Raw genomic sequence first — 144,179 nt, forward strand, 5'->3', positions numbered from 1 at the left:
TCATTCGATTACTGATTATCTCATAGACAACTTCCTCATTGTGGGATTGGGCTGCTAGCTCGTAATCAGAGTCATTTTCTTGCACTGAAAGCAAATTTTTCTCATACAGCTCGCTGCTTATTTTATATTAATACTGCTCACTTATGGGAACATGTATGAGAACACAATTTACCACTGCATTAGCTGAAGTAATAAAGAAGGAATCAGCATGAGCCCACAATTGTGAAACAATAATGGAATGGTGCAAAACAATTTTATTTGTGGTTGGTGCGCTTTATACATAGGTGTGGCTGCTCCAGGGTTAATGACCAGTGCAAAAAATTGATAACTTTTTTGCTGTGTGGGAAGTGAATAGCTATCATGACAACAAAATTATGTGAAGTATGATTTCATTCTGTGTGGTAACGAGCAACTCTGACAGTGTGATGTGTGTTTTTATTCTAAACGGTATGTGCTCAGAACCCTGACAGTGTTGTGTGTATTTCTACATTAATATTCCTAATATTAACATTCTACATTAGAAGTTGCTGGTAATTAAAAGTTATGACATTGCAGTTATCAAAGTAATAAATATCTTTACTATTTTGTGGTTCGATAAGATTTGTGTTTGAGTAGACACAACTGAGTTAATAGAGAAAGGTGATTTGTAGTTTCCAAGCAGATTACTCCATTTTACAAATGGCGAAGATTAATGCAGTTATGATAGTACTTTCACTACAGCACTTGTCAACAGTCATGTATGTGCTGAAAGCAGTGAATCCACAAAATTTCTTGATTTAATTCAGAAATAGGATTTCATGTTAAACAGTAGATCACTGACTTGCACAGTTAACAGTATTACAAAAATATGTCCGGAAATGCACATAAATACTGCAGACAGCTAAGTATTTACTATTACTCATTTGCATTTATTGATATCCTGAAATCAACAGCCTTGATAAAACGAGTAAAACGAAATTTCACCAAAAGTAATATGTTGTTTTTTCTAGAATAAACCATGCTGCAAGTTTGCATGTAGACAACTACAGTTCAAGCACTAAAAATTATCACAGTTTCTTAAATTGTTTCTTTAATGTATCTGCTGAAATTTCCCCTCAGAAACTTCGCAAAAAAGTAGACTTGGGTGGATTAAACCTAGAATTAAAATCTCTTGAACTTGGAAGAAGCAGTTCCACCATCAGTTAAATTCTAACAGAAATCCTGAAAATGTATATGTGTTAAACACTAGAAAACTTTGTGATCTATTGTGAAACTGGAATTACGCGTCAAAATTGAAATTGAAGAGATCTTGAAAATTCTGTTTGACAATGGTGCAGTAAACACTGTTCAGATGTCAAATTATTTCAATTAATTCATCTTATTATGTAATAAGGCGATAAGTGAATGTCACAGCTTATCAGGACAAGGCAAATTTCGTAAGCTTGGAATACAAATAGGACATATCTTTTGAACAATTTGAAATAGTAACCCTTTGAGATGTAGAAAATGCAATAGTGGTTTTAAAAAACAGAACCTAGGTGGGATGGAATAATCACCTCTGTAATCAAAGGTGTGTTATTACACAATATTATAAACGAATATTATAAACAAATCCTTTGAGCAGGGATGTTTCCCAAATGTACTGAAATACACTGAGATAAAAATGTTGTTGAAACAGGTGTTAGGTAATATGAGGAATTACCAACTTACCTGCATAGCAGAACGCTTGCACAATGAGGCAACGTGTGGACATGGGAACGCGCATGCTTTTGTATGTTCTTTCCACTGATTTTTATGCCTGCGCTTTTATTCCCGTGCATCTGCGATTTCGTACGAAGAAAGAGGCATCCTGTGGGTATACCGGTAAGATATGTCTACATGATGCCTCTTTCCACGTGCTCGATGGCAGAAGCAAGGCAATAAAACTCCATGCACAAGAGGAAAGAACGCATGTACGCATGGGTGTTCTTGTGCCCACATGTTGCTTCATTGCACAAGCAGTGTGCTATGGATCCCCTTTTTTTTGCTTGGGAGCTTATGATGGGTTTATTGTGATGAAAAGGCAACAGAAAAAGAAACGCAAAAGCGACTCTAAGTAAAGAATTATCTAAATAACAGATGTATGAGAAATACAACGTGACGACAAAGTGTTTTCTTTTTTTCTTTCTTTTTTTCCTTGAGAAACTTCAGTGATAAGGATGGCAATAACATTTCGTTGACTAGTAACCAGGGGTATATATACCAGCTCAAAAGATGTATTTCTAATCTTAAAATAAAGCATTTCAGTGATTTTCGTTAAGGTGAGAAATACTTAAGAGAGCTCGTGAGTCCTTATGTGAAGGTCAAATAACTTTCAATTTGTCATTTGTATTTTATTTTACAAAACAAATTTTACAAAACAAATTTGTGAATTTCATAGGTGCCAGAATCCACTAGAACGTAGGTTGCGTTTTCCAGCCATGTATTTTTTGCACCACACTGCTCTTCATTTCTATTTAGAGGAGCTACACATATTCCATCATTTCTTTTCTTCATATGTCAGGTTCGTCAGTTGCTGTGCTACGTCTCCATAGGATGAATATTCGCCTTCATTTTTCATATACACTATTCATAAATTTGTGCCTTATTTTTCTCTATTTCCTACTTCGAAACTTGAGGTATCCTACGCTTTACAGTTCACTGCATAAACTTGTTGGTGGTGTCTAACACAGGTAAACACACACACAAATAAGAATTTAAAACTTCTTTATTATAACATTTTATACGACGTGAATCGGCGTATTGCTTAGAGAATGATACATTTTACAACTCTCAAAAATAATACAATCTGTCTCTTGTGATATCACAGAACATATAGCTCTGAAGCCAACATTATTGATGTCAAAACGCTCACTAACCCACCAAAACACTATATGGAAGAGCAACCTGCTCCCACAAGCTCAACACGCTACACAATCAAACCCAAACATGTCTCAGCTACCTGTCGTCTGCCCAATGATTGCGCATTATGCACGGACTCCGTTTCCAGGAAATTAAACATGCACAAATTCGTACGCATCGTTCCGCTGTTGAAAATCTATGCGCATGTGCAAAGTTAACACAAAAAAGGCATCTTGTGGACCATCCTTTACAATAATTCTAAGACGAACGTACGATCGGCTGACTTCGAAGCCATTTCCACACTTCGGTTTACACAACACGATAAATCGCGCAAAATGAACAGTTTGGAATTGGCCAATACAATGAGCTCACAAAGATTTTTTAGCCTGACTATACAGTCCAGTCAGATTTGCACAATAAAAAATCTAATTTTATAAGACAGGTAAACATTTTGTGCAACCTTGAATCGTATCCATCGACGGCCAGTAATATTACTGATAGTCTAGGAGCCGATAATTAGCAGCACATGAAAGGCCAATGTGTTGCGCAGTATTACCAGGTGTGGAGTAATACTGAACGTGAGGGTGTTAAATGCCAGGTTGCACAATAATATTGCACAATAATATTGAGCACATCAAAAAGATTTGAAATACTTGTATATTGCGCTTCCTGGTTATATTGTGACGTCAATGGGCAGTATTGATTATTGACAATGTGCTTGCCAGGCATTCGCGTGCTTTTGTCTCTGGGAATTTTTACTTATATTTATGATCGCTGTTGTTGGCGTTGTTTGTTATTATTATGAATGAGTTAAAGAGTTAGTTGTGAGAGTACATCGAAACGCATACACCATTACCAGCATTTGGGATGTTAGAGCAGATGAGTACGAAAACGTGTAAGTTGATGCTCACAAAATATAGGGAACGATATTCTATAGCCACGATGGAAGATATTCATATTAACCAAATATAACCCTTTAGAACAAGTGTAATTGAATGACACATTTCAGTAACTATGTCTCACATAGGCCTAATTTGAAGTGCAACTGCACTAGTAAATTTCAACTTTTCGAAACAAATGCCAATAGCAAGGAGTCGTAGCGCAATAGTTAAGCACTGACTTGGTGAAAATGCGTCTCTCATTGTCGATTTTTGTTTTGTGATCATGGGGACAAGCATTTTCAGTAATGTAGTAGGTGTTGGACCTTCAACGCGAAGAAAGAGATGATGATCTTTTTTTCTGGGCAATGTCAATTCACTTGAGAAACTTTCGTGAGTAAGTCATTGACGCTTGTTCCAAGTTTTCATTCACATTCCTTTCTTTTCTGCTAGCGGCAAAGTAGAACAAATGTCACAGCAGCGGCGTCTTGACCTCCCAACATTACGAACCAGAGGCAATGTTGCACCATATTATCGCATCTTTTGATTGAGTGGGCTAGGGAGTACGTAAATAGTATTGCAGGATATTACTGAAGTGGTGTGTAAGATAAGTGGTAGTTACTGTTAGCATTGGCGTGGCGTTTCTGTTAATTGGTACGTCCGGTGCCCTCTTACATCATTCTTCACAGATAACGCTCAGTATGAACTGCTATCTGCAGTTTGACTGTCCAGGCACTGGATTTAAGAGCTGTGGTACCGAACCGCACAGTTCAGTAGCTAACGCAGTTCAGTCGCAGAGAGTGGCCCGAATATTGAATGAAAATTCTAAGGTGAGTTTTTATTATCCATTCATTCGTGATGTACACAGATCCCATCAAGGAAAAAATGAGTCAAGGTTTACATTAGCGTGCGACTATCTTATTGTAGAGCTTGTTCTATATATTAGTTTATTGTTAATACATCATTGTATTGCTCAATGCTGTTCACAACTTTGCATGTAAATTTAATTGAGTAAATTAGTAAAGAAGCTGTCTTCTCAGTTTTACTGTTCATATAGTATTAGTTGCTCAATATTTTCTTGATTACAATGGTATTTCTCAAGGAAAATAGTTTATGTCTATAAATACTATTTGTGGTACACTATTGCTGGTCAGACAGGTTTATACAGTAATAAACATTACTACCTGCCATGTAGCTAACAGGACTTTTCAGTCCCTGATTCTGTATATCCAGACACTTTGTCAAAAGTATGGCTATTGACTTAAGTGTTTAAATTTTCTTTTGGCTTGGTAGGGATTCCCAAGTTCTTGCTGTATGTTAGAAAGGAGCTTGTTGAAGCATTCTGATCAGAGTACACAACTCTGTTCCGAACCCTGGATAAGGAGACAAAGTCCACATTAAAATTATTTTGTCCATCTACATTGACATTATCACGTCACATAATGATGTGAATGTTGTCAAACAAATGAACAAATCCATGATGGAAAAAGCAGCTAACTGGTTCCATGAAAATAGGTTGTCATTAAATAAAACTGAACACATCCTCTTTTCCCTTAGAGATATTAGTGATGGACTTAATGAACTCAGACATTCAGTAAAATTGCTAGGCATTTATCTTGATACCAAATTGAGCTGGAATACCCACACGGAAAATCTGTGCAGTAAGTTGGCAAGAGTTCTATATCTCCTTAGGAAACTGAAGGATTGTGTCAGTAAGGAGTGCATACTTATGGCATACCATGCCTTTTTTCATACTCATCTGCATTATGGAATACTTCTTTGGGGAACTCTGCTGGGGCAAAAGATGTTTTTCTCTGGCAGAAGAAAGCCATTAGATGTACTTTTGGTGTGAGCAATTTAACTTCTTGCAGACAGTACTTCATTGAGCACAAAATTCTTACAGTTCTCAGACTATACTTAAAGCACTTATGCATGTCAAAGAGAATGCCCACATGTATGAAAGCAGGTCAGATGTGCACTTATATGAAACCTAAAATAGGAACTTATTAGACATTCCTTGGACACATTTGGATAAAATCCAAAATAATTTTTTACATGCTGGCAAAACATTTTACAACAATACATCACATGGAACGAGGGAGTTGCATGAGAATAGATTTAAAATGGTGGTATAGACATGGTTGAAAGAGAGAGCATTCTATAGCATAAGTGAATTCGTACATAATGAAAAAGTATGATTCTCTATTATTATAAATGTGATTGTGATCAAAGAAACTGTAATTTATGTCATACAACCATACTGACCTTTTTTATAATCATACAACATATGTTAACTTTTGTGTAATCATTTGTACCACAATCTGTATAACTATGTAACACTGACCTTATGTATAATCATTTGTATAACCATCTGACAATGCATATACAACACAACAGTTGTCTACAGGCAAATAAATAAATAAATATGAAATATGAAAAATAGAATATGACATCTATATCTGTACTCGACAAACCAACCTGAAGTGCATGGCAGAGGGTACATTTTGTTGTACCAGAACTTTATTAGGTTTTCTTCCCATAACGGTCAGGGTGTGAAAATACACAAAATAAGTGAACACTCTTGCCTTTAGCTCAACACAGGTCAAATGAAGGGCCCGATTTTACCCATCTGTTTTCATCCATGATGTAACTGTGTTGTGTGGCGTTATTGAGGTGCGCCATGTGAGACTGAAGCACCTTTTTGTCACAGAGCCAGCACCCAGCATCACACTGTGAAATAGCTATCTAACTCCTTGTACACCATCTGAAGATGAACCTGAAAAGGTTCGAAAACTATTTAAAAAAAGTGACTGGTTGCACTTTTATGTATTTACATTGAACTGGATTGTGCTTGCAAAGTTGTGCACCTCGAAGCATGTTAAGGAAAACACTTTTCAGTACTCTTTGAGGAATGTTCTAAATTTCTTCACATATGTTGTTTTTTAATGTGTCAAGTGTTCTGGGATTGTTGCGATAGACTCTAGCCTTTGTAAATCCCCAGAGGTAAAAGTCACATGGTGACAAGTCGGGAGGGCGGGGTGGCCGCAAGCCATTATTAATGGTCCTCTCTTCTGTAAAATCAGTATGTATATGAGCTAAGGACGAATCCGACATATGAGAAGTTGCCACATCTTGCTGGAAATATGCACGACATTTTTCGTTTGGAGTTAACACAGCTGAAAATTCATTGTAGAGTTGCAAGTAAACGTGTGTTGGCAGTTTCATTGAAGAACAATGGCCTGATAATTCTGTTACCAGATACAGTTTTATATATGGATCATGCCAATTCAGCTCGGAAGTTTTAATTAATGAGAATTACAATATCATTGACAAACCTCAATGTTTTTAATTATTCTCCTTGAACTTTAATTCCCTTTCCAAAATTGTCCTTGTTTTCCTTTGCCCCTTCCATGCCCTTCGACTCTTATAACTGCAGTCTGGTTTCTGTACAACTTGGATATAACCTTTTGCTCCATGTATTTTGTCCCTACCACTTTCAGTATTTCAAAGGCTGCTGTCAATATTGTCAAAAGCTTTCTGTAAATCTCCAAATACTATAAACATGACTTTTCTTTTCTGTTACATTATTTTAAGGTAAGTTGTGGTTCAATATTAAGTTAACTAAAGCAAAAATTATAATGTTCATTATTTGCATGTTACGTTTGTTTGTAAAACGATATGAGCCGCATGGCAGCTGACATCTAGGTGGTGTTGCATTTGGAATAAGACATAGCTGTTATGGCGGCATTTCCGTGTAGCATGTTGGTCTACAAGCGTGTGGTTCCTGAAGAGGGGCAGCAGCCTTTTCAGTAGTTGCAGGGGCAACAGTCTGGATGAATGACTGATCTGGCCTTGTAACACTAACCAAAACAGCCTTGCTGTGGTGGTACTGCGAACGGTTGAAAGCAAGGGGAAACTACAGCCGTAATTTTTTGTAACATTTTGCATAATGTAATATCTTGTATAGACACCTTTTATTAACCTGACATGTTCCACATCCTTACGAAGTGTCGTATTCATGATCTATGGAACAAGTACTAATCTAATCTAATCGAAATCTAGAAGAATTTCAATTGGATCACATAAAAAACACTCAAAAGGAACATCAAGGAAATTATGAATGCTAAAGTGATAAAAAAACTGAGGAATGTGATCCAGTTCATTGTCTCTCTAATGTTAAAAGAAGATTTATCCTATATAAAACATAAAAGAAAACCCAAAAAGTGATCAGATACAACTCCAGTAGAGCCAATAGGGTCTTTCCCCAGAGGTGACTGATCACCGTAAATGTAACAAACTGAATTGAAATATTGTCAAGTTAGGTCTTTAAGAAAATCATAAAAAGGAAAGTGCACAATGAAAAGCTTCAGGTGACACTGTTTCTTCACAATGTGGCTGTAAACAAATTACTCTGTTGCTTTCTGACCAACCATATGTTTTACAGTGACAAATCACAATTTTACAACAGTAATGTCACATCTCAAATCTGAAATCTTTTGGTGGTTTGTAAAAAGTACAAAGCAATGGTTGTAATGTTATTAATATACAATTTTTTATCAAAATAAACTAGCACAATGTCTGTATGATTAAAAATTCACTCATTTCCTGATATTTTTGTTTTGTCACATTTGTTCACGATTTATTAGTGCAACATACTGAATACATGCCCGAAGTTGCTTAAAATTAATATGGGGAAACTAGCTGAGTCATTAGTGTAGTTAACTTTCCAGAGTCTTCAGATTTGTCAGAGTAAAGTTCTTTGAATAATCTTAACTTTTCTTTTCTGATGGACATTACTTCACGTTAATCATTAAGGCAAAAAGGAATACAAACGTCTCAAAAATGATATCGACAGGAAGAGAAAAATGGCTAAGCAGGGATGGCTAGAGGACAAATGTAAGGATGTAGAGGCTTATCTCACTAGGGGTAAGATAGATACTACCTACAGGAATATTAAAGAGACTTTTGGAGAAAAGAGAACCACTTGTATGAATATCAAGAGCTCAGACGGAAACCCAGTTCTAAGCAAAGAAGGGAAAGCAGAAAGGTGGAAGGAGTATATAGAGGGTCTATACAAGGGCGATGTCTTGAGGACAATACTATGGAAATGGAAGAGGATGTAGATGAAGATGAAATGGGAGATATGATACTGCGTGAAGAGTTTGCCAGAGCACTGAAAGACCGGAGTCGAAACAAGGCCCCGGGAGTAGACAACATTCCGTCAGAACTACTGACAGCCTTGGGAGAGCCAGTCCTGACAAAACTCTACCATCTGGTGAGCAAGATGTATGAGACAGGTGAAATACCCTCAGACCTCAAGAAGAATATAATAATTCCAATCCCAAAGAAGGTTGTTGACAGATGTGAAAATTACCGAACTATCAGTTAAATAAGTCACAGCTGCAAAATACTAACGTGAATTCTTTACAGACGAATGGAAAAACTAGTAGAAGCCGACCTCGGGGAAGATCAGTTTGGATTCCGTAGAAATATTGGAACACGTGAGGCCATACTGACCCTACGGCTTATCTTAGAAGAAAGATTAAGGAAAGGCAAACCTACATTTCTAGCATTTGTAGACTTAGAGATGTTTCTAGCATTTGTAGACTTAGAGAAAGCTTTTGACAATGTTGACTGGAATACTCTCTTTAAAATTCTGAAGGTGGTAGGGGTAAAATACAGGGAGCGAAAGGCTATTTACAATTTGTACAGAAACCAGATGGCAGTTATAAGAGTCGAGGGGCATGAAAGGGAAGCAGTGGTTGGGAAGGGAGTGAGACAGGGTTGTAGCCTCTCCCCGATGCTATTCAATCTGTATATTGAGCATGCAGTGAAGGGAACAAAAGAAAAATTCGAAGTAGGTATTAAAATCCATGGAGAAGAAATAAAAACTTTGAGGTTCGCCGATGACATTGTAATTCTGTCAGAGCAGCAAAGGACTTGGAAGAGCAGTTGAACGGAATGGACAGTGTCATGAAGGAGGGTATAAGATGAACAGCAACAAAAGCGAAACAAGGATAATGGAATGTAGTCGAATTAAGTCGGGTGATGCTGAGGGAATTAGATTAGGAAATGACACACTTAAAGTAGTAAAGGAGTTTTGCTATTTGGGGAGCAAAATAACTGATGATGGTCGAAGTAGAGAGGATATAAAATGTAGACTGGCAATGGCAAGGAAAGCGTTTCTGAAGAAGAGAAATTTGTTAACATTGAGTATAGATTTAAGTGTCAGGAAGTTGTTTCTGAAAGTATTTGTATGGAGTGAAGCCTTGTATGGAAGTGAAACATGTACGATAAATAGTTTAGATAAGAAGAGAATAGAAGCTTTCGAAATGTGGTGCTACAGAAGAATGCTGAAGATTAGATGGGTAGATCACATAACTAATGAGGAGGTGCTGAACAGGATTGGGGAGAAGAGAAGTTTGTGGCCCAACTTGACTAGAAGAAGGGATCAGTTGGTAGGACACGTTCTGAGACATCGAGGGATCACCAATTTAGTATTGGAGGGCAGCGTGGAGGGTAAAAATCGTAGAGGGAGACCAAGAGATGAATACACTAAGCAGATTCAGAAGGATGTAGGTTGCAGTAGGTACTGGGAGATGAAGAAGCTTGCACAGGATAGAGTAGCATGGAGAGCTGCATCAAACCAGTCTCAGGACTGAAGACCACAACAACAACAACATGCTGGTCTAGAGAGAACACCACTCAGGCATCAGGCACTGTATATATTGGGGTAGCAGGAAGACACGTGGTGCTGTCTACAGTGAACATCAGATGAGTAGTTCTTAATGTGCAGATGTTGAAATACTAGGCATTGGTGCAGAACTTATTCTGTTTGTTCAGCTGTACTTGTGTTGGGTTCTGCTTGACCATTGCGCCAAAGTTACTTGGTCATTGAACAATTCAGTTCATAGTTTTATGTAATGCTGGAAAGAACATGTATAAACAAATGAATTGAAGAATTAATAAAACACAAAGAAACAGAGTATACAAATACATAACATGTTGAGGAGAAGAGTTCTCAGGTACTGTAGGGAAGACACCGCATATTATCTCGGATTCAGAGTCATCATCAGATGTACAAGTAACTTGGAGTGCGACCCAGGGAATACAAGTAAATTGGAGTGCGCCCCAGGGACGTGTATTGGGGCTATTGTTGTTCATGTTGTATATTACTGACCTTGCAGACAATATTAATAGTAACCATAGACTTTCTGCAGATAATGCGAATAATAATAATAATGTTCATGTTGTATACTAATGACCTTGCAGACGATATTAATAGTAACCATAGACTTTCTGCAGATAATGCGAATAATAATTGTTGTTGTTGTTGTGGTCTTCAGTCCTGAGACTGGTTTGATGCAGCTCTCCATGCTACTCTATCCTGTGCAAGCTTTTTCATCTCCCAGTACCTACTGCAACCTACATCCTTCTGAATCTGCTTAGTGTATTCATCTCTTGGTCTCCCTCTACGATTTTTACCCTCCACACTGCCCTCCAATACTAAATTGGTGATCCCTTGATGCCTCAGAACATGTCCTACCAACCGATCCCTTCTTCTGGTCAAGTTGTGCCACAAACTTCTCTTCTCCCCAATCCTATTCAATTCTTCCTCATTAGTTATGTGATCTACCCATCTAATCTTCAGCATAATAATAATAATCTGTAATGAAGCACTGCCTGAAAGAAGCTGCATAAATATTCAGTCAGATCTTGATAAGATTTCAACGTGGTGCAGAGACTGGCAACTTTCTTTAAGTGTTCAGAAATGTAAAATTTTGCACTTTACAAAACAAAAAAAATTAGTATCCTACAACTATAATATCAGTGAGTCACTGCTGGAATTGGCCAACTCATACAAATTCCTGGTTGTAACAGTTGCAGGGATGTGAGACGGAATGATCACATAGGCTCAGTTATGAGTAAGACAGGTGATAGACTTCGGTTTATTGGTAGAGTACTGGGAAAATGTTCAGTATACAAAGGAGATTGCTTAGAAATCACTTGTGTGACTGGTTCTAGAACATGACTCAACTGTGTGAGACCCATACCAAATAGGACTGACAGGGGATATTGAACATATACAAAGAAGGGCAGCACAAATAGTCACAGGTTTGTTTGATTCGTGGGAGAGTGTCAGAGATACAGAAGCAATTGAACTGGAAGACTTTTTAAAATTGATGTAAACTTATTCTAGAAAGTCTACTAACAAGGTTTCAAGAACCAGATTTAAATGATGACTCTGAATGTATTAAAACTACATATCACTCCCATAGGGATGGTGTCCGCTCCTGGTAGCTGAGTGGTCAGCGCGAAAGAATGTCATACCTAACAGCCCGGGTTTGATTCCCCCCATGGGTCGGAGATTTCTCCGCTTAGGGACTGGGTGTTGTGTTGTCTTTATCATCATCATTTCATCCCCATTGACCAGCAAGTCACCACAGTGGCGTCAACTCTCTACATAAAGACTTGAACCAGGCGAACTGTCTACCCGACGGGGGGCCCTAGCCACACGGCATTTCCATAGGGGTAGTGGGGATGAGATTAATAATTACTGTACCCACAGAGGCATTTAAATAATAATTGTTCTGGCACCACATACTTGAATAGAATGGGGGAAAAAAACTAAGAACTGGTACAGTGGGACTACCATCTGCCATACACTTTATGGTGATTTGCAGAGTAAAGATGTAGATGTAGTTAATCATAATTTTGTTAATAAACTTAAGGAGTGGTACTGACATAGTTGCTCTTTGGAAGTCAGGAAATATTGCATCCACCTGATTGCCATGATGATGCATGGCTTGTGCAAGATGGCTTGTGAGAAAAGACGTTGCGGTGACCGGCCCTGAAAAAACTCTTGTCGATTGAGAAAGATTATACCGCGTTGCCGGTCTCCCATTAACCCATTTCTTCCCAGTGTTTCATACACACATTACAAAGTTCAACTTCATAAAATGCAGTTAAAATGAACTTACACAATGCTCATCATGCATGTGTTAAAAGGAATTTAAGAGTTTTCTGTCTGTGTTTTTTATATTTCACACATAGTCTAACACTTTCTGAAAAAAATTACTGAAAACTTCATTTTGCATGAATGCAATACTGGAGAGAGATGGATTAATTTCACACAAAACAGAAGGAAACACATTTATGCAAATGTATTGAAATATTGCTGAAGCAAATAAATTAAAATATAAATTGTTGATGTTTATCTTATGCTATCGAGCATATAAGGGAGCAGTGCTACCACCGATACTTTGTAACCACAGGCTGGATACACCAACAAGTCTCTCCTGTCTTTTGCAGAGAAACAGGAATACGAGACACCGCGAAAAATGCTGCCGCCGACGTACGTTCCTGGTTTCCACGACGAGGCCGCCGTGAAGGCGATGCGCTATAATGACCTCGGCACGACGGGTCTCAAAGTGTCCCACCTGGGTCTGGGTGCTGGCCCGCTTGGTTGTTATGGGTGAGGAGTGCTTGTGAAATGTGATTTGTTGTATAGGAAATGTGGCATAATTTAGTATGAAACCTTTTTGTGTTTCTAATGCAAAAGTTTTACATTATTTTACATATATTACCTTGATACAATAACGCTTTAGTTTGTAGTCTATAAAAATTATACAATTCTGTTCTTCAGGTAGCGAAATTGTCGTTCAGTCATTCAAATTTTGTATTCTATAAGTGCCATCATAAAGCCTAACCTTCAGTGATGTGGAATGAGTCAAGATATACATTGACAGGGGGAAGCAGCTACTGCTGGCTACTTTCATCAAGTAAACTAACAACAACATATGGCTAGTAGTTATCTTCTCAAACTGATAACTACGGTAATTGCTTCTGCATGACTGTACACATGTATGTTATGAGAAATACAGCAGCTTTTAAGTCTATACAGGATGTATAGACTTGAAGTCAATGTTACAGAAATGGAAGTGGATGTAGATGAAGATGAGATGGATTATATGATACTGTGAGAAGAATTTGACAGATCTCTGAAAGATCTTAAGTCGAAACAAGGCCCTGGGGGTAGACAATATTCCATCAGAACTACCAACAGTCTTGAGAGAGCCAGTCGTGGCAAAAATTTTCAGTCTGGTGTGCATAATGTACAAGACAAGCAAAATACCCTTAGACTTACAGAAAAATGTAATAATTCCAATTCCAAGTAATGCAGTTGCCAACAACTGGGAAAATTACTGAACTATCAGTTTAATAAGTCATGGTTGCAAAATACTAATACAAATTCTTTACAGAAGAACTGAAAAGCTGGATGTCAACCTTCAGGAAGATCAGTTTGGATAACAGAGAAATGTAGGAATATGCAAGGCAATACTGACCCTACGACTTATCTTAGAACATTTCTTAAGGAAAGACAAACCTACATTTTTAGCATTTGTAGACCTGAAGAAAGCTTTTGACAATGTTGACTGGAATATTCTCTTTGAAATTCTGAAGGTAGCAGGGATAAAATACAGAGAGCAAAAGGCTATGTACAAATTGTACAGAAAACAGTTGGCAGTTATGAGTCAAGGGGCATGAAAGAGAGGTATTCTATATGTACATTGAACAACCAGTAAAGGAAACAAAAGAAAAATTTGAAGTAGAAATTAAAATCCATGGAGAAGAAATACAACTTTTGAGGTTTGCCGATGACATTGCAATTCTGTCAGAGACAGCAAAGGACCTGGAAGGGCAGTTGAACAGAATGGACAGTGTCTTGAAAGGAGGATATAAAATGAACATCAACAAAATCAAAATGAGGATAATGGAATGTAGTCGAATTCAATCAAGTGATGCTGAGGGTATTAGATTAGGAAATGAGACACTTAAAGTAGTAAAGGAGTTTTGATATTTGATGAGCAATACAACTGATGATGACCGAAGTAGAGAGGATGTAAAATGTAGACTGGCTATGGCAAGGAAAACATTTCTAAAGAAGAGAAATTTGTTAACATGTAGTATAGATTTAAGTGTCAGTAAGCGGTTTCTGAAAGTATTTGTATGGAGTGTAGCCATGTATGGAAGTGAAACATGGACAATAAATAGTTTGGACAAGAGAATAGAAGCTTTTGAAATGTGGTGCTACAGAAGAATTCTGAAGATTAGATGGGTAGATCACGTAACTAATGGGGAGGTACTGAATAGAATTGGAGAGAAGAGGAGTTTGTAGCACAATTTGACTAGAAGATGAGATCGGTTAGTAGGGCACATTCTGAAATGTCAAGGGATCACCAGTTTAGTATTGGACAGAAGCGTGGAGGGTAAATATTGTGGAGGGAGACCAAGAGATGAATACGCTAAGCAGATTCAGAAGGATGTAAGTTGCAGTAGTCATTCGGAGATGAAGGGGCTTGCGCAGGATAGAGTAGCATGGAGAGCTGCATCAAACCAGTCTCTGGACTGAAGACGACCATGACCACTACCACCACGACAACAGGATGTAACTAAATTCCCTAGCAGACGTTCAGAATTTGTACTAGGGACCAGGGAGAATGAGTTTCGCATAGGATCTCACATGTGGAAACATACTGTTTTCTTGCTACATGCAAAATACTGTAATACAAGTTCAAATCTGCTGCATTTGCAGCACCCTAATCTTGGTGTTGTGTACATCATTCATCAGTTACTTGATGTTTTGTGTCCACTACAGGTTTGTTTACGTGCCTCTCAGTTGAGTTTGTGATCTGCCTCGAGAAGTTTGTACCTGCTTTTGTGCTTGTGGTCTTTGTTCGTGCTGGTAGTAGTCATTTACTACAGCACAGAATGCGATCTGTAGGCACGATTCGTTTTTAGTGTGTTGCTGTCAACCATATTGAACTACAGGTTAGTGGAATATGCCGACACGGTGTTCCCGTATGGCGAAGCTCACTGCAATCGGAAGACTGCTCGTTAGTTGTATGCACAATGTTTTCCTCACCACCAGACACCTTCACACTCCCTCTTTGCCACGGAGAACCAGCGGACCTCAGAGACGTACATTCACCAGAAGCAGGGTCAACACTGGTACTGCATGGTGGCACCACACACCCAAGTTGGGAGAGGCTGTCCTACATGCAGTAGAAGAGGATGCAATTACGAGTACCAGAAACGAAGCAAGTAGACTGAATGTGGGTCACCAAACATCAAACCACTAGAGTTTTATTTGTGGGTCATTTGAAAGCTCTTGTAAACAAAATCCCAATACAAGATTCACAGTATTCATGCCTGTATTGTAGAAAGGTGTGAAACACTTCCCAATTCTCCTCAGATACAGCATCAGTTGAATGTGATGGCAGGTGATGCGTGCATCATTGCTGACGGTGGGAATTTTGAACATTTCGTTTAAGAAAGTGTTACGTACTGTACCGATAATTCTTTTCCTGCCAGTTTCCCGTGATTAATCTGGTTGTGAAGAGAAGTAGAAAATGAGATCTTACAAGGGAGTAAAGCATTTCCCGACCCATGTCCATGTAATGAATTCTCTTCCTTTACACGAGACAAATGTTTCCTGGAAGCTTGACCATACCTTTTAGTTACGCCCTGTATAGGGCAACACTCCTAAAATAAGATTTTATGTACTGATTGCTGGAGTTTAAACTAATATTTTTGATGTTAGTAGCTTCTTGCCGTTGAATGCTGTTTTGTGATGTGAATTTCTGCACTGTTGCTCTCCATCCAGTTGTAGGTTTGCTGCTATTGCAACTTTGCTAAATACAGAAATTTAAGTTTTCTTTGTATTTATTTTCATATTATATCTTTCGGAAAATACCTTGTCCACTTCTTCTATGGCACTTTGGAGACTGTCACAGCTACATCATCTACAGATCTATGGATTTTTGTATTTTCTCAACATATAGTTATTCTTTCGAGACATATATCTGTACACCCATTTATTGGATCTTCAATATGCAGGGCATTTCAAGAGGAATTGTCAATATTCAAGTACATGACAGGAATGATAATTCGATACAAAAAAGTCAAGTAAACTTGATCTCTCAAACGTATACCTTAAGAGCTATGAGCAATTCTTGACCTTTGATACTGTGAAACAAATCTCTTCTACTGCAAACTCTTTGCTTTCCATATTTTGAGAAGTGGTAGTGTGGACTAAAGTAACAAAAAAAGTCCATTAAACATGTACTCTAAAATGCATGCCTTAAAAGTTATGAGAACTTGTTCATTAGAATAGTTGTGTTTCAAAGTAGTGAAGATTACAAAGTTTTCATAGCTCTTAAGAGCCCTTTTCTACTAGATAATTTTCTCTTGTTTTGGTCCTTACTACCACTTCTCAAAATATGGAAAGCAAAGAGCTTGCCACAGAAGAGATTTGTTTCACAGAATCGAAGTTCAAGAATTAGTCATAGTTCTTAAGGTATGCATTTTAGAGCCTATGTTTGACTTTTTTGTTTTGAATGATCATTCCTGTCATGTCCCTGAATATTAACTATTCCTCTTTGAACACCCTGTATATGTTGAATATTTACGGTGAGAGGCTGCATCGCTGCCAAACAACCTTATGTACTTTTGCAACTTTCCCCTCACTGTCTTTCATTTTGACACTCTGGTTCCTGCATAGCTGCCAGACTAGTTTCTCGCCTTTGTGATCCAACTTAATTCACATTAAAATTTGCATCATTTAGACCAGTTTTATATTATAAATGACTTCATTTCATTTGTGCTTTAGAAATCTTGTTAATAATGTTTTAAGACCTGTATTTGTAACTTACTTCCATTCGTTATGAAATACACTGGAGGAAAGGGGAAAAAATTAAGTTGCGTCTACTTATGAAATTTGTTAGGCTGTATCAGGAGAAAGTATGTCCTGCCACTGGGAACATTATGTCCTCCAAATCATAAAAAAGTTGCCCTCAGCTGCTTTATCATTAGAACAATCTTGCTTGTTGGATACATCAGTATCACAGAGTCCACTTGCTTTGGGTACTTCCACAAAGAAGCAATGGAGTTGACATTCAGGGAAAAGAGAAACAACAATTGACTAATGGAAGTAGAGGCAGCAGACAGTAAAGTGGTGAATGAATCCCAAGAAATAATGAGAAGATGGGAAGAATAAATAGAATGGCTATATGCTGCAGACAGCCAGCCGGCCAAGCGAAGAAGACCTTGGGATAGAAGAAGAAGATAAAGTTGCAGATGATGACAAAGCAAAATGCAATCCTAACTAGTGAGATTGAAGAATCTATGAAGGAGATGAAAAATGGAAAGGCAGTGGGAATTGATGAGATTCCTGTGGAACTGTTAAAGTCATTGGAGAAAGGAGGGAAAAGCAAGTTTATTGAATTGTGTAATGAAGTATACATGACAGGAAAATGGCCAAAGGACTTTGCAGAAAGTATCTTAATACCTGTAGAAAAGAAGAAGAACAGCAAAAAGTGTGAGGAACGTAGAATTTTTTTTTTTTTTTTTTCGTTAACATTAATACTGTATAACATGTTATATGTCCTTAATGTTCTGTAGAAACTGAAATTTGTTGAATCTGAGTATGTCTGGTTAGGTGTAAGAGAGGGCCTGAAGGCCCTAATCTTGCCAGGTAAAATAAATGCATAAATAAATAAAATAAATAAATAAACAGTGAGCCTGGTATCGCTTGCAGCCAAAGTCTTGCTGAGGACGCTCAACAGAAGCCTATACGGAAAGTTGAATTGCGTAATAGGAGATGAACAATTTGGTTTCAGGAGAGGAGTGGGAACTAGAGATACCATTGGGCTACTGAGAGTGATAGGGGAGAGGTACATAGAGAAGAAAAGGAAGGTGTATGTTGTGTTCATTGATCTTGAGAAAGCTTTTGACTGTGTCAGATGGAACAAACTGATGGAAATCCCAAGGAAACATGGAGTTGACTGGGGGGTTAGAAGGCTAATTAGAAATTTATATATGAACCAAAGAGCAAGAGTAAGAAATAGGAGGTGCGATGAGTGAAGAAATTGAACTGGCAAGAGATGTAAGACAAGGTTGTTGTTTATCACCAACACTGCTGAGGAAATTATTAGTGAAAGTTTTGATGGAAGGAGAGGAGTCTGTATAGGGGGTCGGAGAGTGGAGTGTATAAGATTTGCAGACGACATGGTTGTGATGGCAGAGAGTGCAACAGACATGGAACAAATGTTAGATGATCTAAACACAAAATTAGAAGGCTATGGAATGAAGATTAACAAGAAGAAAATGAAAAGCATGGTAATTGGAGGAAAGGGGAGAAAATTCCGTATGAAAATAGGTGGAGAGGAAATAGAGCAAGTGAATAAATTCAATTACTTGGGAAGTCTAATAATGGATGAAATGTATTGCTCAAGAGGAATTAGGAAAAGAATTGCAATGGCAAAAGAAGGATTCAAGAGGATACAGAAATTACTTAGCAGACCACTAAACAAAGATCTGAGGAAAAAACTGGCCAAATGTTACATCTGGAGTGTTGCACTGTATGGTGCAAAGACCTGGACATTGAGGAAGGAAGATGAAAGAAGATTGGAGGCACTAGAGATGTGGATATGGAAAAAGTGGAATGGGAAGACCGAGTAAGGAATGAAGAAGTATTAAGAAGAGTTGGAGAAGAAAGAAACGTGCTGAAAGTCATCAGAAAGAGAAAACAGAACTGGATTGGACATTGTTTGAGGAGGGCTGTTTATTGCAGGAAGGAGTAGAAGGAATGGTGGAGGGGGAAAAGGGGAAGAGGAAAAAGAAGATAACAAATGCTGGACAATATCAATGGAGGCAAATATTCAGAAATGAAAAGACTGGCTATGGACAGACAAAAGTGGAAGAGGCTTAACCCATGACAAGACCTGCCGTAAAGCAGAATACCACACTACTGCTACTCTGTTATGTGTTGAATCTGTTTGGTGTGATCCATAGGTATCATAGAATGTTTACTTTTCCCAGAAAAAAATTGTCCAAAGTACAGATAGACTTTTGCTGGGAACCTCCTGTCATAAGCATTTTGAGAAACTAGACTTACCCATTGCACTTACCAATGTATTGATTCCATTGTGAGCTTTGTGGTTCCAATCCTGTGCATCATAAAAGCAATGGTGAGAACCACTATCACGGTACAAGAGGGAAGACTGACTTTGATAGCAATTTCAAAAATCAGACTTTGGCACAGAAGCGTGTTTAGTGTCTAGCATTAAAATTTTTTAATTCACTGCCAAACAACATCAGAGGATTGCATGGTAGCAGTGCATTATTGATATGTATGTAATTTAAAATCTACATGTGAATCTTAATCTCGGGAACTACTATAGGGATTTTGACAAGGTTTTCACTAATAGACAGGCTGATTCTCAAGGACGGTTTGTGTATATAATGTATTACCGATAAATAATGTCGGGTGTGTAATACTCCCTTTGTCAGAAAAGTTCCAGGATAGGTCCTTTTGTAAAAAATGGAAAATCATCCTTACCAAGTAATGATCCTAGCACCTATCAAAGTAGTCCCCTTGGCTATATGTAAAAAGTTGTCAATGTTTCTGGAAGTTTTGGAGGGTAGCAGGGCAATTTTCAACTGTGATGCTTGTAAGCTCATTTGCACAGTCCGATGTCTGTGAAGTCTTGATGGAGCTTTTCTTTCAGTTGCCTTTTCACTCATGGCAATGAGAAAAAATTGCAAGGGGAGAGTTAACTTCACTTTTTGATGTGGAGGAACAGTCTCATGGTGAATTAATCCTTTACTATCAAAAAATGCGATCAACATTGTCTTTGTTCTCGAAGGTTGTGGTTTGACTTTTTTTGACGGTGGTGATCTGGGACGCTGCCATTCAGCGCTTTGACGCTTTGTACGAGGGTCATATTGGTAGCACCAACTTTGATTCCCAGCAATGATGCTTGACAGAAACGTTGGATCACATCTGGTTCTATACAGTAGTTCAGTGGAAATTATTTCCTCCTTCCTCTTTCCTCCTTCTGTCCATCTGTTAGTGTGTGAGAGATGAGTTTTGCATTAAGTTTCCATTACCCTAAATCTTTGTGTAAAATATTGTGAAACACATCACGATTCAAATTAAGTTCTTTTGATATTGTACGCACAGTTACGTAACAGTCTTCTTGCAATAACTGCCTTATACACTCCACATTTACATTGGTATCTGCCATAGATGGACAACCAGCTCTGGGATCGTCTTGCGCTGTATCTCTACCTTCACAAAGCCTTTTGTGTCACTTGAAAACATGACTTTTTTAAGTGCATTGCCTGCATATGCTTGCTAATCTTTGTCCACGTTTTACTAGGGGTTTTCCCGAGCTTAACACAGAAGTTAATGTTCATTCTTTGCTCACAGTCAGCATCCATCCTGACACCATAACTAATATGCCAAGAACCCAAACAGTGTGTTGCTTAGCACAGCCCTGCCATCTAGTGAGTTTGTGCAGAAACTTGACAGAGATCATAGATAATGACCCAATTAGATAATTTTGTCAATAATTGATTGTTTTCATTGTTACATATCTATATATAGGTATTCAAAAGGCTAATTCCTCATAAGTGCAACAACTCTTCTGTCATTTGCTGTTTGTTTCAGTTCCAAGTAGTTATCGCATCCTGTCCCCCCACCTCTTGATGTATTCCAAATACTTCATCCTTCCTTCTCTTAATTCCCTGCTCATTCCATTCAAGAATATCAGTGACAAAGGTGGCCTGTCTGATAAGATGGCCAATAAATGTTATTTCCCGCTTTTTCCATTTTCTTTAAAAATCTCTTCAATTCGTTTACTTCTTTTAGATTTCCAACTTGGTTTTTCTTTCTGTCCAGCTTATCATTGTCATTTTAGCAGCTTCAAGTTGATTACTTTCCAACTTATCCAGAGTCCAACTATAACATCCATAAAGAAATACACCCAATAAAAGTGAACTACCTAAATGTACATAATTGAAAGTCCCCTACTTTATTTTTCTGTTTGTATATGAAGGTTAATCTCAGGAACTGCCATAAATAAGGCAGTTGTGTCAGATCCCCGCCAACTGCGTATTTGATCGCAAATTAGCTTGTAGACACTGGCCTCATTGTGAGATTTTGCTGCTATCTTGGAATTGGGGTTATTTTATTGTATGGGTCATGAATTTTTTCTCACATTGCTTGATGTTTACCTTTATATTACTGTTGCTTACCTGGACGTATGACACCAGAACTTATCACTGTGTTAGGTGAAGCAGTAATTAAGGAGTAGGAGCAGGTGTGCAAACATAAAACAACAATGGAATGGTGCAAGACAATGTTATTTGTGGCTGGTGCACTTTATATATAGGTGCGCCCACTTGAGGGTCAAGAGAGAGACATATAGGCTGTTTTTGTACTTGTATTTTGATTGAGTGTTGTTTATTGTCGTACCATATGCACTGATTCTTTTGCTATGCTTCTGCAGTTTGCTTTTGTTTTTGTTACAGTTCCATGTTTTTATTTTATTTGCGATGGTTTATGGAGATTCAGTTTATTTTCCCATCGTACAGCCATTGTTAATATTCTATGCAATTTATGTTTGTATACATTTTTGACCCATTTCACATCTGAACAACAGATGCACATAAAAGGATTGTCCGAATATGTGTATAAAATAAATTGAATAAGTGTGAGGCATATTAAGCTCTAGCCAAACAGTGTTTTTCTGGAGGAATAGTAGATACTTCAGGAGGTGATAGTATAGACTAATTAGAATAAATATTTCGTGTAACATTGACATTTCGTGAGAAGATCCTGTCGCAACGAGAAATGCCTATGTTTTAATGATGTCCACATTAAATCCTGAATCACGTCCGTGTCGCTCTCCCCCCTCCCCCATTTCTCTATAATACAAAATGTGCCTCCTTTAATCCTATCTGGTAAGGGTCCCACACCGTGTGATATACTCCAAAAAGAGGACAGGCAAGTGTAGTGTAGGCAGCCTCTTTAGTAGCTCTTTTGCATCTTCTAAATGTTCTGCCAGTAAAACACAGTCTTCCATTTTGCTTTCCCCACAACAGTATCTGTGTCTTCTTCCCACTTTAAGTTGTTTGTAAGTGTAATTCCTATGTATTTAGTTGAATTTACGGTCTTTAGATTTGATTAATTTATCATTTAACCAAAGTGTAACCGATTCCTTTTAGCACTTGTGGATGACCTCACACTATTCATTATTTACAGCCAATTGCCGATTTTTACACCATACAGATATCTCCTCTAAATCATTTTGTAGTTGGTTTTGATCTTCTGATGACTTTAATTAGGCAATAAACGACAGCATCATCTGCAAACAAACTAAGGCAGCTGCTCAGATTGTCTCCTAAATCGTTTATATAGATACGAAACACTAGAGAGCCTATAACAATTGCCTCGTGTAGAGAATATGGTACATAATTTCCTAAACACAGAACAGCAGATTCAACAGTGCTAACTTGTGTTTTCAATAAACTTGGTGAGGTTGTTGCCATGCCTAGCAGTCATACCTCATATAAATGTACAAATGAACACAATGTGAATGAAGTACAAGGCATTATTCAGTTGGCAAAACATAAACCTTTAACAAGCACATGCAAAATTTCTATGGATACTAGTGTTCAACATATATGTATATGACAGGTATAAGGTATGCATGGCCTCTTTTTATTTACAATGAATTCTTTTTTTTAAGAGTTGAAAGTATATGATTGAATTTTCATCGCTAACTGACTGCAAAGTACCATGTAATACTGTCCAGCGATGAAGCCGCTTTCGCGGTATCAGTAACGCTCTTAACTCACATCAGTGGTCTGACGAAACCCACCTGCCTTTATGGAGACACATTGTCAATCGAATTTCTCTGTAAATGCATTGTGTTTTGTGTTGGACAGTCAGTTGATTGGGCCCGTTATATTACCACATCATCTTATAAGGTCACATTATCTAGACTTTCTTGAAAATTAGCTTCCAGCTTTATTGGAAGAGGGTACTTCGGCTACAAGGATGGTTATGTTCTGCCAGCGTGACAGGGCCCCTGCACATCCTAGTTGCCAGGTGACACTTCATCTAAACTTAACATTCTGCAGAAGCACTTCACAAAATGAAAAAAAAAAACACTGTATCCTATGACTATAATATCAATGAGTCATTGCTGGAATTGGCCAACTCGTGCTAATACATAGGTGTAACGCTACGTAGGGATATGAAATGGAATTACCACGTAAGCTCAGTCGTGGGTAAAGCAGGTGGAGAATTTGGATTATTGGTAGAATACTGGGGAAGAGGAATCAGAGCAAAAAGGAGATTGCTTACAAATCACCTGCGCAACTGATTCTAGAACAGCACTCAAGTGTGTAGGACTAACAAGGGATATTGAACATATACAGAGAATGGTAGCACAAATGATCACAGGTACTGAAGATACTGGACTGGCAGACCCTTGAAGATAGACAAACTATCCTGAGAAATTCTACTGACGAAGTTTCAAGAAATATTTTTAAATAATGACTCCAGAAATATACTAAAAACCCCTTCATATTACTCACTTGGGATCATAAGGATAAGATTACAATCATTACAGCACACAAAGAGTCATTCAAACAATCATTCTTCTCACACTCCATATGTGAATGGAATGGGAAGAAACCCTCATAAACTGGTATGATGGGACGTACCCTCTGCTGTGCACTTGACAGTGATTTGCAGTTTAGATGCATATATAGATGTAGAAGACGAATCAGCAGATAGGGTCAAGTTTCTTGGCCTTCAAGGTTTCAGGACCTTTATCCCTTTATATTTTTGCCTGTGGGGACTGCTGATGAAGTAACACAAAAACTAACTGGCCATTCAGATGATAGTGTTCATAAAAGAACTTCAAGACAATCTCAGAAGAGCTGCAGGTTGCCTTCGCAAGAGAATTCAAAAGTGTGCGTAAGTTGGACGTGGAATTTATGCAAATAAACTGTGCTCTTAATTAGCCTTTACTTAAAGCTTTCTGTGAGTATCTGTTTAGGTTACACTCTAACAGCTGTACTTCTGTAACCAATATCAACTGGTGTAACCAATATCAACTGGACATTCGGTATGGCATTTAGGAATTACACGAGATAAAATTGTCATAACTTCTGAATAGTTTGCGTTAGGAAGTTCAAACTGCATAGTTGGCCGCAGGGCATGATGGGAATTAGTATGCGCAAGCATGGTTTGGTTTAGTGACGAAGCTCACTTTCATTTTGATGGGATTGTCACTAAACAAAATTGGTGCATTTGAGGGACTGAAAATACTCATTGCATGATCGAGATGTTTCTGCACCCTCAATGGGTGACTGTGTGGTGTGCAATGTCCAGTCACAGAATAATCAGTGCGATATTCTTTGACAGCATGATGGCTATCGAATGCTACGTGAAGTTTTTGGAGGATAATTTCATCCCCATTATGCAAAGTGACCCAGATTTCGACAAGATGTCATTCGTGCAAGTGGGAGCTCGACCCCATCAAAGCAGGAGAGTGTCTGACGTCCTGGTGGAGCACTTTGGGGACCACATTCTGGCTCTGGGGTACACAGAGGCCACTGGCATGGGCCTCAATTGGCTGCCATATTCACCGGATCTGAAAACATGGGGCTCCTTTTTGTGGGGGTATATAGCAATAACCCCAAAACCATTGCTGTGCTGAAAGCAGCCATTCAGAAGATCATTGACAGAATCAATGTTTCTACACTTAAGCAGCTCATGCAGAATTTTGTAACTCATCTGCATCAGTCACATCACTGCCAGTGATGGCAGGCATATCGAACATGTTGTAACCTAAATCCGAGTATCTGTAGTGACATTTACATGTTGAATAGGTGTGTGCTTGCTGTAGTTTGTACCTAATTTGCGTGTTTTTTCCCCTCCTATAGTTCAATAAATGTCAACTGAAGCACAATTTCATAGCTTCGAATTTCAAACAAAAATGAAAGTAAATAAATGAAACCATAGCAACTGGATTACCAACACGTAAAATGACACAGTTTTTCTGTATATGGGAACATGGCACCCCATCTACAGCTAAATGAACTGCTGCAACAGTACTATTAAGTAAATGTGAATTTAGTGGTGCATAATGTGATGACTGGAGGAATATACAGAAACTTCATAAATACTTAGCTGGTCAAGTTGACACACTGCCTAACTATCAATTACCCCATGAAAGTTCCACAAAAACAAACTGGTTGAAAAGTAGTACACATACCTTCAAAATCTGGCGCATAAACTGACTTTCTGACAAGCAAATCTACAGCTGAATGATCTAGGATTGCACTGGTGCTAATATAAACAAGTAACAATTACAAATAAAAGTTTTCATCATTATAATTTTAAATTGTCTTGACTTATTAATTCATAAAGCCTTGCATATGACACTATTTTCTGCTGGGGGGGGGGGGGGGGGAAAAAAAAAAAAAAAAAAAAAAAAAAAAAAAAAAAAAAAAAACAACAACAACAACATTTGAAATGATTACTTTTTGATAAGCAAAAATAAATAAATAAAAAATTTAAAATAAATTCAATACAGAGTTTTGTAAAATTTTTGGTTTCAGTAATCGTCATTGAAATATATAAGTTTCAGCTCTAGCATTTAACTATATTGGTTGCCTACATGTACTGATGTTTCAATGCTAAAGTTTTATCAAGTCATTCCAAGAAATATCTTTGAAACCGTGATACAGATGGTTAATGCTCGAAATGTTTACGTTTTTAATGATTGACTATGACATTTTACACTATCATTTCGAGGCTTGTGCTCGAAAACTGTGCATATTTTCTACAGAAGCTGCATTACATAAATGAATCGCTGTCTTCCTGGATTTGAAAATGTCGAATTGATTGATCAGATATATGGGTACACAAAGTTTGTTTGCACAGAATTGTAGGTCTGCATAAGAAATGAGATGATGAACTTTATTTTCAGCAGTTCATTAAATTATTTCAAGTGATGTTACATAATTATTAGTGTGTGTAACACAAAGAAATGAAGCACTGACTGTATATCAGCATGATAAAAATTAGTATATAGTGTACTTAACTAGATGTGTGTTTTGTCTACTCTTATATGAATCTGTGTTGTGTGTTTCAATAAGCAGTTGTCCCAATAAACCAGTTACATCTGAAGCAGCTGTATCTCTGCAACTACAGAAAACTGACAATATAAGGAAAGATAGATTGCTACTCACCATTAATATGACACATTGAGTTGCAGACAGCACAATGAAGAGAGAGTTACACATCATTAGCTTTTGGACAAAGCCTTCTGTAGAAAAGGAAAAACACACACACACACACACACTCACCCATTTGACGTTCTGGTGTGAGCTCCTGGAGATCGTGGTAGTGTGTGCGAGATGTGCTTGCTTGTGTGAGGGAATGTGTGTGTTTCCTTTTCTAAAGAAGGCAGTGTCCAAAATCTAATGTGTAATTGTCTTTTCATTGTGCCTGTCTGCAGCTCAAAATGCAATCTTTACCATGAGTAGCAATCTATCTTTCCTTATATTGTTGATATTCCAACCTGGAGTTTTCATTGTTTGATTTTACCAATGAAAATGAGACGTACATTATGGGGAATGTTCTACTGGAATTAGTCCATACTGCCATCTAGTAAAATATTTACTATCATTTCTAAAACACCCTGTGTAATATCAGAATATGTCACAATATATTAATGAACTGAGACAAAACAACTACCCTGTAATGACAACACGCATGCTGTTGCAGAGACTACCCCGAAGAAGAGGGAATCGCAGCAGTGCGGGAGGCGGTCCGGCAGGGCATCAACTACATTGACACGGCACCCCTGTACGGCAAGTCCGAAGAGGTTCTCGGCAAGGTGAGATTGAGTTTCAGTAGTCGTAAACCACTGTTTTCACTTTTACATGTTTGTGAATTGTGTTTACTGTTTGGAAATGGTACCTTCTGGAAAACATGTTTAATCTTCTTTTCTTATTCTTTACCTAAACTTGTCATCAGTAGTGCCACCACTACGAGTTGCTTAAGCATCGTTCATGCCAAAGCAAATGGAAGTGTATGAACAATTGAAGAGTATTTATTAGTGTTCACTATCATATGTTTGTATGTCTGAACAAGCATTTATCCCAGAGAGAAGATGACAGAATGAGCTTAGCATTATTCCAAAACCTTGCACATATGTCAGTTGGTGTCTTTCGCTGGCGTCTCATTACAGTTAAAGGAAATTTATACCGAGAACCCTAACTACCACTGATTGACATAACCTGAAAGGAGGTTATCATTTCCTCCTTGGTTATTAGCAACTGGAGATGTCCATGTTAGTAATTGTTACAAATTTAAGTATCTGTCTCTTCGCAGATAGTTGTGAAGTTTGCAGTGATACACCCAAAGCACTTCATGCATTTTACTAAAGTGCGTATATAAGGAAGATAATGTCAATCAGAAATGATTGAAATGTGAAATTTATGTACTGTCTGTTGCATAGACTGTGAAATATACGTACTTTGTTGCATAGACTACCTGTAAAATCTGCCGTGTACTTTGTTATAGGGCAAATATCCTGATTGCTGGAAAAGATATATATTCAATGGTTAATGCATCAAAAACACCAGAAGTAACACGAGACATGTAATTACATCTATTATCAATGTAAACAAAGAAAATGATCAGGTCCTCTGCATATATTTGGGGTTTCGTACCTCAGTTGGTAACAACAGAACCCATATAGGATCACTTTATTGTTAGTCTGTGTGTCTGTCTGTCCAACTGTTTGAAACACTTTTTCTCAGAAGCAGGTAGATGTATCAAGCTGAAATTTGTCACATATTAAGGTCTACAGTCCCTTTGGGCTGTAAAAAAGTGAAGCTTAAGTCAATGCAGTCAAAAGACTAGGCCATTTTGTAACATATTTTGATACTCACAAACTCACTTTTCAAATTCTATAGGGTACTTTGCATTGTTCTAGACTCATCAAATTTGGCAAGAAGAAAGGTTTCACAGTACAAGTAAAGGATAAACACCAGGAAATTGTTAATTTGTAATTATATCATACAAGAAATACATTTCTTTTGTCATTTGTACCTGACTTCAGACATTAAATTAAAACATTCTCAAAAGTCTTGGAATCACTGGGATTGATATGTTGCCAGTATCAATGTTGATCTCCCCAGGGGGCTTGCCACTCTTTGGTGGGTTCTTAAGTAATAGAACCCAGTACGTTGTCTTCGATGGTGAGTGTTCATCAGAGGCGAGGGTATCATCTGGAGTGCCCCAGGGAAGTGTGGTAGGTCCGCAGTTGTTTTCTATCTGCATAAATGATCTTTGGATAGGGTGGATAGCAATGTGCGGCTGTTTGCTGACGATGCTGTGGTGTACGGGAAGGTGTCGTCATTGAGTGACTGTAGGAGGACACAAGATGACTAGGACAGGATTTGTGATTGGTGTAAAGAATGGCAGCTAACTCTAAATATAGATAAATGTAAATTAATTCAGATGAATAGGAAAAAGAATCCCGTAATGTTTGAATACTCCATTAGTAGTGTAGCGCTTGACACAGTCACATCGATTAAATATTTGGGCGTAACATTACAGAACGATATGAAGTGGGACAAGCACGTAATGGCAGTTGTGGGCAAGGTGGATAGTCATCTTCGGTTCATTGGTAGAATTTTGGGAAGATGTGGTTCATCTGTAAAGGAGACCACTTATAAAATACTAATACGACCTATTCTTGAGTACTCATCGAGTGTTTGGGATCCCTATCAGGTCGGATTGAGGGAGGACATAGAAGCAAATCATAGGTGGGCTGCTAGATTTGTTACTGGTTGGATTGATCATCATGCAAGTGTTACGGAAATGCTTCAGGAACTTGGGTGGGAGTCTCTGGAGGAAAGGAGGCGTTTTTTTTTTTTTTTTTTTTTTTTTTGTGAATCGCTACTGAGGAAATTTGGAGAATCAGCATTTGAGGCTGACTGCAGTACAATTTTATTGTCGCCAACTTATATTTCGCAGAAAGACCACAAAGATAAGATAAGAGAGATTAATGCAGAGGCATATAGACAGTCATTTTTCCCTCGTTCTGTTTGGGAGTGGAACAGGGAGAGAAGATGCTAGTTGTGGTACGAGGTACCCTCAGTCATGCACCGTATGGTGGATTGCGGAGTATGTATGTAGATGTAGATGTAGATGTAGATGTAGATTGGCTAACATGGGGCCCCAGCCTTTGCAGCATTTTTTCCCTTCCGTGCTGCATGTCTATCCTCTTACTGTTCTTTTTCCCCTCCCTTGGGGAACACGTCTGGGATGTTATTGGGAATGTTCTGCATTGTCTGTTGCTGACATAAGAACAGTCTCACCTTTGTTTTTCCCTCCCGTTCCTTTCTTTGTTTCCCTTCTCCCCTTGTTCCTCCACTTTGGTGTTTGAGGTTCTTCTTTTTGTTCTTCGTCCTTGTGCACTCCTGAAGGCTGGCCCAAGTGTCTGATGCGTAAAAGGTGACTGGGTAATGTGTAATTCCCAGCCCCGGGTCAACAGGTAGTGTTCGCACGTACCCCCTGGTACAGGCCAGGCCCAGGGAGGGGTGATTGCCTGAGCTGCAACCTGCCCAAATTGCTGATTGGTCCCTCTGTCAGGTGTTTGGGAGGTGTGACCTATCACCTAAGGTGGATGCGCCCCCTTGTGAAGGTCCCCACATTTGGAAGGAGTGCGCCATCGGAGATGCTGGCAATCGTGGCGGATTTTCTCGCAATGAGTCAATTGTCTTCCCAATCAGTCTACGAAACATAGATGTAACGATGCTAATGATTTGGAGACCTTTCATGCTGCACCACAGTTCCTCGTGGTCTCACGTACTGAAGACAGTCAGTCCTTTGCCACAGTAAATCCATTTATTATTCAGAAACATGTTGATGCAATTGCTGGCCCTGTGAAATCCTTCTTTCGTTTACGGAATGGCACTTTGCTTTTGGAGACTACTTCTGCTTCTCAAGCACAACTGCTTGCTGCCTAATTTTTCCACGGCTACCCTTTTCGTATTGAGGCCCATAGAACTTTGAATTCGTCCTGTGGTGTAATTTACACCAGCCGCTCGATGGCCTAACCGAGGCCAAAATCCAATCTTACCTCTTTGGTCAGTGTGTCATTGCCATCCATCGTGTAATGAAAAAGGTAGATTCCTCCTTAGTACCCACCCGCGCTATTTTTCTCACCTTTGATAGAGTGGTGCTTCCATCCAAGATCAAAGCAGGCTATGAAATTATCACAGTCTGGTCATACAGTACAAACTCAATGCACTGCTACCATGTCACCGTTTCAACCACACTAGAATGGCTTGTCGACACCCAGCGAAAATGTGTAACCTGTGGTAGGGGTGCACACGAGGGCGATTGTGCGCACCTACTCTCTGCTGTATCAACTGCAATGGTGGCCCTGCCACCTGCTCTCGGGGTTGTCCAGTGTATCTTGATGAGCAAGCTGTTCAAGAGATCTGGGTAAAGCAAAGTGTGCCTCCCCCAATTGTTCGCAAAGTTGCTTGCTAGTCTCAAACCCTGTGTTCTCCTACCTGGCACCTATAGTTCTGCTCTTGTCACCCCTTGCTTCACGAAGGACATGGCCACACAGACATGTGACCTCCAATTCAGCTCTGATGTCGTGAAATCGCCCAGTGTCGAGGTAGCATCACCATCCCCCCATCCATCTGTGCAACAAGCCGTCAAACTCTCACCTCGAGGGGCGAAGCTACCAGCTACACAACTGGTAGGCGAGAAAGGACAGAAGGAGTACTCCCGTGAAGATTTCCTCCGTCCCTTCAACCAAACAACACCCGAGTATTCCTCAAACTGGAAAGACTCGAAGAAGTCCACCAAAGGCAAACAGTTTTCTCCTTTGCCAACTCAAAGATCCTCTTTGACGGTGTCGCCCGGCCGGCCTTCCTGTCCCCGGTGCGCACCGCCAACAGTTTTTCAGCATTGGACTCCACAGAACGAGTGTACAAGCAAGCCTATGTTTCTGTGCACCCATGACTCAGGATCCTCCTGCTTCTGTGCCCTGTAGTAGCAACGCTTTACTGGCTGTCACTCGGCAGTTGCCCTACATCTCTTCCTCATCATGACTCTCCACCAATGGAACATTCGTGGCTTTTGGTCCCACAAAGAGGATTTACGGCTGCTTTTAGTATCGTACCATCTCCCTCATACACTGCCTTCAGGAAATGATTGCTTTGAGCTTTCACATTTCGTACTTATTCATTTTGACCTTCCCCCTGAGTCGGCATTTCATCTCGTGGGGGCGTCAAGCTGCTCATACATGATGACATTCATAATCGACCTATCTTCTGTCAACCCATCTCCTGACTACTCATCTTCAAGCTGTTGCAGTACGTCTCTTCCTTCCCCACCTGACTTTTTCTCTCTGTGCCATTTATGTCCCTCCGTCATTTGATGTCACCATGGTGGACTTCCTTCAGGTTATGAGGCAGCTACCTCCCCCATTTTTGCTACTCGGTGACTTTAATGCACATCATCCTCTTTGGGGTTCTCCCAGGACCTGTCAGAGAGGTGTCCTCTTGGCTGCCTTCTTAACCAAGTTAACCTCTTCTGCCTTAACAATGGAGTACACACTTTCCTTTCCAACTCCTCGCACACCTATTCCCATTTGGACCTATCCTTCTGCACTATCCAGCTTGCCCATCATCTTGAGTGGTCCTTTCTTTCTGACACTTACTCGAGCGACCATTTCTCATGTGCTATCCATTTTCCAACTCCTACCCCATCCGTGTGCACGCCCAAATGGCAGCTTACTAAGGCTGACAGGTAGCTTTACTCCTCTCTGGCGACCTTTGAAGAAAAATATTTCCCCCTTTATGATGACCAGGTGGAATATCTCACAAACGTTATCCTTACTGCTGCAGAATGTTCCATTCCTCACATTTCCTCTTTATCGTGTCCTGTCCCAGCCCTTTGGTGGGCTGATGCATGTCTCGATGCTATTCACGCGTGGAGACATGCTCTCCACATTTTTAACCACCCATCCTATGATGGCAAACTGCATTCATTATATACAGATGCGTGCAAAGTGTTGTCGTGTTCTTCGGGATAGCAAAAGAATTAGCTGGCTTTCATTCACTATTTCTTTTAACAGTTCCATCCCTTCCTCTGTCATATGGGCCAACCTCCGACAGCTCTCTGGGACCAAGATCCATTCCCCAATTTCTGGCGTGACAGTAACAGACAATGCCATTGTGGACCCGATTGCTACCTCCTACACCTTGGGCCACTATTTTACAAAAGTTTCGAGCTCTTCCCACTATCACCCTGCCTTCCTCCATTGGAAACAAGTGGAGGAGGCTCGGGCAATACCCTTCTTTTTTCTGAAGCGTGAGTGCTACAATGTCGCCTTTACCATGAAGTATGCTCTCAGTTCATCTGCATCCTCTGTCCCAGGGCCAGATGCCATCCACATTCAGATGTTGCAGCACCTCTCTCTTCCGGGCAAGCACTTTCTGCTTAACACATACAACGGCATCTGGGCAAAGGGCACATTTCCCGGCCACTGGCGTGAAGCCACCGTCGTCCCTGTACCTAAGCCCTGTAAACTTCCTTCTTGCTACTGCCCCATCTCTCTTACCAACTGCATTTGCAAGGTGATGGAACATGTGATTCATGCCCAGCTGGTATGGTGACTAGAGTCTCGCAATTTACTGACGAATGCACCGTGTGGATTTCAAGTGTGGTGTTTTGCAGTTGGCCATCTTGTTACGTTGTCCACCCATGCCATGAATGGTGTTTTTCAATTTGGAGAAGGCCTAAGACACCTGCTGGTGCCATGGCTGTCTGCTCTGTTTCCTTCATGCATTTTTAAAAGACCGAGTTTTCAAGGTGCGTGTGGGTTCTGCCTTGTCGGACACCTTTATCCAGGAAAACAGTGTGCCTCAGGGTTCTGTCCTGAGCATCGTCGACCTCTTTGCTATCGCCACTAACCCTATAACAATCTGTCTCCCACCGGGCATCTCCAGCTCCTTTTTGTTGAATATTTTGCCATCTATTGCTGTCCTCCACAGACCTGTCTAAGCGGTGTATTCAGCAATGTCGTGATCATCTTTACTCCTGGAGCATCGACAATGGCTTTCGCTTTTCCAATGACAAAACCAACTGTATGAATTTCTGGCAGCGCAGATGGTTTCTCCCACCATCTCTACATTTTGGGCCTTCATTGAAACTGTGAAATTCCTGGGGCTTGTGCTTGATAGGAAGCTCTCTTGGTCCTCCCACGTGTCTTACTTGGCAACCCGTGTACTCTATTCCTCAATGTCCTACACCTTGGGTGTACACCAACGGTACACCAGGGTGCCCTCCTCCGTTTGTACCAGTCCCTCGTCCGTTCGAAACTCGACTGTGGTTGCTTTGTCTAAGAGTCTGCACGTCCATCCTTCTTACACCATCTCAACACTATCCACCATCTTGTCATCTGTTTGGCCACGGGCGCCTTTTACACTAGCCTGGTTGCGAGTCTGTATGCTGAAGCTGCTGAACTACCACTGTCCTACCAGCGTGACTTCCTCCTCAGCAGGTATGCGTGCCGTTTCTCTGCCATACAGGGCGACCCATCCTATGCCTCCTTCCTTGATGATCCCTTCGATCACCAGTATGGGGTGTGTCCCTCTTCTCTGTTACTTCCTACAGTCCGCAGTCCGCTTTTGGCACTTGCTACGGCGGCTTAACTTCGCACTACCCGGGGTGTGAACCCTTCACCACCTTGGCTTCCTGAAGCGGCCCGTGTTAACCTTGGCCTTCATTCACGTCCACTACTCCAGCCTCGCTCTATTGCCTTCAGTTTCACGACCTTCACATGGAACTTCACGATAGTACCTTTGTATACACTGAAGGCTCTGACTGACTGTGGGGTCAGGTGTGCCTTCCTCATTGGCACCCGTATCTTTAGATATTGTCTTCCAGCACGCTGCTACAGCATTTACACCTGAGCTCTTTGCCGTGTATCAGGTTTCGAGGTACATCTGGCAACACAGCCTTTTCAGTTGTGTTCTCTGCTCAGACTCACTCAGCTGCCTTCAAAGTCTATGTGCACTGCCCATCCCTTAGTGCAGCTGGTCTAGGAAAACTGTCACTTGCTCACTCTTGGTGAAGCCAAATTACTCGTCATGTCGGTTTGCTAGGAAATGAGGCCGCCGACACTGCTGCCGAGGCTGCAGTCCTCGTACCTTAGCCTGCGAGTACCTGTATTCCCTCCAATGATCTCTGTGTTGACGTTTGTCAGGAGGGGGTGTCCCTTTGGCATCGCCAATGGTCCTCCCTTCACAGGAATAAGGTCTGGCTTATTAAGCCTCTCCCAGTGGCTCGGACAACCTCCTCTCAGCCCTGCCGCTGGGAGGAGGTAATTTCAGCTAGGCTGCATATTGGGCACTGCCTTGTTAGCCATAGTCATTTCTTAAGTGGCGCTGCCCCACCACTTTGCACACATTGTGCCCAAGTTTTAACTGTCCGCCACTTCCTGATGGAATGCCCATTTTTTTAACTGTTTACGTTCCCGCTTGGGTTTGCCGTCTGAGTTATCGGCCGTTTTAGCAAATGACGCACAGGCTGTCGACCGCATTTTACTTTTTATCCGCCAAAGCAATATGGCGAAGGCCATTTAATTTTTAGTTTTGGACCTCTGTTTCTGTATGGTGTCTTTTTTTAGCCCTTTTTCCACATGCCTGTTTTTAGCTGTCTTCTGTTATGTCAAATGGGACTGACATATGGTCGTTTTTTAACTCCTCTCTGTCTTTGTGTTCTATAGTTTTGAATTGGATGTTGTTTTTTGCACCCCAAAACAAAACAAAACAAAACAAACAAACAAAATCAATGTTGATAACAGGCAAAAATAGTTAAGATTATTGATTCCTGGAATGGGTGAAGTGTCTGTCTGTGTATGTAATTAATTAAGTTTGAACAAAACCCTCAGTACACGATTTCTATTCGCAACTGGCCAATTTTTAATTTTCGTTAGTGTAGTAGGTACATATTCATACTCGTTTGAGTTCAGGGAAATTTTTTGTGCTTTTCCTTCTTAATAAAATGAAATACAAAGTGCTTACACACTCTGTTTCCACTTGGTGGTAGCATCTAATGATCTTATCGTCTCTCTCACGTCCCCAGTAAGACTTTTGAGTGCTTCGGCAATTTTCTACCAATCATATTTTTGCACCGATCTTTGTGCAGTGGAGCTCTTGCACCCCACGTCCTGCAAGCATATTCTTCTCTCACTAGCATTACATTCTTCTCAGACCACTCCATCGTTTCAACAACAAAAGCATTTCACACACAAAACAGCAGACAAACGATTCCTCTGCTGCTTGGCCAATATGGAGTCGATGTTTCGCTAAAAGACTGACAACCAGCAGGATATCGATGAGCCCCAGTGAAACTAAACTGAATGTGACCTGTTTTGGTTACCTTTATAAGTCTCATAGATTTTCTTCTGTCACTAATCTCATTAATCATATTAAATAATTGTACACCATGCTGTAAAGTTTACATTTAATTTTCTTCACATTTATTGATATTAAACATGTCACAGTGATCAGCTTTCAAGAAGTAGCTTTGCCAGTACGGATCAGCAGCTCATATAGTATGTGGTGATCTAACAAAAATTTACAAGTAGTAACACTGATAACATAGTAACCCAATTCTTTCAGTGCTAAATGATGGCTGAATAATACATAGGTGGAACTGACATTGGAGTTCACATACAAATTACCAAGTGCAGTCTGATACGTAGTAACTATACGTGTTAACTGCTCAACCAACACTGACTATGCATGTATGACGATGAGCATCATACAGGAATTACAAAATCGTAAAATGCCCAGTAACTACACTTTCAGTAATGATATAGGGTGTCTAAAACCTTTTGAGTCAAATTGAAACGGGTGATAGTGGGTCCTCACACGATTGTATTGAGATAAGGAACCAGTGGCCAGAAATGCATATTTATTGTCTTATGCACATACACAGTGTACACCACACAAGAACAATATAACTCATAGTAACTGTGCAAAGAAATGACTGCCTGCCTCAATGCATGCATGGTAATGACACACGAAGTTCTGCCGCACTCTCTCAAGGATACCTGGTGTCTGTTGTACCAAGAGACTGGCAGCGTGGATCCTAGCAAGTAGGTCTTCATCTCTTTTTATTCAGTTTCCTATAAAAACATCCAGAGGTGCAAGATCCGGAAATTGCACTGGCCGTGGGACAAGATCTTCCCTTCGAAACTAATGATGAGGCTCGCTGACATCAACTTCGAAGTCAGATGGTACACTGTTGTGTTTGAAATCGTGTCCTTCCGTGGACAACAAGGGATACAGTTTCCGAGAATGGTGGCAGCACATATCGCGAGAACACCAGGTTATGTGAACCAGTCAAACAGGGAGGCAGCAAATAAGGTCCTGTTAGGTGACCTTTGACAATCCCTGCTCATATATTGACAGAGAATCCTTGCTGATGGCCACTGATGGGGGTGGTGTGGTCATTGTCCTCACTCCAGACATGTCATTGCAATATTTGCCGTGAGACTGGCAGTCTTCACTTTGAACAATTACTATGAGCTATGTTGTTATGTGGTGTACGCTGTGTATGTCCCTAACATAATAAATATACATTTCCAATTATTGGTTCGCTAGCTGAATATAATCGGTTGTGGACCTGCTAGCAGCTGTTTCAATTTGGCCCAAGAGGTTTAATAGATTAAATTTTCTAATCAAAATATTTTGTTAACACTTACTGCCCATGGAATTTATGGGCACATTGTGACTTCCCTAACAGTCAGTGCTCAAAGAATTATTGAAATAACAACACATTCTCTCTTACACATCAAATTTAATTTCATTTTCTCCTCTCCTTTTCATTGCTTCACTTTTTTTGTTAGACAGAGTATCTTTGGAAGTATGTAATGTGGGGCTACACCTCTGGAATTTTGAAAGGATTAAGTTTCAGTATTTGAACATTCTGCAATACAGTAATAATACTAACCTTTTTTGCAATTTTGGCAAATAAAGATATTTTTTGGAGACTGTGACTGTTTTTTTCTGAAGAAATAAAATGTTTGTTTGAAAGAGGATAATGGGAGCTGTCAAAGAAGGTATGTCCAATTAAAAAAAAAATTATATTTAGGGGGAGGGACAAATTTTGAAGAGCATATGGTTTTAGGGATTTGTAAATTTCCAATATTTTATCAAAGAAAATATCTTCTCAAAATCTAGTTATACTGTTATTACCAATAGCCTGAAAAATATACATCGTATAGCAAAGTTGAGCAAAATTCAGCATTGATAAGAAGTTACAGGATGGTCATTCTTTTGGAAAACCTGGAATTCTCAAGGAACTTCATAAAAATTCAGGAACTTCTGTGCTTTTAACCTAGCGTTGAAACTGAATTTTATTGAGTTTAATAAGTCACAAATTTTAAAGTACTTAATTATGTGAATATAAATTATTAGTGTTTAAAAACTGTGGTTAAACTGCTGATTGTGGCTGAAAAAAGAGAAAGTTATTTGGTTCAATAACTTGAGATGTGAAGCCCTGGGTGCGAAGTATGGGCTAGACTTCGTGGAAACTAAGATAAGATAAAAAGCCTCCACTCGTATCCCCTAAGGAATAAAATTAGTCTCAAAGTAGGACAAAGAGAAGCAGCAGCCTAAAAATTAATGGAAAGTGCTTGTTAAAACCACAGATGAATTTCCATGCTTTTGGTAAACTAATAGCACAAAATTCTAGGGGGCATGACATCTGAACAACCGAAAAAGCTGGCACAGGTGTGGCTCCACAATAAACTATCAGAAATTAAAATAAAGGGCATTGGGAAAAAAAAACCTCGAAAAAACACGAACTTTGACGTTGTGGATCCTGGAGGCTGGCAGTACTGGCATTGCCGAATGTGAGAGTGGTACCGTAATCTTTTATGAGTGATGTGTAAACAGATTCTTTTATAAAACAACATACAAATGACATAATTAATAGCAGCTAACTTTCACGTAACTGCTAAGGATATGCCGCAAGTATTTCCCAGTGGGTCGTAGTCATCGTAATGCTCTGTTTCGACATGTCGAACTAGTATATGAGTCGCCTGTTGCCAGGTAATGAAATGTTATTGCCAGCCCTGTTGCTGCAGAAATTGGAGAGATACAAGTTCTCAGTTTCCCACACAGAAAATCAAAATCCTGCAATGACATTCTTGTGAAATTATCCAGTGGATTATGTTGGTATTGGTGTACACTTCTTTGCTTCCTATCTTTCCCTTTTGTATCCTTCTGAGTCTTCTTCTTCTTCCAGGTTTGCTGATATTGACATATTTTAACGATCCTGGTGTGTATGACGAAGTTTTCACCGATGATGAAGGACTTGCACACGTATGGTTAAAGTCGTACCTCTGAAATGCACACCAGTTTGCCAACCATGCGATGTTTATTTCTATATGCGCGTTAAAAATTTGATTAAGAGAACAAGAAATTGCTTCTCATGAAAACGCCATTAAAATACACTTGATACTGCATGACCAATTATCATTGCCGATATTTAAGGAAATGCTGCATTACGCATGGTTTGCTTCAAAATTATTGGCTGAAAGAGAGGTTTGTTTTTCCATGGAAAACCTCAAAAGACCTTGCATATGCAGAAACATAGCGTTTATTCAATGCAGCTGGTGCCGTTTAACTTTGTTTTCCATGTTTTTATGAAAAATACCATCCTGCAACTTGTACTCATAATGTTGAAAGTGACAATTAATTGTACATCTTTTGAAAGCAGTCTGTGCCAGTCAAAACTTGCAGGTAACAAGTAGTTTTGAGTTCCTTCCAGGTATAAGGGATTTCTTAAATCACAGACAAGCATACATATTCACTATCACTTCATGTGTGGTCATTTACTAGTCGATAGTTATGAATATTATATTATTTGTGATAATAAAAATTTTTAGACTGCCAAATAACATTGTAAATTTAATAAAAGTTCTTCTGATTACATGCATTTTTCCCATTATATCAATTGTAATGTAAATAGTAAAGAATATGACTGTGTTGGGGGGCGGGGGGGGGGGGGGGGGGGGGGACTAATGAATGGGACTTGATCCAGCGATCCAATGATTGCGGGGCTTGAACACTAACCACTCGGCTGCTGCTGCTTCATGGTAAAAATGGCCATGCATATATTTGACGACCGAAATTATCTAGCAATTTTCTCGATAACGCTTGGGAAGTACGCGCTACTGCTTACACATTTTGTTGTCCTCATGGAATACCACAAGTGTACGAAGTTTGCAGTAAATCCACATTCCAAATGTCCTGGCCTCCCCTTGTGAGTGTTGAGTATTTGTCGTCTGTGTGGGAGCTGTAAGAAATAGGATTGACAATAGAGGTAGAGAAGATCCAGTGAAGAAGCATAGTTCTCTCCACTGGGTGTTTAGTCAGCAAGAGAGCATTACAGAGATACTCATTGAACTCCAGTTGCAAGACAGGCACTGTGCATTGCAGACAAATTTACTGTTAATATTTTGAGAGTATATGTTCGAAGAAGAGTCGGGTGACATATTACTTCCTACCACATTGGTCTCATAAAGTGAACACCATGAGCAAATGTGAGCTCATACGGAGGTTTACTAAAAGTCATTCCTCCAGGTATCTTTCACAAATGGATGTGGAAATTCAGGGAGAAGATAATGGAACTGGAACTACCCTCCACTACCACACCATGTGGTGGGTTGTGAAGTATAGATACTGATGTAGGCGTAGAAACATTTCATTCTTTTGGAAAGAAGTCTTTATTAGCTCCTCATGAGTGCACATTGCATGTTGTTTTTACTACAAGCTTTTACACAATAGTAACTTTATCTGTAAAGCATAACTGGTAACACAGTATTATACAAAGTAATGTCGGTAAATAATATGTGTGACTTGCGCCTTGGTGAAGTTTGGAATTACTGTTAGTGGCGGTGTATGTGAGAAGGAAAGACTGTGTGCTGGACTGGGATTTGGATACAGCCACAATGTGTAGCAAAAAGATGTGAGCAAACTGTCAGGGACATTTCTCAAACATAGAGGAACATGGCTTTGGGAGAACTTTATTTTCATGTTAGAGTTCAGTTTTCACAACTCTTCAACTCATTAATTTTGGCAAACACCCATGAAAAGAGTGTATTGTCACAGTCCAAAATACTTTCCCAAATGTTCAAATTTCCCTGTTACCAAGGATACGTGCAACAACCTGCTGTCACATTGATTCTTTGATGCATTAAGTGGTTCTAGTCCAGAGAGTGTGGAGGGCGACGAATTGGCCCACTTCTGCCTATCGATCTGTCACAAAATATGTTACTTACAAGCCTACGAACGTTAACACTGAAATGAGGAAGAGCACCATTGTGCATGAAGTACATGTTTTGTTGTACTTGTAAAGGCACATCTTCTAGCAGGACAGGTATCCTCTACATTTACATGTAGAATCTGCAAACCACTATGAAGGGCCTACCAGAGGGTATACATCCCATTATACCAGTTGCTGGGGTGTCTTCCCATTCCATTCACATATGGAGTTCTAAATAATCTAATCTTTTCTTCATGATCCGTAAGTGAGCAGTATGTAGCAGTATGTAGGAGGCTGTAGTATGTCCCTACAATCATCATTTAAAGCCGGTTCTTGAAACTTTGTAATTAGACTTTCCTGGGATAGTTTATGTTTATAATAAAGAGTCCACCAGTTCAGTTTCTTCAGCATCTCTATGACACTCTCCCATGGATCAGACAAACCTGTGACCATTCATGCTACCCTTCTCTGTATGTTTTGAATATCCCCCGTTAGTCCTATTTTGTATGGGTCCCACACACATGAGCAGTATTCTAGAATGGCTCGCATGTGTGTGTGCGCCATTTCCTTTGTAGACATACTGAATTTACCCAGTATTCTACAAATAAACTGAAGTCTGCCATCTGCTTTACCCATGGCTGAACATACGAGGTGCATTCAAGTTCTAAGGCCTCCGATTTTTTTTCTCCGGACTGGAAAGAGATAGAAACATACGCATTGTTTTAAAATGAGGCCGCGTTCATAGTTAATACGTCCCAGAGGTGGCAGCACCTTACGGCAGATGGAATTTTACCGCCAGCGGCGAGAATGAGAACTGTTTTAAATACTTAAAATGGCGACGTTTTCCTTACTCGAACAGCGTGCAATCATTCGTTTTCTGAATTTGCGTGGTGTGAAACCAATTGAAATTCATCGACAGTTGAAGGAGACGTGTGGTGATGGAGTTATGGATGTGTCGTAGGTGCGACAGTTTAATGAAGGCAGAACATCGTGTGACAACAAACCGAAACAACCTCGGGCTCACACAAGCCGGTCTGACGACACCATTGAGAAAGTGGAGAGAATTGTTTTGGAGGATCGCTGAATGACTGTTGAACAGATCGCCTCCAGAGTTGGCATTTCTGTGGGTTCTGTGCACACAATCCGGCATGACGACCTGAAAATGCAAAAAGAGTCATCCAGGTGGGTGCCACGAATGCTGACGGATGACCACATGGCTGCCCGTGTGGCATGTTGCTGAGCAATGTTGACGCGCAACGACAACACGAATGGGACTTTCTTTTCGTCGGTTGTGACAATGGATGAGACGTGGATGCCATTTTTCAATTCAAAAACAAAGCGCCAGTCAGCTCAATGGAAGCACACAGATTCAACGCCACCAAAAAAATTTCGGGTAACCACCAGTGCTGAAAAAATTATGGTGTCCATGTTCTGGGACAGCGAGGGCGTAATCCTTACCCATTGCGTTCCAAAGGGCACTACGGTAACAGGTGCATCCTACGAAAGTGTTTTGAAGAACAAATTCCTTCCTGCACTGCAACAAAAACGTCCGGGATGGGCTGCGCGTTTGCTGTTTCACCGAGACAACGCACCCGCACATCAAGATAAAGTTACGCAACAGTTTCTTCGTGATAACAACTTTGAAGTGATTCCTCATGCTCCCTACTCACCTGACCTGGCTCCTAGTGACTTTTGGCTTTTTCCAACAATGAAAGACACTCTCCGTGGCCGCACATTCACCAGCCGTGCTGCTATTGCCTCAGCGATTTTCCAGTGGTCAAAACAGACTCCTAAAGAAGCCTTCGCCGCTGCCATGGAATCATGGCGTCAGCGTTGTGAAAAATGTGTACGTCTGCAGGGCGATTACATCGAGAAGTAACGCCAGTTTCATCGATTTCGGGGGAGTAGTTAATTAGAAAAAAAATCGGAGGCCTTAGAACTGGAATGCACCTCGTATGTGATCATTCAATTTGATATCTGTACAAAGTGTTACACCCAGGTATTTGCTTAAGTTGGCCAATTCTGACCATGACTCACTGATAATATATAGTCCTGGGAGTATTTATGCAGCTTCTTTCAGACAGGATTTCATTATAGATAACTCTAAGAAAGTTTCTTTGGAGCAGAACAACATGAGGCCCTAACAAACTGTCATAAACAGTGCCAGCCGAAACATTGACAGAAAATCTTTGTCAATGACACAATTGCACAATTTCATGATGATTCTCGACAGCCCATACGTGCTGATTGTGAAAATTTGCAATCTGATCATGTCGAAACAAAGCCTCATCCGTGAACAGCATATTTGTACTGAAGTGAGGGTTGACACATTGTCAAATGAACAACTCATGGAAGTGTACTCGTGCACGAAAATTGGCTATTGATAGTACCTGCCATCAGTGTACATGACACAGATATAGCAAGTTCTCATGTAGCACTCGTGTGGTTAACATTACTTGTTGCAACTAATTGTCTTATGCTTGCAATAGGATTGTCGTCAAAAGAGTAATGTCCTCCTGCAGTTGAAGTGTTGTCGTCCTTCTGTACCTTCCCCAGTCGTGAGTAGTAGACTTAAGTGTCCCGTACTCCCTAAGACAGTATTTCAAACATCTCGTGTAAGAAAATGTTCATTGAATGCCGGTACATTTTGTTTCTTTGTGTTTCCCATGTTGAAGGTGATTATAAAGATAAATAGAAAATGAGTTTTAACATGGAGATAAAGCATTTCCCCGACCCATGTCAACATCACATATTTTATTCTTCCATGTGTGAGGAATATTTCATACAAGTTTAGCGCTACCTTTTTTGTTGTACTCTATATTTCTGGACAGAGCATTTTCCGATCCATGTCAACATAACACATTTCATTCTTCTACGCGTGGGGATGTTTCCTACAAGTTTAGCCATACCTTCTTCTTTGTTACGCTCTATATTTCTGGACCATTAATCTGTGTCATGTGCACCATCTCAATTCGTCATGTACAATCATCACAGAAAATGTGAAACTCTGGATTCTCCTGGCATAAACAATGTTCAAACTACTTAGGGGAATGCAGACGGCAGATGTCTTCGACAACCGCTACGCTTTGAAAGTTGAAATGAGAATGCTGTGACAGGAAATTTGACAACAAAGGAAGTGCATATTGCAGTCTCACTTGTCTACTGCAAAGTTTAACCAGCTTCACCAAGCAACTCAAGTTTAACATTGTTTACCTCTACAGGCAGGAAACGTGTTTTTCCTTGTGGAAGTTATATAAACTCTGTAGTGGAAGAGTGAGAGTGCAATGTGGAAATTAGTTTTTGTTCAATTTCCTCAAACAGCAGTCTTGAAGGATTTGTACCTAGAAAATGACTAGTTCACATGCCAAACATGTCATCCTGCCACATTCCCTTCAGTTATTTGAACATTGCAACAAATATCCAGCTTTGGGTAAAAGTATTGTCGGCCAGTGTTTACAGTAATCCTGACATTTTTCCACCGTTACCTGTTCTGCAGGCCCTGAAGGGCATCCCGCGGCAGGCGTACTATGTCGCCACCAAGGTCTCGCGCTATGCGCAGTGGGAACCGCGCACTATGTTCGACTTCTCTGCAAAGAGGACAAGGGAGAGCTTTGCGAAGAGCCTCGAGCTACTGCAGCTGGACTACGTGGACATCATACAGGTGACGTGTGACTGGTTTCCTCCAATATTACTGCTAGAAATAGTGATGAAGTGTCTTTTTTAAGTGCTACCGTGTGTTCTTTTTGTCACTGATTTTCAGTGGTATGCCAAAACTGCACCATGCGTCAATTCACGGCGGATTCTCCTGCATTTCAGTACAATTTTCCATTGTTACAACCTCTCGATATACCACAGCATCATCTGCAAAAAGCCTCAGTGAACTTCCGATGTCATCCACAAGGTCATTTATGTACGAGGGTTATTCCAAAAGTAAGGTCCGATTCGCCGTAACTATTGAAATTTGGCGCCAATGACAAAACACGCATGCGCGCCGACTCCCGGCAAGCCTTGCGCGTCAAACGCCGCCATTCGCTTTGTTACTGTTGCTGAGTGTAGTTCACAGCGTCACTTTACAATGTTTAAGACAATTGATCAGCCCGCCGATTGTGAAGTAAGGGCAGTGATACGGTTTTTGTCTGCAAGAAACAATTCAGCGGCGGAAGTCCATCGGCAGATTACTGAAGTGTACGGTCCTAACATAATGAGCGACAGTAAAGTGCGCAAGTGGGTGCGAGCTTTTAATGAAGGACGGGATAATGTGCACGATGAACCACGGTGTGGCCGACCATCAGTGATTTCAGACGATTTGGCCAATGCGGTTGACAAAAAAATTCGTGAAGATCGCCGATTCACTATTACAGACGTAGACATGCATTTTCCGAATGTGAGTAGAACAACTTTGTACAGAATTGTGTCTGAACATTTGAAGTTTCACAAATTGTGTGCCCATTGGGTTCCCAGGCTGCTTACTGAGCCCCAACGAATGAAAAGAATGGCTTCTGCTCTTGATTTTTTGGAGCGATATCATAAGGAAGGTGACAGTCTTTTAGACAATGTTGTCACAGGGGATGAGACATGGGTTTCTCACATCACTCCAGAGTCTAAACGTCAGTCAATGCAATGGCGTCACACGTCATCGCCAGTCAAGGTCAAGGCAAAGCAGACGATCTCAACACGTAAGGTTATGGCGACTGTGTTCTGGGATAGACGTGGAGTATTGTTAGTCGACTTTATGGAGAGAGGAACAACGATTAATAAAGCCGCCTACTGCGCTACCCTGACTAAACTTCGACGTGCAATCCAGAATAAGCGACGTGGTCTTTTGTCGTCTGGAATCTTGTTGTTGCATGACAATGCCAGACCCCACACTGCAAATGAAACGCAAGCTCTGATCAAGAAATTTGGATGGGAACAGATGGACCATCCTCCTTACAGTCCGGACCTGGCGCCAAGTGATTTCCACCTGTTCCGTTACTTAAAGGAGTTTCTCGGCGGCAAGCGCTTCGACACAGATGATGAAGTGAAAGAAGCAGTTAAGGACTGGTTATCGTCACAGGCGGCCGATTTCTATAACATGGGCATTCAAAAGCTTGTTGAACGATGTGACAAATGTTTAAATAAGTATGGAAGTTATGTAGAAAAATAGATAAAGATGTAAGGAATGTAAATAAAACAATTGTTTTGAAAAAACATTTTAGTTTTGATTTTTTTTTTTTTATAACCGGACCTTACTTTTGGAATAACCCTCGTATATTGTGAATAGCAACAGTCCTATGACACTCCCCTGCGGCACACCTGAAATCACTCTTACCTCGGAAGACTTCTCTCCATTGAGGATGACATGCTGTGTTCTGTTATCTAGGAACTCTACAATCCAATCACACAATTGGTCTGATAGTCCATATGCTCTTACTTTGTTCATTAAACGTCTGTGGGGAACTGTGTCAAATGCCTTGCGGAAGTCAAGAAACACGGCATATACCTGGGAACCCGTATCTATGGCCCTCTGAGTCTCGTGGTCGAATAGCGCGAGCTGGGTTTCACACGATCGTCTTTTTCGAAACCCATGCTGATTGCTACAGAGTAGATTTCTAGTTTCCAGAAAAGTCATTATACTCGAACGTAATACGTGTTCCAGAATTCTACAAATGATCGACGTTAGAGATATAGGTATATAGTTCTGCACATCTGTTCAATGTCCCTTCTTGAAAACGGGGATGACCTGTGCCCTTTTCCAATCCTTTGGAATGCTACGCTCTTCTAGAGACCCACAGAACACCGATGCAAGAAGTTGGACAAGTTCCTTCGCATACTCTGTGTAAAATCGAACTGGTATCCCATCAAGTCCAGCAGCCCTTCCTCTTTTGAGCAATTTTAATTGTTTCTCTTGCCCTCTGTCGTCTATTTCGATATCTATCATTTTGTCATCTTTGCGACAATCTAGAGAAGGAACTACAGTGAAGTCTTCCTCTGTGAAACAGCTTTGGAAAAAGACATTTAGTATTTCGGCCTTTAGTCTATCATCCTCTGTTTCAGCACCATTTTGGTCACAGAGTGTCTGGACATTTTGTTTTGATCCACGTACCGCTTTGACATAAGGCCAAAATTTCTTAGGATTTTCCGCCAAGTCAGTACATAGAACTTTACTTTCGAATTCATTGAATGCCTCTCGCATGGCCCTCCTCACATTACATTTCACTTCGCGTAATTTTTGTTTGCCTGCAAGGCGTTGGCTGTGTTTATGTTTGCTGTGAAGTTCCCTTTGCTTCCGCAGCAGTTTTCTAACTCGGTTGTTGTACCACGGTGGCTCTTTTCCATCTCTTACGATCTTGCTTGGCACATACTCATCTAACGCATATTGTACGATGGTTTTGAACTTTGTCCTCTGATCCTCAACACTATCTGTACTTAAAACAAAACTTTTGTGTTGAGCCGTCAGGTACTCTGAAATCTGCTTTTTCACTTTTGCTAAACAGAAAAATCTTCCTACCTTTTTTTAATATTTCTATTTACGGTTGAAATCATCGATGCAGTAACCGCTTTATGATCGCTGATTCCCTGTTCTGCATTAACTGTTTCAAATAGTTCGGGTCTGTTTGTCACCAGAAGGTCTAATATGTTATCGCCACGAGTCGGTTCTCTGTTTAACTGCTCAAGGTAGTTTTCAGATAAAGCACTTAAAAACAATTCAGTCTCTCACTACAACTTACTTTCCAAGAAATAATATAAAGGCAAAAAATTGTCTTATTACTGTAAGAAATACAGCAACCAGCCACTTCTTGTATATTTTTATTTAATCCTACTATGCATTTTGGGCTTCTGCCAATCTCAGTTGGCATAATACATATTTAAGTCTTCATTCGTGTGTTGTTAACACATAAACTGCATTTTGGATGCCTCAACTCCCTATGTAAAATAACACGTTTGTGTAGTACACTTCGTGAGTTGTATATTTACAACTTATTACTTGGTACATGAAGTTGCTTTCTGTTCTGTTTGTAGTTGCTACTATCTTGTGCATTTCTAAGTGTGGCAGAAAGTGTTTTTCTTTATACAATGCACAGAAGCAGCATAGCATTCACCATATTGCTGACTGACATGTTTATTTACATCATAAATTATCTCTAAAGCCAAAGGTGCACTTTGCTAACAGGTTTGAAAAGTACTCCTGAAATTAGTTGAGTGTGTGCATTGGACATTGCTGCCTTAAAAATTTAATTTAAAGTAATATAATCCAAAGCCACAGAACTCAACAACCAGTAAAATGGATAAATTAAATAAATATTATCAGTGTTCAGTTCTCTTCGTCTCTGATCATTTATTACGGCAAATGCCACAAATCTTTACAACCGAGGACAAAGCCGATATTCGGTGGGAGTAATGAAGGACACATTATATACACAATCAGCCGCTCTGAATACTTCATTGGACTATGTTGTTGTTAAGCTGACAGTGGTTACTGAGCTCACTGTCAATGGAGTTGCGCAATTTGCACAATAAATCTGCAACTTAGTAGCCTACACGCAAGTGGAATTTGTTTTTTGCCAAAACAGTTCCAAAATTTTCACAACAGTTGTGATGTGCACGTAATAAGAGTGACTTGGACAGGACTTGTAGGAAGTGTATTGCCACCTTTTCAGTGATAGTCCATGTGTGGTCCAGTTATCAAAAGTGTGTTAGTGTTTTATGATACAAATAGATATGTTTTCCTATTTAAGAAAATATTATTACCTCAGAATGTAAGATGTTCAAACAACTTTTTGTCCAGTGCCAGAAGTGTCCACACATATCAGAGCTTATGACACATTCCAACAAAATGTATGCTACAGCTGGTGGTGTGTATAAACAATTCCTTCACTAAATATATAACAGATGCAAAAATATGTCATAAAGCTTCAAGGGTGGGACATGACTCACACTCATTCAACTGTCAGTCAGTAGAGCACTTGCCTGTGAAAGGCAAAGGTGCCAGGTTCGAGTCCCGGTCTGGTGCGCACAGTTTTAGTCTACCAGGACGTTTCAGTATTGACGTTGTTGCGTTTCTCTATGGGTGTCAAAATGCTACATTACCATTGACCCCAGTGAGCAACTGAATAATTTTTCCCCTCTGATATTTCCAGGTGCACGATGTGGATTTCGCTATAAACCCAGACATACTTATCCAGGAGACACTTCCGGCACTGCAGGAGATTGTGGCAGCGGGCAAGGCGAGGTTCATCGGTATCACGGGGTACCATCTGGAGCCACTCCGCGAGATCATCGAGAAGAGCACAAGTGTGAAAGTGCACACGATACTGTCGTTCACGAGAGACACGCTCATAGACGACACGCTGCAGCGGCATCTTCCATTCTTCAAGGTGTGTATGTCTGTCAGTTTTGGTTTAGTGTGCTTAACTGTACCTTTTAAGACTGCTGCTGCTGAGTTAACTTGTCGCACTCCACTGATCCCCACAAGCTGTGTACAAGTTCAAGTGCAGCCTCACGATTTTCCCTTTAGCGCTGTTGACAAGTTAACTCGGGCCTCCGTGCCGGCCTCTGAGCTCTAGTGACATGTCACCACTCAGGTATCTGAATACTTAGACAAGTTATAGCCTGCAGTGAACCCCCCCCCCCCCTCCCTTTCCCCCCCCCCCCTTCCCCCGGTAACTCAGTAGCTTTTCACATCCTTGACCGTTAAATTGTGTTGGGATACTTTGTCTACAGTGATCTCATTTTGCTGCATTCAGCTTCACTTTAGCTCTTACTGTTGACGAGGACTGGCATCACAGGTGTGGTGTGACTGTTCTGATTTGGCCTCAGTGATTTTTCTGCTGCTTTCCAGTATCTGGCATCTTACTGTTGTTTGGGTAATGAAAAGTTTGAAATGATGGATGCAGCACTGCAGTATTTAGCTTGACACCTTTCCACATTTATTGACATATATGATGATATGATAATAAGCTGGTATATGATAATTTATATAGTATAATTATTCACCACAGTTCAGCACACACATTACACTGCAAAAGATTTGACACTGGCAACATATTTTTAGTACCACTTTTCTATCCCAATTCTGATGGAAATAGAACAAGAAGTGAGGTTTGTTTACGTAGTCACTGACAAAAATGTTGTTCAGTTTACAGTACCAATGGGCTGAAATTTAGCAATATAAAGTATGGACAGACAGTACATGATGTTCACAGAAAAATAACTGCCCTCCAACTGACTGTTAGCGACACAAGTGGTGATGTAATGTTACCAGAATGAATGATATCCACAGTTTGATGGGATCACTGTCCATCACACTTGCTTACAGTAGAGCATATAAATAAAATTTGAAATCTGTTATTGTTTTTTGGCCATGCCAGAAAAAGAGGAAAATTAGTGGTTACGAAATCATATTGAGCAAAGTAGCAATTTTGTTTAACTGTAGGTTGGATATCGAGAAAATTAATAAAAGTATAGGCACTGTGTTGTGAAACCAGGTTCTACTTTAATGAGCATTCACAAATCCCATAAACATTGGCTAAAATATGGAATTTTTTATAGTAGCCAAACTAACAAGTTTCCTGAGTTGAAGTGGGCATTTTTTGATTCAGAAAAATAAGGACTTTGAAATAACCAGCAGTTAAGACTCAAACATTTAAGATGATGAAATTTTAGTTCAGAATAATTTTTCAAATATGATGTTTATGAAAAAAGTAAAACGTTTACTGAGAAGGGAGCATGAGGTCTTTCACATGAAGCGTAACATTTTGAAAGCTATCTATTTGCTCATTGAAAATATGAACTCCACATGTTGTGTAGGGATCAAAAAATCTGAATAATCTTTTAAGTAAATTGTTTTTGGACAAAGTAAATGTTTCTTTGATGTTAGTAGCCATGAAATTACTGATAGAACAGTAAAGTTTTATGAACATCACCTTTAATAAGAAATTAGTCATGTACATAATTTATGTAGCAAGTGGAGCCACTCGTGCCTCGCTATGCTTAAAGAGTTTTTCTCATAATATATCCTACAAACGAAATACCAAGATGTAATGGTTGCACTAAGCTTAGATAGTGGAGATATCTGTGAGGATGAATTATTATGTGCCAAAGTAAGTAGTAATAACTTCAAAGATTCTGAAAGCAATAATCTGAAGCCATCTACAGTTTCATGTTTCAACAATAGGTTTGTCTGATAGTTCCTCCTTAGCCAAAGAATCTGAAAATGATAGTAACTTTTGAAATGTGTAATTAAGACCAGATTGTAAACTACTGAAGGAAAAGCCACCTATACTTCTCTACAGATTTCTAACCATAAATTTGCGAATGAGCCGAAAAATCGGAAAGCTATTTTTGTGTCTTGATGGTGTTAAATCTTTGAGTAACAGGAGAAGAAATTGCAGAGGCAAGATGCTTGCGTAGCCCCAAACCAGGTAGAAACGCATAGGTAGACATGTTGGAATAATTGTGCAGTGCTCAACTCGGCATATAATAAGTACATCTGCAGCAGCTAACAGATTAATGATTAATGTGAAGTAATGTCCATCAGAAAAGAAAAGTTAAGATTATTCAAAGAACTTTACTCTGACGAATGTGAAGACTCTGGAAAGTTAACTACACTAATGACTCAGCTAGTTTCCCCATATTAATTTTATGCAACCTCGGGCATGTATTCAGAATGTTGCACTAATAAATCGTCAACAAATATGACAAAACAAAAATATCAGGAAATGAGTGGATTTTTAATCATACAGACATTCTGCTGGTTTATTTTGATAAAAAATTGTATGTTAACAACGTTACAACCATTGCTTTGTACTTTTTACAAACCACCACAAGATTTCAGGTTTGAGATGTGACATTACTGTTGTAAAATTGTGATTTGTCACTGTAAGACATATGGTTGGTCAGAAACCACAAGAGTAATTTGTTTACAGCCACATTGTGAAGAAACAGTGTCACCTGAAGCTTTTCATTGCACACTTTCCTTTTTATGATTTCCTTAAAGACCTAACTTAACAATATTTCAAATCAGTTTGTTAAACTTATGGTGATCAGTCACCTCTGGGAAAGACCCTATTGGCTCTACTGGATTTGTATCTGATCACTTTCTGGGGCTTGTTTTATGTTTTATATGGGAGAAATCTTCTTTTAACATTAGAGGGACAACGGGCTGGACCACATGTTTCATTTTTTTAATAACTTTAGCATTCATAATTTCCTTGATGTTCCTTTTGAGTGTTTTTTATGTGATCCAATTGAAATTCTTCTAGATTTCGATTAGAGATTAGTACTTGTTCCATAGATCATGAATACGACACTTTGTAATGATGTGCAACATGTCAGGTTCATAAAAGGTGTCTATACAAGATATTACATTATGCAAAATATTACATGACACTTACTTTTTTTTGTGGAGTTTGGAGAAATTGCCCACTTAATATATTCATCTAATGAGCAGGAGGAGTTGCCATTATGAAATTCTTTTAGTTTCCTTTTAAATGCTATATGGCTATCTGTCAGACTTTTGATGCTATTAGGCAAGTGACCAAAGACTTTTGTGGCAGCATAATTTACCCCCTTCTGAGCCAAAGTTACATTTAATCTTGAGTAGTGAAGGTCATCCTTTCTCCTAGTGTTGTAGCCATGAACACTGCTGTTACTTTTGAATTCGTTCTGATTGTTAATAACAAATTTCATAAGTGAATATATATAGTGAGGCTACAGTGAAGATCTCTAGCTCTTTAAATAAGTGTCTGCAGGATGACCTTGGATGACCTCCAGCAATTATTCTGATTACACGCTTTTGTGCAATGAACACTCTTTTACTCAATGATGATGAGTTACCTCAGAATATGATGCCATACGAAAGCAGAGAATGAAAATAGGCGTGGTAAGCTAATTTACTGAGATGTATATCGCCAAAATTTGCAATGACCCTAATAGCATAAGTAGCTGAACTCAAACATTTCAGCAGATCTTCAGTGAGTTTTTTACAGTTCAACCCCTCATCAATGCATACACCTAGAAATTTTGAATATTCTACCTTAGCTACCGATTTCTGATCGAAGTCTATATTTATTAATGGTGTCATTCCTTTTACTGTGTGGAACTGTGTGTACTGTGTTTTGTCAAAGTTTAATGAGAGCCCATTTGCAGAGAACCACTCAATGATTTTCTGAAAAACATCGTTTACAATTTCGCCAGTTAATTCGTGTCTGTTGGGTGTGATAGCTATTCTTGTATCATCAGCAAAAAGTACCAGCTTTGCATCTTCATGAGTATAGAATAGCAAGTCATTAATATATATTAAGAACAGAAGAGGCCCCAAGATCGACCCTTGCGGCACCCCATTCTTGATTGTTCCCCAGTTTGAGAAATCACCAGTTTTTTTGCATATTATGTGAACTGCTTATTTCAACTTTCTGCACTCCTCCAGTTAGTTATGTCCAAGATTTAGCTTTCCCTGTAAATTTGGGAAATTGTGTGGACATTAGTTTTTTCTTAGACATTTTACAAATATTGATCAGTTTCTTGCCATTTCTTTTGTTCTCAAGTGTACTGGATATTCACCTTCAATATTGTTAAAATATTTTTACATCTCAACTTGCATATTGAAGTCACTGAGAAGAATTTGTAACATTGCTTTTAGGTATGTTGGAGATGTCAGTTTCTACAAAATCCAAAATTAGTTTACTTTGTTTAGAGCCATTCTGTTGTCTCGATTTATAGGTGCATGGCAGTTTGTAAGGGTATAGCTTTTAATCTTGCACTGTATTGTTAACATTGACATTTTTTCTGCTTGTGACTTAAATCTGTTATACTATCTACAGTTTTTTTGTGTACATAAAATGCTGTTACAAACATTTGCAGGTCCTTATTACTAGTTTTCCATTATAAATTTTATAATGTTGTGTATCAACTTCATTCTCAACCAAGAATCTTATTTTTCTGGACTGCTAGAATTTGTATATTGGTTTTCTGAAAAGATAATGTCAGTTCTTTCTGTTTACCAATTTCCAGAAGTGCATTTACATGTAATGTTCCTTTGTGGTAATTGGTCATGAACTTAAACTTAGAAGGTATCAGTGATCTGTACTGAGACGTCTTTCTGATTCAGTCCCAGTACTGTCGAGATCCTTCCATACGTATTCAAACCATTCATCAGAGACTTAAGGTCTGTTTGTCAGTCATGTTGCATCCATTCTGAACAGATGTCCATAGAGCTTTAATCACAATTTCCTTATTGATTCAATCAGTCGGCTGCTATCTCTGTCCCCTCTCCTTTTCCTTGCAAATTATTCTGCCTGTCTGTTATCTTACGCTCAAACTCCTTGCCTTCTCTCATTACAGTCTGTCCTACCATTCTGAGGCATTTGCTTGTGTATAGACATTCAATTTTGATCACTTTGTCGTAGTGCCCGAGTTTAGCATTGAGATTGTCTTTGTCCTTTTATAGAACATGTGGCAGCCTTCACTCTCCTGCTTCATTGGCTTCTGATGTAGTAGTATTTGTCTGTATTACTCCACCAACATATCTGAAACCATCCACTTTTTCTGTGTTAAGTGATTAAGCACTGTTCCGACGTCAGTTATGTACTTCGTTTTGAAATAAATTTGGAGGGCAGCTGTGATGTGCCTCCTTTTTTGTTCCCCCCCAGCATGTCGATCTGTTCCACAGCTGTGCATGTGTTTCTTGATGGGATCACGAAGTCATTGGCAAATTCGAGGTAGTTGACACTTAACTGTTTTTTTGAACCTCCAATGTGAACTTGATGCAGAACGCCGGACCAGGCTAATTCCTTTTCCCATTTCCAGCAATCTTCCCATGACACACATTTGATGAGACTTTAGCAACAGACAGCAAAAGGTCGTTATTTACAGTGTTGAGAATGGCTATGATGTTGGGGTGAGTGTGGGGCACAGTCAAATGGGGCTGCCCTGGAGATCAGTGCTGGGGCCACTCCTGTTCCTTATTTATATGAATGATGTGTCATTTACATGAACGATGTGTCCTCTAGTATTACAGATAATTCTAAAATATTTCTGTGTGCTGATGACACTAGCTTGGTAGTAAAGGATGTTGTGTACAACAGTGGCTCGGTTTCAAATAGTGCAGTTCATGACAAAGTTCATGGCTTGTAGAAAATAAACTAACGCTAAATCACAGTAAGACTCAGTTTTTACAGTTTCTAACACACAATTCAACAAAACCCGACTTTTTAATTTCACAGAATGGGCATACGGTTATTGAAACTGAACAATTCAGATTTATGGGTGTTCAGATTGATGGTAAACTGTTGTGGAAAGTCCAAGTTCAGCATCGTGTTCAAAGAATGAGATTTTCACTCTGCAGCGGAGTGTGTGCTGATATGAAACTTCCTGGCAGATTAAAACTGTGGGCCGGAACCCGAGTTTGAGTCTCAGTCCGGCACACAGTTTTAATTTGCCAGGAAGTATCATATCGTGTCGAAAGACTTAATGCTGCCATTTTTACTATTCGTACGGTATCTAAAGTAAGTGATAGTTCAACACGAAGAGTAGTCTACTTTGCTTATGTTCATTCGCTTATCTTGTATGGTATTATATTTTGGGGTAACTCTTCCCATTCTCAAAGGATATTTTTGGCTCAGAAATAGGCAGTTCGGGCAGTAAGTGGTGTAAGTTCATGAACCTCTTGTCAACCCTGTTCACTAGTCCAGTTATTCTGACTTTGGCCTATCAATATATATATTCTTTAGTGTTGGTTCATGTTAACAATATCAGCTTATTCCCAAAAATTAGCACCTTTCACTCAGTTAATACGAGGCGGAAATCCAATCTTTATTTGGATCACACTTCCTTGACTCTTGTGCAGAAAGGTGTGCAGTATACTGCTGCATCCATTTTCAGTAAGAAATACAAATACGAGAATACAAAGATCTTAGCAGCAATCCATGTGCTTTCAAATTGAAACTGAAGGGTTTCCTCATGGGTCACTCCTTCTATTTTGTCGAGGAATTCCTTGAAAAATTAAGCTGATTCCGATATTAAGTTGTTGATTGCGTTTACTTAAACTTGTGGCTTGTTTTTTTTTCCATAAATATTTTATTTTATCAGTTATTACTTTTATGTTGTAATTTCATGTACTGACACATTCCATGACCTTGGAGATTTGCTCCTCAGTTTTGTCCTATGGAACTACACGTGTAAAACAAAATAAAATAAAATAAGTAAAAGAACTGGGGATAGCCCTTTGCCTGTCAGACTCCAGTTTTATTAAAAACACTTTGGAGTTCTCTCCAATGAATTTTGATTGTTTATTTTAAGTTTTTTCCCCTTGTTGTACGCTCTAAATTAGTGAGAACATTGTTCTTTTGTTAGTTATCTCATGGTCATTGATCGCATTTTGCTTTTTCTTTGTGGTCCTCTGTATGATCAGATTAGCAGTAGTCATAATACTTTATTGTTAGTATGTTTAGAGAAGTAGCCAGCAGCGGTTGCTTCTGCCTATTAATGTCTACCTCAACGCGTTCCACACGCCTGAGGGCTTTCCGTCGTGACAGGATTTACAGAATGCTGTGTGTGTGAGTGACGGATTGAACAGTCCTCGTGCTTGTCCCTTCCACAGGAGAAGGGCGTGGGCGTGATCTGCGCTGCAGGTGTGGCAATGGGTCTCCTGAGCAGTTCGGGGCCGCAGCCGTGGCACCCGGCGCCCCAGGAGCTGAAGGACGTGTGCCGAGCAGCGGCCGACTACTGCAAGGTGAGTGTGAAGAAACTGGCATGGCAGAGTAGAGAAATGTGTAGAATAAAAGGTGCAGCTTAAAAGATGCAGGGTAAGATCTGTAGGATGCAGAGTAAAAGGTGCAGGGGAAGAGGAGCAAGGTCAGAGTGAAGGATGCAGGGAGAGGAGTGAAGGCAAACGGAAAAGTTGCAGGGAAAGGGTACACATAAGAGGTGCAGAGTAAAGGGTTCATTGTGTGTGCACTCTGGGATTTGAAAGCAGTGCCTGTCTGTATTAAATAGATTTGTAATATATAATGTGACAGAGACATCTTCCAATGAGATCTTAAGAGTTTTTGATTCCAGGGTCAGCACCCTTACATCAGTTTCCTAAGGCAGTACAACACACTTCTCAGACTGGAGAAAGAAAAAAATTTAAAAATTTATGAGTGCTGTAACACATCTAATATAAAACATTTCAAGCTCTTTGTTCACAGAATCACTCATGGCTGAATGAGGAGTATTCTAGTGTTCAAATGGCAATGTAGAATGTTTGATTCATCTTGGAAGCAATTTTCTTTTTATTATTATTATTATTATTATTATTGAGTTTAAACAATAATAATTGTATATTGAATCATAATTTTCAAGAAAAAAAATCATCTTTTATTTTTAATTACTAATTTGATAAAAATGTGAGTAGGCTATCAGTAATAAGTTTAAGTTTGGTCCAAAAATGCTAAACATCAAATAGAAAACATTTTTAACTGATTTTGGTAAAAACAGACATCATATTATTAAAGTGTTATTGACACACACAATTTTTTTATTTAAAAATACTGAACTTCCCAAAGGTGTACAAATTTACAAGGTAATTTGAGAAATTCTCAGCGTGTAGTAGAAAGAAACAACTTACCTCAGTGAACCTCTCCTGCAGCTCCCCCCCCCCCCCCCACCCTCCCCCCCCCCCCCCCCACATTGTAATCTCTGTGTACTTTAATGGCCTTGTTCCAGTGTCTTGATCCCATCTTGAAAATTAAATCCCTCCAGGCCTGCAAAATACCCACCAACTTTGGCTGTCAGTTCTTCGTTTGAAGAGAATTTCCATTCACCGAGGAAAATTTTGATCTTGGGGAAGAGATGGAAGTCTGATAGAGTGAAATCAGGTGAATAAGGTGGATGTGATACACTTCGTGCCATAGTTAACATATTTTTGCTGTGGCAATGACATTAGTGTGTGGGCAGTCATTGCCTTGATGAAAATGATTTTCTTCATTGCGAAATTGACCTTTCTTCATGTGTTTTTTGCTGTAATTGATCCAGGAGGTTAGCACAGTATTGTCCCATACTTGTTTGACCAGTGGAAAGGTAATCTTTTGAGAGAATCCCTTGAGAGAGATATCTGATATCATGACCTTTCCACCTGACCGTATTGCCTTTGCTTCCTTTGGGTGTTGGAAGGCAGTGGCAAACCACCTCCATTAGGACCTTGCCTAGTCGTCGGTGCGCGTCTTTTGCATCGTCCCCTATGCTCCTCGGAGTACGGGACTTCATGATCATCATCATCATAATCATAGTAGTGATTCATCTGTGGTCACAAACCAGCATGAAAAATCTTGTTGGTTGCCCTTAAGATGGGTCAAACATTGTTCAGACATTTCCATTCTGGTGGGTTTCTGATCATGGATTAAGAGTCGCGGCATCCACCTAGCAGATAATTTTCTCATATCCAGTCCCACTGTAAAAATGTGATCCGTCTGTTCAGATAACATCCCTACAACTTCAACAATTTGCTGGAAGCTCATTGCGCTAGGCCTGACATCTAGTGGTGATTCTTCAAGCTTTGAATTTTCCTCTTATTATGAATACCTGCATTTCCATGTTCTTAGTAATTAAAAATGAAGCACAATATTTTTATTAAAAATTTGTGCTTCAATATTTGTTTTTAACTTTGCAACTTGATAATAAATATAAAATAAAATTAAAAAGTTTTGCTTGTGACAATAATCGGCCATGTGAACTTGCAGTTTCAAGACATTCAGCATTACGGAGGACCACAAAGTATTCTATATGTGGCATTCTTCAAAACACCTCAAAATCCTTTTTCCTCAGTGTTATGTACTGCTTTAGGAAATTGGTGTCTGGGCACTGAACTTCACATCCAATAAGTGTGAAGAAAATCGAAATGGGTCAATCCAAAAGGCCCCATCACTATTAGATACAGTGTGATTGTAAAGTTGTTGTGCACTGGACTGTGACCAACAGATGTGGATTGTCGGATGTTCAAAACAAGTTAGCAGAACTGTTCGTTCGTAGATATGTGATTATTTTTTAATTTGTTCTACTGTTGTGTAACATTCAACTGTTTGGTTCAGTTGATGAATGGTACTGGATGTGATGTGTAGTGTTTGGGAGTTCAGTCTGTTTTTAAATTATGATGCTTTCAACTGAGGTATATATTTTTCTTGTCAAACATGTGTTTCAACTGGGTGATGAATACACAGATTCAGAGCAGGGAACATTTGCTGAAAAATTTCTGGGAACAGCTGTATCTCATCATAATGTGGTTCGTTGACTTACTGAGAAATTTTGGGAGATGAACTCGTTGTTGGATGCCAAATGAACTGGAAGACCATCTAAACTAATGAATAGACATTGTTGGATATTTTTGACTGTGGGCACCAGAGCCCAATAAACTGTGCAAGTTGGCACGAGAAAAAGATATTGGTCTTGCGACTATTCAACAAGTGGTTAGCCAAATATTGAATGTGTTCCCCTATAAAGTGAGAGCATTGCACAAATTGATCGATGCAGTTTGTGAAAAGTGAATCCATTTCTGCAATTGGTTTACATCTTTTATTGAGAGGAAAACCATTGATATTCTTGACATAAGCTTCTTTACAGACGACACCTAGTTCCACCTGATTGCTCGTATTAACACATGAGACACACGATCATAGTCAATGGAGGTGCCTCATACTGTGCTTAAAATGCCTTTGCGTGACCAGAAAATTGGAGTGAGGGTAGCAGTATCCGGATGAAAAATTAGTGGGCCTTTAGTTTTGAAGAAACTGTGAACAGTGAACATTATCGTTAAATGAGCCATGATTTCATTGGGCAGCTAAAGGCAGACAATAGACTGCAAGATGGCACTACTGCCTGCAAGCTAACAACACTGTATGTCTTCTAGGAAAATTGTTTGAGGAACATGTCATCTCAAAAAACATATGGCTCCTCGCTGACCCGACCTTACTCCACCAGACTTTTTTCTTTGGGGAGCTGCAAAGTTTGTAGAGGATCAAAATCGCCAATGCACACTTTGTCTCTTAAAAACTGACATGACGGCATATGAGAGAAGCACATCACAATGAAATCTGCAGAATGTGTTTGCCAGTAAAGTGAAGCAGGTTAAGACTTGTATAGCCTCTTGTGGAAGTTATTTCCTACAAATGTAACTGCATAGCAGCTTTCCAAACTCCCTGTGTTACAACCTGAGTGAAAAAATTCACCTTTATACCAATATGACTTCATGCATAAATTAGTTACAGCTTTACTGTTCTCATGATGAATAAAAGGTTAACACAATAATTGCAACTGAGATGGTTATTACGTCATTCATAAATTTATGACTTTGGGAGTAATTAATGCCACTAGGTAATTTTTATTGCACTGAAATACTTAGCATAGGCAACGAAATCTGATGACCTATTTTCTAATGTGTAAAAAATGACACTAAATAATTTTGATTTCCCGTTTTAACGTGCCAGACCAAAATTTGCTGTCAGTCATCATCATTTCAGTCCAAAGTCACAAAAAAGGCAAATGGAAAAGGCAAGCCCAGATAAAGACAACAACCAACAAGACAAGATCAGAACTTGTAGCTTCTGTCAGGCACATATTTATAATTTCCGAACAGTAACTATTTTTCATTTAATTACATGCAGATAATTTCAGAGAAAACTTCTTTATTCATGTAACATTTTTGTGTAACATCATTACAATTATTATATTTTATGTATTGTCAGTTTACTAACATAAAAATATTTTTTCTCGTCTGTGACTTTTGTCAAATTCAACGTAATACATTTTACACTTTTTGAAACTAGAACCCAGTGGGCTATTGATTAAGCATGTGTCCAGAAACTAATAATGTGCAGTATCAAATCCCAGTTGGACCACGTATTTTTCAGTCTGCCTTTAAATTGGCCTTCAGAGTGCCAGAAATGACATGCAATTTGGATTCCATATGTTGAACTGTAGGTCCTCTATCTGTAATATCTGGGTAGGTCAGGGATACACAAGTTGCTGAACTGTTGTCAAGTTTAAAGATTTGCACTAAACTTTTGACGCATACATTGTTGTTGTTGTTGTTGTTGTTGTTGTTGTTGTTGTTCACTTTTTAAAGCCTTTAATACTTGCTCATATTTAATATTTTATTGAATTCATAATCACTTTCCCTGTTTACATGAAAGTAGGAATTTAAGAAAAATTTCGAAATTTACATTATATATATGTGCCCCACACGTTATTAACAGTACTGATTATGAAAAGCAAAATCTTAAAAGTTTGTAACCAAAAGTGTCAATTAGCTACTCAAAATCATACAGAAATGCCTGACACTGAAAAGACAAGCTGCATATTTGAGAAATACTTACGTATCAGGTCCTGCACTAAATAAAGGATCGAATACACCATTCTGACCAGTTCTGTTTCACTGACACAGGAGAGGGGAGTGGAGCTTGCACGGCTGGCGGTGCACCACGCCTTGACACGTGAGGGGCAGGCGACGCACCTCGTCGGTGTCAACAGTGTGCGAGAGCTGCAGTCCAACCTGCAGATCCTGCGCGATGGGCTGACTCCCGCAGAGAAAGAGGTGCTGCGTGACATCCAGCAGAAGTAAGCCACGTCTGCTGCATATTGAACACTGTTTCTGCTCTGTCTAGACTGAGGCATTGCAGGCCAAATCTTGTTTTCTGGCATCGCATATTCCATATCAGTGTTTTATCGTTTTTTCGTAATTCGGCAGAGAGCTTCCTTGGTCCACCCAGCACCCCTTCACTTGGCTGAGTGTCCTGTAATCACCACTATGGTCACAGTTACAGCTTCCAGTCCACACTTTTCATTGAAACACTTGCTTGTTCTCCTGTCTCCCCTAATAACTCTCAACATTCAGCTCTTCATTGCTATTGAGCAACCCCCAATTTTTTAATGGTTTTTACATTGAAAGTTCAGGCCTTATACACTTTAAGTCACATTAGAAATCGTTTTCAGACATACTTTCAAAGTGGCTAAGTTCTTCCACCTGTTATTTGTACATCTGGATACCCCTGTGTAATTAGGAATTGACCACCAGATTTCACAAAAGGCTTGATTTAAATTTTTTACGGATTTAGGTTTTTTGTGGTCTGTAAATCAATAAGGCAGGTTGTATATGTCCGGAGACAACCAGGAAATCTGGGGAAACTCCAGGAATTTTTTCATCCGTGAGAAATTAGGAAAATATGCGGAAATTTTTGGAATTCTGGGAATTTTTCATATTTTAGTTTTCAGTTAAATTTTTGTAATTTTGACTGGTAAGCACTGATACTCTAACAAAGAATTTGTCTAGCCTACTACTGCAGAATAATTCTGCAGCAATAAGACATAAATAAAATAACACCACCAATATAAAAACTTCAGTGGCGAAGAAAATGTGCCACTTACAACAACAAAACACAGTGCACACCCAAGAATCTGCCGAGAGCGAAATGTGTCAAAGACTCTGCAGCACAGCGAACAACAAACTGCTTTTGATGCTTCTTCCTCATTTTGATGACTATGAAGTCACAACTGTTTACATTGCTAACAGGTAGCACGAAAATATTGTGAACAGTGGTTTGAGAAGCGTTACTTACAGAGTAAATTTCCTTTTATGTAAGATGAATTATGTTGCACGTGAGAATGTGCAATGAATTTCCTAACTTACGGAGCGTTAATTCAAAACTTAACACTTAACTTAACACTTAGAAAAATTTCAGGCTGAAAAGACCATCGATTTATATCATTACTTAAAATTTTACAGGTACATTTGTGTTCGATATATCCTAAAGGGTTATGCAGGCTAAAGAAGACCAAGATTCAAAGTTAGTTTTTCATATTTACATTGTTGTTGTTGTGGTCTTCAGTCCTGAGACTGTTTTGATGCATCTCTCCATGCTACTCCATCCTGTGCAAAGTTCTTCATCTCCCAGTACCTACTGCAACCTACATCCTTCTGAATCTGTTTAGTGTATTCACCTCTTGGTCTCCATCTACGATTTTTACCCTCCACCCTGCCCTCCAATACTAAATTGGTGATTCCTTGATGTCTCAGAACATGTCCTACCAACCGAGCCCTTCTTCTAGTCAAGTTGTGCCACAAACTTCTCTTCTCCACAATCCTATTTAATACTTCCTCATTAGTTATGTGATCTACCCATCTAATCTTCAGCATTCTTCTGTAGCACCACATTTCGAAAGCTTCTATTCTCATCTAGTCCAAACTATTTATAGTCCATGTTTCACTTTCATACATGGCCACACTCCATACAAATACTTTCAGAAACGACTTCCTGACACTTGAATCTATACTCGATATTAATAAATTTCTCTTCTTCAGAAACGCTTTCCTTGCCATTCCAGTCTACATTTTATATCCTCTCTACTTTGACCATCATCAGTTATTTTGCTCCCCAAATAGCAAAACTCCTTTACTACTTTAAGTGTCTCATTTCCTAATCTGATTCCCTCAGCATCACCCGACTTAATTCGACTACATTCCATTATCCTCGTTCTGCTTTTGTTAATGTTCATCTTATATCCTCCTTTCAAGACACTGTCCATTCCGTTCAACTGCTCTTCCAAGTCCTTTGCTGTCTCTGACAGAATCACAATGTCATTGGCGAACCTCAAAGTTTTATATCTTCTCCATGGATTTTAATACCTACTCCGAATTTTTCTTTTGGTTCCTTTACTGTTTGCTCAATATACAGATTGAATAACATAGGGGATAGGCTACAACCCTGTCTCACTCCCTTCCCAACCACTGCTTCCCTTTCATGCCCCTCAACTCTTGTGACTGCCATCTGCTTTCTGTACAAATTGCAAATAGCCTTTCGCTCCCTGTATTTTACCCCTGCCACCTTCAGAATATGAAAGAGAGTATTGCAGTCAACATTGTCAAAAGCTTTCTCCACGTCTACAAATGCTAGAAACGTAGGTTTGCCTTTCCTTAATCTAGCTTCTAAGATAAGTCGTAGGGTGAGTATTGCCTCACGTGTTCCAATATTTCTACGGAATCCAAACTGATCTTCCCCAATGTCGGCTTCTACCAGTTTTTCCATTCATCTGTAAGGAATTCATGTTAGTATTTTGCATCCGTGACTTATTAAACTGATTGTACAGTAATTTTCACAGTTGTCAGCACCTGCTTTCTTTGGGATTGGAATTATTATATTCATCTTGAAGTCTGAGGGTATTTCGCTTGTCTCATACATCATCAGATGGTAGAGTTTTGTCAGGACTGGCTCTCCCAAGGCCATCAGTAGTTCTAATGGAATGTTGTTTACTCCTGGGGCCTTGTTTCAGTGCTCTGTCAAACTCTTCACGCAGTATCGTATCTCCCATTTCATCTTCATCTACATCCTCTTCCATTTCCATAATATTGTCCTCAAGTACATTGCCCTTGTATAGACCCTCTATATACTCCTTCCACCTTTCTGCCTTCCCTTCTTTGCTTAGAACTGGGTTGCCATCTGAGCTCTTGATATTCATACAAGTGGTTCTCTTCTCTCCAAAGGTCTCTTTAATTTTCCTGTAGGCAGTATCTATCTTACCCCTAGTGAGACAAGCCTCTACACCCTTACATTTGTCCTCTAGCCATCCCTGCTTAGCCATTTTGCACTTCTTGTTGATCTCATTTTTGAGACGTTTGTATTCCTTTTTGCCTGCTTCATTTACTGCATTTTTGTATTTTCTCCTTTCATCAATTAAATTCAATATTTCTTCTGTTACCCAAGGATTTCTACTAGCCCTCATCTTTTTACGTACTAGATCCTCTGCTGCCCTCACTCCTTCATCTCTCAAAGCTACCCATTCTTCTTCTACTGTATTTCTTTCCCTCATTCCTGTCAATTGTTCCCTTATGCTCTCCCTGAAACTCTGTACAACCTCTGGTTCTTTCAGTTTATCCAGGTCCCATCTCCTTAAATTCCCACCTTTTTGCAGTTTCTTCAGTTTTAATCTACAGTTCATAACCAATAGATTGTGGTCAGAGTCCACATCTGTCCCTGGAAATGTCTTGCAATTTAAAACCTGGTTTCTAAATCTCTGTCTTAGCATTATATAATATATCTGAAACCTGTCAGTATCTCCAGGCTTCTTCTTCCATGTATACAACCTTCTTTTATGATTCTTGAACCAAGTGTTAGCTATGATTAAAATTCTATCAGGCGGCTTCCTCTTTCATTTCTTCTTCCCAATCCATATTCACCTACTACGTTTCCTTCTCTCCCTTTTCCTACTACCGAATTCCAGTCACCCAAGACTATTAAATTTTCGTCTCCGTTCACTATCTGAATAATTTCTTTTCTTTCATCATACATTTCTACAATTTCTTTGTCATCTGCAGAGCTAGTTGGCCTATAAACTTGTGCGGCTGTTATAGGTGTGGGCTTCGTGTCTATCTTGGCCACAATAATGCGTTCACTATGCTGTTTGTAGTAGCTTACCCGCACTCCTATTTTTTTTATTAATTATTAAACCGACTCCTGCATTACCCCTATTTGATTTTGTATTTATAACCCTGTATTTGCCTGACCAAAAGTCTTGTTCCTCCTGCCACCGAACTTCACTAATTCCCACTGTATCTAACTTTAACCTATCCATTTCCCTTTTTAAATTTTCTAACCTACCTGCCCGATTAAGGGATCTGACATTCCACGCTCCGATCTGTAGAACGCCAGTTTTCTTTCTCCTGATAATGACGTCCTCCTGAGTAGTCCCCACCCGGAGATCCAAATGGGGGACTATTTTACCTCCAGAATATTTTACCCTAGAGGACGCCATCATCATTTAACCATACAGTAAAGCTGCGTACCCTCGGGAAAAATTACGGCTGTAGTTTCCCCTTGCTTTCAGCCGTTCACAGTACCAGCACAACAAGGCCGTTTTGGTTAGTGTTAGAAGGCCAGATCAGTCAATCATCCAGGCTGTTGCCCCTGCAACTACTGAAAAGGCTGCTGCCCCTCTTCAGGAACCACACGTTTGTCTGGCCTCTCAACAGATACCCCTCCGTTGTGGTTGCACCTACGGCACGGCTATCTGTATCGCTGAGGCGCGCAAGCCTCCCCACCAACGGCAAGGTCCATGGTTCTTTGGGGGGAGGATATTTACATTAGTTCTTTCAATTATCCTTCAAAAAATGTGAAGGGAGTTCTTGAGCAGTTTCACAAATAATTGGATTCTATGTGGAAAAATAAGTGCTTGATGGAACACACATTCAGCCAGGTAAACCACGAAATTTTCGGTGCACTACTTATCAGTGATGTTGCTATTGGCTGACTACATACCGTATTTACTCGAATCTAAGCCGCACTCGAATCTAAGCCGCACCTGAAAAATGAGACTCGAAACCATGGGAAAAAAAATTCCCGAATCTAAGCCGCACGTGAAATTTGAGACTCGAAATTCAAGGGGAGAGAAAAGTTTTAAGCCGCACCTCCAATTCGAAACAAAGTTGGTCCATTGTAATATGAAACACAATTTAGGTTGAATGAATGGTGATACAGCTGCAGTAGTTTGGTTCGAGTCGTAAGCTTAGCAGTTAAGCTTTACCAGGTAGTCATTGCTATGCGTCAGGCTCTCCGTCCGTATTTATACGGGTACCCATCCTTTTTCACGTGCTTCGTCTGGTTTGAATCGATTGCTTATTTTGCTTTGATCTGATAAGTGCCGTTTTCTTTGTTATATGTGTTTACGTCACTCTAAGCTGAAAATGCATTATTGTACTGTGTCATGCATTGTTTATCGCATTCTGATAGTGCCTGTTTACGGCCTGTCGCCGCTCGTGGCAGGACTTGCTTTTGTGCTCGCTAATGCCGCTTACAATTAAAAGAAAGAGAGGAATCGTCTCATTAGCGAAACGATGGCAAGAGACTACTATTTGTTGTTACTTACACTGCTGCTTTCTTTGATAATGATCAACAAGAACCAAATAATACACTGTGTATGATAGAACATGTTCTGAACGAGAGTTAGGCGAAAATTTTTCTCCGTTTGAAAATCTTTGCGGCCGCTTCTTTAGTACATCAAATTCTGCACAGAAATTAGTCATCTTAAATTTAAAAATCTAGTCAGTTGCCTTGCTTCATTTCTGACTGTATCACTATTAGGCATAAGAATAATACGAATATAAACATGACACGATATGTATATTCTTCCGCGTTTGCTGTTGATTCACTCTAGTTTCATAGTTAATTAGGCAGACAGCATTTAAATGAGATAGCAGCAAACACGAAAGAATACATGGCAAAATGTGTATATTCGTAATATTCGTATGGTGAAGAGAATACTGCATGTGATTCACATTTCATCAGGTTCCCATTAGCAACCATCTCTTCTCAAAGGTAGGAAAAAATTCGGAATGTAGAGTTGGCCATATTGACAAACATACCAAACAGTCTTGCCAGTCGGATTTTCGTAGTACATTGAAATTCTGCTACATTCGAAGATGAACAATACGGAATTTGTATGTACTTCGTTGGATAATGTATGAAAATGCAGTGGTCGAAACTCGGGGCGGAGAAAAAAAAAAAGCTCGTCTTCCACCTTTTTTTTTTTAATTTATTTACTGACGCAGAGGTTTTGGCGCAACTATTTATCTTTGTGCCTACAAAGCATGCCTGTGTAGCGCTACATATATTCGACGGCAGAAGTTAGTTGTGGCGGCACCTACCAACATTTTTCAGAACTTCAGTTTGCTTTGCACTCGATTCTAAGCCGCAGGCGTTTTTTAGGATTACAAAAACCGGAAAAAAAGTGCGGCTTAGATTCGAGTAAATACGGTAACTTATCTTGTGCTCTGAATATCTGCTGTTATTGGCTGGCGATATCATGTGACATGAGCTATATGATTGGCATCTTAACCTTGATTACTCTACTTTGAAGCTACCATGCTGTGTTTGGTGGAATGTGTGTTAATACTTTTGTAATACAAAAATATGCAGTGTAAATGTTGCCACATATGAAATATCTTTCCAAAACGTGTTGTTTTTTGCTGGATTTCTTTTCCCAAAGTACTGGAAAATTCTGTACTGGCATATAAAACCTTCAACATTCAAGGGCTTGATAAGTTTTACAGCTCCAAGAGAAAGTATGTCACTTAATAGGGAAAAATAAAAATTTACTTTTACCCGAGTAAAAGTGTTTTTGCACCAGCGGAAAAGTGTATTTTTGCATGAGAAAAAATGTATTTTTAACTAGTAAATCTGGGAAAAATCCAGGAACTTTGTTGTCTGCGTATACACCATGGTCAAGGTAAACGCTTGGATGGTACCCTGAAAAAGGCCCCAGCAGATATGCACCTGCACTCTATCAGAGTGCACTATCTCTCACAAGCCACTTTGTCATTGATGGAATGTTAAGTGAAGTCATTGGCCTCTTCTTCCGCAGGTTCTTCGCCAAGATGCCGGTGCGCCACTGGGAAGGCCTGCAGCTGCCGAAGCTGAAGGAGGAATGGCGCAAGTTGGGGATGCTCTGACCTGTGTTTTATTTACTTCCCCCTTTCCTTTGAAATTAATATTCACTCATTCTGTAATTCGTTTTCACTCAGGTGTGTACATGAATTCAAATGTCAATTACAAAATTCATATAGAATAAAACTGTCTATTAATTTTCATAATAAATAAATAAATAAATATTATATTATATTGTTTTACTGTATTTATAATTCTTGATACCTGATCCAAAGATTGTTGGTGCCTGGTTATGTTGGTGTCACAATTGAGTTATGTGTCATACAGATTAACTGAAGCCTTGTATAACATTTTGCTAACAACATAACTCAACTGCCACCTTCCCGCACAATCTGGGCCTCGGGGTATGCTATAAATCGGTGTCACCATAACTTACATCTGAAACAATTATGCAGGCACAAAAGAAATATTGTCAGTGTTCCGTGCACTTCTGCGTATATGATGTCATACAGCACATCATCATTACATCGAGAGATAAAGGTGACATCTAGTGTAAGGAGGTTCAGTTGACTCCCTCATGCTGCCCTCTTTAAAGAGGACATAACGCTTTTGCCACAAAGGTGACTCTTCTGAAATTGTAAATGCTCATTGCACTGCATCTAGATTATTATGGATATATCCTAGTAAATAACAAGATTATTTAGAATACAGATCTCTCTACTTATATTGACTTTGTATCAGCATCTGCCAAGCGACAGAAGTGTCCTTTTTCATTTTATCGAACAAAATATTGGCAAAACTAATTTTCACATATCTGGTACCAGACTGCTAGCAATCCAGGAACCGAACTTGTCCAAATGTCGTAGAATATCTTACAGTGAATTATTTTAGCTGTTTCACCTCCATACAGGTTGTGGGGATATCACATCTACCCTTGTACTTATCAGACGCCATCCCACATACAAAATGTCAGAATACTGGATCAGAACTTAGACACTAGCAATGAGAAAGTTCATTAGTACTGAAAGTAAAATTCATGATGAACGTTCATGATGAAGGTATGGTAAAACCCCCACACAGTTGGGGGGGGATAGGGAAAGAGTCATCCAAACATTTCTATGTATCATACCCCGTTTACATGTCATGTTTCACTTTACCCTCTCCCGACATCCTCCACCCCCCCCCCCCCCCCTCTCTTCTCCTCTCCCCCCCCCCCACCTCCCCACCCCTGCATCTCCGACTCCTTCCCAGGTGTAAAATAATGTCATGAAAAGTGTGTTGTTCTCCTGACTGACTTTCACCACTGAAGAATGTTATTTATAATGAAAATTGTTTAACCTATTCAAGTTTTTATCAAAGCACAATGTAAGCATTTAATTTGTCTAGGTGTTATAAAACTTCAATATGTTTTGCTTTCAAACTTGTTGGGAAAAGTTTTAAGAGTCTTCCTGTAACCTTCACAGTCTCTCACAAAACAAATTAATCAGTGGTAGCAACTTTCAATTAAAATGTCCTTCCCTGTACAGAAATTACATAATGTGGGTTCAAGTACAGGTTGTGATGCAGGAATGACGACATATGGAAGTCTGGGTCTGACGGTGAGTCATCTGTGGATAGCAAAAGCAATTAAGGTGACTGCTCGCATAAAATGGGAAATCCGCATTTGAGTTCCAGTCTGTTACAAATTTTCATTGTCATCATTCCTGCACACAGTTGATAGTTGTTTGCATTCACAACTGGGAATACATTTCGTATCAATCAATACAGTTTAAGAAGGCACAAAATCCACTACAGAAATATGAGTGAGTGTGGTGAGATTAGGTTAATTTTGCAATGTTACCAAGCAGTGCCAGTGTTCCTTTCCAATGTCAACACTTTCTTCTCAGCAATACTTGACGCTGACGTTCTGTTGTGTCCTGTTTAATTTTGTCTCATTCCATTCTATTTAGGGGACAGTTTTAATTGATCTTATAAGTTGCTTGATCATTGAAAATTTTATTAACCATTCATTGGCTCAGTAAGAATTCTGAGCAGTTGTACTGATTGAGCATCAGACTATTTGTAGATAGCATATCCAGAGTGCTTACTACTGAGGCAAATGTATCATCGTGGTAACTTCTGCAACTTTTTTAGTTTTCAGTTAAATTTTTGTGATTTTTACTGGTAAGAACCAATACTGTAACAAAGGATATTACTGTATCCCACTACTGCAGCAACAAAACATGAACGAGAGAAAAAAGAAAACGAAAATAAAACTTAAGTTGCAAAGGAAATGCGCCGTATAGAACAACAAAACACAGTGCTCATACAAGCGTCTGCCAGCAGCAAAGTGTGTCAAAGGCTTTAGGAAGACTATGCAATGCTTCATAACAACAAATTGTCTCCGACGAGTGAGATGTGACAACTGTTTGAATTAGATTCATATGAGCAGTTGCGGGTGAGCTCTTGCGCATGCGCAGTTGAGTCGCTTGTGAGTAGTATGGCTACAGAAGTGTGGCTGGGCGCCACTACCTAATATAGCCCCAGTTTGGAAATATAGTAAATCCGGGGCTGATTAACAGTGCAGTCTGAGTTGTGGTAGGGAGGTGGGTCGTCTCCACATGACCTGTGTTTATGTTCAGTGATTTTGTTGTTTCCTCTTCGTTTATTGCTCTCATGTTAAATGATGACAAAACAGATTTTTGCAGCCGGAAACTATCAAATGAATTAAAATACGTTCACATAATTGCGGAAGGCTAAACTATGTTATTATTTTCAGATTGTATTTCCACCTTTCTGACAGTTAAGCATTAATCACCTTGCAGAACAATGAAGTTATTTTTGTCAGTTTACTTAAGAGATTTAGCTTTTATTGATCTTTTCTGCTGAGGCAGTAAATTTATTTGAAACAAAATGTTTAATTTCACAATATTGGATAGTTTCAACTGTTCGCTGTATTTCAAGTGCATGTATGGCATTATGACATAATAAAGAACCAAACATGAAATAATAAAGTACTGGTACTCCAAGAAAATTTACATCCGAATCTGGACATACGAATGTGCACTTTAAGCCAAATTATGCATTTTAGTATGGTTCACGGAATTCCGTTGCTCTTGAAGTATGCTCTGATGCCTTGTTTCTTTTATGACATAATGTATAATCTTTTAATGTTTTACACATACGAACATATGGGCTTCCTGCGCCATCGTAACTGCGCAAGCGCAGTGACGCCTATTATCTGGCGCTATCTTGTGTGGGCGAGTGTTGTCATGGAGAATGTGTACGCCCTTGCTCAACATTCCTCTTCTCCGGTTCTGAATTGCCCGTTTGAGTTTTTTCAGAGTCCCACAGTACCTGTCAGCGTAAATTGTGGTCACAGCGATTCAGCTCCGACGATGAGGTGAAAGAAGAGGTTCATAACTTTCTGAACAGCATGCCGGCGAGCTGGTATGACATGGGCATACAAAAACTGCCAAAGCGTCTACAAAAATGCATTGACAGAATTGGTGATTATGTCGAAAAATAGCTAAATGTTCAAGCTGTGAACTGATGTAAACCGTTGTAGAAATAAGCAGGTCTATGTACTTATAAAAAAATGGGAGACCTTACTTTTGGGATTACCCTCGTACAAAAGGAAATGCAGATGTGTGAATGCATTTAGTTTCCAGAATGAGACTTTCACTCTGCAGCGGAGTGTGCGCTGATATGAAACTTCCTGGCAGATTAAAACTGTGTGCCAGACCGAGACTCGAACTCGGGACCTTTGCCTTTCGTGGACAAGTGCTCTACCAACTGAACTACCCAAGCATGACTCATGACCCGCCCTCACAGCTTTACTTCTGCCAGTATCTAGTCTCCTACCTTGCCCGCGATAGGCAAAGGTCCCAAGTTCGAGTCTCGGTCCGGCACACAGTTTTAATCTGCCAGGAAGCATTGAGTTTCTTCTACATAAATTTTTAATCACTCATCAAGCTTCTAATTAATTATCATAATTAAGTGTGGGCACATAATGCACAACACTGTTTCATTATAACTCAAATCATCATATTGTTCCATAACGTTTTAAACAACAAAATTTACCCTTTTCAAAAAACCATTTCATTTGAAATGAAAATTTCATGTCAGTACTGTACAAGAAAATGTAAGTAACATAGTTAAAGGTATAAAAAAAATGAGTAAAAGGATAAGAAGCAAGACAAGAAATCATTAGTTACAATGTTTACTTTAGATAGTTTTTCATAAATATAATCATTAACAGATCCCATTCCTCATTATGAGAGTTCATGTGTTTCAACCAAGCCTCCACATAAAACTTAAATGTTTACATCAAAGCATTACACTGATTGTGCTTAAAAGAAAAACGCTGCATTCCACATCAGTGTTTACAAAAGATGCTGCAGCATTCTAAGAACCTGCCACGGCTCCGTCCAGAAATGGCACTGTTGCATGTGCCACAGTGGCATGCTCAATCTCTCTATTTGTTTGTCCAGTGGGATTCAAAAACACCCACTTACCTTGCATTCTTTGAAAACTCATTGCCAAGTAATCTCAAGGAGTCCTTATATTTCTGTGACAGTTGATAACTCAACACTTGTCCATATTCACACTCATACACAGACCTGAAGCTTGTACATTGTCTGAGTGCATTGGTATTAAATTGCAATTGTAGAAATAAGCAGGTCTATGTACTTATAAAAAAATGGGAGACCTTACTTTTGGGATTACCCTCGTACAAATCTGTGTAGGTGTGTAAATGCATTTAGCTTCCAGAATGAGATTTTCACTCTGCAGCGGAGTGTGCATTGGTATTAAATTGCAATTGAATACCAATGCACATGGCATAAAAGAATTTTTACAACATTACAAGTGATACATATACCAGAGCGACTTTTATAAACATTGGTCATGGCTTGGGTTTTCCTTTCATTTCTGTTGCTTTCAGAACAGTAACTCTTAAAGTTAAATTTCACATTATACTTTTTGCAAATTTTTTAATGACAGTCTGGCCCAAGAAATAAATTTGGAATAAATTTTGAAAATTATACTAATAATTAAATCTTTACTGGATATTTTTTCTCAGATTAATCAGTTCTTGACTGATTCAACTTCAAGTTAGCAATGTTACATACACCCAGCAGCTTGCCAGAATTAGGAAAAGCTAAACAGTAATCATTAGTGTGAGGTATACTGACAATTCCAAATAGTCTGTTACAAACGAATTAAAATTTTGAAATCTCATTATCAAACCCTTGATTTCTTGATTTCTCGTTTACAATAACAAGAACAAGGTCACCAATTGCAAATTAGCAAACCGAACTTTCACGTCATGATGCCTTATTCGTGCCTAGGTTTTCTTTTTCATTACCTCTCATAAATGTTCTTTCTTCAGCAGCTCAATGTCGATACTAACTCATGGAGGGAAATCAGATCTTTTTCCTACCATCATCAAGGGATTGTTATAGGGACTGGTACTCCTCTCTATAACATTCCATACCAGCATTCGATCTATTTCTTGTTGTATGGCCTCCTTTTTGGACAGTGGTACCACATACGATCGTACAAAGAACGGTTTGTGGGGCATTACATTTAATATCCAGTAACAAGCCATGGTTTATTTAGAAATGTTTTTATTTCTCATAATTATGTTATACAAGTCTTGTTTCTGTTCAGGCGTAGCATTTGGCACACCATCCACAATACTATCTAACTCATCTTCCAAAGTATTGTCAACATTTAGATTCTGCATACTGTAGTATTCCATATTTCTGCCTAAACTAATCTCTTCAGGCCAAGTAACAATGTGAATAGGTTGGTACTGACTACTCACATCACCTCCTGCTGCATTAAAACTCAAACCAGTTTCAGTCTTCTCCTCTGAAATGCACATCATTATTTTATTGTTGCAGTCAGTTACTGCATGGTATCTCAATAACCAATCCAAGCCCATTCTCTGAGTACTCAAATCTGGTATGACAATAAACTCATGTTCAAATTGTTCCCTTCAAATTTTGAAACAGGAAAATATTTGATAGGATATAGGTTTGCTACTCTTTCTGGTAGTACCGATTATTTTAACTCCCATTATGGGCAGTGCTATTACTCTTAGTCTTTCCTTTAACAAATCCAAAATTTTTTCAGACATAGCACTTAGCTCTGCCACGGTATCTATTAAAACACGCATTTGTAGGCCGTGCATATCAACAGACAGCACTAGTTGTCTACGCTTATATGTGTCTAATTTTTGGTTCTCCCATAACATGTCCTCATCCACATCAAGGTCATTCTAGAAAAACCCATCTGGCTCTGACATAGATAGCAGGTTTATCTGGTGGTTTTTTAATTTTCTGTCCTTGGGCATTTATAATTTCTATCTGCCTGTCCTGCAGTTGTTGAAGCCATTTCAACCACAACACTGAAATCTTTTTATCAGTAATGAACTTCATATTATCAACAATTTACTAACTGTCAAGTCAGGTAAATTTTCTTTGGAAAGATGGCTATCATCTTTCAAATTGCTTTGAGAAATGTGCTCTGTTTCTGCTTCTAATTCATCTTTTGGGCTCATGCTACCCATACCACTCTCGCCTGATTGTATGGCATCAGCTTTAACCTCATGGATGTCATAATCTACAGGGTTATTACAAATGATTGAAGCGATTTCACAGCTCTACAATAACTTTATTATTTGAGATATTTTCACAATGCTTTGCACACACATACAAAAACTCAAAAAGTTTTTTTAGGCATTCACAAATGTTTGATATGAGCCCCTTTAGTGATTCGGCAGACATCAAGCCGATAATCAAGTTCCTCCCACACTCGGCGCAGCATGTCCCCATCAGTGAGTTCGAAAGCATCGTTGATGCGAGCTCGCAGTTCTGGCACGTTTCTTGGTAGAGGAGGTTTAAACACTGAATCTTTCACATAACCCCACAGAAAGAAATCGCACGGGGTTAAGTCGGGAGAGCGTGGAGGCCGTGACATGAATTGCTGATCGTAATCTCCACCACGACCAATCCATTGGTTTTCCAATCTCCTGTTTAAGAAATGCCGAACATCATGATGGAAGTGCGGTGGAGCACCATCCTATTGAAAGATGAAGACGGCACTGTCGGTCTCCAGTTGTGGCATGAGCCAATTTTCCAGCATGTCCAGATACACGTGTCCTGTAACGTTTTTTTCGCAGAAGAAAAAGGGACCAAAAACTTTAAACTGTGAGATTGCACAAAACACGTTAACTTTTGGTGAATTGCGAATTTGCTGCACGAATGCGTGAGAATTCTCTACCGCCCAGATTCGCACATTGTGTCTGTTCACTTCAACATTAAGAAAAAATGTTGCTTCATCACTGAAAACAAGTTTCGCACTGAACGCATCCTCTTCCAGGAGCTGTTGCAACCGCGCCGAAAATTCAAAGCGTTTGACTTTGTCATCGGGTGTCAGGGCTTGTAGCAATTGTAAATGGTAAGGCTTCTTCTTTAGCCTTTTCCGTAAGATTTTCCAAACCGTCGGCTGTGGTACGTTTAGCTCCCTGCTTGCTTTATTCGTCGACTTCCACGGGCTACGCGTGAAACTTGCCCGCACGCGTTCAACCGTTTCTTCGCTCACTGGAGGCTGACCTGTTGATTTCCCCTTACAGAGGCATCCAGAAGCTTTAAACTGCGCATACCATCACCGAATGGAGTTAGCAGTTTGTGGATCTTTGTTGAACTTCATCCTGAAGTGTCGTTGCACTGTTATTACTGACTGATGTGAGTGCATTTCAAGCACGACATACGCTTTCTCGGCTCCTGTCGCCATTTTGTCTCACTGCACTCTCGAGCGCTCTGGCGGCAGAAACCTGAAGTGCGGCTTCAGTCCAACAAAACTTTATGAGTTTTTCTACGTATCTGTAGTGTGTCGTGACCATATGTCAATGAATGGAGCTACAGTGAATTTATGAAATCGCTTCAATCATTTGTAATAGCCCTGTATGTGGCTGTCAACTAGTCATACCCAGTCATCATCAGCAAAATTGATTTGCCCCTGTTCAGTAATTTTGCCTAGGTTTTCTTTCAATTACTACAACATTTGGACAAGCCTGCCTCTTCGGTACAGAGCTTTCCGTTTCTTCATAAATGCTAGTTTCATGTGGGTTGAGAAGTGTCAAATGTTGTCTGCTCTCCCCATTAGCACACCTCCCATACAATCCTCTGTGATTCTTCAGTTTTCATATATATTACTGAACTGACCTAGCCACACTTCACATTGTGCATTGCCCTGCACAATAAAGGAAGTTTTATCCGATATCAGCTTCTTAAATTCTGCCAGTGAATCACACTGTACTGGAGCTTGCAGTACTATTGTTGTCTCAGAAGCGGCTACCTCTTCCTCGTTGACCGGTACTCTACTTTCATTGTTATTACAGACAGTGATCGCTTTGTCGACTGCCTTTTCATCTTCAATTATTGTTACTGCAGGTGCGTTACTCACTATGTCTTCTTGCACTTTCTCCTATCCCCAATTTATCCATCCAGATCTATCATAGTGACTTTGCCTAGGCTTTCTCCTGAGCCACCAAGGTCTTCCCATGCACTGTGAGCCCCAAACTGGCGCATTTAATGGTTTCCCTGATTAAGTATGGAGGCCCATTTCTGTCTGGCTGTTGCAATTGCTGATTTTGCTCCTGCTTACAATCATTCTTCTGAAAACCATGTACCACATTCACATGATACTGGCCTCTGTCATTTCTACTACTGTCGTTCCTACTATGACTGTTAGTGGTATAGATGTGTGAGTTATTATTACCATAGTGGGGTGTGAGTTAATGAGCATTTCGCTCTCATTTAAATATATGGCCGAAAGAGTCAGGCTACAGGAATTGTGAAACGAACCCTGTCGTCCAGGACTGTGTGCCACAAAGGGCACAGATTCACCACGAGATGGGGAAATTCACGGACGTCTATTGTCTATTGAGGCCTAAGCGCTGTAGTGTGCGAGTGAGACAGACGAGAACCTACGTCATAGGAATCCGAGTAGAAATTATGCAGTAATGCAGGGAATCAAGCCACAGTAATTTTAATTTTCCATACTCCATAAATTTTCATGGTGATCCCAATAAAACTTGAATATTATCATATCTATAATAGTTTAGGATTTACTCTTAACTTGAAATTAACAAGTTTTGTAACAAAGATCTGAATGCTAAAATCTGAATGCTTTGGTCAAACTTAAGGATTGACATTTCGTACAGAAGTACATCAATAAAATGACAAACATTGTAAATATCAACTCTGTAACTTTATTTGTTTAAAAGATATAGTGAATTTATTTCAGTTGAGCATTAGATCATTTCCTACACACAAAAAATATTGAATGATGACAGCATGACACCTTATTGAATCACTAGGTAATAGAATATTTTTTGTAAAGTTTAGTTCTTTATTTATTTATCACAAAGCACATTGGTGCAAGGTGATTGGCAGTGACATTCAAAGTTAAGAAGGAAATTGTATTGATTTTATGTAAGAGAATTTAACATTTATTATGTAATGGATTTTATTGTTACTTTATTTAGAATGTGAAAGCGGTCAAGCTTTGATTATTTAAATATGGTAAAATGTAAAGTAATGAAGAATAATCTGTCGGCAATCAAATGGATGGCTTCAGGAAAGGGAGCTGCGCTAGTCAGTTGAGCAGAGATGTTCAACATGGGGGAAATGCAGTCGGAGATGGGCAGAGGGCAGTTCTGGTCTAGACACCGAAGAGTACAGTTCGGATTGAGATGCAAAAGCAGACAGCCGGTCTTTAGGCAGCTAGAAAGTGAAACAATTTAGAAAATTTTGCATTGTGTGGCATTGGGGACTTAGTCTCTGAGCAGTGAGCAGCCGCGCGCCTGGTATGAACTTTTAACTTTTCGCGTAAATAACTTGTATTTCACGATGAGATTGTGAATGATCTAACTGTGTAAAATGGGTATGTGCTCAAATGTAACAGTAACTCTGAATACAACCACTTGTGCTATTAGTTTGCTTTCTGAATAAACATTATTCTAACCAAATCGCAACCTACATGATTTATGGGTGATTAATATAGTTCCCGATATGATTATTATTATTATTATTATTATTAGTGTTATTATATGTTATGTTAACTTTGTATTTCACAAACTTGCCATCAGCCAGACAATTTAACCAAAGGGTCACAAGTGTCTAATTTAGGGCATGTTATGCGACATGTGCGGTTCAACCCCTAGGTGAGTTTTATCCAAGACATTTCGATGAAGAGGAACCACATGTGAGCCTGAACATATTTGGGATGTTAGCTTGCAGGTGGTTACCATTATTGCCATGGTTATTGTTATTGTAGTTGTTGCCATTGTGGTAATTGTTCCGTATTACTACGACTCTTGAAAGTTTCACGGTCATTCCACCAGTTGTCCTCATCTTCAACCTTTTCTCAGAATGCAATAATTGTTCTGTAACTACCACCTGTGTACCTCTTGGAATCATTTCGAAGCTTCTTACACGATACCCAGATCATCTCCAATTCAGTCCATCAATCACACAAATATTCTAATTTGTGGATCCAATTTTCACAAAATTCTCTCACCAAGCCATGAGAGTTCGTGCTGTAAGGTTCTGAACACTACAAAGTTCCACCATTCACTCTCCTGCATCTGCTCTGACCAATATTCTTTCAAGAACACTTCTTAAATTGTTGAAAGCTCAAGTTTACAATATAAAGGTTTAAGCCCCATTGCTTAGCCTCACCCATTAGCACATCAATTACAGCTTTAATTTTTCTGTTGTCCATCCATGATTCATGCAATACTCTTTCACCATTTTTAATGAAGTCAGTAGCATGTAATCCACCATGTTTTTTGAGGGGATCGAAATGCTCCTCCTTCAATAAGATTTCAGTGTTGTGACATGGCATGACACATAGCGTAGCTTTTCATCTAATTTCTTTTCTAGTTCAGTTACTTTTGTAACTGCTTGGCAATGAGTTGCCGCTAATGCTTCCCTCTTTTTCCCATCACACCTAGTCAGCTGTTTCTTCTATGTCTGATACTAAAGTTTGAAAATTTGTAACCTTTTCCCTATCGTCTTTTTGCGCTAATTCTACCTTTTCAATTACTTTATTTTCAATAATGGGATCAACATTCTGTTCCAGTTTCTATTCAGTCCTCTCTGCTTCCATCTCAAAATGACTATTTATTCTTCCTATTTTTGACTGTGCCTCTGTCAGGTCCTGCTTAAGATTACCGATTTCGGTATTCATTACAATTATTTCTTTCTTGATTTCATATACTGTTGTGTTAACAACTCCAACATTATTGTTCACAATCTTGATTGCTTTGGAATGAGCATTAATTAATTCAGATCGAGCTTCTATTGATTCGGACTGAGCATTAATTGATTCGGGCTGAGCATTAATTGATTTGGGCTGAGTATTAATTGTATTGATCAGCATGGTCGACAGTGTTTATATTTCCAGATATTACTGGTTCTGATTCTACCTCCGGTTTTTTGTTAATGGTGTCCTTGCATCCACTATCAATGGATTTGGTTTTCATTTTTTTTCTGAATTCTGGAGCATCTGTCAATGCCAGGAATTCCATTTTCCTCTGTTCCTGTGTTTCAGTCGTAGCATCTGTGATGCTAGCTGTTGGTTCCTCAACAATAAGTTCTGCTGGCAATGTTCCCCTTTGTTCTACCGATTGTTCCCTGTTAAGTACAATCAAATTATCAGTTTCATTTGTGTCCATCATGTACCATGTTTTACTAATTAATGCAAATTTAGAAATTTTGTGGCTTATTTCCACCACTTACTGCTGCCATGCATGAGCGACTTTATTCGTAGCAAAAAGGTTTAATCCATTACGAATCTGCACAATGCAAAATTCGTGCCAAGAACAATATCAAACTGATACTGCTCTGTCACTAGTGTTGCCACGTGTAACCTTCCTCCTTCCTAATTGTCCTACCGGCTTGTGATATATTTGACTGTGATCATGTATGCCTAATGAAATTTTACAGTGAGTAAGAATATCACTACCATAGAAAAATAATACTGGTTAGTAGGAGGAAAGTGTACGACACACACTTCTGAAGGAAAAAGCTATTCTAAAACTAATGTAAACACTGATGATAATTTTGAAATGGGTGAAATATAGTGCAACTGCTCAAGAACCACACGGGGTGAAAAGGGTACCACGTAATATTTAATACAAAAAATACTGATAATACAAAGGGGACAATTCAACAGTCAATAGTTCATTAGGGCAATGAATTTCCAGAATCTTAAGAAAGGTAATGGCAAAGAAACTTAAGCAAATAATCACAGGAGGTTGTCACACTTCTGCACAGCACAACAGTTCACGAGAAAATAAATGAATCAGAAAGCACTGAGTTTGAAGTTACTTATTCTGAAATATTAAATTATGAAAGTAAAATTAAATGAAGTTACTGGTTAAATGAGTGTAAATAAAACTTTATTATGTAAAAAATGACTTCCAGTAACCTCCATGTAACATAATGCAGAATTTAGAAAAAGGCAAGCAAAGTACTTGCGATTATTGAATGATTGAATTGAATTTACTTTAAGCAAATTAGCAACTGATTTTACTTTTAAAATAACAACAATAAAATATATACCAAGCCAGCAGAAATCACTCACTAAGATAAATACAGAATAAATGAAATTGTGCACTCTTAACTTGTGCTGTATCTTTAGATTTTAGTTTTATCAGTGAAATTTTATGTTACTTTAAGTTAGTGAAATTAATGCTCAGTATTTCAAATTAGTTAAAAGCCTCTCTTATTAAAAACAAGAATGAACTGTTACTAAGGCGGAAAATTTAGACTGAAACTGGTCATTAGCAAACAAATGAAACTGCAGCAAATGGCTAATCAGTTTTCATATTTTTATGACACTCGGTGATTGCTTGGAAAGGAGAGGGACCCTGCCTGGTAATAATGTCTGAGGACAATGACAACACAGGTGACCTACAAGTTTTAACGATTAATTATTCAAGTTAGTCATACTTTGTGAAGAAATGTCACTGCATAATGCCTCTATAATACTATATCTATCACTTAACAGTCTTATGATGCTGTAGCTGTGCAGACAATGAAGAATGTAGTCGACGACAATGCTGAGCTGCCAGCGGCTGCTGCTCCTATATGAGAGCGCCAAGTTATCTCCAGAGCCACAGGTTATTATGGGACAGGCAATAGTTAGAATTGCAGCTTCCTCCCCCTGTCCATTCCTGCTCTCAATACTCTCAGGTTAAGAAATCAGGTGTGAATACACTGGTGCGATCATAATTGAACACTGCTTCAGCAGGAGTGCCCAAGAAACACTTCTACATTCTTTCATGACTCGGGCTGCTCTGCTTCCTTTCATGGAGGCAATAGGTGTAAGGGGAGTTGTGAAGCAGTGGTTTGAATCTTACCTTCAAGATAGAACTCAGGTGGTAGAAATCATCGCAGAACATAAAAATCAGAAAATCAAGTGGGTCTCAGATGCAAAGAAATTGGAAATAGGTATCCCACAGGGCACTGTTCTTGGTCCCTTATTATTCTTGCTTTATATAAATGACATAAAAAATCCTAATATTTCTACCAAAATAATGTTGTTCGCAGATGACACTAGCATAATTATAAGTGATGATAAAAAAATCATTAACCACCACAACTGATATAGTCCTGAAATATATTCAACATTGGTTTAATGCTAGTGAGTTAACACTTAATCTAAGTAAAACAAATTATATACACTATGGCAAAGCAACTCAAGATATGGACCTCCAGTTAAAACTAATGGATAAGAAGATAGAGAGTGTACAATCCACAAAGTTTTTGGGCATGCACATTGATCAAAACTTAAGCTGGAAAGACCATCTCAAGTACTTATCCCACAGGTTCAATTTGGCATGTTTTGCATTGAGGATATTATCTAGAGTATGCAGCACAGACTGTGCTAGACTAGTGTATTTTGCTTACTTTCAGTCCATTGTGTGTTATGACATAGTGTTCTGGGGTAAAACTAAATCAAGCTTAACAGATATCTTAAAATTTCAGAAAAGAGCTATACGAATCATAACACAGAACTCTCCAAGAACTCATTGTAGGCACCTTTTCAAAGAACTGCAAATACTCACAATACCATCACTGTATATTTTTAAAAGCATTCTGTGTACAAGAGCACATATGAAAAACCTACGTACAAATGAGGACTGCCATAATTATAATACTAGAACTCGTAAGAATTTGTATGTAGAAAGGGTAAGGACAACACAAACCCAAAAGCGTGTAAACTATTTTGGAATAAAACTTTGCAATGCTCTGCCAGTGTACATGAAGGAAATAATAGATGAAGTAAAATTTAAGACTGAGCTTAAAAATTACCTTCCAAGCAAAACTTTCTATGACGTAGATGAGTACTTTGATTGTGTGTAAATTTATTGCCAAAAATTTTAATTTATATGTCTAAATTTGTACTTTTAAAAAAATGCCTTGAAAGTGATATTCCATTATTATGTCTGTAGTACTTGTACTAGTATGATAACTTTGTTGTGACAATTCCTACATCATGTAAATGATTTACAGGAAGATAAAAAAATGAAATGAAATGCTTGAAACACGACAGAGACTCTCCACATGCAAAGATGAATGGCACAGTTACTGGCATTTCGTTGTTGCTACTGATAGATTGAAATAAAGTTCCCTTGGCTATTACCCAGCAAGTAATATTTTCATTATAATTACAATAAATCATATACAGTGAGAAGTAATACACTATTACATTGATTATGTGTTAAATACAGATTCAGAATCAGAAGTACAGCACAAGTTATCAACAGATATTAAACGGCAAAAAATTTTGGATGGTGCAGAAGGTATTTTGTCTGTATGACACACTCTCCCACAGATTAAACAAACCTGTGATCATTCATGCTGCCCTTCTCTGTATATGTTCAATATCCCCTGTTAGTCCTCTCTGATATGGGCCCCACACACCTGAGCAATATTCTAGAACCAGTCACACAAGTGATTTGTAAGAAATCCCTTTTGTAGACTGATTTCACTTACCCAATATTTGACCAATAAACCAAAGTCTACCGCCTGGTTTATCCACAACTGAGCCTATGTGATCGTTCCATTTCGTGTCCCTACAAAGTGTTACACCCAGTATTTATATGAGTTGGCCAATTCCAACAGTTACTCACTGACATTATAGTCATAGGATACTACATTTTTTTTTTTCATTTTGTGATGCACAGTTTTTTTTTATTAGAGAGGGAGAGAGAGAAATCACATGGAATTCCAAGATCAGATTCTGTCTACGTACTCCAAAACGTAGAAGAATATGATAGATTCTGCAAGGAAATGGTTGCCAAAGTAGATAAATTTATAAATTCGAGAGAACAAATGACACACAACACCCTGAGTTTCTGAAGGTTTGTGTGGCACTGTCCATCAGGCTTTCTTCTCTTTGTTCTGTTTTTGCTGCTTCTTACTGTGTGAGATGTAAGGGTGGTCTAGAGTCAGCATATTTACGCAAAAGAATTCAGTATTCAGCCACCTGTATTTAGTTTTTGCATCGTCTCTCTGAAATATTTCTATGTGTACACTTTTCCTTCTGGCGATGGCTCTTTTGACTGGTCTGATGTGGCCTGCCTCAGTTTTCTATCCTGTGCAATTACTTTATTTCAGAGTAGCACTTGCATTCAGGATCCTCAGTTTTCCACTCCAGTTTTTACCTTCTGCAACTCCCTCTAGTACCCTGGAAGTTATTCCCTGATATCAGTACTCTCCATATGTTCCTCTCCCACCAGTTCTGCAGAGAATTTACTTATTTCTTATCTTGCTAGCCCACCTAATTTTCACTATTCTTCAATATCACCACATCTCAAACACTTCGATTCTCTTCTTTTCTGGTTTCCTGATAGTGCATGTTTCACTTCCATACATTGCTGTGCTACACACACACATTCTTGGAAATTTTTTCCTCAACCTAAGGCTGACGTTAGACACTAGTAAATGTGTTTTGGCCAGGACTCCCCTATTCGCCTGTGCTAGTACGCTTTTTATTTCCTCCTCACTTCATCCATCATGTGCTATTTTGCTTGTAAGGTGGTAGAATTCACTCACTTCATCTGCTTCTTGGTCACCAATTTTGATGTTAAGTTTGTCATTAATCTCATTTCTGCTGTTCCTCATAACTTTTGTCTTTCTTTGGCTTACTCTAAATCCATATTCAGTAATCATTAGACTGTTCATCTTATTCAACAGGTCCTGTAATTCATCGCTTTCACTGACGATAATATTCAATAATCGTGGTGACATATCATGATCTATATTTTGTTGTTGTTGTTGTTGTTGTTGTTGTTGTTGTCTTCAGTCCTGAGACTGTTTTGATGCAGCTCTCCATGCTACTCTATCCTGTGCAAGCTTCATCATCTCCCAGTAACTACAGCAACCTACATCCTTCTGAATCTGCTTAGTGTATTCATCTCTTGGTCTCCCTCTACGATTTTTACCCTCCACCCTGCCCTCCAATACTAAATTGGTGATCCCTTGATACCTCAGAACATGTCCTACCAACCGATCCCTTCTTCTAGTCAAGTTGTGCCACAAATTTCTCTTCTCCCCAATTCTATTCAATACCTCCTCATTAGTTATGTGATCTACCCATGTAATCTTCAGAATTCTTCTGTAGCACCACATTTCAAAATCTTCTATTCTCTTCTTGTCCAAACTATTTATTGTCCACATTTCACTTCCACACATGGCTACACTCCATACGAATACTTTCAGAAACGACTTCCTGACACTTAAATCCATACTCGATGTTAACATATTTCTCTTCTTCAGAAACGCTTTCCTTGCCATTGCCAGTCTACATTTTATATCCTCTCTACTTTGACCATCATCAGTTATTTTGCTCCCCAAATAGCAAAACTTCTTTACTACATTAAGTGTCTCATTTCCTAACCTAATTCCCTAAGCATCACCCGACTTAATTCGACTACATTCCATTATCCTCGTTTTGCTTTCATTGATGTTCATCTTATATCCTCCTTTCAAGACACTGTCCATTCCGTTCAACTGCTCTTCCAAGTCCTTTGCAGTCTCTGACAGAATTACAATGTCATCGGCGAACCTCAAAGTTTTTATTTCTTCTCCATTGATTTTAATACCTACTCCGAATTTTTCTTTTGTTTCCTTCACTGCTTGCTCAATATACAGATTGAATAACATCGGGGAGAGGCTACAACCCAGTCTCACTCCTTCCCAACCACTGCTTCCCTTTCATGTCCCTTGACTCATATAACTGCCATTTGATTTCTGTACAATTTGTAAATAGCCTTTCGCTCCCTGTATTTTACCCCTGCCACCTTCAGAATTTGAAAGATAGTATTCCAGTCAACATTGTCAAAAGCTTTCTCTAAGTCTACAAATGCTAGAAACGTAGGTTTGCCTTTCCTTAATCTAGCTTCTAAGATAAGTCGTAGGGTCAGTATTGTTTCATGTGTTGCAATACTTCTATGGAATCCAAACTGATCTTCCCCGATGTCGGCTTCTACTAGTTTTTCCATTCGTCTGTAAAGGATTCGTGTTAGTGTTTTGCAGCCATGACTTATTAAACTGATGGTTCGGTAATTTTCACATCTGTCAACACCTGCTTTCTTTGGGATTGGAATTATTATATTCTTCTTGAAGTCTGAGGGTATTTCACCTGTCTCATATATCTTGCTCACCAGATGGTAGAGTTTTGTCAGGACTGGCTCTCCCAAGGCTGTCAGTAGTTCTAATGTAATGTTATCTTGTTTTGACTCAGGTCTTTCACTGCTCTGTCAAACTCTTCACACAGTACCATATCTCCCATTTCACCTTCATCTACATCCTCTTCCATTTCCATAATATTGTCCTCAGACCCTCTATATACTCCTTCCACCTTTCTGCTTTCCCTTCTTTGCTTAGAACTAGGTTTCCATCTGAGCTCTTGATATTCATACAAGTGGTTCTCTTTTCTCCAAAGGTCTCTCTAATTTTCCTGTAGGCAGTATCTATCTTACCCCTGGTGAGACAAGCCTCTACATCCTTACATTTGTCCTCTAGCCATCCCTGCTTAGCCATTTTGCACTTCCTGTCAATCTCATTGTTGAGACATTTGTATTCCATTTTGCCTGCTTCATTTACTGCATTTTTATATTTTCTCCTTTCATCAATTAAGTTCAATATTTCTTCTGTTACCCAAGGATTTCTAGCAGCCCTCGTCTTTTTACCTACTTTATCCTCTGCTGCCTTCACTACTTCATTCCTCAAAGCTACCCATTATTCTTCTAGTGTATCTCTTTCCCCCATTCCTGTCAATTGTTCCCTTATTCTCTCCTTGAAACTCTGTACAACCTCTGGTTCTTTCAGTTTATCCAGGTCCCATCTCCTTAAATTCCCACCTTTTTGCAGTTTCTTCAGTTTTAATCTACAGTTCATAACCAATAGATTGTCGCCAGAGTCCACATCTGCTCCTGGAAATGTCTTACAATTTAAAACCTGGTTCCTAAATCTCTGTCTTACCATTATATAATCTATCTGATACCTTTTAGTATCTCCAGGATTCTTCCAGGTATACAACCTTCTTTTATGATTCTTGAACCAAGTGTTAGCTATGATGAAGTTGTGCTCTGTGCAAAATTCTATCAGATGGCTTCCTCTTTCATTTCTTCCCCCAATCCATGTTCACCTACTACGTTTCCCTCTCTCCCTTTTCATTCTACCGAATTCCAGTCAGCCATGACTATTAAATTTTCGTCTCCCTTCACTATCTGAATAATTTCTTTTATTTCATCATACATTTCTTCAATTTCTTCGTCATCTGCAGAGCTAGTTGGTGTATAAATTTGTACTACTGTGGTAGGCATGGGCTTCGTGTCTATCTTGGCCACAATAATTCGTTCACTATGCTGCTTGTTGTAGCTTACCCACACTCCTATTTTTTTATTTGTTATTAAACCTACTCCTGCATTACCCCTGTATTCGCCTGACTAAAAGTCTTGTTCCTCCTGCCACCGAACTTCACTAATTCCCACTATATCTAACTTTAACCTATCCATCTCCCTTTTTAAATTTTCTAACCTACCTGCCCGATTAAGGGATCTGACATTCCACGCTCCGATCCGTAGACCGCCAGTTTTCTTTCTCCTGATAACGACGTCCTCCTGAGTAGTCCCCGCCCAGAGATACAAATGGGGGACTATTTTACCTTCAGAATATTTTACCCAAGAGGACGCCATCATCATTTAACCATACAGTAAAGCTGCATGCCCTCGGGAAAAATTACGGCCGTAGTTTGCACTTGCTTTCAGCCGTTCGCAGTACCAGCATAGCGAGGCTGTTTTGGTTAGTGTTACAAGGCCAGGTCAGTCAATCATCCAGACTGTTGGCCCCGCAACTACTGATAAGGCTGCTGCCACTCTTCAGGAACCACACGTTTGTCTGGCCTCTCAACAGATACCCCTCCGTTGTGGTTGCACCTATGGTCCGGCTATCTGTATCGCTGAGGCACGCAAGCCTCCCCACCAAAGGCAAGGTCCATGGTTCATGGGGGGGGAGGGGGGTGTATTTTGTATATAGTAGTTTGACTAGTGGGTGCCCATTTTGTACATAGTAATAAATTATGTCAACAGCAACCATTTGTAATATTAATGTAAAAATAAAACAGAAAGATAAAAATAAGAATCAATTTTAAAAAATTAAAATAAAAAGTAACGTAAGTTACAAGTCATTACCTTCCACCTTATATTACTGGATATGTTACTAGTAGTCTTGGAATAACTCTAGGTTTGCTGACTAACTACAATTCTATCTACTTCCAAACCTATTGCTACTACACTATTCTACATTTACCACATTGGTCTCTCTCTCTCTGTGTGTGTGTGTGTGTGTGTGTGTGGGGGGGGGGGGGGGGGCACCTGTGCATGTGTGCATACGCGCGCGCGTGTGCGCCTTGGCATTCCTCAAGACTATGCATACCTGTGTGGGTGACCATTGCATTCTTTCTTTCCTTCCTTTTCTTAAAAAATGTTTCTCATACATAAAGTTTCTGTTAGTCAAATTTATATGTGCCTATCATTATCTATAATGGGGCAATCGCCTTACCGCAGTGGATACACCGGTTCCTGTGAGATCACTGAAGTTAAGCGCTGTCGGGCATGGTCAGTACTTGGATGTGTGCCCATCCAGGTCGCCATGTGCTGTTGCAATTTTTCGGGGTGCACTCAGCCTCGTGATGCCAATTGAGGAGCTACTCGACCGAATAGTAGCGGCTTCATCTACATCTACATGACTACTCTGCAATTCACATTTAAGTGCTTGGCAGAGTGTTCATCGAACCACAATCATACTATCTCTCTACCATTCCACTCTCGAGCAGCGCGCCGGAAAAATGAACATCTAAACCTTTCTGTTCGAGCTCTGATTCCTCTTATTGATGATCATTCCTACCTATGTAGGTTGGGCTCAACAAAATATTTTCGCATTCGGAAGAGAAAGTTTGTGACTGAAACTTCGTAAATAGATCTAGCCACGACAAAAAACGTCTTTGCTGTAATGACTTCCATCCCAATTCGCGTATCATATCTGCCACACTCTTTCCCCTGCTACGTGATAATACAAAACGAGCCACCCTTTTTTGCACCCTTTCGATGTCCTCCGTCAATCCCACCTGGTATGGATCCCACACGCGCAGCAATATTCTAACAGAGGACGAACGAGTGTAGTGTAAGCTGTCTCTTTAGTGGACTTGTTGCATCTTCTAAGTGTCCTGCTAATGAAACGCAACCTTTGGCTCGCCTTCCCCACAATATTATCTATGTGGTCTTTCCAACTGAAGTTGTTCGTAATTTTAACACCCAGGTACTTAGTTGAATTGACAGCCTTGAGAATTGTACTATTTATCGAGTAATCGAATTCCAACGGATTTCTTTTGGAACTCGTGTGGATCATCTCACACTTTTCGTTATTTAGCGTCAACTGCCACCTGCCACACCATACAGCAATCTTTTCTAAATCGCATTGCAACTGATACTGGAAGACGGAGTGCTTTTTTTTTTTTTTTTATCGTTATCTATAACGGAGGTAATGCTTCTTCTGGGCTGTTGACATTATTTTAATATTCAGAGCATCCACTCTATCTTCAATCATTGTTTTGGTCACTTACAGTTGTTTCCAGTTCACAGTCAAACTGTCTGCAGTCTCCCTCTACCTGAAAAAAGGGACAGCTGAAAGCAACATGAGCAGTGGAGCCTTCCTCTCCACATTCACAGATTGGTGTGTTACTACATCCCACACCATGCAAATGTTTGGGACACAATATATCAAGTAGGGGTGATGTTGCACAGTTTGAGCCTGTTCCTGGTGCTTGGGAATATATTGTAAACCCTCCCTGCAGTTAGATTGTCCCAGTCAGACTGCCTTCATCTAACTTCCAGGTTCACAAATGTCTTTTATCAACAATGTGAGTTCCTGTGATCTCGTAAGCATGGTCATATTGTTCGTGCCCCAACCAATAGTGCTGCCCTGTAACATACCTCAATATCCATTAGACATACACCAAGAATCACCACTAATCCCTCGATAAGTGTAGTGCGAAAGGCACCCGTGAGCCTCAGAAGTACGCTCCGCTGAGTTTGTCACAGCATTGTTTTGTAGCTGCCTTGTTGAAGGTGATGCACCCAGATGCTGGCTGCAAAGCCCACAATGGCATTGAAGGTAGCTTATGTTTGGCAGTGCCAGCATGGGCTATTTTATACATAATTTTAGCCACTTTCTGAGTAACAGATTTTACACATTTTAGAAAGTTTCTTTTCTTGTCTAGATGAATGCCTAAATTTGTAGAAACAATACTGCATTTTACAGAGATTTTGTCAGGCTTCCGGGAGAGGTTTCTGGCAAGAGAGAGCTTTCCCTTTTAGAAGTATATATGTTGTTTTATGCAAAGGTATAATCAATTTGTGGCCCTTGCACCGATGCTGCATCTGAGCAAGCACTTCACTCATATTTCCTCAAGTCTCGCCCTGGAGTCAACAGACTCAGCTACTAGGATATCTGCATATACAACACCAACTTCAATAGCATCTGCCCCGTCTAACAGATGTAATGGGGGTTCAATATGAAGATCCCAGAGCAATGGATGGTGCTTGGTAAGCTTTTTGATTACCTTGCTCTGCCTCGCAATTCACTGGACCGAGGGCACCGGGCACCGACTTTCCAAAATTTCTGTGGGTGCTTATCAATGACAGAATGCAGTATACAGGGTTGGACCAAAACAAGAAAAGAATGTCCAGTAAACAAGTGCTCTAAAATGCATACCTTAAGGGCTATGAACACGTGCTCATCTTCACTGCTTTGAAACACAACTTTTCTAATGAAGAAGTGTTCATAACTTTTAAGTTATGCATTTTAGAGTATGTGTTTAATGGACATTTTTTTCTTCTCTTGGTCTATACTACCACTTCCCAAAATATGGAAAGCAAAGAGCTTGCACTAGAAGAGATTTGTTTCACCGTATTGAAGATCCAGAGTTGCTCATAGCTCTTAAGGTATGTGTTTTAGAGCCCATGTTTACTTGACTTTTTGTTTTGAAAATATTTACTATCAAAAGCAGTCTTGATCACAATTTATTTATTACAGTGACCAGTTTCGACCACTACTGTGGTCATCTTCAGACTAATGAGTAAGAACCTCCTTAATCATTGGTCTGAAAATGACCACAGTAGTGGTCGAAACCGCTCACTGTAATAAATAAATTGTGATCAAGACTGATTCTGATAGTAAATATTTGTAACACATTTATCACTGTTCACTCCCACAATGTATTCAAAAGTAATTTTTTGTTTTGAAGTATCATTCCTGTCATATCCCTGAATATTAGCCATCACTTCTGAAACACCCTGTATGTTTTCTGGAGAGTCTTGGTATTTTTTAAAATGATTACCTTTCATTTATAATCTTTCAGGAACACTACCTATGTCATAAATATCTGTGCTGTGATAAAGTAAAATATACTGGTACTACAAGCATATATCGAAACTGCCCTGACACAGAAGACACATTCTTGGGTTCCTAATTTTTTGGCTGAACAGGCTTTTCACTATTGTCGGTTTTAGTAATATCCTCTTGTGATGGTGACGACAACTCTATGATGAATTTATCTGTAGTAACTAGGAAATTAGATATTATGTATAGAAACAATGCTCAATATTGTGTTTCAGCTTTCCGCATGCATCCAGTAACTGCACAATGTGTGAAAACTGTGAAAATTTTCGTCTAGTGAAGAGATTTTGCTCCATGCATTCTGTTAGCAGTGCCTCTTCTTCGTACTAGCTATTAGTGCACTAACACCCCTTCAGTCTACAATACAGGGTGATTCAAAAAGAATACCACAACTTTAAAAATGTGTATTTAATGAAAGAAACATAATATAACCTTCTGTTATACATCATTACAAATAGTATTTAAAAAGGTTTTTTTTCACTCAAAAACTTCAGAGATGTTCAATATGGCCCCCTCCAGACACTCGAGCAATATCAACCCGATACTCCAACTCGTTCCACACTCTCTGTAGCATATCAGGCGTAACAGTTTGGATAGCTGCTGTTATTTCTCGTTTCAAATCATCAATGGTGGCTGGGAGAGGTGGCCGAAACACCATATCCTTAACATACCCCCATAAGAAAAAATCGCAGGGGGTAAGATCAGGGCTTCTTGGAGGCCAGTGATGAAGTGCTCTGTCACGGGCTGCCTGGCGGCCGATCCATCGCCTCGGGTAGTTGACGTTCAGGTAGTTACGGACAGATAAGTGCCAATGTGGTGGCGCTCCATCCTGCTGAAATATGAATTGTTGTGCTTCTTGTTTGAGCTGAGGGAACAGCCAATTCTCTAACATCTCCAGATACTGTAGTCCATCTTAGCATCAACTAACGCTGACGCCCAGTCAACAGTGCCTCAAGCGAACAAATGTACAACTAAATGAAACTTTATAGCTCCTTTAATTCGCCGACAGATAATGCTTAGCTCTGCCTTTTGTCGTTGCAGAGTTTTAAATTCCTAAAGTTGTGGTATTCTTTTTGAATCACCCTGTATAAGCATCTGCGTTCTTCAAAACCCACTGTAAAAAAAAAAAAAAAAAAAAAAAAAAAAAACGGAGGGGGGGGGGGGGGGGGGGGGAGAAAGGAAAAGAAAAGAAAAGAAAAAAGAAGAAAGAAACTAATAACAATCCAGATTGTGTGAAAACAATTTCCCTCGAGTCTTAAACGACACCGCCTGTTATGTTTAAAAAAGAAATAACTACACTCCTGGAAATTGAAATAAGAACACCGTGAATTCATTGTCCCAGGAAGGGGAAACTTTATTGACACATTCCTGGGATCATATACATCACATGATCACACTGACAGAACCACAGGCACATAGACACAGGCAACAGAGCATGCACAATGTCGGCACTAGTACAGTGTATATCCACCTCCGCAGCAATGCACGCTGCTATTCTCCCATGGAGACGATCGTAGAGATGCTGGATGTAGTCCTGTGGAACGGTTTGCCATGCCATTTCCACCTGGCGCCTCAGTTGGACCAGCGTTCGTGCTGGACGTGCAGACCGCGTGAGACGACGCTTCATCCAGTCCGAAACATGCTCAATGGGGGACAGATCCGGAGATCTTGCTGGCCAGGGTAGTTGACTTACACCTTCTAGTTCACGTTGGGTGGCACAGGATACATGTGGACGTGCATTGTCCTGTTGGAACAGCAAGTTCCCTTTCCGGTCTAGGAATGGTAGAACGATGGGTTCGATGACGGTTTGGATGTACCGTGCACTATTCAGTGTCCCCTCGACGATCACCAGTGGTGTACGGCCAGTGTAGGAGATCGCTCCCCACACCATGATGGCGGGTGTTGGCCCTGTGTGCCTTGGTCGTATGCAGTCCTGATTGTGGCGCTCACCTGCACGGCACCAAACACGCATACGACCATCATTGGCACCAAGGCAGAAGCGACTCTCATCGCTGAAGACGACACGTCTCCATTCGTCCCTCCATTCACACCTGTCGCGACACCACTGGAGGCGGGCTGCACGATGTTGGGGCGTGAGCGGAAGACGGCCTAACGGTGTGCGGGACCGTAGCCCAGCTTCATGGAGACGGTTGCGAATGGTCCTCGCCGATACCCCAGGAACAACAGTGTCCCTAATTTGCTGGGAAGTGGCGGTGCGGTCCCCTACGGAACTGCGTAGGATCCTACAGTCTTGGCGTGCATCCGTGCGTCGCTGCGGTCCGGTCCCAGGTCGACGGGCACGTGCACCTTCCGCCGACCACTGGCGACAACATCGATGTACTGTGGAGACCTCACACCCCACGTGTTGAGCAATTCGGCGGTACGTCCACCCAGCCTCCCGCATGCCCACTATACGCCCTCGCTCAAAGTCCGTCAACTGCACATACGGTTCACGTCCACGCTGTCGCGGCATGCTACCAGTGTTAAAGACTGCGATGGAGCTCCGTATGCCATGGCAAACTGGCTGACACTGACAGCGGCGGTGCACAAATGCTGCGCAGTTAGCGCCATTCGACGGCCAACACCGCGGTTCCTGGTGTGTCCGCTGTGCCGTGCGTGTGATCATTGCTTGTACAGCCCTCTCGCAGTGTCCGGAGCAAGTATGGTGGGTCTGACACACCGGTGTCAATGTGTTCTTTTTTCCATTTCCAGGAGTGTATTTAGGTAGTCTGTAGTAATTGGCTTCCTGTCTCGGATTATTCTTCATTATTACTCAATATTGGAAAGTTGATATTTTAAAACAATTGTTGAAGAATGGTGTGGGTGTATTGTAGCGTGTCACTTGTCAGGAAACAGCCTAATAGATGGGATTCCATTCACAGTATAGTGAGACTTTTATTCTGTGGATTGCATTTGACTTGGCCAGAGAAAGGCAAGGAATGGGAGAGTGTGTTACTTGGTTGCCTTTGCACAAAGACATCTGTAACAAACATATGTTTTAGAGGTGTTTTAATAGTTCATTTCTTTTTGATAAAAAGCACTCTGTCGTCAGGCCACGAGTGGCCCATCGGGACCATCCGACCGCCATGTCATCCTCAGCTGAGGATCCGGATAGGAGCACATGTGGTCAGGACACCGCTCTCCACGTCGTTATGATGGTTTTCTTTGACTGGAGCCACTAAAATTTGGTCGAGTAGCTCCTTAATTGGCATCACGAGGCTGAGTGCACCCCGAAACTTTTTGATAAACACAAGTGAGAAATATTTATTTCTGTTTGATTTCATCAAAATAAAAATTTTGTACGTACGATGCACCAACAAGATTATGAATGTCAGTACTCGAGCCCCAGCACATCCTTGCAGTTGGTGTGCCTGCACTGGATGCTACGTCCATTACAATAATCTAAAATTCTGTTAAACAGGAATTTGGGGGCACTGAGATCTCAAAGATGTGCAACCTTCTCTGAATCCATACTGAAACTGGTTTAGAACTGAGAACTCACTGTGTACCTGCAACCGGTCACAGAGCTGACGGTTCTGAATTTTGGCTAAGACATTTAATAAATAATTAGCTCTGTAGCTTTTCTATGATCCCAAGTCTTTATCCTTTCCCTTTTTAACCACTACTGCTGTAGCTGTTTTTAGTATCACCAAGATCCTACCTATTTGCAGTGCCTCATTTAGTAATTCTGTAAAATATGGCATTATCAGTGGACCTACAATCCGCATGACCTCAGGGTAAATGCCATCCGGACCAGCCTTTCCAGTTAGTTAAGCTTGGAAACTGTGATAGCAACTTTTTCTCAACTGAAAGGTATTGCCAACATTTGAGTGTCATATTTGTTATCTAGTGCACTTCCAAGTTCTGCATATATTTCAGTACTGTGTCAGTGTTATCAAGGAAGTAGGTTGGTTAGCAGATATTCTGCTGACTCCCTCAATCCAGCAGTTGTTGCGCCATCTTCTTTACTGATTATTGACATGACAGCATGACAGTAGGTTCCTTAACATTTTCAGTCAATAGCTTATGTCAAATTGCATTTGCTTTCATAGAAACTTTTCCCAGCACATTCTTTTAGTTTCCTGAAGCAATATTTTGTAGCACATCTTAATTGCCCTGTATTCATGGAGCTGCGCAGTGCGTTCTGATCACCCTAAAGCACATTGATAAGCTCTTCTTCTTGATCTTACCCTTCACCTTGGTGTGGAAAGTTCTGGGCTCCAAGGGATTGTGAGCTGAGTTTTTCAATTTTTTTAGGCATGCAAATAGCCTGTGCTCTTCGGAAGAGTTCATTAACTAGCTGTGCATCCAAGTCTACATGTACTAGAATGATTAAATTGGAAATTATGCATTATAGGCAACTAAGCCACCCCAATCTGTTTTCCTGATGTCTAACCCAATTGTGCTTTCCTCCGCTTCTCATCAGCGAATCTTACAATTGATATACTTTCACCCTGAATTTTAATCGCACTCTTGAGCTTTTCATACATTTAGATCAATATTCCACAAGCCCCCTTATGGTGTACAGCAGAAGGTACATTGTGTAACCCTGCCACTACACCCCCCCCCCCTCTCCCCCTCCTGGCCTCTCTTGCCTGTTCCAGTCGCAAATGGCCCACCAGAAGAATGACTGTCAATAAGTCTCTGTGTGAGCTCAAATCTCACTGATTGTAGCCTCCCATTTTTTTTTGCAAGGTATATGTATGAGCAAGCAACTTATCGGTTTAATCTCCCAGGAATGTACACTCTCGGGATTTTGACAGTAAATGACACCGTGATGCAGAACTCGTCTCCTGAGGTGCCTGCCGTGGGAGTTGTCTGAGCATCTCTGGGATCTTATCTGTTTCACTTCCAATACCATCTATTATAGACCCCAGACTGACAAGCAACATTCAAGTATTGGTCGGAAGAGGATGTTGTAAGCTTACAACATCCTCTGTGCTTTGACTACACTTCCTGAGGATTCTTCCAAAGAATCTCAGTCTGGCACCTGCCATATGTGTAATTAATTTTGTGCTGTCATTCCACTTTAAATCACTCCGTATTCACACTCCCAGATATTTAATAAATGTGACTGTGTCCTGTGATTCTTCTGCAGATGTGCAGTCATACTGTAAATGGATCCTTCTACCTATTTATCCCCCCGCCCCCAATGTACCATAGACCTTGCCATTGGTGTGGAGGCTTGTGTGCCTCAGCAATACAGATGGCTGTACCGTAGGTGCAACCACAATGGAGCGTATCTGTTGAGAGGCCAGACAACCGTGTGGTTCCTGAAGAGGGGCAGCAACCTTTTCAGTAGTTGCAGGGGCAACAGTCTGGATGATTGACTGATCTAGCCTTGTAGCACTAACCCAAACAGCCTTGCTGTGCTGGTACTGCGAACGGCTGAAAGCAAGCGGAAACTACAGCTGTAATTTTTCCCGAGGGCATTCAGCTTTACTGTATGATTATATGATGATTGCGTCCTCTTGGGTAAAATATTCCGGAGGTAAAATAGTCCCCCATTCGGATCTCCGGGCGGGGACTATTCAGGAGGACGTTGTTATCAGGAGAAAGAAAACTGTCGTTCTACAGATCGGAGCATGGATGTCAGATCCCTTAATCCGTCAGGTAGATTAAAAAATTTGAAAAGGGAAATGGATAGGTTAAAGTTAGATATAGTGGGAATTAGTGAAGTTTGGTGGCAAGAGGAACAAGACTTCTGGTCAGGTGAATACAGGGTTATAAATACAAAATCATATAGGGGTAATGCAGGAGTAGGTTTAATAATGAATAAATAAATAGGAATGCAGGTAAGCTACTACGAACAGCATAGTGATCGCATTATTGTGGCCAAGATAGACACGAAGCCCAAGCCTACCACAGTAGCAGAAGTTTATATGCAAACTAGCTCCGCAGGTGACGAAGAGATTAATGAAATGTATGATGAGTTGAAAGAAATTATTCAGATAGTGAAGGGAGACAAAAATTTAATAGTCATGCATGACTGGAATTCGATAGTAGGAAAAGGAAGAGAAGGTAACGTGGTAGGTGAATATGGAATGGGTTAAGAAATGAAAGAGGAAGCCGCCTGGTAGAATTTTGCACAGAATGTAACTTAATCATAGCTAACACTTGGTTTAAGAACCATGAAAGAAGGTTGTATACATGGAAGAGGCCTGGAGATACTGGAATGGTTCAGATAGATTATACAATGAAAAGACAGAGATTTAGGAACCAAGTTTTAAATTGTAAGACAGTTCCAGGGGCATATGTGGACTCTCACCACAATCTATTGGTTATGAACTGTAGATTAAAACTGAAGACATTACAAAAAGGTGGGAATTTAAGGAGATGGGGGCTGGATAAACTGAAAGAACCAGAGATTGTAGAAAGGTTCAGGGCGAGCATTTGGGAACTATTGACAAGAATGGGGGAAAGAAATATAGTAGAATAAGAATGGGTAGCTTTGAGAGATGAAATTGTGAAGGCAGCAGAGGATCAAGTAGGTAAAAAGATGAGGGCTGGTAGATATCCTTGGGTAACAGAATATATACTGAATTTAATTAATGAAAGGAGAAAATATGAAAATGCAGTAAATGAAGCAGGCAGAAAGGAATACAAACGTCTTAATAATGAGGTAGACAGGAAGTGCAAAGTGGCTAAGCAGGGATGGCTAGAGGACAAATGTAAGGATGTAGAGGCATATATCACTAGGGGTAAAATAGATACTGCCTACAGGAAAATTAAAGAGACCTTTGGAAATAGTGAAGTTCAGTGGCAGGAGGAACAAGACTTTTGGTCAGGTGAAAACAGGGTCATAAACACGAAATCAAATAGGGGTAATGCAGGAGTAGGTTTAACAATGAATAAAAAAATAGGTGTGCAGGTAAGCTACTACAAACAGCATAGTGAATGCATTATTGTGGCCAAGATAGACACGAAGCCCATGCCTACTACAGTAGTACGTTTATATGCCAACTAGCTCTGCAGATGATGAAGAAATTGGTGAGATGTATGATGAGATAAAAGAAATTATTCAGTTAGTGAAGGGAGATGAAAATTTAATAGTCATGTGTGACTGGAATTCGATAGTGGGAAAAGGGAATATGGATTGGGGGTAAGAAGAGGAAGCCGCCTCGTAGAATTTTGCACAGAGTATAACTTAATTATAGCTAACACTTGGTTCAAGAATCATAAAAGAAGGTTGTATACATGGAAGAATCCTGGAGATACTAGAAGGTATCAGATAGACTATATAATGGTAAGACAGAGATTTAGGAACCTGGTTTTAAATTGTAAGACATTTCCAGGGGCAGATGTGGACTCCGACCACAATCTACTTGTTATGAACTGTAGATTAAAACTGAAGAAACTGCAAAAACGTGGAAATTTAAGGAGAGGTTGTACAGAGTGTCAGGGAGAGCATCAGGGAACAATTGACAGGAATGGGGGAAAGAAATATAGTAGAAGAAGAACGGGTAGCTCTGTGCGATGAAGTAGTGAAGGCAGCAGAGGATCAAGTAGGTAAAAAGAGGGCTAGTAGAAATTCTTGGGTAGCAGAAGAAATATTAAATTTAATTGATGAAAGGAGAAAATATAAAAACGCAGTAAATGAAGCAGGCAAAATGGAATAAAAACGTCTCAAAAATTAGATCGACAGGAAGTGCAAAATGGCTAAGCAGGGATGGCTAGAGGACAAATGTAAAGATGCAGAGACTTATATCACTAGGGGTAAGATAGATACTGCGTAACAAGCAAGAACAAAACTTTTAGGAACAAAAAATAAGAAATTTAAAAATTACCCAAAACAGGAAAAAAGAAAAGATACAAATATTTAAACAAAAAGTAAGAAAAAGATTACAAATATTAGCAAAAAAAGAGGCCTTTGGAGAAAAGAGAACCACGTTTATGACTATCAAGAGCTCAGATGGAAACCCAGTTCTAAGCAAAGAAGGGAAAGCAGAAAGGTGGAAGGAGTATATAGAGGGTCTACACAAGGGCAATGTACTAGAGGACAATATTATGGAAATGGAAGAGGATGTAGATGAAGATGAAATGGGATATATGATACTACGTGAAGAGTTTGACAGAGCACTGAATGCCCTAAGCTGAAACAAGGCCCCAGGAATAGACAACATTCCATTGGAACTACTGACAGCCTTGGGAGACCCAGGCCTGACAAAACTCTACCATCTGGTGAGCCAGATGTATGAGACAGGCGAAATACCCTCAGACTTCAAGAAGAATATAATAATTCCAATCCCAAAGAAAGCAGGTGTTGACGGATGTCAAAATTACTGAACTATCGGTTTAATAAGTCACAGCTGCAAAGTACTAACTCGAATTCTTTACAGGCGTATGGAAAAACTGGTAGAAGCTTACCTCAGGGAAGACCAGTTTGGATTCCGTAAAAATATTGTAACACATGAGGCAATGCTGACCCTATGACTTATCTTAGAAGCTAGATTAAGGAAAGGCAAACCTACATTTCTAGCATTTGTAGACTTAGAGAAAGCTTTTGACAATGTTGACTGGAATACTCTCTTTCAAATTCTGAAGGTGGCAGGGGTAAAATACAGGGAGCAAAAGGTTATTTACAATTTGTACAGAAACCAGATGGCAGTTATAAGAGTCGAGGGGCATGAAAGGGAAGCAGTGGTTGGGAAGTGAGCGAGAGAGGATTGTAGCCTATCCCCGATGTTATTCAATCTGTATATTAAGCAAGCAGTAAAGGAAACAAAAGAAAATTTCGGAGTAGGAATTAAAATCTACAGAGAAGAAATTAAACCTTTGAGGTTTGCCGATGTCATTGTAATTCTGTCAGAGGCAGCAAAGGACTTGGAAGAGCAGTTGAACGGAATGGACAGTGTCTTGAAAGGAGGATATAAGATGAACATCAACAAAAGCAAAATGAGGATAATGGAATGTAATCGAATAAATTGGGTGATGCTGAGGATATTAGATTAGGAAATGAGACAATTAAAGTACTAAATGAGTTTTGCTATTTATGGAGCAAAATAATTGATGATGGTCAAAGGAGAGTATATATAAAATGCAGACTGACAATGGCAGGGAAAGCGTTTCTGAAGAAGAAAAGTTTGTTAACATCGAGTATAGATTTAAGTGTCAGGAAGTCATTTCTGAAAGTATTTGTATGGAGTGTAGCCATGTATGGCAGTGAAACATGGACGATAAATAGTTTGGACAAGAAGAGAATACAAGCTTTTGGAATGTGGTGCTACAGAAGAATTTTGAAGATTAGGTGGGTAGATCACATAACTAATGAGGAGGTACTGAATAGAATTGGGGAGAAGAGAAATTTGTGGCGCAACTTGACTAGAAGAAGGGATCAGATGGTAGGACATGTTCTGAGGCAGTGTGGAGGATGAAAATCATGGAGGGAGACCAAGAGATGAATACACTAAGCAAATTCAGAACGATTTAGGTTGCGGTAGCTACTGGGAGATGAAGACGCTTGCACAGGATAGAGCAGCATGGAGAGCTGCATCAAACCGGTCTCTGGGCTGAAGACCACAACAACAACAACAACAGCAACATTTGTCCACAATATGTTACATTTGTTTACATTGAGGGTCAACTGCCAATCCTTGCACCGAGCATTGAATATCTGCAAGCCTTCTTGTATATCACTATAGTTTTCTAGCTTTGTAACTTCTCTGCATATAACATCATCCCTGGAAATCATGCAAGCAACCTTTTTTTAAGGTATGTGGCAGATGCTATTTATGGTATAACTATAACCTCCTCCCCATCCCGCACCCCCCTGTTACATTGAAAAATGAACGATACACAGAAAGACAGACAGTCAGGAAGCCATAGTTTTAGTGCAAATTTCTCTGATTTTCCATGTCCCAATCATTTTGTGACTTTTCTTAAGCACTGACCTATCTTCATATGTGTCTACACTGTTTCACACAAGTGACTTTCTCATTTGGTCAAGTGCTCATGGCAAGTGAGTCTACTGCAATACTCCTGGGGTATCATTCCTGAACTGTCTGTCCCTGGTAGCTGAATGGTCAGCGTGACAGAATGTCAGTCCTAAGGGCCCGGGTTTGATTCCCGGCTGGTTCAGAGATTTTCTCCACTCATCAACATTTTGTCCTCATCGACACACAAGTAGCCGAAGTGGCGTCAAATCAAAAGACTTGCACCCAGCGAATGGTCTACCCGGTGGGAGGCGGTAGTCTCACGACATTTACATTTTTTATTCCTGTACTGCAGTTTCCTTGCCAAGAGTAGTTATAAGTGTTTGGATTTCAAAACTTTGTGTGTTGTGTCTCCTGTGAAAGCTACCTGTCCTCCTTAAAAAATGTCAGAATACAGAGACATCAGTAAGGAGCTAGTAATCGTTCCATAGCTTATTTATAACAAAAGCCAAAATCATAATGAGCATCTTGTTTGTACTTGGGTCCACAGCTTTGCTATATTTTTCAAAGGAAAACATTGTCCGTTATGGGTAGTATAATTTTCATTTTATTTGCTGCTGGCCAATTTCAACTGTATAATGATTATTGGGCAATATCCAAATTATCTCTATGCATCGTGCTGCAACAGATGTGATATATGAATTAATCCATCGTTCATCTGCATATGGAACCACACAAAAATTAACACACACTGTATCAAATATGTGAGAGAACTATGTATAATACAGCTTAAGTGTGCATTTGACTTCCAACAACTGAAAAACTGCATTTTCCATATGTGAATCTCAACTTATTCTCTGCATGCATCTGTATCCAGTCTGCTTCTGTATTTTACTTAGTACTTTGTAAATATACAGGGTGATTATTAATTCAATTTTCAAACCGCTGTAGACATAACACCATTAGTCAGAGTGACGTCAAATCGCAAAGGAATATTATCGGCGAAGGGGCAAAATGTATGGCAGAAGAAAAATAAGTAGTTACAAAATGTAACAATAGATGGCACTGTAAGCATCATAATTTAATAGTGGTCAACGACAAATGACAAATGAATCATACAACAATGCCTTAGGCGTGTGTTTGTTGTGCATGGGTGTACAGGTGTGGTAATGTTAGTTACACGAGGCCATCCACCACGGCAAGGTCATATCACATCAGATGGGAAAAATCGGTTTTTAATTGTACTGAGGCCAAAAACCGCATAAAAAGCATCCCTCCTATCAGTTTTTAATTGTCCTGAGGCCAAAAACCGTATAAAAAGCATCAATCAGAATCAAATTCGGTTATTAATTTCCGTGTGACTGGCGCAAAACATGTTCAATATGCTGTCCACTGTTTTCTGCAAAAAGTTGAAATTGAGAAACAGCATGTTCCACATTCTGAGGGAAGTGTTTCCGGGGTCACGTTCAGAATGTGTTGCAGAATGCACGCCTTCAATGCAGCTACATTTGCAATTGGAACACTGAAGACAACATCTTTCAGATAGCCCCACAGACAGAAGTCACACAGATAAAGATCAGGTGATCGGGATGGCCAGGCTGTAGGGAAATGGCAGCTGATAATTCTAGAATTTCCAAAATGGCGTTTCAGCAGCTGCGTAACTAGATTTGCAATGTGCAGAGGTGCGCCATCTTGCATAAAAATGATGCCTTCCACATATCCACGCTGTTGGAGAGCTGGAATGACGTGGTTGCGCAAAAGACACTCTTAGCACTTACTAGTGATGGTACAGGTTACAGGACCAGAAGCATCTGCCTCTTCAAAAAAATATGGGAATATGATAAATGATGCCGTAAATCCGCGCCACACAGTTACCTTTTCAGGACGAAGTGGTACTGGTTGATTTGCGTGTGGATTTTCCATTGCCCGTATTCGACAATTCTGTGTATTGACATATCCTGTCAGATGGACGTGGGCTTCATCTGTCCACAAAATCCTCCACAGCCAATCATTGTCCACTTCCATGCGAGCAAGAAATTCTAAAGCAAAGGTCTCTCTTGATGGCAGGTCAACAGAAAGCAACTCGTGCACATGAGTAATTTTGAATTGATAGAAAAGAAGGATGTTTTGGAGGATTTTATGCACCATGCTCAGGAGTACGTCCAGTGTTCAGGCAATTCTCCATGTACTACACGTTTGCACACCACCAGTCATCTCCTCCTGCATTGCTGTGGTCACTGCTTCCACTGGTGTCAATTTGTTTCCTCCCTCTACCAGGTTACACACCAAAAGAACCTGTCTTTTTGAATTTCCAAATCATTTACTGCAGACCCATGGCAATCATCAGACCAACATCTTTTTTCACACCCTTCAGTGTCCAGAACATTTGCAGAGTGACATGTGCGCAGTCATAATTGTTGTAATACAGCTTTACAAGCAGAGTGGATTGACACAGTCATGATGAACATCACAGACGTGAAAGGAGTTAAAGCCGTGTACCTGGCGTGTTTATACCAACTTCAGTGGGTCGTGTGCATGACAGAAGTTTTCATTTACGTATTCTGACACATACAGCGCCATTTATTGATCAATTTTCACACTCTTTTTCTTCTTCTGCCATACGTTTTCCCCCTTCTCTGATAATATTCCGTTGCAATTTGAAGTCATTTTGACCAGTGGTGTTATTTCTACAGCATTTTGAAAGTTTAACTTTAGTTACAATCACGCCGTATTTCACAAACATGTGGTGATAACAATGCTCTCATCAGTTACTTGGGTACAATCTTCAAATCTGCCAAAGTTGGGAATTAGTATTTCATACTGATCTGGACAGAATCACTCAACTACTGTCATAGATTAGAGTTATTTGTTGAGTACTTTTGACTGCAGTAGAGAAGCACTAAGCAACAGAGTGTTATGTTAAGAAGTGTGAGGAGTAACCTTCCGCAGTAAGGCAGAAAATCATATGGAATGTATTTTTATATCAGTGACATTTTTCTACTCTCTAGATTTACATATTATGTTGCCATTTTTTATATACCTGTGGTTTTTTCTATTTGTTTATCATGTATTTCATAGGTTTGAGTGATGCACAAATGTGCTTTTAGCATATTTTTGTGTGTGTGTGTGTGTGGGGGGGGGGGGGGGGGAGATTGCTTTTAAATTAACTTTTCTTTTTACAAATGTTTCATATATAGCTTTGCAAGATTTCCGAGTCAGCAGTGTCAGTTATTCTCCAACACAGAAACTTCAGCCTTTAGCAGAATTATTTTTGAAGTTTGTTTCCTTTATGTTTGTTTTGTTCTCTTCTCCTTTATTCTATTGTTTCTTCATTCTTTGGCGAATTAATATAGTTTATTGTATTCATTATGACCTCCATTAGCATTAAAGATTGCCATAAATTATGGCCAAGTTGTTGACATATTGTGTGTTTAAAATCTAATTTTGTAACATTTGTTTTCAAAGCTAAATGTGTATCTTTTGTTGTTTTATTTTTCTTTTGTTGTAGTTCTATAGAAGATGTTTCACTTTCACAGTGACACTGTAAAGCACTAATGTTTGAGAAGGCAGGGGCTATGGATTTATGAAGTTTTGTGGATGTTTTGTAGCTACATAATGTGGACATCTGAAGGAATCGACATTTTGAGATGTTCCATTTTTTCAGGGCCTGGGTGCTTAATGTATTAATGACTACACATTATTACCAAGTGTTATCATTTTGTATCCAACTGCTTACCAACAGTACTTTGCTACTTTTTTTGAAGTATACATACAGAATTCACAACAACAGATGTAAGTAAAAAAAACACCTGGATCCACCTGTTGCTCAAATTGAAAGAAAATTACACTGACTATGCTTTAACTCAACAAAGAGAGATGCGTTATGTGAACAACCAAACAGTGTTGTACCAACCGTCATATAACAATAACAACAAAAAGATTTAAAGCAGCAACTGAGGATATGGTCAGCTTTCAAAAATGTATGTTGAACTTAATATGCTGTTTAGTGAGGTAATTGCATTTTATACACTTACAAATTTTCCTGTATGAAATGAATGTTATTGACTATAGTACACAATGGTAAATTATTTAATTAAAAGAAAAAGCACATAGTCAACAGGAATATTGTACAATATAGTTAAATAAATTAATTTGAAACCTTAGTTTATTTGTCCCATATTCCAAACATATTGCACTACAGTTGATTCTGTTACTCTGCTCATGCCATATTTATACAACAATTCACATTACTTAATATGTACTAAGCAATATCCGCCGTATAAGTGTGCAATCATTATTTTTCACTTCTCAATACTGTACTTGGTTATGTACACCACGTTCCAGGAAATCAGTTGTTGTCAACAGTCTTTGCTTGTAAACTTCAAATTTAGCTTAATTTATGTCTTTTATTGCTATGGATGATAGGAATGTCATCTGTGTGCTCAGAATCTACACAACTTCTTTTCTGAATCAGCACCAACCTAACTTCACAAAAATTTCTTCAACAAGAGGCATTACTGGCAGGGAGGTAGCAAATATCTTTGCTGGGTTTCAAAAGGGCACAAAAATTTGTTTTCCACCCTGAAAATAGGTTTGTAAACTCATCGTTTGAACTGTCCATGTTCATACATATCTCAAGCTCATCTTCCTGTTTCAAGGTGGCTGCTCGCCAATTTTGAAATATTTTCTTTTGTGAGAGAGGGCATGAAATCTTCAGTTCATTTAATAACAACATTGTTATTTAACATTTGCTGCACATATTGATGAATTTTTTCTCTTCTTTCCTGATGCAAAACTAATCATTCCTTGAAACAGGGGTGCAAGAATATTTCTGCATAATGAATGTCATGTAGTTCATTTAGAACTTTCTGTTTTATAAACAGTTCTGCCCTTCCCCTTAGCTTGCACACTGCCACATTGCTGGTTCCAGCTTGGCAGAGATCTAACAATTTCAAAATCCATGGCTCTAGAAATGGCAGTGTTGGCTCATTTTCATCTTAAAAATCACCTGTGTACACACTGTTCCACCTAGTTTCTACATCCTGCTGTGAAGTTTTCCCTAATCTCACCACTAAGTCAGGTTGACATCTGAGACGTCTTACAGATACAGTCTAAGAACAGCAACCAGGAAGACTGTGTGAAGTGATGCTACTCCACTATATCACCCACCTGGATTCTGCTAGACTCACAAAAAACATTATGAAGTCCTGCTGAGAAGTCATTCCGCACGCACCTTATTCACCTGATCTTGCACCCTCTGATTTTCACCTTTCCCGCCCTCTGCCGAGCAACATTCAAGGAACTTCCTTTCCAGATGAAAATGCACTCCAAACATGCCTCGACGAGTTCTTCGCATCGAAGCAACATGATTTCTACAGTTGTGGATTTGAAGAGGTTCCCCACCACTGGAAAACTGTTGTAAACAGTGGAGGAGAATATATTACTGATGACTAAAGTCTCTGTTAAGTGTATCTGTTGTGTTTATTAAACTTACGGAAAAACTCTAAGAACTTATGCACCGACCCAATACATGGGAACAGATGAGCTGAGGTGCATAGAACTTCATCTACTGGTTGGATATGTAACTCTGCTAGCTACAGATTTGATATTTTGGTTTCTGACATGGTACCTAAGTAGCAGTATACGACAGTTTTGCTGCATTGCTGCCATCAGAGGGGTAGTGTTATGGCCTAGCTCCCAGCTGATGTTGATACATAACAAATGGTTCAAATGGCTCTAAGCATTATGGGACTTGACATCTGAGGTCATCAGTCCCCTAGACTTAGAACTGCTTAAACCTAACTAACCTAAGGACATCACATACATCAATGCCTGAGGTAGGATAAATTACAACCCAGCTGTAAGTGAGGATGTACATTATCACAACAAAAGCAAATTGATGAAGGTACATCCACACCAGACACAGGCATTTCACAGCAGACAGCTTTACTCTTAATGTTACACAATTTTGTATTATGCAATCACAAACAAATTAAATGACTTAGATGTACCAGAGGAAGGGATCAATTGGCAAACACATAATGGATCTGTGTGTATGAAACCTGTAGGCACAAACTCTGGTAGCACTAGCATGGTATAAATTTATGGGGCTATTGAGGCAAGGTCAAAAAATATTTATTCTACAAAAGTGCTTAATAAGAAGTTATGAAAAGGTGATTGCTAAAAATCTTTAGAAACCTCTTAATGATGATAGGATTCTTACACTTACATTTCAATACATTTAGGTGCTACAGAAGAATTGTGAAGAGTAGGTGGGTAGATCACATAACTATTGCGGAGGTATTTAACAGAATTGGGGAGAAGAGGAGTTTGTGGCACAACTTGACTAGAAGAAGGGATCGGTTGGTAGGACATGTTCTAAGGCATCAACGGATCACGAATTTAGTATTGGAGGGCAGTTTGGAGGGTAAAAATCATAGAGGGCGACCAAGAGATGAATACACTAAGCAGATTCAGAGGGATGTAGGTTGCAGTAGGTACTGGGAGATGAAGAAGCTTGCACAGGATAGAGTAGCATGGAGAGCTGCATCAAACCAGTCTCAGGATTGAAGACCACAACAACAACAACAACTCCCAAACGCTGTCTGTGGTTAATAATAAGTCTCAATTTAGGATGAAGTGTGGCATTCCTAAGTACAATACTAGAAGTAAAAATAATTTTCATACAGAGTATACGTTCTAGCTTTCAGACTGGAATTTTATATTTTGATGCAAAAGTCTTTAATAGGTCGCCATTGGACATTGGGTATGTAACTGGAAATCCCCAAACATTAAAAACTCAAGTAAAAGGTCTCCTTATCAGTCACTCCTCCTAGAATTTGTCAGAATCAGCAATGTTATTTAACATTTGCCGCACATCTTGATCAATTTTTTTCTCTTCTTTCTTCATGTTCTTCAAACATGGGTGCAAGAACATTTCTGCATAATGAATGCCATGTAGTTCATTTGGAAATTTCTGTTTTATAAACAGTTCTGCTCCTTCCTTTAGCTCACTCACTGTCACAACATTGGCTCCAGCTTGGAAGAGATCTAATGAATTCAAAATCTATCTCATTACAAATGGTGGTGTTGGCTCATTCTTGTCTTCAAAATCATTGTGTACACACTGTTCCACATAGTTTCTACATCCTACTGGAAGGTTTTCTGTAATCTCTCTACTAACCCAGATTGTTTCGTAAAGCCTACTAATTTACATAATGTCAAGATGGAGTCATATGCTACACGAATCACATCCATTAAGAAATATTCATTGGATGTGTGCCTTAGTGCTGTATTAATACAGTGCATCATGCATGGTAGATGTTTTTGTACTTCTACAGCTTTCTTCATGTTAGAACCCTGATCTGTAATGAAAGTAACCTAACTTAGTTCTGAGGAACTGATCTGTAACTCTGCCATTTGTTCATATATTTCTGTAACGGTACGTTCACCAGTCTTGGCACTATTGGCGAACCTTGTAATTCTAAGTACAGTGCTTTTTAGTTTCCATTTGTTCATTGATTCCTCAATAATGCTGGATGTGACAGTCAAGTAAACTGTCTTATGATAGCTGTCTGTCCACAGATTACACGTAATTGAGCAACAGTTTTCAATAGTTGCGTCTTTCACTTCTACAATAAGTTAACTCCTGATTCAATCAGCCAGATTCTTAATATGTCCTGCCACAGACTTTGGGGAAGGCAGTACTTCTTGGGCAGTGACCTGTCCATATTTTGCCCTTATATTTATCACTTGAGCTAAGCTTATGAATCCGTCACTACTTGCAATGTTAAAGGGTCAGAGAACTGTTGCACACATCTAAACACATTTGCCCCAAATGGACATTATCAGCACTGGCAGCTGCAACACTTTCCAAGTGTTTATCGTCCTTATATTTATAGCTATTCACTCCAGATGTGTTTTCCTTATAAACAAGTTTGAGGTCATGAATATAATCTCAAAACTCAAAGTAAAATCGCCTAGTGGCTGGGATGATATACTCAGGGCCGGCCTTAGCCATCCAGGTGCCCCGGGCGAGTCGTCCAGTTGGCGCCCTTTATTGTATAAATAGCGAACCTGGCAGTGCTTTGCAACACGGTATTTGACTGTTTTCTAGAAATCGTCTTAAGTGGTTAATGGCGTCATCTTATGATCATAACATGGTTTTTTCCATCGTAAATTTGAGTATTTTATTTTTTTAAATGGAAATGAAATCCAAATAATCTGAAAGCCCGCTAAGACGCTCCAGGTGGATGTGAGTCTTGTGTAGCCTGTGACGTCAGTCCAGCATGCTGCTGTCACTGCCGTAACAGTCAGTATAGCAGTGATATATTGTTTGGGCATTCACGTTTTGGGAAATTGTCTAAAAATATTGCGTATTACTGCACTGTACATCTACAAAAACTCCAGAAAATTGTTTTTGCGTCTTCCAAACAAAGAAAAGATGCGTAAAATGTGGTTGAAACAGGCTCGTATATCCCAAATATTTCTTTTCTTTTCTGAAGCACCCCTGTACTAAAGCGAACAAAACAAAACAAAGAAATGGCTTGTCCAATTTGAATAATTTTTGTTTTGGTGAGACTAACACACAACAATTGATTTTTATATATAGGAGGTAATATGTACAACGAAAAAACACTAATTTTGAATTGGATACCATATTTTTATTAAATTTAATATAACTGTAAGCCATAAACCTATATTTTCTGTCAGTCATCTGAACACAAAACATATTACGCAGTGCACGCATTGCATGATATATTAATTAATGCACATGAGTCATTAAGTCACAAACATTCGATATAAATACATTCGTATTAATTAAATCATAATGTAATGTATATTTCACAGTCTGTATTTTCTTTTATTTGGAGCGACCGGTAGTTTCTGTTGTGAACGAGAGATGGTGCGGCTGCATGGGCTCTTCCTTGTTGCAGTTCTTGAAACAAATAAGAGAGTCGCTTTGGTAGAGCCCGTGCTAGCCCGCGTCAAACATGGATGGTTGCAGACAATACGAAGATTGCGTTCAGCATGATTTCTCTTCTGCTACCCCGAATTCATCGCGCATTCGTGAGATTAGCAACGTATGTTGAATGAGACTGAATAATATTTTAGTTTCGCGAAATGGGTGATTGTAAATTGTAATTTTTTTATTTTTATTTTTATTTTTTTTACATGCGTTTAGTATGTGGCGCCCCTTGGGCCCCGGCGCCCTGGGCGACCGCCCGGGTCACCCCACCCTAAATCCGGCGCTGGATATACTGTCCACACTACTTAAAGAATGAAAAAAATGAGTTAATAAAACCAATAACACATCTAATTAACAGTTCAATTGGCCAGGGGACCTTTCCAGAGCTTTTAAAAATCACTGAGATACAACCAGTGTATAAAAAGGGGGCTATCACAGACATAAATAACTACCGGCCAATCTCTTTGACTTCAACACTTGGCAAGCTGCTTGAAAGAATAATTCTAGATCAAATGGAATCCTTCATCTGTAAATAAAAACTCTTAAACAAAACACAACACGGGTTTCGAAAAGGACGATCTACAATAACAGCATTAGCATCTTTCTTCCATGAACTACTGAACAGGCTGGATGAAGGAAACAAAGTTATAGGGACTTCCCTAGATCTGTCTAAAGCATTCGATTCTGTGAATCATGCAGTACTGTTATCCAAGTTCGAAAATTATGGGATAAGAGGAGTAGCTCTAAAATTACTAAGTTCTTATCTCCGTGATAGAAGACAGTGCACAAAACTAAATTATAAGAATGAAAGTAAGATCCAAACAGTAAAGTCAGCATCAAGAACTCTCAATTGTGGAGTTCCCCAAGGAAGTATACTTGGACCAATCTTGTTTATAGTATATATTAATGATATAACACAGCCACAAAACTCCAAACTATTGAACTATGCTGCTGATACATCTTTTATTAGCTGGGGCTGTACAGAGTGGGCAGCATTCCAAAGCAACAAAGAGAACTTTGAAATGATCACAGAATATCTAACAGTGAATAAGCTTACACTGAATAAGGACAAGACTGTAGTAATAAAGTTCTTGCTACATTTTAATAATACTCATACTTTCTACAGTTGAAACATCTGACAAACATAAGTTTTTAGGCATATTGATTGATGAACATCTCACTTGGAAAGAGCATATTGGCTCCACCTGTAAAAGGGTTTCTAGTAACATTTACTTACTAAAATGTCTTGCAAATATAACAGCTCCCCTTGTCCTTAAACAAGTGTATTATGGGTTAATACACTCATATCTGCAATATGGGATCGAGGTCTGGGGTGGGGCACCCACTGTCAATATGGATCGCATTTTCAGGCTTCAAAAGAGAGCAGTTAGGATAATTGCTAATATAAGCAAACGCCAGTCCTGTAGGGACTATTTCAAAAATTATAAATTACCGACTGTGTACTCATTGTATGTATTTAAGACCATAATGTTCATAAAAGAGAATGAGGAAAATAGTGTAAAGAACAGTGACACCCATAATTACAATACTCGAGCCAAAAGTGACTACCATAGAATACAGACTAACAAGAAAGCTACAGACCACAGTCCATATGTAACTGGGAGACAATTCTATAATAATTTGCCAAAAAATATAAAGCAACTCCAAGGCAATCTTTTCAAGGGTAAGTTGAAAAATTTGTTAATAGAAAGATGTTTATACTCATTAAAAGAATTCTGAGCTGCAGTACTGTTAGTTTATTCTTTTACATACCGCAGTATATTATTGGTGCTATTGTTATAATTGGCTAATTGATGTATATAATCATTATATGTATGGAGTGATATATAAAGTGCTAATGTCTATATAACATTATTGCATGGAATGATATCCAATGTGCTAATTGATATATATATATATATTAATTCTTGGAATGACATTATATTGATATAATTGTACAAAAAATAATGGTGTCCAAGACTGTAAAGTTAACATGGACAAATAAACATTATTATTATTATTTCTTTCTTTCCTCAGACGTTATGTCTGGTCACAAATGGAAAGTGACGCGGACCTTGATCAAGCGTGACTTCCTTTTAACTGTACGGTATATGTTATATTGCATTTAGGAACTTTCAGGTAATTGAACATGTATCAATAATTACGGATTTCTGTAGTTGTATATATAAGCTTGGATGTAGCTGTATTGCATTTATGTACTGGTGGATATTGTGTGGTATAGCTCCTGCAGTTGATAGTATAATTGGTATAATGTCAACTTTATCCTGATGCCACATGTCCTTGACTTCCTCAGCCAGTTGGATGTATTTTTCAATTTTTTCTCCTGTTTTCTTTTGTATATTTGTTGTATTGGGTATGGATATTTCGATTAGTTGTGTTAATTTCTTCTTTTTATTGGTGAGTATGATGTCAGGTTTGTTATGTGGTGTTGTTTTATCTGTTATAATGGTTCTGTTCCAGTATAATTTGTATTCATCATTCTCCAACACATTTTGTGGTGCATACTTGTATGTGGGAACATGTTGTTTTATAAGTTTATGTTGTAAGGCAAGCTGTTGATGTATTATTTTTGCTACATTGTTATGTCTTCTGGGGTATTCTGTATTTGCTAGTATTGTACATCCGCTTGTGATGTGATCTACTGTTTCTATTTGTTGTTTGCAAAGTCTGCATTTATCTGTTTTGGTATTGGGATCTTTAATAATATGCTTGCTGTAATATCTGATGTTCATTGTTTGATCCTGTATTGCAATCATGAATCCTTCCGTCTCACTGTATATATTGCCTTTTCTTAGCCATGTGTTGGATGCGTCTTGATCGATGTATGGCTGTGTTAGTTGATACGGGTGCTTGCCATGTAGTGTTTTCTTTTTCCAATGTACTTTCTTCGTATCTGTTGATTGTTATGTGATCTAAAGGGTTGTAGAAGTGATTATGAAATTGCAGTGGGGTAGCCCATGTATTTATATGAGTGATTGCTTTGTGTATTTTACTAGTTTCTGCTCGTTCTAGAAAGAATTTTCTTAAATTGTCTACCTGTCCATAATGTAGGAAAAATATATCTAAAAACAAAGATGATGTGACTCACCAAATGAAAGTGCTGGCAGGTCGACAGACACACAAACAAACACAAACATACACACAAAATTCAAGCTTTCGCTACAAACTGTTGCCTCATCAGGAAAGAAGGAAGGAGAGGGAAAGACGAAAGGATGTGGGTTTTAAGGGAGAGGGTAAGGAGTCATTCCAATCCCGGGAGCGGAAAGACTTACCTTAGGGGGAAAAAAGGACGGGTATACACTCGCACACACACACATATCCATCCACACATATACAGACACAAGCAGACATATTTAAAGACAAAGAGTTTGGACAGAGATGTCAGTCGAGGCAGAAGTGCAGGGGCAAAGATGTTGTTGAATGACAGGTGAGGTATGAGTGGCGGCAACTTGAAATTAGCGGAGACTGAGGCCTGGTGGATAACGGGAAGAGAGGATATATTGAAGAGCAAGTTTCCATCTCCGGAGTTCGGATAGGTTGGTGTTAGTGGGAAGTATCCAGATAACCCGGACGGTGTAACACTGTGCCAAGATGTGCTGGCTGTGCACCAAGGCATGTTTAGCCACAGGGTGATCCTCATTACCAACAAACACTGTCTGCCTGTGTCCATTCATGCGAATGGACAGTTTGTTGCTGGTCATTCCCACATAGAATGCGTCACAGTGTAGGCAGGTCAGTGTAGGCAGGTCACGTGGGTGCTCTCACACGTGGCTCTGCCTTTGATCGTGTACACCTTCCGGGTTACAGGACTGGAGTAGGTGGTGGTGGGAGAGTGCATGGGACAGGTTTTACACCAGGGGCGGTTACACAGGTAGGAGCCAGAGGGTAGGGAAGGTGGTTTGGGGATTTCATAGGGATGAACTAAGAGGTTACGAAGGTTAGGTGGATGGCGGAAAGACACTCTTGGTGGAGTGGGGGGAGGATTTCATGAAGGATGGATCTCATTTCAGGGCAGGATTTGAGGAAGTCGTATCCCTGCTGGAGAGCCACATTCAGAATCTGATCCAGTCCCGGAAAGTATCCTGTCACAAGTGGGGCACTTTTGTGGTTCTTCTGTGGGAGGTTCTGGGTTTGAGAGGATGAGGAAGTGGCTCTGGTTATTTGCTTCTGTACCAGGTCGGGAGGGTAGTTGCGGGATGCGAAAGCTGTTGTCAGGTTGTTGGTGTAATGCTTCAGGGATATCGGACTGGAGCAGATTCGTTTGCCATGAAGACCTAGGCTGTAGGGAAGGGACCGTTTGATGTGGAATGGGTGACAGCTGTCATAATGGAGGTACTGTTGCTTGTTGGTGGGTTTGATGTGGACGGACGTGTGAAGCTGGCCATTGAACAGGTGGAGGTCAACATCAAGGAAGGTGGCATGGGATTTGGAGTAGGACCAGGTGAATCTGATGGAACCAAAGGAGTTGAGGTTGGAGAGGAAATTCTGGAGTTCTTCTTCACTGTGAGTCCAGATCATGAAGATGTCATCAATAAATATGTACCAAACTTTGGGTTGGTAGGCCTGGGTAACCAAGAATGCTTCCTCTAAGCGACCCATGAATAGGTTGGCGTACGAAGGGGCCATCCTGGTACCCATGGCTGTTCCCTTTAATTCTTGGTATGTCTGGCCTTCAAAAGTGAAGAAGTTGTGGGTCAGGATGAAGCTGGCTAAGGTAATGAGGAAAGAGGTTTTAGGTAGGGTGACAGGTGATCGGCGTGAAAGGAAGTGCTCCATCGCAGCGAGGCCCTGGACGTGCGGGATATTTGTGTATAAGGAAGTGGCATCAATGGTTACAAGGATGGTTTCTGGGGGTAACGGATTGGATAAGGATTCCAAGCGTTCGAGAAAGTGGTTGGTGTCTTTGATGAAGGATGGGAGACTGCACGTAATGGGTTGAAGGTGTTGATCTACATAGGCAGAGATACGTTCTGTGGGGGCTTGGTAACCAGCTACAATGGGGCGGCCGGGATGATTGGGTTTGTGAATTTTAGGAAGAAGGTAGAAGGTAGGGGTGCGGGGTGTCGGTGGGGTCAGGAGGTTGATGGAGTCAGGTGAAAGGTTTTGTAGGGGGCCTAATGTTCTGAGGATTCCTTGAAGCTCCGCCTGGACATCAGGAATGGGATTACCTTGGCAAACTTTGTATGTGCAGAATGTATGTGATGTATTCTATATTTGTGGCATTGTGATTGTGTAAGTGTATTGAGTGCTTCTAGGTCTGTGTTACTCCATTTCACTACTCCAAATGAGTAGGTCAATATTGGTATAGCATAAGTATTTATAGCTTTTGTCTTGTTTCTTGCTGTCAATTCTGTTTTCAGTATTTTTGTTAGTCTTTGTCTATATTTTTCTTTTAGTTCTTCTTTAATATTTGCATTATCTATTCCTATTTTTTGTCTGTATCCTAGATATTTATAGGCATCTGTTTTTTCCATCACTTCTATGCAGTCGCTGTGGTTATCCAATATGTAATCTTCTTGTTTAGTGTGTTTTCCCTTGACTATGCTATTTTGCTTACATTTGTCTGTTCCAAAAGCCATATTTATATCATTGCTGAATACTTCTGTTATCTTTAGTAATTGGTTGAGTTGTTGATTTGTTGCTGCCAGTAGTTTTAGATCATCCATGTATAGCAAATGTGTGATTTTGTGTGGGTATGTTCCAGTAATATTGTATCCATAATTTGTATTATTTAGCAAGTTGGATAGTGGGTTCAGAGCAAGACAGAACCAGAAAGGACTTAGTGAGTCTCCTTGGTATATTCCACGCTTAATCTGTATTGGCTGTGATGTGATATTATTTGAATTTGTTTGGATATTAAGTGTGGTTTTCCAATTTTTCATTACTATGTTTAGGAACTGTATCAATTTAGGATCTACTTTGTATATTTCCAATATTTGTAGTAACCATGAGTGGGGTACACTATCAAAAGCTTTTCGGTAATCCATGTATGCGTTGTGTAGCGACCTTTGTTTAGTTTTAGCTCGATATGTCACCTCTGCATCTATTATCAGTTGCTCTTTACACCCTCGTGCTCCTTTGCAACAGCCTTTTCGTTCTTCATTTATAATTTTGTTCTGTGTTGTATGTGTCATTAATTTCTGTGTAATGACTGAAGTTGATATTTTGTATATTGTTGGTAGGCATGTTATGGGGCGATATTTTGCTGGGTTTGCTGTGTCTGTTCGAGCTTTAGGTTTCAGATAAGTTATTCCATGTGTAAGTGTATCAGGGAATGTGTATGGGTCTGCAATGTAACTGTTAAATAATTTAGTTAGATGTGAATGTGTTGAGGTGAACTTCTTTAGCCAGAAATTTGCTATTTTATCTTTTCCAGGGGCTTTCCAATTGTGAGTAGAAATAATTGCTTGGGTGACTTCATGTTGCAAAATTATTTCTTCAGGCATTTGTGGTATCATATTGTATGTGTCTGTTTCTGCTTGTATCCACCGTGCATGCCTGTTATGTTGTACCGGGTTTGACCATATGTTGCTCCAGAAGTGTTCCATGTTTGTTATGTTTGGTGGATTGTCTATTTTAATGTGTGTGTTGTCTATTGTCTGGTAAAATCTCTTTTGGTTTGTGTTGAATGTTTGGTTTTGCTTCCTTCTATTTTCACTTTTTTTGTATCTTCCAAGTCGTTTGGCCAATGCTTGTAATTTCTGCTTCTTGTCGTGAGATTTTACCTAACCTTTTTCTTTTTTTTTTCTGACATTTCATTTCTTATAAATTGTGTTAGCTGTCCAATGTCTTTTCTCAGTTTTTCTATTCTGATATGTAGCCTGTGTTGCCATGCTGGTTTTGTGGGTTTCTTCTGTGTGTTGGTTCTGATCTCTGCCTAGTGTGTATATTTAGTGTAGTGAGTGCTCCTATATAAACAAGTAGTTGTAACTCTTCCATAGTTGTGTTTTCATTTATTTTGTTGTGTATGATTGTGTTGATAGTTTTTATTGTTGTTTCGACTTGTGGGTTATTTGGCGGTCTATGCAAGAATGGTCTAATGTCTGTATTTGTGTCTTTGTATTCTATATACGTCAGCTATAATTTTTCTTCTATATCTAACATGTGTGTGTTACTTCATGTTCTATTTGTGCTTGTTCTGGTGGCTGTCTTAAGATTTCCTTTTCCTCTGATTGTTTAATTGATGCGCGTTGTTCTTTGTTTGTTTGCTTTGGGATGTTTGAGTCTATTACTGTGTATTTTCTTCTTCTTCTGATTGCACATTATTTTGTTCCAGTATTTGTTGTACTTGTTGTTTGACGTGTTCTAATTCTGACTGGGGTATCCTGTTATTTTTGATTATTACATGGATCTGATCAGCTAGTCGTTGTTCTGTTAAAAATTTTAATTCTGGGTATCTGGTAATAAATGTTGTGTATACTTGTGATCTGTATCCAGTTGTGTTGGTTCCTAGGTTTGTTGCTTGGTAATAACAGAACATGAGGTGTCGGTTAACATCTGACCATCTCATCCTCTGTCTTTGTTTTCCTTCTAGGGTGGTTGCAGGAAGCATATCCTGCAAAACACCGCTATTTGGATTTAAATCATTTTCCAGTTGGCTAGCAGTGTCGTTACCATTGTGTGTGGGCATAGGGCTCAAGCGTCGTCCCCGACCATGACTGCGCTTGTCCGAGGCTTCTTTAGTTCTGTCCTGAACCAAGTTATTATTATTATTATTATTATTATTATTCAAGTTTCATTTTGGTGCTGAACACAACCACCTGGAAGATGTGTGCCTCTTTCAAAACAACCACCTGAAACAATAATAAACATATTCATGTATGTTTCGAAAAAATAATTTTGCAAGTCTAAGTATTCTAGTGGTTATGATAATATATCAATAAATTTAATCAAAGAGTGCTCATGCGAGCTGAGTTCTATCTTAAGTCATTTGTGTAATCAATCTCTTATCAGTGGAAAATTTCCAGACTGGCTAAAATATGCTGAAGTTAAGCCTCTTTACAAGAAGTGGGATAGAGAGATACCATCAAGCTGTCAACCAATTCAATTTTTGCTGGCATTTTCAAAAATATTTGAAAACACTGTGTTCAAGCATCTCCTTAAGTATCTGACTGCAAATAATATATTGTCCAAGTCACAGTTTAGATTTCTTATGGGTTCTGATATAGAGAAAGCTATTTAAACATACAGTGAAAATATACTTAATTCATTAGATAACAGTTAGTTATCTGTGACCTGTCAAAAGTGTTTGACCATGTGAATCACAGCACTTTCTTCAGTGAATTAAAATATTATGGTGTCACTGGCAGTGATGCAAAATGGTTTGAGTCTTATCTAAATAGTAGGAAACAAATGGTGTCATAGCAAAATACCTGTACAGTGAGCAATCAGCCATCATTGGACTGGAAATTAATTACATGTGGTGTTCCTAAAGGTTCCATCTTGGGTCCATTGCTTTTTATTGTGTACATTAATAACCTCTCGTCTGTTACATTGCCAGATGCTAACTTTGTTTTGTTTGCAGATGCTACAAATGTTGCACTAAATAGCAAGTCAACTACAGATTTATGAATGAGTACTAATAAAATTTTCACTGGCATTAATAAATGGTTTAACACTAATTAACTGTCATTAAACTTTGAAAAGACCCACTATATACAGTTCAGAACTTATAAGAGATTTTTTTTCCAGCATGTGTATAATACATGAAGACATGCAGATCAAAGAGGTTGAAACAGTTAAATTTCTGAGATTACAACTCAATAATAAATTCGATTGGGAAGGGCATATCACAGAATTGCTGAAGTGCCAATACAAGTCTGTATGTACAGTGAGAATTATGTCAGATCTTGGAGGTATAAATAAAAAAAAAACTTGCATACTCTGCTTACTTTCATTCTATTATGTCATACAGGATCATATTCTGGGGTAACTCATCAAACCAAGCAAAAGTTTTTAGAGTGCGAAAGCGTGTAATAAGACACATTTGTGGCGTAAATTCAAGAACATAATGTAGAAACCTGTTCAAGGAACTTTGTATTCTAACCACTGCTTCTCAGTTTACTTATTCCTTAATGACATTTGTTGCAAGTACTGTATCTATATTTTCAACCAATAGCTCAATGCATAATAACTATTCTAGGAATAAGAATGAGCTACATAAAGACCTAAAATTACTTACCTTGATCCAAAAAGGGTCCAATATTCAGGAACACGCATTTTCAATAAATTGCCAGCAACCATTAAAAACTTGGTTTCAGATAAAGCACTGTTTGGACAGAGTTTGCAAGACTTTTTGATAGGCAACTCATTCTACTTATAGATGAATGTATTAACAGGGGCTGTTAGACCAGCTTAAGTAAAAATGCTTGTTAGATTTCAGTTTTGATTTTTTGTTGGTTTACAAGGGTGGGGGTGGGAACAAATATAACAAACAAGACGTATCACACAAAACCTGGAGAAAAGAAAAATCACAAGAACTACAGAAGGGGAAAAAACACTACAATGGACAAAATAAGACAAGAAAATCACAGAGAGACCCAACAAACAGGTGGAAGGGATTGAAACAGTAGAGCAGACGACCATTGCTGGCTGATCACAAGAATAAAAGAGAATAAGCCAGGTTTTCTGCAACATACATTAAAACCTCCAGCCCAGAAACACTACAGTATAGAACACAGATGGGCAAAGGGCATGTACTAAAACTTAGATGGTACACTAATCCCCCCCCCCCCCTCGCCACCCTTAGTTTTCAGTTTTGACAACACTTGCTCACAACAGTCAAGATTAGGTATTTTGTGTATGATAAAAATTTATTTAAAGTGCATAACTATGATTCAGTCCAACAGTGTATTAATTCTGTACATATTAACACTTCCAGTTTACTGTAATGTACTCATCTATTTTGACAATCTCCTGACAAATGATCAGCATAGTGAATACTATTTTCGAACTTATGTTTTTAATGTTATACTTTCTGACTTTTTCCACACCCATGAGAATCATTTTATTTTTGAGTCTACGGAACGAAAACTGAATCTAGCCTAATCTAATTTAATCTAATCTAATCTAATCGACACAGCAAAGGTATCAATTTATTAAAACATTATATACCAATGAAGCCATTTGGCTAATCAAATACTATCACATCTCGAATTTGGATGCTATGTAATGTAGATATTTACAAATCACAAAAGAGCTTACTTGAAATTTTTCCCAACTATAACGACCTACCACTTCTTACTCCCACATAAGACAAATTAATATTCCATCAACGAGTTTGTTCAAAACAACACAGCTTCTATTGTGATGGCAGTAAATGCACAATGACCGTTACTGGCCCCTGTTCCACAGCAACTCACACTCAGGCTGGTCCCATGACAATTTGTAGCCTGCTGGTCCATTATGATATTGTGATACTCTCGCCCAACTTGCTATCTCATTGACTCAGGCCAGCGAGTGTCTGGTTTGACAATTCCTGTTGCAGCTCCATCTCGTAGAGTGACTTCAGCCGTCCCCAACCCTTGTGCTTTGGGTGAGTCTTGTTTCATGCTGGTAATGTGACATGTGACATCATTACGATCGGTACACACAGTGTCGAAGACAACTGAGACTGTGTATTGGCTTTTTGATCATTTGAGATGCTAACTGCAACAGCCATTTTTGCTGATGAATTAAAGGAGTGGCTCACTGTATCTTCAGTTGGTATATTCACTGCAATTTTGGAGACTGTTGAAGTGTTTATTTTCTTTGGAAGTTCATCTGCCAGCTTGCAGTGTGACATGGAGTTCATGTTAAACTCAATGCAAGTACAGAATTATCTTCACAAATGATTCAGTTGTTGAAATCAAAGGCTGAATTTGACAGATACCCCTCCATATTGTCAACCAATTACACATACCGGTATCACTGGAGAACTGCGTCAGTGTGTCTGAAACTGCCCTGGTAGTTTTCTGCTAATGATAAAGGATTAATGAATCTGACCATCAGACACATTTTTGAGATTTTCAGTCTCATCAGGGAGGAAGATAGGTGCCAGTCTGACTTATTCGCTGTGAGACATCCAGGGAAGTCTTGAGTCACATCTAGTTTAGATTTAACTTCTCATTTTGTTTCTGTGTACATGATAGGTACAACATTTTTGCCGAAAATAGGTGACCAAAGAGCTTTTTTCCTCAAATATCAGTTACTTGTCACAATCCTAAAAACTTAGACATAAGTAATGACAATATACGTAAGCAAAGAAGTCTGCCCAGACACACAAAAAATAAAATGCTCCTCTTATATGTTAAAGGGCATAGCATGCCAGAGATTATTTTCCCAGCTAATTTAACATCTTCATCCTATTCTACATGAACATCAACATGTACAGAATTCTTCAATTCAGTATTTACCAACATTTGGAAACTGCAATGAAAGTACTGTTGCAAATATTAAAATGTGTTGAAAGTATGTGTCAGATGAGTTACTTTAGCAAAACTTTGCATTTTATTGAAATAAAAGAACATTTGCAAATATTCAGCTCAGTACAGTCACTTGGAACTGGCACTTGAGAAAAAAGCTCTATAGTCACCTATTTTCAGGAAAAAATGCTGTGCCTGTCATGTACATGGAAACGAAATGAGAAGTTAAATCCAACATTATATGTGGCGAATAATTCAGAGTGGCAACTGCCTTTCTCCCTGGTGAGAATGAAAATCTCAAAAGCTTTGAAGGTCAGATTCGGAAATCCTTACTAGCACTAATAACTACTAGGAGAGCTTCAGACACACTGAGGCAGTTCTTTGGTGATACCAGTATGTGTAATTTGTTGACAATACGGAGGGTATCTGTCGAATTCTGCTTTGGCGTTTGACATTTCAGTCTTTAATTGTAACAGCTGAATTACTTCTGAAGACAATTCCCTGCTTGCGTCGTGTTTAATGTGGGCTCCATACTGTGCTGCAGGTTGGTAGCAATTTACACAATATATATCATCTCAGTCATTTTGAATACAGGACCTCTGTCACTGAAAGAAAAAAGAAAGAGAGAGAAAGAGAAAGGGGGGGGAGTTGGGTTCAAAATCCCGTTGATGTCGGGGTCATTACAGATGGAGCACATGCTCAGATTGTGTTGAGGATTGGGAAGCAAATCGGCCATGGTCTTCCAAAGGAACTATCCCGGCACTTACCTGGAGCGATTTAAGGAAATCACGGGAAAGCTAGGAATGGGGGTTTGAACCATCGTCCTTCTGAATGCGAGTCCAGTGTGCTAAACACTACACCCCCTCGCTTGGTCTCTGTCACTGAATATTTGCCAATAACTGACTCAGCCTCGGTGACTGCTACCAATATAGCCAATTTTACCATTTAGATAGCTTATTGTGGGTCATTCTTTCCAAAAGTTGGCAGGTTCACATTTCAAAAGTAAATAAAGACAACAATAGCTTCCACAATTGCAGTGAATACACCAACTGAGGATATAATGAGTTGCTCCTTTAATTCATCTGCAGAAATGGTTACTGCAGCTTAGCATCTCGAACAATCACTGAAGTCAATACACGGCCTCTGTCGTCTTTGATACAGCATGTATAAATCACAGTGACATCACATGTGACTTTACCAGCATGCAATGAGACCCACCCCAAGTGCCTGTGCCAGTGATAATGGGCCGCAAGCGAATGAGACTGAGCCACATTCTGACATTCCCCATCCTCAAGATTTAAATGTATATGTAGATGACAATGATACTGAAATTATAGAATTTATTGCATTAATAGTTACAGTGCATATAATTATTTAACAGCTTTACTGTTGCTGCAGACAGTGGTGGCTAATGTTAATTGTCTACTGATGTTAGGTGTGTAGCTTATACTCATGCTGTTGTTGCAGCAAAATAGTAAAAAATACATTCTGCTACAGCAAAATCTGTTGACTACGCCAAATGAAATGTTAACCACAGTGTAATGTTTTTGCACAAGCATATTCTGTGCTGCTATTCTGTTCTGTCAACATATTGCTGAGCAAGAAAGTAATGATTCTAACACAAATAACAAGATTGAAAAGCATTACAACCTGAAACTAAAAAAAAATTAATTTTCCTTTTCAGTCCTGTTGTCAATAAAAGCCAATGCATCACAAATAACTTTCTTCATAAAAGTGTATTTGTAGAACATAAGATTTTAACATATAAAGTAGCAACAATAGTTTCCCAGTTTGTATATATAATGGGCAACAGCACAAAAGGGTTCCATGAACGTTGAAACCATGTTATTTTTACAATTTCATGTACTTGTTAAAAATGCATTTCTCATGTGAAACTCATAAAATATTATGAACTGACATAACAGACAGTTGCTCTGCTCTTTTAGAGGTACATGGAAACTCAATCTGAGGTGTGTAGAACTTCATCTGCTTGTTGGATAAGTAAATATGTTAGTTACACATTTTACATTTTGGTCTCGGACATGGTCCCTAAGTATCAGCAGGTCCCAGCTTGTGTTGATACATTACAGCTGAACTGTAAGTGAGGACGTACAGTATCGTAATAGAAGTATACTGACGAAGGTCCTAACACATCCACACGGGACACAGGGAATCCGCAGCAGGTAAATTTACTTGTGATCTTGCAAAAACTTGTTATTCAATCACAAACAAATAAAAATGGCTTACACAGACCATAGGAAGAGATCAATGAGCAAACACAAAATTAATCTGCATCTTTGACTTGACGAACCAATCTACAAAGTAGTTAAGTATGGGGCAAATTGCAGTGCACTACCATTTATACTTCATTTCTGTGTAACAGGAAGTGGAGCATACTTATTTCTGCTATTGCAGCAAGTTATTCTTCAAAACAGAGAAGAGTAACACAAGGTTTCCTCGAAGCTCCATTACTATTCCTATCCTCTATCTGTCTGTGTTAATGATTCACCTATCAACATCAACTCTCTATCAGTTGTGTGGGCTGATTGTACATCATGAAGTAGAAAATATTCCTGACTGCGTTATTAACATTACTGGTACCAGTAGCTGAGGAACAAGTTTCCAGTCAAACGAGGTGCTCTGAATACTGTATCTCAAACACACATACAATGCAAAAGAGAACTGAACAGACAAAATGTTACAAAATTAAAATAAGATTTTAAAAAACCATTGTAGTTGAAGTGGAAGCTGTCAGGTTTCTGGGGCACAGTCTAGATAACAATTGAAACTGGAATGTGCATCTTGAGTACCTATCTTTGCTATGTGGTCTACCACTTCCAATGCAAATGCAATACTGCGCTACTGACAAGAACACACAGAAATTATATACCCACATTATTTCAAATCAATAGTGAGACTTCCCATTGATATACAAAATTGTTCCTTTTATGTGGCAAACCACAATTATTTATGAAAATGATTTTTATTACTGGTAAAGTACAGGACAAAAAAAATTAATTTATTTCTTACTTTCATTGACAAAAAATATTTTTAGAGATTCCCCAATTCAAGGGAATGAAAATCTGCGACAGAGTAAAAGTCAAGAATATATTCAAAAAGAAACTGAATGTGACCAATACAAAAATGTTGTTGTTGTTGTTGTGGTCTTCAGTCCTGAGACTGGTTTGATGCAGCTCTCCATGCTACTCTATCCTGTGCAAGCTTCTTCATCTCCCAATACGTACTGCAGCCAACATCCTTCTGAATCTGCTTAGTGTATTCATCTCTTGGTCTCCCTCTACAATTTTTACCCTCCACACTGCCCTCCAATACTAAATTGGTGATCCCTTGATGCCTCAGAACATGTCCTGCCAACCGATCCCTTCTTCTAGTCAAGTTGTGCCACAAATTTCTCTTCTCCCCAATCCTATTCAATACTTCATCATTAGTTATATGATCTACCCATCTAATCTTCAGCATTCTTCTGTAGCACCACATTTTGAAAGCTTCTAGTCGTTTCTTGTCCAAACTAGTTATCGCCCACGTTTCACTGCCATCGTGGCTACGCTCCATACAAATACTTTCAGAAACAATTTCCTGACACTTAAATCTATACTCGATGTTAACAAATTTCTCTTCTTCAGAAACGCTTTCCTTGCCAATGTCTTTTCTCAGTTTTTCTATTCTGATATGTAGCCTGTGTTGCCATGCTGGTTTTGTGGGTTTCTTCTGTGTGTTGGTTGGTTCTGATCTCTGCCTAGTGTGTATATTTAGTGTAGTGAGTGCTCCTATATAAACAAGTAGTTGTAACTCTTCCATAGTTGTGCTTTCATTTATTTTGTTGTGTATGATTGTGTTGATAGTTTTTATTGTTGTTTCGACTTGTGGGTTATTTGGCGGTCTATGCAAGAATGGTCTAATGTCTGTATTTGTGTCTTTGTATTCTATATACGTCAGCTATAATTTTTCTTCTATATCTAACATGTGTGTGTCACTTCATGTTCTATTTGTGCTTGTTCTGGTGGCTGTCTTAAGATTTCGTTTTCCTCTGATTGTTTAATTGATGCGTGTTGTCCTTTGTTTGTTTGCTTTGGGATGTTTGAGTCTATTACTGTATTTTCTTCTTCTTCTGATTGCACATTATTTTGTTCCAGTATTTGTTGTACTTGTTGTTTGATGTGTTCTAATTCTGACTGGGGTATCCTGTTATTTTTGATTATTACACGGATCTGATCAGCTAGTCGTTGTTCTGTTAAAAATTTTAATTCTGGGTATCTGGTAATAAATGTTGTGTATACTTGTGATCTGTATCCAGTTGTGTTGGTTCCTAGGTTTGTTGCTTGGTAATAACAGAACATGAGGTGTCGGTTAACATCTGACCATCTCATCCTCTGTCTTTGTTTTCCTTCTAGGGTGGTTGCAGGAAGCATATCCTGCAAAACACCGCTATTTGGATTTAAATCATTTTCCAGTTGGCTAGCAGTGTCGTTACCATTGTGTGCGGGCATAGGACTCAAGCGTCGTCCCCGACCATGACGGCGCTTGTCCGAGGCTTCTTTAGTTCTGTCCTGAACCAAGTTATTATTATTATTATTATTATTATTATTATTATTCAAGTTTCATTTTGGTGCTGAACACAACCACCTGGAAGATGTGTGCCTCTTTCAAAACAACCACCTGAAACAATAATAAACATATTCATGTATGTTTTGAAAAAATAATTTTGCAAGTCTAAGTATTCTAGTGGTTATGATAATATATCAATAAATTTAATCAAAGAGTGCTCATGCGAGCTGAGTTCTATCTTAAGTCATTTGTGTAATCAATCTCTTATCAGTGGAAAATTTCCAGACTGGCTAAAATATGCTGAAGTTAAGCCTCTTTACAAGAAGTGGGATAGAGAGATACCATCAAGCTGTCAACCAATTCAATTTTTGCTGGCATTTTCAAAAATATTTGAAAACACTGTGTTCAAGCATCTCCTTAAGTATCTGACTGCAAATAATATATTGTCCAAGTCACAGTTTAGATTTCTTATGGGTTCTGATATAGAGAAAGCTATTTAAACATACAGTGAAAATATACTTAATTCATTAGATAACAGTTATCTGTGACCTGTCAAAAGTGTTTGACCATGTGAATCACAGCACTTTCTTCAGTGAATTAAAATATTATGGTGTCACTGGCAGTGATGCAAAATGGTTTGAGTCTTATCTAAATAGTAGGAAACAAATGGTGTCATAGCAAAATACCTGTGCAGTGAGCAATCAGCCATCATTGGACTGGAAATTAATTACATGTGGTGTTCCTAAAGGTTCCATCTTGGGTCCATTGCTTTTTATTATGTACATTAATAACCTCTCGTCTGTTACATTGCCAGATGCTAACTTTGTTTTGTTTGCAGTTGCTACAAATGTTGCACTAAATAGCAAGTCAACTACAGATTTATGAATGAGTACTAATAAAATTTTCACTGGCATTAATAAATGGTTTAACACTAATTAACTGTCATTAAACTTTGAAAAGACCCACTATATACAGTTCAGAACTTATAAGAGATTTTTTTTCCAGCATGTGTATAATACATGAAGACATGCAGATCAAAGAGGTTGAAACAGTTAAATTTCTGAGATTACAACTCAATAATAAATTCGGTTGGGAAGGGCATATCACAGAATTGCTGAAGTGCCAATACAAGTCTGTATGTACAGTGAGAATTATGTCAGATCTTGGAGGTATAAATAAAAAGAAACTTGCATACTCTGCTTACTTTCATTCTATTATGTCATACAGGATCATATTCTGGGGTAACTCATCAAACCAAGCAAAAGTTTTTAGAGTGCGAAAGCGTGTAATAAGACACATTTGTGGCATAAATTCAAGAACATAATGTAGAAACCTGTTCAAGGAACTTTGTATTCTAACCACTGCTTCTCAGTTTACTTATTCCTTAATGACATTTGTTGCAAGTACTGTATCTATATTTTCAACCAATAGCTCAATGCATAATAACTATTCTAGGAATAAGAATGATCTACATAAAGACCTAAAATTACTTACCTTGATCCAAAAAGGGTCCAATATTCAGGAACACGCATTTTCAATAAATTGCCAGCAACCATTAAAAACTTGGTTCCAGATAAAGCACTGTTTGGACAGAGTTTGCAAGACTTTTTGATAGGCAACTCGTTCTACTTGTAGATGAACGTATTAACAGGGGCTGTTAGACCAAGGGTGGGGGTGGGAACAAATATAACAAACAAGACGTATCACACAAAACCTGGAAAAAAGAAAAATCACAAGAACTACAGAAGGGGAAAAAACACTACAATGGACAAAATAAGACAAGAAAATCACAGAGAGACCCAACAAACAGGTGGAAGGGATTAAAACAGTAGAGCAGACGACCATTGCTGGCTGATCACAAGAATAAAAGAGAATAAGCCAGGTTTTCTGCAACATACATTAAAACCTCCAGCCCAGAAACACTACAGTATAGAACACAGATGGGCAAAGGGCATGTACTAAAACTTAGATGGTACACTAATCCCCCCCCCCCCCCTCGCCACCCTTAGTTTTCAATTTTGACAACACTTGCTCACAACAGTCAAGATTAGGTATTTTGTGTATGATAAAAATTTATTTAAAGTGCATAACTATGATTCAGTCCAACAGTGTATTAATTCTGTACATATTAACACTTCCAGTTTACTGTAATGTACTCATCTATTTTGACAATCTCCTGACAAATGATCAGCATAGTGAATACTACTTTCGAACTTATGTTTTTAATGTTATACTTTCTGACTTGTTCCACACCCATGAGAATCATTTCATTTTTGAGTCTACGGAACGAAAACTGAATCTAACCTAATCTAATTTAATCTAATCTAATCTAATCGACACAGCAAAGGTATCAATTTATTAAAACATTATATACCAATGAAGCCATTTGGCTAATCAAATACTATCACATCTCGAATTTGGATGCTATGTAATGTAGATATTTACAAATCACAAAAGAGCTTACTTGAAATTTTTCCCAACTATAACGACCTATCACTTCTTACTCCCACGTAAGACAAATTAATATTCCATCAACGAGTTTGTTCAAAACAACACAGTTTCTATTGTGATGGCAGTAAATGCACAATGACCGTTACTGGCCCCTGTTCCACAGCAACTCACACTCAGGCTGGTCCCATGACAATTTGTAGCCTGCTGGTCCATTATGATATTGTGATACTCTCGCCCAACTTGCTATCTCGTTGACTCAGGCCAGCGAGTGTCTGGTTTGACAATTCCTGTTGCAGCTCCATCTCGTAGAGTGACTTCAGCCGTCCCCAACCCTTGTGCTTTGGGTGAGTCTTGTTTCATGCTGGTAATGTGACATGTGACATCATTACGATCGGTACACACAGTGTCGAAGACAACTGAGGCTGTGTATTGGCTTTTTGATCATTTGAGATGCTAACTGCAACAGCCATTTTTGCTGATGAATTAAAGGAGTGGCTCACTGTATCTTCAGTTGGTATATTCACTGCAATTTTGGAGACTGTTGAAGTGTTTATTTTTTTTGGAAGTTCATCTGCCAGCTTGCAGTGTGATATGGAGTTCATGTTAAACTCAATGCAAGTACAGAATTACCTTCACAAATGATTCAGTTGTTGAAATCAAAGGCTGAATTTGACAGATACCCCTCCATATTGTCAACCAATTACACATACCGGTATCACTGGAGAACTGCGTCAGTGTGTCTGAAACTGCCCTGGTAGTTTTCTGCTAATGATAAAGGATTAACGAATCTGACCATCAGACACATTTTTGAGATTTTCAGTCTCATCAGGGAGGAAGATAGGTGCCAGTCTGACTTATTCGCTGTGAGACATCCAGGGAAGTCTTGAGTCACATCTAGTTTAGATTTAACTTCTCATTTTGTTTCTGTGTACATGATAGGTACAACATTTTTGCCGAAAATAGGTGACCAAAGAGCTTTTTTCCTCAAATATCAGTTACTCGTCACAATCCTAAAAACTTAGACATGAGTAATGACAATATATGTAAGCAGAGAAGTCTGCCCATACACACAAAAAATAAAATGCTCCTCTTATATGTTAAAGGGCATAGCATGCCATAGATTATTTTCCCAGCTAATTCAGTATTTACCAACATTTGGAAACTGCAATGAAAGTACTGTTGCAAATATTAAAATGTGTTGAAAGTATGTGTCAGATGAGTTACTTTAGCAAAACTTTGCATTTTATTGAAATAAAAGAACATTTGCAAATATTCAGCTCAGTACAGTCACTTGGAACTGGTACTTGAGAAAAAAGCTCTATAGTCACCTATTTTCAGGAAAAAATGCTGTGCCTGTCATGTACATAGAAACGAAATGAGAAGTTAAATCCAACATTATATGTGGCGAATAATTCAGAGTGGCAACTGCCTTTCTCCCTGGTGAGAATGAAAATCTCAAAAGCTTTGAAGGTCAGATTCGGAAATCCTTACTAGCACCAATAACTACTAGGAGAACTTCAGACACACTGAGGCAGTTCTTTGGTGATACCAGTATGTGTAATTTGTTGACAATACGGAGGGTATCTGTTGAATTCTGCTTTGGCGTTTGACATTTCAGTCTTTAATTGTAACAGCTGAATTACTTCTGAAGACAATTCCCTGCTTGCGTCGTGTTTAATGTGGCCTCCATACTGTGCTGCAAGTTGGTGGCAATTTACACAATATATATCATCTCAGTCATTTTGAATACAGGACCTCTGTCACTGAAAGAAAAAAGAAAGAGAGAGAAAGAGAAAGGGGGGGGGGGGAGTTGGGTTAAAAATCCCGTTGATGTCGGGGTCATTACAGATGGAGCACATGCTCAGATTGTCTCGAGGATTGGGAAGCAAATCGGCCATGGTCTTCCAAAGGAACTATCCCGGCACTTACCTGGAGCGATTTAAGGAAATCACGGGAAAGCTAGGAATGGGGGTTTGAACCATCGTCCTTCTGAATGCAAGTCCAGTGTGCTAAACACTACACCCCCTCGCTTGGTCTCTGTCACTGAATATTTGCCAATAACTGACTCAGCCTCGGTGACTGCTACCAATATAGCCAATTTTGCCATTTAGATAGCTTATTGTGGGTCATTCTTTCCAAAAGTTGGCAGGTTCACATTTCAAAAGTAAATAAAGACAACAATAGCTTCCACAATTGCAGTGAATACACCAACTGAGGATATAATGAGTTGCTCCTTTAATTCATCTGCAGAAATGGCTACTGCAGCTTAGCATCTCGAACAATCACTGAAGTCAATACACGGCCTCTGTCGTCTTTGATACAGCATGTATAAATCACAGTGACATCACATGTGACTTTACCAGCATGCAATGAGACCCACCCCAAGTGCCTGTGCCAGTGATAATGGGCCGCAAGCGAATGAGACTGAGCCACATTCTGACATTCCCCATCCTCAAGATTTAAATGTATATGTAGATGACAATGATACTGAAATTATAGAATTTATTGCATTAATAGTTACAGTGCATATAATTATTTAACAGCTTTACTGTTGCTGCAGACAGTGGTGGCTAATGTTATCTGCCTACTGATGTTAGGTGTGTAGCTTATACTCATGCTGTTGTTGCAGCAAAATAGTAAAAAATACATTCTGCTACAGCAAAATCTGTTGACTACGCCAAATGAAATGTTAACCACAGTGTAATGTTTTTGCACAAGCATATTCTGTGCTGCTATTCTGTTCTGTCAACATATTGCTGAGCAAGAAAGTAATGATTCTAACACAAATAACAAGATTCAAAAGCATTACAACCTGAAACTAAAAAAAAATTAATTTTCCTTTTCAGTCCTGTTGTCAATAAAAGCCAATGCATCACAAATAACTTTCTTCATAAAAGTGTATTTGTAGAACATAAGATTTTAACATATAAAGTAGCAACAATAGTTTCCCAGTTTGTATATATAATGGGCAACAGCACAAAAGGGTTCCATGAACGTTGAAACCATGTCATTTTTACAATTTCATGTACTTGTTAAAAATGCATTTCTCGTGTGAAACTCATAAAATATTATGAACTGACATAACAGACAGTTGCTCTGCTCTTTTAGAGGTACATGGAAACTCAATTTGAGGTGTGTAGAACTTCATCTGCTTGTTGGATATGTAAATCTGTTAGTTACAAATTTTACATTTTGGTCTCGGACATGGTCCCTAAGTATCAGCAGGTCCCAGCTTGTGTTCATACATTACAGCTGAACTGTAAGTGAGGACGTACAGTATCGTAATAGAAGTATACTGATGAAGGTCCTAACACATCCACACGGGACACAGGGAATCCGCAGCAGGTAAATTTACTTGTGATCTTGCAAAAACTTGTTATTCAATCACAAACAAATAAAAATGGCTTACACAGACCATAGGAAGAGATCAATGAGCAAACACAAAATTAATCTGCATCTTTGGCTTGACGAACCAATCTACAAAGTAGTTAAGTATGGGGCAAATTGCAGTGCACTACCATTTATACTTCATTTCTGTGTAACAGGAAGTGGAGCATACTTATTTCTGCTATTGCAGCAAGTTATTCTTCAAAACAGAGAAGAGTAACACAAGGTTTCCTCGAAGCTCCATTACTATTCCTATCCTCTATCTGTCTGTGTTAATGATTCACCTATCAACATCAACTCTCTATCAGTTGTGTGGGCTGATTGTACATCATGAAGTAGAAAATATTCCTGACTGCGTTATTAACATTACTGGTACCGGTAGCTGAGGAACAAGTTTCCAGTCAAACGAGTTGCTCTGAATACTGTATCTCAAAAACACATACAATGCAATAGAGAACTGAACAGACAAAATGTTACAAAATTAAAATAAGATTTTAAAAAACCATTGTAGTTGAAGTGGAAGCTGTCAGGTTTCTGGGGCACAGTCTAGATAACAGTTGAAACTGGAATGTGCATCTTGAGTACCTATCTTTGCTATGTGGTCTACCACTTCCAATGCAAATGCAATACTGCGCTACTGACAAGAACACACAGAAATTATATACCCACATTATTTCAAATCAATAGTGAGACTTCCCATTGATATACAAAATTGTTCCTTTTATGTGGCAAACCACAATTATTTATGAAAATGATTTTTATTACTGGTAAAGTACAGGACAAAAAAAATTAATTTATTTATTACTTTCATTGACAAAAATTATTTTTAGAGATTCCCCAATTCAAGGGAATGAAAATCTGCGACAGAGTAAAAGTCAAGAATATATTCAAAAAGAAACTGAATGTGACCAATACAAAAATGTTGTTGTTGTTGTTGTGGTCTTCAGTCCTGAGACTGGTTTGATGCAGCTCTCCATGCTACTCTATCCTGTGCAAGCTTCTTCATCTCCCAATACATACTGCAGCCAACATCCTTCTGAATCTGCTTAGTGTATTCATCTCTTGGTCTCCCTCTACAATTTTTACCCTCCACACTGCCCTCCAATACTAAATTGGTGATCCCTTGATGCCTCAGAACATGTCCTGCCAACCGATCCCTTCTTCTAGTCAAGTTGTGCCACAAATTTCTCTTCTCCCCAATCCTATTCAATACTTCATCATTAGTTATATGATCTACCCATCTAATCTTCAGCATTCTTCTGTAGCACCACATTTTGAAAGCTTCTAGTCGTTTCTTGTCCAAACTAGTTATCGCCCACGTTTCACTGCCATCGTGGCTACGCTCCATACAAATACTTTCAGAAACAATTTCCTGACACTTAAATCTACACTCGACGTTAACAAATTTCTCTTCTTCAGAAACGCTTTCCTTGCCATTGCCAGTCTACATTTTATATTCTTTCTACTTTGACCATCATCAGTTATTTTGCTCCCCTAATCTAATTCCCCCAGCATCACCCGATTTAATTCGACTACATTCCGCGTTTTCCTTTTGTTAATGTTCATCTTATATTCTCCTTTCAAGACACTGTCCATTCCGTTCAACTGCTCTTCTAAGCCCTTTGCTGTCTCTGACAGAATTACAATGTCATCGGCGAACCTCAAAGTTTTTATTTCTTCTCCTTGGATTTTAATAACTACTCCAAACTCTTCTTTTGTTTCCTTCACTGCTTGCTCAATATACAGATTGAATAACATTGGGGATAGGATACAGCCCTGTCTCACTCCCTTCCCAACCACTGCTTCCCTTTCATGTCCCTCGACTCTTATAACTGCCATCTGGTTTCTGTACAAATTGTAAATAGCTCTTTGCTCCCTGTATTTTACCCCTGCCAACTTCAGAATTTGAAAAAGAGTATTCCAGTCAACATTGTCAAAAGCTTTCTCTAAGTCTACAAATGCTAGAAACATAGCTTTGCCTTTCCTTAATCTAGCTTCTAAGTCGTAGGGTCAGTATTGCCTCATGTATACCAGCACTTCTACGGAACGCAAATTGATCTTCCCCAAGTCGGCTTCTACCAGTTTTTCCTTTCGTCTGTAAAGAATTCACGTTAGTATTTTGCATCCGTGACTTATTAAACTGATTGTTCAGTAATTTTCACAACTGTCAGCAACTGCTTTCTTTGGGATTGGAATTATTATATTCTTCTTGAATTCTGAGGGTATTTCGCCTGTCTCATACATCTTGCCCACCAGATGGTAGAGTTTTGTCAGGACTGGCTCTCCCAAGGCCATCAGTAGTTCCAATGGAATGTTGTCTACTCCCAGGGCCTTGTTTCGACTCAGGTCTTTCAGTGCTCTGTCAAACTCTTCACGCAGCATTGTGTCTCCCATTTCATCTTCATCTAAATCCTCTTCCATTTCCATAATATTGTCCTCAAGTACATCGCCCTTGTGTAGACCCTCTATATACTCCTTCCACCTTTCTGCTTTCCCTTCTTTGCTTAGAACTGGTTTTCCATCTGAGCTCCTGATATTCATACAAGTGGTTCTCTTTTCTCCAAAGGTATCTTTAATTTTCCTGTAGGCAGTATCTATCTTACCCCTAGTGAGATAAGCCTCTACATCCTTACATTTGCCCTCTAGCCATCCCTGCTTAGCCATTTTGCACTTCCTGTCGATCTCATTTTTGAGACGCTTATATTCCTTTTTCATTTACTGCATTTTTATATTTTCTCCTTTCGTCAATTAAATTCAATATTTCTTCTGTTACCCAAGGATTTCTACTTGCCCTCATCTTTTTACCCACTAGATCCTCTGCTGCCTTCACTACTTCATCTCTCAAAGCTACCCATTCTTCTTCTACTGTATTTCTTTCTCCCATTCCTGTACAGTGTTCCCTTATGCTCTCCCTGAAACTCTGTACAACCTCTGGTTTAGTCAGTTTATCCAGGTGCCATCTCCTTAAATTCGCACCTTTTTGCAGTTTCTTCAGTTTTAATCTACAGTTCATAACCAATAGATTGTGGTCAGAGACCACATCTGCCCCTGGAAATGACTTACAATTTAAAACCTGGTTCCTAAATCGGTATCTTACCATTATATAATCTACCTGAAACCTGTCAGTATCTCCAGGCTTCTTCCATGTATAGAACCTTCTTTTATGATTCTTGAACCAAGTGTTAGCTATGATTAAGTTGTGCTCTGTGCAAAATTGTACCAGGTGGCTTCCTCTTTCATTTCTTAGTTCCAATCCATATTCACCTACTATGTTTCCTTTTCTTCCTTTTCCTACTATCGAATTCCAGTCACCCATGACTATTAAATTTTCGTCTCCAGTCACTATCTGAATAATCTCTTTTATTTTATCATACATTTCTTCAATTTCTTCGTCATCTGCAAAGCTAGTTGGCATACAAACTTGTACTACTGTAGTACAAGGGGAACATAAAACAGAGTGTGGGGAGATAATGGAGGTAAAAATACACTGACAGGGAGACATTCATGGGGGGCAGTTAAAAAAAGTCACCATAAAGTTAATAAACACAGTTGGCGAGTCTTAAAACACAAAGAAGACACTGAATTCATATGCACAGGTTAAAAGTCGGCCACAGTATTAAAACCCACTTGGAGCACACATGGTGAAGTATAAATCTGCCAGGTGGGACCTGCCAAGGGAGAGGTCGGAGAGGATGGAAGAGGAGGGGAGAGCAAGGGGCAGCAGGGGAGGCAGCGGAATGAAGAGAGTAGGGACATCAGCAGGTACACTAAGAGGCAGGAGACTGGTGGGGCAGGAGATGAAGAGGGAGGGCAAGGCAGGAGGGAGTGCAGAGACACTGGAGCACAAGAGAGGGAGGGGGAGTAGGAGGGGAAAGCCGCTCAGGAGAAGGGAGGGGGAGGAGAGGGAGCACTGAGAAGGAGGCAGGAAGATGGGGTTAGAGTTGGTAAAGGGTAGATGTCAGGGTGAAGCTCATCATCCGGGAGGGGTAGACGGTGGAAGTTGCGTCGAGAATGGAGGCAGGGGGTGTGGAGATGGTGGGACACAGCGGTAAACGTGTGGCAACGGGTTGGGGGTGGAGAGGAAGGGAGACACCAGGGGGTGATGGGGATCAAGGCAGTGGACAGTACATAGTGTGCTGATGGGTTCAAGGAAAAGGAGAAGGTGGGGGGAAGGGGACGAGGTCATAGAGGATGCGCGTGGGGGACGGAAGGCGGATGCGGAAGGCGAGGCGGAGTGTGTGGCATTCGAGGATTTGTAGGGCTTTATAGAACCGGGGAGGGGCGGAAATCCAAGCTACGCTGGCATAACAGAGGATGGGGTGGATGAAGGATTTGTAGGTGTGAAGGATGGTTGAAGGATGCAGATGCCAGGTCCGGCCGGACAGGAGTTTCAGGAGGCGGAGGCGGTTGTGAGCTATGTTTTGGATGGCAAGGAGATGGGGAGTCCAGGTGAGGAGGCAGTCGAGTGTGACGCCAAGGTATTTGAGGGTAGGAGTGAGGTGGATAGGACGGCCATAAATGGTGAGGTAGAAATCATGGAGGCGGAAGGAGCGGGTGGTGCGGCCTATGACGATCGCCTAGGTCTCGGAGGGGTTGATACGCAGGAACCACTGGTTGCACCGAGCCGTGAATTGGTCAATGTGTGTTTGGAGGGTACGTTGGGACCGTTGAAGGGTAGGATAAAGGGCTAGGAAGGCGGTGTCATCAGCAAACTGGAGAAGATGAACAGGCGGGGGAGGTTTGGGCGTATCAGCAGTGTACAGGAGATGGAGGAGAGGGGAAAGGACGGAGCCTTGGAGTACGCTGGCAGAGGGATAGAAATTACGGAAGTTGGAATCTGGGGCAGCTTTTTTTTTTTTTTCTTATTGTTATTTTAACACCTGAACAACCAGGTAGGCTGGCAGCGGCATGCTACACCGCTCTTCAGCCATAGTGGTGACAATAACAGTACAAGAACGGAGAATTAAAATAAACAGAGTGATGGGCAAAAAATAGTGGTCACAGAGACACAAAAAACACGGAGCCGTTCACACGCGACGATAACAACACTGAAAACACATAGACACGGCGCACATAACACTGATGAAGCCGACGGCACAAGTGAACGTAGAAGTGGGAAGGCGGACACTAAAAACACAAAACGACGTCACACACACGAGACACAGATGGCGATGATCTCCGGCGCGCGAAAGTCCACGTAGCGTGTGCGAGTCCGGGGACCTGTCAAGAGGGGAAGAAGGGTGAGGGCGGGTGGAGAGGGTGGAGAGGGGAGAACAGAGATGCCAATGGCTGAGGAGATGGGAGGAGGAGTAGAAGGACAGGGGAGAGGTGGCCCAGGGGAGGAGTGGGGAGAAGGGGAGGAGGGATGGAGGGTGCCCAAAGGAACAGATACAGGAAGAGGGAGAGAGGATCAAAGTTGGTAGGAGGGGTAGATGGAGGGGAGGAGGACATCATCAGGGAGGGGGAGCTGGCGGAAGCCACCTTGGGAGAGGGTAAGGAGGGTGGAGAGATGGAGACCGGGTGGGACGTGGAAATACAGGGGCGGCAGCGGGTGGGGGTGGAAGAGGATAGGGGAGACGAGCGGGTGAGGAGAATCGAGTTTACGGGAGGTGTACAGGATCCGTATCCTTTCAAGGAAAAGGAGGAGGTGGGGGAAGGGGATGAGATCGTACAGGAGCCGCGTAGGGGAGGGGAGACGGATGCGATAGGCGAGGCGGAGAGCATGGCATTCAAGGATTTGGAGGGATTTGTAAAAAGTAGGGGGGGCGGAGATCCAAGCCGGATGCGCATAACAAAGGATAGGGTAGATGAGGGATTTATAGGTTCTGGGGCTGCTACGGTTTCTCGCTTATATAGGCACGATGACATCAGCAGCAGCCAATGAGATAGACCCAATGTGGGGCGTGCGCGTTAAGTCGACCAGGGCAGCTAACGGAGCTGTTGCCCGTGGCAGCACCAGTGACGTCAGGTGGCGCCAGGGGCAGGCGCTACGTTTGAAACTGCTCCCGTGTCGCGCATCTGTCTTCGCTTTCTTTCGATGTCCAACGCCCACCCCCATGCCCTGCCGAGTGTGTACCCCTGGTCTCTGTTGAAATTGTTGTCGTCTAAATGGATCTCGGACGCTTCCTTTATAACGGAGTCCCAATTTGTAGATGCATGAGCCAACATTTTTGTATTTTAGAACTGTATTTTATGTCCGTTTTCTAGGCAATGCTCCGCTATGGACGACTTGTCAAACTCCCTTTGTTTTATATGGCGCTTGTGCTCAGTATAACGCTCCGCAACGGTGCGAATTTTTTGTCCGATATGCATGCTGCCACATTCGTTTTTTATTTTTGCCTTAAAAATTAAACTGTCGTGTTTTCTTAATTTAAGCAACCTTTATTAACAGTCTTTCATAAAATATCAATAACTGAGAATTTATATTTGAAATGAAAACGTAGATTATTCATAACAAATTATGATGTATTTTAAAATTACGAGATCTACATATTTCAAATTGAAGGAGAAAAAGCATTGTCTTAGGGGGAGACTTGAACCAGCGAAGAACGAAATACAATCTGTTGAGAAAATACTACGCTACTGATTCCACTCTCCATAGTACGTGTATTGCTGCCTCAACTGTATTTACTACAGTCCCTCAGAAAGCTTCAAAGCGTATTATTTCTGTAGTTCACTCCCGGCAACCGAATGGTGCCGGCACGGTAGCTCAGTGTGTTCAGTCAGAGGGTTAGCTGCTCTCTGTAATAAAGAAAACTGAGTTAATCGTTCAACAACGAACTTAAACGGCTGTCTTACGACGTCCGCCCTGAACCGATGGGGGAAAAAAAAAAAAGTGGTCAGCGTGACAGACTGTCAATCCTAAGGGCCCGGGTTCGATGCCCGGCTGAGTCGGAGATTTTCTCTGCTCAGGGACTGGGTATTGTGTTCTCCTAATCATCATTTCATCCCCATCGACGGGCAGGTTGCCGAAGTGCCGTCAACTCGAAAGACCTGCACCAGGCGAACGGTCAACCCGACGGGAAGCCCTAAACGCACGACATTTTTTATTATCTCTGTAAGTTTATTACAAACATTAAGAACAAGCCGCGCAGTCTAGGCCCCTTGTCACAGTCTGTGCGGCATCCCCTGTTGGAGGTTCGAGTCCTCCCTCAGCCATTGAGCCGCACATTGTAGCCGTGCGTTCAAGGCGCCTTGCCATGGTTCGCACGGCTCCCCCCGTCGGAGGTTCGAGTACTCCCTTGTGAGTGAGTGTGTGAGTGTTGTCCTTAATGTAAGTTAGTTATATTACGTAGTGTGTAAGCCTAGGGACCGATGACCGGAGCAGTTTGGTCCCATAGAACTTACCACAAATTTCCAAATTTTATTCGGGCATGGGTGTGTGTGTTGTCCATAGCGTAAGTTAGTTTAAGTTATATTAAGTAGTGTGTAGGCGTAGGGACCGATGACCTCAGCAGTTTGGTCCCATAAGACCTTACCACAAATTTAAAAATTAAGAACAACCTATTTCTCGGCACTTTTTAACTGCGTTCCACACACGTGTTTTATTACGGAACACGAAGCAGCCTCAGCCGTTCTGATACTGCCTTATTAGCAGCGCGACAATCAGAGCACAACAGTGCAGAGGCTGTGACTGTACACGATAATAAAAGTAAATAATGTGCAGGTTTTCAAAAGGAAACTAAAATTATACCTCATCTAACAAACTTTCTATAAAATGAATGAATACGAGGTGCATTCAAGTTCTAAGGCCTTTGATTTTTTTTCTCCGGACTGGAAAGAGATATAAACATGCGCATTGTTTTAAAATGAAGCCGCGTTCATTGTCAGTACATCCCAGAGATGGCAGCACCGTACGGCAGATGGAATTTTACCGCCAGTGGCGAGAATGAGAACTGTTTTAAATACTTAAAATGGCGACGTTTTCCTTAGTCGAACAGCGTGCAATCATTCGTTTTCTGAATTTGCGTGGTGTGAAACCAATTGAAATTCATCGACAGTTGAAGGAGACATGTGGTGATGGAGTTGTGGATGTGTCGAAAGTGCGTTCGTGGGTGCGACAGTTTAATGAAGGCAGAACATCGTGTGACAACAAACCGAAACAACCTCAGACTCGCACAAGCCGGTCTGACGACACGATCGAGAAAGTGAAGAAAATTGTTTTGGGGGATCGCCGAATGACTGTTGAACAGATCGCCTCCAGAGTTGGCATTTCTGTGGGTTCTGTACACACAATCCTGCATCACGACCTGAAAATGCGAAAAGTGTCATCCAGGTGGGTGCCACGAATGCTGACGGACGACCACACGGCTGCCCGTGTGGCTCGTTGCTGAGCAATGTTGACGTGCAACGACAGCACGAATGGGAGTTTCTTTTCATCGCTTGTGACAATGGATGAGACGTGGATGCCATTTTTCAATCCAGAAACAAAGCGCCAGTCAGCTCAATGGAAGCACACAGATTCACCGCCACCAAAAAAATTTCGGGTAACCGCCAGTGCTGAAAAAATGATGGTGTCCATGTTCTGGGACAGCGAGGGCGTAATCCTTACCCATTGCGTTCCAAAGGGCACTACGGTAACAGGTGCATCCTACGAACATGTTTTGAAGAACAAATTCCTTCCTGCACTGCAACAAAAACGTCCGGGAAGGGCTGCGTGTGTGCTGTTTCACCAAGACAATGCACCCGCACATCGAGCTAACGTTACGCAACAGTTTCTTCGTGATAACAACTTTGAAGTGATTCCTCATACTCCCTGCTCACCTGACCTGTCTCCTAGTGACTTTTGGCTTTTTCCAACAATGAAAGACACTCTCCATGGCCGCACGTTCACCGGCTGTGCTGCTATTGCCTCAGCGATTTTCCAGTCGTCAAAACAGACTCCTAAAGAAGCCTTCGCCGCTGTCATGGAATCATGGCGTCAGCGTTGTGAAAAATGTGTACGTCTGCAGGGCGATTACGTCGAGAAGTAACGCCAGTTTCATCGATTTCGGGTGAGTAAATTAGAAAAAAAATCGGAGGCCTTAGAACTTGAATGCACCTCGTATAAGGTATAAGAGTGGGGGAAACTGCCCAAGAAAATCACTCCCTTAAAGATAAAGTGTGATGCTGTTACTTTTAGTTTAGCTGAAATTGTGGTGATAAAATGTAAATTTATCTATGTCATTACGAGAAAATGTGAACTCCCATGTATCCCACACTCTTGAGTATTCAATTAAACTTCTTCTTAAGGAATGTATTCAGTCCAAACCATGACCAAGAAGCAAATTTACCTGCTTATATAAGTCAGTAGCATAAAAATATGCACTGACACTTATTGTAAAATTTTAAACAGTCACTTAATATGTTTTTGGCATAATGCAGGCTTTAATACTGCATGCAAGTAATTGTTCTTGGTAAATAAACGAATGTCTGTGCAATGTGATGTACAGTATAAATGTCCAGGTACTACTGTAATTGTATCAATTGACTTGTCCTATATTACTTGTACACTGGCTGTATAGTATGTAATCAACAGGACCAAATAAATAAATAACAATAAAATAAAAAATAAATAAACTATTTTTGAAATAAAAACTACGTAACTAAACCGTGATTAAGAAATACGTTGATGGCTGTTAATACATTTGAATATCTTAAAGTTTTATTTAACATAACTTAGTAATAAGATATCTAATACATAAGTAGGACCTACTTTCAAGATCATAGCAACACCAGTGTACGTTTGCTACGGCTTCCGACCAGTCATCGTGTCTGTGTTTGTTTACATCAGGTTTACTCTTACGATGAACGTAGATTTAACTTTAAAAATACTTTATTAGTTCTTTAACACGATTTATTTAAAAAAAAACTTCCACCCACTACTTCACCCTCCATAGCGAATAAATTTCCAAAAATGCCTAAACACGTATTCCTTTATTTCTGACCGAGAAACCAAACACCAATTTTCGTAGGTCTGGCTTCAGACCTGCCTTAGTGGCGATATATTTTCAAGCTAACATTTCATCTTCTATTTCACCCTCTTAGGGGTGGTTCAGATCGTTCAAATGGCTCTGAGCACCATGGGACTTAACTTCTGAGGTCATCAGTCCGCTTGAACTTAGAACTACTTAAACCTAACTAACCTAAGGGCATCACACACATCCATACCCGAGGCAGGATTCGAACCTGCGACCGTAGCAGTCACGCGGTTCCAGACTGTAGCGCCTAGAACCGCACGGCCGGCAGCTGATCGATATGCTTGGGATGACTGATATTTGAGTTCTGAACTTCACGTACTAGAAATAGAAAGAATTACACAAATCCGACTGGTCTGCTTGTCAGATTCCGTGGCTTGGTGGTGCAGAAACAGGAGGCTAGATTGACGAGGGGACCACGGTAACTGCCATCACACGATTTTCCAGAAACTTCACTCAGGGGAAGAGGCGTTAAAATAAACCAACATGCGTCTTGCCTTGTCCATAACCGTTTCCGAAAAAAACGAAGGTCAAAATTATCGAGATACTTTCGAAGTACTTTATGTGCTTTATATTCCACAATATCCACAGAAATAGTGGCGCTGTGGCTAGTGTTATGGTTTCTCAATTTTGCGCCCTGTTTTCGAAACCCGGTCACTACTTTTGTTTTTCATTTACATACCCATATCTCTAAGTGTACACTGATACAACGTTGTCCTTAAAGCCTAGTTTACACGACGACACTAGGTGGCAGGCAGCTGCGCTACCAGCCATTGCGCATGCGCACCGCTCGTTTGCCCAACTCGTTGGTGAAACAAAACACTTTCGGCGTGTTCCAATTTTGGTGACACTAGATGCATGAGTTTTGAGGTTATCTCAAGTGATGGGCTAAACTGCGATTTTCCGATATCAGTGATTTCTGTGAATGCAACTTTTCAGTATCTGTTATTCTTAACTGTGATTTGTCGCAGTTAAGAGTCGCAGTTAAGGAACCTAAGTCACGTATCCCTCCGCCACTGCTATTTCTGCTACTTCCGCGATTTCTGCGACTTCTGCTACTTCTGCGATTTCTGCTACTTCTGCGATTTCTGTGACTTCTGCTACTTCTGCGATTTCTGTGACTCCTGCGATTTCTGTGACTCCTGCGATTTCTGCGACGTACCACCGTATGAAAAAGTTACATCTGTCCACACAGAAAATTGCATCTCAACAAACCTGTCATTGGCAAGTATGTTGTACGTTTATTCTTCCGTTGGCTTTAATTTTGTATTAAAGAAACAACTGTGAAAATATTAATAGTGTAATTAATATGTAAGTAGCCGCACAGTACCGTAATAGTTCGTGTTTAGAAAATGAATTCTAACATATTGTTATGTTCATAGGTACCTGAACTACATTTCTGTCACTCAGTAAAGTGATAATTCAAAATATCATTGTCAACAGATCTGAAGAAATTGCCAGTCTTTAGACCGTTTTCGTCAGACGAGAGGTTAGTTTCTAAGCGTTTTGATGGACTTAATTACTTCAGTGAGATCGTTCTTGCGAATGTGATATAGCAAATATTAGCAAATGTGATATAGCAAATATTAGCAATCTACTCTGTCAATTATATTGCTAGTAATTAGTGACAGCAAAAATTGTTTAATAATCCTTGTGTTTTTGCAGACGCAGTTCTGACTGATTACTGGTTGCTGTACATATCTATCCACATCAAGGCTGTTGAGAGAGACTCGTGAAGATTCAAGAGAGCTCTTAGAGGATTTGCAGTTTAAAAGTGAAATAATTATGAAATAAGTGTGTGACTGATTAAAGTGTTTTATTGAAGTTGTTGTGCGATTTTAAAGGAATAATAAATGTTAAATACATTGAGTGAATAATAAAAATCTCATTTTCCACATGTTAAGCCGTCCTATACCCGTAATTTTCCGCCACTTATTTATTGGTAAACACTTGTTGGATACCGACGTGCCGCCTCCCCCCCCCCCCCCCCCTTTCTCCACAATCTTGGTGTGACACTGACCTGTAACATATCCCAAAGTCTACAATATGCATTTTGAGGCTGTTGATATGAAAGTGGAAAGTACAGATCTTCCAGTTAAATCAGGAATAGCTTAAGTGCATTACTTGAAAGTGACACAGGAAAAGCTTACTTATGTA

The 144,179-nt window shown here is 39.5% G+C and overlaps 1 protein-coding gene across 2 annotated transcripts; it reads left to right on the plus strand.

Annotated features, from left to right (window-relative positions):
- The first annotated feature begins 3,638 nt into the window (after nt 1-3,638).
- LOC124720005 (L-galactose dehydrogenase-like) lies at nt 3,639-68,604 on the plus strand. 2 transcript variants are annotated; one of them, XM_047245242.1, is made up of 8 exons: nt 3,639-3,754; nt 13,050-13,212; nt 27,394-27,505; nt 44,486-44,650; nt 49,110-49,346; nt 56,570-56,701; nt 61,385-61,557; nt 68,350-68,604. In XM_047245242.1, the coding sequence occupies exons 2-8, from the start codon at nt 13,079-13,081 to the stop codon at nt 68,435-68,437; spliced, it is 1,041 nt and encodes a 346-aa protein (XP_047101198.1). In that variant the 5' UTR covers nt 3,639-3,754; nt 13,050-13,078; the 3' UTR covers nt 68,438-68,604. The 2 variants fall into 2 exon arrangements, with proteins under 2 accessions (XP_047101198.1, XP_047101197.1); XM_047245241.1 differs by lacking the exon at nt 3,639-3,754 and adding an exon at nt 4,412-4,567.
- Nucleotides 68,605-144,179: the final 75,575 nt, after the last annotated feature.

This window comes from Schistocerca piceifrons, chromosome 11 (genome assembly GCF_021461385.2).
Source record: "Schistocerca piceifrons isolate TAMUIC-IGC-003096 chromosome 11, iqSchPice1.1, whole genome shotgun sequence".
NCBI classification, from domain to species: domain Eukaryota; kingdom Metazoa; phylum Arthropoda; class Insecta; order Orthoptera; family Acrididae; genus Schistocerca; species Schistocerca piceifrons.

Excerpts from the sequence above, each read along its gene's own strand:
- LOC124720005 (XM_047245242.1), top strand. The coding sequence starts at position 13,079 with ATGCTGCCGCCGACGTACGTTCCTGGTTTCCACGACGAGGCCGCCGTG. Across the intron at positions 49,347-56,569 it reads GGCATCTTCCATTCTTCAAG|GAGAAGGGCGTGGGCGTGAT; the intron begins GTGTGTATGTCT and ends TCCCTTCCACAG. Across the intron at positions 56,702-61,384 it reads CAGCGGCCGACTACTGCAAG|GAGAGGGGAGTGGAGCTTGC; the intron begins GTGAGTGTGAAG and ends TCACTGACACAG.